We start from the raw sequence: 130,399 nt of genomic DNA on the forward strand, positions 1-130,399 counted from the left end.
GAGTACTCACAGCTTTCATTACACCTATGACACTTAATGGAACCCAGACGTCCCCGAAGACTTCTGGGTAAGTGAACTCCCCGCTGCCTGTGGTCACACCGGAAGTCATTAGACTTTATTTTAATTCCAAATTTGTGTCCTTCTGGACTCGAAAGCACATCCCTGACTTCAGGCTTCACCCTGTGCCCAAATTTGCCAGTGCCATTTTTTAATGTACGCCTTTGGAGTGCCCAGGAAGCACCTAGGTGCTGCATATGTCATACTCTGGAATCTGTACTAAGCCTTCTGTAGTGTGTCAGTGCAGACACTTCCTTTACAGCCGGATCTATATGCATACATTTATGGGAATCTATGCCGTCTACATCGCCACCAGAGGTACAAGGTGTCTGATGGGTGCCCTTGGGTGTTCTGCAAGCCACACGTGTTTGTTAAGAAAGCCAGAAAAATAACTAACTGCTTAAGTTCTGGTAAGGTAGTGTCTGGGGTTTACCATTGTCACTATGTATTTTTCCCTACAGTTGGAAATACTGTACACTATACAGTATATATTGAGTTTTTTTCATGAGTGGAAGTCCACTTTAAACATTGCATACGAACAACAAGGTATCTAGATCATTTTGGACTTATAGGAACTTCTAATTGTCAGCATTCGAATTAAAATATGTACTAAACCTCAAATCACTGTGGTCTGCAGTTCTCATATTGCCCAGAGGGTGGCAATCACACAGACAGGAAGTGGGTGGTGCCACAATCGGGAATTTCAGTGTTAGAGGTGAAGCAACAGGAAGCAGAGAGGAGACATTTCTTGTTCTGGCAGCAGAAGAGGTAATAATAAATATAAATGGTAATAATTCTGTCTTGCATGCACATTTAATACAAACTGCATGTCTGTATGCAGCCTAGAAGCTGACCATTCCAAATCAGCAGGGGTATGGTGGAGCTACATTCAGTTTGCATGCAAGCCCAAACTATCAGCATCCATTGATCATCTGTAATCATATTTAGTACTTTCTAATCATGATATCAGAATTTTAATTGCAGTTGGACAAACAGGCGAAATTTTTGTAAGACATGCTGGGATTTGTAGTTCCTATAGTGTTACAAGGTACCCAGTTAGCTCATTGTGACCTAAAAACCACTAGGAGAGTATAAGGGGCAAAAAATACCCTTACTTACTTTTATGAAACAACCAGCGGTTCTGGATGTGTGATGATTTCCATATTTGGAAGTGATGCATCATGGGAAACCACAGTTGCTCACTTAAAGCTGAATTATTGCAAATACCTTTTGTTTTAAGAAGACAACATTTAGCAAATACAAACCTTGCCTTCTTAAACTAGAAGGTATTTACAATCATTCAGCTTAATGTAAACAAGAAGGATCGCCCCCAGATGTATCACTGCTGAATATGCAAATCTCCATTTATGTACCGATGTCAGAAAAGGCAGTCAGGCACCAATCCTAACCCCGCCCCCCTGCACATAGATTTACCTGCACTAGTATGGTTGAGGTGACCCACTGGGAAACCTCATAGGGAAGATCTGGTAATGTGATTGGTTGATGTTTCAACATTTTTCCACTGACAATACACCCTAGAAATGTTAGCCTATTACAGCTCTTCAAGTTGTAGAGAGTGCTGTGATTGGAGAACTGTTCCCTATGAGGTTTCCCAGTGGATCACCTCAACCATACTAGGTGTGATTTATCAGTGCTCCGGACCACAATGTGCAAGCTGGGAGCAGAGTCACAGACAACTAGCGCACAAACATACAATCGCTTGCCACATGTGTTTGGCCAGTGACACGGCCTGAAAAGAAACCTCTATACAAAACCATCTTTGCTTTATGCCAGATCAATGACAGATCCTGCCTACTATGGCAACTGACAGAGAGGTGCAAACACACAATATTGCTCTATGGTAGCACCTAGAGGTGACTTCAGTGCTCTCTAGAGCCATATTAATCCATGCAGTGATGAGAATCAACCAGTCCAAAACCACTGTATACATGTTGGATGGTTATGGCACTGTAAAGTAATAGACAATAGGCAAACTTTACATTTCAGCACTTCTAGATGTGTGCCTGGCTTTTGGGGACAATAAGCAACAATTGGCATGTTCAGCAGTGATGGGAGATCTTTCTTGCTTCTTTAAAGTAAACCTGAGATGGCGAGGGAGAAAAAAAATCATACATACCTAGGGCTTTCTCCAGCCCCCTGCAGGCCGATCGCTCCCTCCTATTCTCCTCTTTATGTGGAGGAAAATATACAGGTGAATTCAAGATGATATCATCAAACTTTATAGCAAGCGTACAAAGAGACAGAGGTTTATTTAAAACTCCTGATACTTCACTAAAGGGTACCTGAACTGACACATGGCATGAGATAAACGTGTATGTTCTGTAAAAAGCCTATATAGGGGAATTACTAGGAAGAGAAAGCACACTGCAGTAGGGGGGGATTAGGTGCAGAGTTGAGCACAGTGAGGAAATAGAACTAGGAACAGAGGATAGCACACTGAGGTAGGACAGATCAGGAACAGAGAGGAGCACACTGGGGAAAGGAGCGCCAGGAGAAGACTGAGTTGGGTTAGGGGGGGGGGGGGGGGGGCACATTGTGTGAGAGCACCAGGAGCACACTGCAGGTGAGGGAACTAGAAGCAGAGAGGAGTACTCTGGGTAGGATGCACAAGGAGAGAAAGTAAAAACATGAAGAATGTGAAGCAGGGGGAAATCTGGAGCAAAAGTTGGCACAGTAGAGGGAGACCAGTTTTAGAGGAGAGCAGATTGAGGAAGGGGGGATAGGGAAAGGAAACTGTGGCAATGAACATATGGTGCAAAGGGGAGCACAGTGAGGAAGGTAGCACCAAGTTAAAAAGAAAAGACACTGACAGGAAGGGTACCAGTACAAGGGGGGGCACACTAAAGGAGGGGGCACTAGTAGAAAACGTGCTCACTAATGGTGGGGGCACCGGGTATGGTGGAGAGTACCCCGAGTCAGCAGTCTCCGTATGCCATAGTAAGGATGGAAATATTTCACCCAATTTACTAAGCTGTGGAAAGCGCTGCGAACATTTACACTTCAATACCGACCTGTTTGATCTGTCTCCACTGTGCTGTATATAAAGCACCTGAGATATCCCCATTCTCATAAAGTGTCCTATAGCCTAGATGATGACCAGTTTATTATTCTTCTGCAGAGATCACATGGCCACCTCAGGAAGGATGGAGGCGGAGCAGAGTCACGTGACTGAGAGGATACTAAACCTCACCCTGGAGATCATTTACCTGCTGACTGGAGAGGTGAGGAGGATTCTGGGAGGGTCTCATGACATCTCACCCTTATCTCAAATAAAACAGAGACCTAGCTGGAGAGATGAGGGGAATTCTGGGGATGTCAGGTGACTTCATTATATTGATACTGGCCATCCGTTTACAATTTTTTAAAACTATTTTATCAGATTATTGGGTGCCTCCTGGTTTTGCATCATTCTTATCGCCTTGGTTGGGAAGTTGATGGTTTCTAACCATGTAGTCTGTTACGGAAAACTGCAATGTTTCTTCACATTAAAATTTGGGTTTGTATGTGAATTTTTGCATATGGGGTTTTTGAGAACGGCTAATGAAAGTCAATGGGAATTTTTCATGCATGATAAAAAGATAATTTTAGAAGAAGTGCGATTCTCTATCGATTTTCATTGGATGTGCAGGGAACTTGAATCTGCAAGTTCCCTGTTATCTGGAACTTAGGTAACTGGAAGTCTCAACTAACCCTTCCCCCTGAGGGGATAATGGGGACTGTGCTTTGGGTTTTGTTTTGGGGTCTTGGGCGGGTTTGCAGGCCATAAAATACTCACTGAGACTCCAGCGACGTCTTCTAACCTTCCTGTAGCTCCTAGCAGCTTTCTGGCATCCGTGCATGGCTCCCGGAGTGTCACACGACCCGACGCAGGTCAGGTGACACGCCGGGAACCATAGAACACGTCGCTGGAGGCTCGATGAGTATTTTATCCTGTATGGGAAGGAGAGGTATGTGCTTTTTAGCACATGTATCCAGCATCACGCAATCCTTACCGGTGCTGGATACCAGGGACTTTGTTGTACTGCACATTATTTGGCTCTATGTGCTCCCTGTTTATTCATAAGGCTACTGGCAGTCATTTTGAGGCCTTTACACCATGAACACCTATAGGGCGAAGCTCCTTTTCTCAGCACCGGCCACATAGTGCCTGAGTTGGGTGCCGCTATAGCAGCAATGCTATAGCTCGTAAGATAATTTGGGGCTCCGACAAGCGCCAGAGCGTGAATTATTTCTCCCTCTGAGTTGCTACGACTTGAAGAGAGAATAGAATTTAAAGCTGTTGGGAATTTCAGCGGCAGAAGGGTAAGCCGTCATTCGGCTCACCTTCTGCCAAGCTGACCTGCAGCACACTGATATGGACACCCTCTTGGGAGTTCCTGGTATGCTATTCCCTATTTCCACCAGCAGATGGCAGAAGCATACTCCCATGGGTATTTGTGAAGAATCCAGAGCAAAAGACATTACATTAGGAGAGGGTCAGGGTGGAGAGACAGTGACAATAGGAGTGCTGCCAGACAGGAGTCTAAACCATTGCACAAACACTAGACTGTTTGCGGTCAGTTGTGGACGTTTTTGTATAGGTCGCTTAAAGGATGACTGAGTTGAAATAAAGGGTAAACTGAGCCCATACACAGGTGTTTGGTCACGTTTGCAGATACTTACCTATGTATCTGTCCAGACAGGCTCCGTGCGCCTGTAATTTACTCCAGTAAGTGGCCACAACTAGATTCAGTCGGCAACCTTTGAACGGAGGTAATTGTGCAGCGCATGCACAGTATTTCAGTTCCAACTCTCTGTCTGAACAGGAGAACAGAAAGTGAGGACAGAGACGTGGAACTGAAATACTTGCATGCACCTCACAAATTCTTCTGGTTCAAAGGTTGCTGACTAAATCTAGTTGAGACTGCCAAAGTAAACTTTGGGCGCACAGAACCTCCCAGGAGAGAACAGACACATAGGTAAGTGTCAGCAAACGTGCTCACACCTCTGTATTGGCTCAGTTTCCCCACTTTATTTTAACTCATTCACTCTTTAATGATTCAGTATGCCAGATCAACAGTCGCCAGCCAAGTCCATTGTTCCCCTCATTAAGCTGACCTGTCACTCCTGGCACTGTTTTCTCTTCTTTGTAGCTACAGAATGCTTTGCTCAGCTGTTGTTATTATTATTATTATTTTTTATTTATATAGCGCCAACATCTTCCGTAATGCTGTACATAGTACAAACAAATAATGGGGAACAAATATACATAAGAAATACAAAAGACTGTACAGTCATGAAATTGAATAGAATAAATACAAATACATACATAGTTGATGTGTAGTTAGTCCATGTACATATGTTAAAATTACAGCATTATGAGAAACACTAGGAGGAGGTCCCTGCCCTTGCGAGCTTACAATCTAGAGGGTAGTGGAGAGGAAACAACAGGGAAGGAAACACAGGGGTTAATGGGTGAGCCAGTGTGCCTTCAGTGCTGCCTATAGCAAATTATAAGCTTGCCTGAACAGGTGTGTTTTCAGAGTCCGTTTGAAGGTTTCCAGACTCGTGGCATGACAAACCGGCTGAGGCAGAGAGTTCCAAAGGAAAGGGATAGCCCATGAGAAGTGTTGGATGCGAGAGTGAGAGGAGGTGACTAGGCTAGAGGACAAAAGGGTCTCCTGTGAAGAACGGAGGGTCCGGGCGTGGAGGTATCTGGAGATTAAAGATAAAATGTATGGAGATGATAGCTTGTGTAGTGCTTTGTATGCCAGCGTGAGAAGTTTAAACTGGATCCTTTGGGCAACTGGTAACCAATGGAGGGATTGGCAGAGAGGGGCTGCCTCAGAGGATCTAGAAGAGAGGTGGATGAGACGGGCAGTGGAGTTTAGTAGGGATTGGAGAGGTGCCAGTCTGCTTTTTGGTAGACCACAGAGTAGGGTGTTACAGTAGTCAAGCCGGGAGATGATTAGGGCATGCACAAGCATTTTAGTTGCTTCTTGTGAGAGGAAGGGACGGATTCTGGAAATGTTTTTGAGATGGAAGTAGCAGGAGGTAGCTGTTGCCTAGCGACATGTCTGTACAGCATGGGTTTCCCACATGTCAACTGTAGGATCGAGTTCAATCCTAGCTGGCAACACAATAGGAAATTGTGCATCTGTATGCGCCTTTATTATGACACTGGAGCGGTGAGGAGCATTCCCGGGACAGTGACATGATATTTGTTGCTTCTATTAATAAAACATGTACTTGGCAGGAGGAGTGAGGAGAATGCTGGGAATGTATGTGGAGATAACTGGTGCTTTATGTTATTACACAGGATTATGAAGTAGTGAAGAAGACGTCCAATAAGCTATTGACACCCAGAAGTCGTCACCATGGCTCATTTCCCAACGTAGGGCCTCTACCTCACTCCCTGATACCTAAGAGAAACAATGAGAAGATTCTAGAAGTCATCCACAAGATGATTGAGCTGCTGACAGGAGAGGTGAGCAGTGATGGATATTATGGGATATTACACAGTAACATCAAGGGGCGTGTCTAATGGTGACTGTACCATTGTGTGTGTCAGGTACCCATAAGGTGTTGTGATGATTTGGTTTGTTTCTTCCTGCAGGAGTGCCACTATCTAGCAGGTTACAAGGATCCATACAAGGACACCATGACTTATAATCAGCTATCCAAGAAATCATCAGATAAAAGGAGTAGTAGTTGTCTAAATTACACCAGCTCCCACCAGGTAGGTGGTGGTGTGAATATTACAGGCCAAAGAAGACCTAATGCTGTATGAGATGATAATCCTATATGTAGGGTGAGCCCATTAATGGTCCCATCTTTAAAATGTTATACTCTATTGCTTTGCGGTTTTAGAATGAAGAACATGTTAATTTTGAAGTTCATATTAAAGAGGAGGAAGAGGAGATATGTGTGAGTGCTGATCAGCAGTTTATGGAGGAGAGTGGTATTATGACGATGTCTCAAGAGGAAGAAGAGGAAATATATGTGAGTGCTGATCAGCAGTTTATGGAGGAGAGTGATATTATGAGGATGATTAAAGAGGAAGAAGAGGAGACGTATGTTTGGGACGATCAACACTTTACAGACAAGGGTGAAAATATGAGGACGATTAAACAAGAGAAATGTGATCAAGATATCGGCAAAGGTGAGTAAAAACACCAACTGCAGAAATGGATCACGTTTCCCCTTAGTTCTACAAGAAGGTGTGGAGATTACCTTAAAGTGGATCCAAGATAAACTTTTACTCATTGCATAATTGTGTTTATTTTCATATAGTTTATAGGGCATTCCTCAAGCCAAATGCTTTTTTTTTTGTTTTAATGCTCTACTTCCCTATAAACTAAACAAGCCTCGCCCACAGCTTCTCCAGAGTGCCTTGGCACTCTCAGACTCATGTAGCAAGGGCTTATGGGAGCTCAGTCTGGGCAGGAGGAGGAGGTTACTAGCCAGAGATTTCAGAGGGGAGGGGGGAGTGAAGTTTTCACAGGCTGAGGGCTGGAGATGCAGATCAGCTTCCCTGTGTGTAATGTGACAAACAGAACATCTCTCATTGTATCACACGAATAAATAATCATAAACTGTTGAAGCTGTTTGCAGCTAGATTTGCTGTGTAAACTAAACTTAAACTTTAAACTGTAAACTAAATCTAAACTTTAGATAAGATATATAGATAAGTTACTTGTTATAGTTCGTTTTTCATCTCCGATCCGCTTTAAGCTGATGAAGAATCAGGAAAACTTCTCATCATTAACTCACACACAAATCTGTACAAAAACTGTACTTCTCTGCTAGAGACCTCATTTAATCAAGGACAGGCACTAACAGAACAGTTCAGCAGAGAAATCTGTGACATTTGTGAATTTACACTAACATTATGTTCCCAACAAATGAGGAGATACTGTACACCATATGAAAGGCCCATCTCCATTCCTCAGTATAACATCATAGTACCAACAAATGAGGAGGAGATACTGTACACCATATGAAAGGCCCATCTCCATTCCTCAGTATAACATCATAGTACCAACAATTGAGGAGGTAATACTGTACACCATATGAAAGACCCATCTCCATTCCTAAGTATAACATCATAGCACCAACAAATGAGGAGGAGATACTGTACATCATATGAAAGGCCCATCTCTATTCCTCAGTATAACATCATAGTACCATTAAATGAGGAGGAGATACTGTATACCATATGAAAGGCCCATCTCCATCCCTCAGTATAACATCATAGTACCAACAAATGAGGAGGAGATACTGTACACCATATGAAAGGCCCATCTCCATCCCTCAGTATAACATCATAGTACCAACAAATGAGGAGGAGATACTGTATACCATATGAAAGGCCCATCTCCATTCCTCAGTATAACATCATAGCACTAACAAATGAGGAGGAGATACTGTACACCATATGAAAGGCCCATCTCCATTCCTCAGTATAATATCATAGTACCAACAAATGAGGAGGGGATACTGTACACCATATGAAAAGTCCATCTCCATTCCTCAGTATAACATCATGTTCCCAGCAAATGAAGAGATACTGTTTGCCATATGAAAGGCTCCTCTTTATTCATCAGTATAACATCATGTTTGTAACTAATGAGGAATAGATACTGTACACTAGGGATGTAGTCGTGGGCCAACCTCAATGTCTAGCGGCCACCTTCCTCCCTTATAAAGTTCCCAGATGTCTAATGCCCCCCCCCCCTTTCAACCCCTATACAGTTCCATGGTGTCTAGAGGTGCCCACCCTCCCCTATACAGTTCTCTGGTGTCTAGATGCCCCCACCCTCCCCTATACAGTTCCCTAGTGTTTAGTGCTTCCCCCTATCTCCCCATATTGCTTCCCTGGTGTTCTACAGCTTCACCTCCAATATAGCTTCCCTGATTGCCTAGAGTGGGCCAAACATAATTCAAAGTGGGTAAAACACTTGAGGGCCAAATTTAATGGTTCTGAGGGCCAGATCTGTCCCATGGGCTGGAGTTTGACCTGTATGCTGTTCACCATATGAAAGGCCCATCTCCATTCCTCAGTATAACATCATAGTACCAACAACTGAGGAGGAGATACTATACACCATATGAAAGGCCCCTCTCCATTCCTCAGTGTAACATCATAGTGCCAACAAATGAGGGGGAGATACTGTACACCATATGAAAGGCCCATCTCCACTCCTCAGTATAACATCATAGTACCAACAAATGAGGAGGGGATACTGTACACCATATGAAAGGCCCATCTCCATTCCTCAGTATAACATCATAGCACCAACAAATGAGGAGGTGATACTGTACACCATATGAAAGGCCCATCTCCACTCCTCAGTATAACATCATAGTGCCAACAAATGAGGAGGTGATACTGTACACCATATGAAAGGTCCATCTCCATTCCTCAGTATAACATCATAGTACCAACAAATGTGGAGGAGATACTGTACACCATATGAAAGGCCCATCTCCACTCCTCAGTATAACATCATAGTACCAACAAACGAGGAGGTGATACTGTACACCATATGAAAGGTCCATCTCCATTCCTCAGTATAACATCATAGTACCAACAAATGAGGAGGATATACTGTATACCATATGAAAGGCCCATCTCCATTCCTCAATATAACATCATAGTACCAACAAATGAGGAGGAGATACTGTACACCATATGAAAGGTCCATCTCCATTCCTCAGTATAACATCACAGTACCAACAAATGAGGAGGAGATACTGTACGCCATATGAAAGGCCCATCTCCATTCCTCAGTATAACATCATAGTACCAACAAATGAGGAGGAGATACTGTACGCCATATGAAAGGCCCATCTACATTCCTCAGTATAACATCATAGTACCAACAAATGAGGAGGAGATACTGTACACCATATGAAAGGCCCATCTCCATTCCTCAGTATAATATCATAGTTCCTACAAATGAGGAGGAGATACTGTACACCATATGAAAGGCCCATCTCCACTCCTCAGTATAACATCATAGTACCAACAAACGAGGAGGTGATACTGTACACCATATGAAAGGTCCATCTCCATTCCTCAGTATAACATCATAGTACCAACAAATGAGGAGGATATACTGTATACCATATGAAAGGCCCATCTCCATTCCTCAATATAACATCATAGTACCAACAAATGAGGAGGAGATACTGTACACCATATGAAAGGTCCATCTCCATTCCTCAGTATAACATCACAGTACCAACAAATGAGGAGGAGATACTGTACGCCATATGAAAGGCCCATCTCCATTCCTCAGTATAACATCATAGTACCAACAAATGAGGAGGAGATACTGTACGCCATATGAAAGGCCCATCTACATTCCTCAGTATAACATCATAGTACCAACAAATGAGGAGGAGATACTGTACACCATATGAAAGGCCCATCTCCATTCCTCAGTATAATATCATAGTTCCTACAAATGAGGAGGAGATACTGTACACCATATGAAAGGCCCATCTCCATTCCTCAGTATAACATCATGTTCCCAACAAATGAGGGGGGGATACTGTACACCATATGAAAGGCCCATCTCCATTCCTCAGTATAACATCATGTTCCCAACAAATGAGGAGTGGATACTGTACACCATATGAAAGGCCCATCTCCATCCCTCAGTATAACATCATAGTACCAACAAATGAGGAGGAGATACTGTACACCATATGAAAGGCCCACCTCCATTCCTCAGTATAACATCATAGCACCAACAAATGAGGAGGAGATACTGTACACCATATGAAAGGCCCATCTCCATTCCTCAATATAACATCATAGTACCAACAAATGAGGAGGAGATACTGTACACCATATGAAAGGTCCATCTCCATTCCTCAGTATAACATCACAGTACCAACAAATGAGGAGGAGATACTGTACGCCATATGAAAGGCCCATCTCCATTCCTCAGTATAACATCATAGTACCAACAAATGAGGAGTAGATACTGTACGCCATATGAAAGGCCCATCTACATTCCTCAGTATAACATCATAGTACCAACAAATGAGGAGGAGATACTGTACACCATATGAAAGGCCCATCTCCATTCCTCAGTATAATATCATAGTTCCTACAAATGAGGAGGAGATACTGTACACCATATGAAAGGCCCATCTCCATTCCTCAGTATAACATCATGTTCCCAACAAATGAGGGGGGGATACTGTACACCATATGAAAGGCCCATCTCCATTCCTCAGTATAACATCATGTTCCCAACAAATGAGGAGTGGATACTGTACACCATATGAAAGGCCCATCTCCATCCCTCAGTATAACATCATAGTACCAACAAATGAGGAGGAGATACTGTACACCATATGAAAGGCCCACCTCCATTCCTCAGTATAACATCATAGCACCAACAAATGAGGAGGAGATACTGTACACCATATGAAAGGCCCATCTCCATTCCTCAGTATAACATCATAGTACCAACAAATGAGGAGGAGATACTGTACACCATATGAAAGGCCCGTCTCCATTCCTCAGTCTAACATCATAGTACCAACAAATGTGGAGGAGATACTGTACACAATATGAAAGGCCCATCTCTATTCCTCAATATAATATCATATTACCAACAAATGAGGAGGAGATACTGTACACCATATGAAAGGTCCATCTCCATTCCTCATTGTATTAACATCATGTTCCCACCCTTCCAGTGTTCTACTGTGTAAACCATAAATTACTTCTGACTAAAATACTAGAGAATAATTTTCTATAACTAATATTATTTCCCTGACAGATGGACAGGATGTGGGGAACACCTCGGAGGGATGTCTTATCTCACCTCTAGATGATACTGCAGAAGATTATGGCGTCACACAATATTCTCCAGGAGGAAACCCCATTACTGGAAATACACATCACAGGCTCCAGGAGGAGAGAACACCAGATCCCTTTATTCTTGAGGAACCTTCTGAGAGATCACATCCTCATAGTGCAGATAGGTCAAGTTATCAGTGTAATTTTGGGGAATCTTCTGGTAAATCAGGTATTTTCATACAAACAGGCAAAAACATGTTTCCTTCATCTGAATGGGACAATATTAAAAAGTCTATCATTTTTCACCAGAGAGTTCCCTCACGTTCAGAATATGGCAAACCGTTTATCCTGCAGACAAGCCTTGAAAGGCATCAGAGAGCTCACACAAGTGAGAATCTTTTCTCATGTTCAGAATGTGGCAAATGTTTTACTCAGAGGTCTGGGCTGCTAAACCACCAGAGAAGTCACACAGGTGAGCGGCTTTTTCCTTGTTTGGAGTGTGGGAAATGTTTTACTCAGAAATTAATGCTTGTCACCCACCAGAGAACTCACACTGCCGAACGGCCTTTTTCATGTTCAGAGTGTGGGAAATGTTTTAGTGATAAAAGACTTCTTTATATACATTACAAAATCCACACAGACGAACGTCCTTTTTCATGCTCTGAGTGTGGCAAATGGTTTGTTTTGAAGGCAGGTCTTCTTAGGCACCAGAGGATTCACACAGGTGAGCGGCCGTTCGCGTGTTCAGTGTGTGGGAAATTATTCAGTGCAAAATCATTACTACTCACGCACCAGATAATACACACTAGTGAACGGCCTTTTTGTTGTTCTGAGTGTGGGAAATGCTTTAATCGGAAATCCGTTCTCCAGAGACACAAGAGGATTCACACTGGTGAGCGGCCTTTTTGTTGTTCCGAGTGTGGCAAGTGCTTTAATCGGAAATCAGTTCTTCAAAGACACTGGAGAATTCACACTAATGAGCGGCCTTATTCGTGTTCAGCGTGTGGCAAATGCTTTAATCAGAAGTCAACTCTCCAGAGACACTGGAGAACCCATACAGATGAGCATCCCTTTTCATGTTCAGTGTGCGGGAAATGTTTCACGTTTAAGGGAGACCTCCTTAAACACCAGAGAACTCACACAGGTCATCGGTAGTGTTTATGGTCAAGCAGGAATTTTCACTGTGCAGTCACATCACATAAGCTTACTGTTCCGGCTTATGAACCCAGCAACACTGAGGAATGATTACTTTATAAACTACACTAAACAGAGACTACCGTTTTGCTGGTCTGATAATAAACTTCCTCTTATTGGTTGCCAACCAGTTCTTTCTAGACTCTGAATTCCCACTCTACTCTCCCCACAGTGGTTACTGATAAGCAAATGGAATCCTGGCCTGTGAAAACACCAGCCCATTCCCTGGAACCACCAGACTGGAGGAGGAGCATATCCATACTAAGGACAGGCTGGCATGTCCATCGTTACACTCTGTCTGCCTCATAATTTAGTTATCTTGGTTAGCTTTTTTAAAGGAAACCCAAACAAAACAAAAGGTTTTAACTTACCTGGGGCTTCTACCAGCCCCCTGCAGCTGCCATGTGCCCACACTGTCACTAAGTGTTCCTCCAGTCCCCTTAGGATCACTCTTCCAGCCGGCCGACTGGTGAGTAGACGGGCCACTACGCATGGGCGGCCATGGCCGCGTGCGTCCTCAATCACGCTTCCGTTGACGGGAGCGTTCTAAGCATGTGCAGTAGAAATTTTTGTCATACTGCCCAGAGCACTCCCGTGCATGGGAGCGCGATCTGGAGGCGTGTGGACCGGGGCCTCGCATCAAAACGAAACTAGGGAGCTGCAGGGAACAAGAGGATCATAAAGAGATTGCACAGGGCGGATGCAGGGGGCTGGTAGAGGCCCCAGGTAAGTGAAACTTATTTTTTTGTCAGTTTTGGTACTCTAAGTTTTTAAGCCTCAATGTACCATAATCCAGAAAAAGGAAGAACCATCTGGGTATAAGTGATCTCTCCTTGTTGGTTCTTGTATGTGTTAATAAAGTATCTGCTTTTATTGTGTTTAAATGTTTCTGTTCATTCTGTCCTCCCAGGTCACTCACACACACCCTGTATGGACATCCTTCCAATAGCTCATGTGGTGGCCATACACTGATGTCTGTACTGAGCATGCTGTGTCCTCCCCGGTCACTCACACACACACACTGTATGACCAGCCTTCCAATAGCTCATGTGGTGCCCATACACTGATGTCTGTACTGAGCATGCTCTGTCCTCCTCGGTCACTCACGCACACTCTGTATGGACAGCCTACCAATAGCTCATGTGGTGCCCATACACTGATGTCTGTACTGAGCATGCTCTGTCCTCCCAAGTCACTCACACACACACACTGTATGATCAGTCTTCCAATAGATCATATGGTGCCCATACACTGATGTCCGTACTGAGAATGCTCTGTCCTCCTCAGTCACTCACACACACGCTGTATGGGCAGCCTACCAATAGCTCATGTGGTGCCCATACACTGATGTCTGTACTGAGCATGCTCTGTCCTCCTCGGTCACTCACGCACACTCTGTATGGACAGCCTACCAATAGCTCATGTGGTGCCCATACACTGATGTCTGTACTGAGCATGCTCTGTCCTCCCAAGTCACTCACACACACACACTGTATGATCAGTCTTCCAATAGATCATATGGTGCCCATACACTGATGTCCGTACTGAGAATGCTCTGTCCTCCTCAGTCACTCACACACACCCTGTATGGACATCCTTCCAATAGCTCATGTGGTGCCCATACACTGATGTCTGCACTGAGAATGCTCTGTCCTCCTCAGTCACTCACACACACGCTGTATGGGCAGCCTACCAATAGATCATATGGTGCCCATACACTGATGTGTGTACTGAGCATGCTCTGTCCTCCCGACACTCACGCACAACCTGTATGGACATCCAATAGCTCATATGTGCCCATACACTGATGTCTGTACTGAGCGTGCTCTGTTCTCCCCAGTCACACACACACATGCTGTATGATCAACCTTCAATAGTTCATATGGTGCCCATACACTGATGTCTGTACTGAGCGTGCTCTGTTCTCCCCAGTCACACACACACATGCTGTATGATCAACCTTCAATAGTTCATATGGTGCCCATACACTGATGTCTGTACTGAGCATCGGTCCTCCTCAGTCACTCACACACATCCTGTATGGGCAGCTTTCCAATAGTTGATATGGTGCCCATACACTGATGTCTGTACTGGGCATGCTCGATCGTTGTCACCGCCCTTAACCACCACATATTTTACTGTAATTTTGGCAAATGTAGCTTGCCCTTTATTGTGCTTTCTAGTTTGGGAGTCACAAGGCCACTCCTAACTGACCCACCAACCAGCTGGGCGTCAGTTTATTGATGTATGTTCCACTGAGATTTAAGTCAAAACAAATCTGACACTCCTGTCCATTGCAGATGCGTGGCAATCATGAAATGAATGGCAGCTGATCTGCTGTCCTAATTTTTTTTTCTAAGGATCGTTGTATCACAGACAGTGTCCTCCTGACTCCTTAAACAACTGGCATGAAAGAGGTCATGCAAAAGTTCTGTTCCACAAAAGGATAGATACTTACCTCGGAAGTGAGAAGCCAGAGGCTTCCTGTATTTTACACCCCACCATTCCAGCGCTGGGTCCTTCTAAACTGAGTTGAATAGGTCTCTTTAGTATGCATGCACAGCTGAAGATAAGCATGTATGCACTGGGCATGCATGAGTTAGGTCCGCACATGCTCAGATGGGAATTTCTCATGCATGAAAAAAGTGCCTTCATTCTACTGGGCATGCATGAACCTTCCTTGCACATGCCCAGCACAGACACGGTTATCCACAGTGGAGCTCGTGCACTAAAGGAACCGAGGGACTCAGCGCTGGAACGTTATGGTGTAAGAAGATAGGGGAAGCTTTTGAAATATAATAGGCTTCCCACTACCTAGGCTACAGGGCTGGTTCTACCTATAATGGGACCCAGGGCAAAAGTAACATGGGGGGACCCCCTAGCAATCCCCCCGCCCGCAGCCCCGAGCTGACTCCCAGGACCCATCCCACCACAATCCTAGCCCCACCAAATCATTCATTAGGTGTCCATCATATGTCACCAAAAGCATTGTTGGGGAGCGCATTATTCCCCTCCTCCTTTCCCTTACAAATTCAGAGTGTACACTTACTTAATTGGGGCAGGGCACAGAAGAGAGCACTGTGCTCTACACTCCGGACTTCTTCCACGGTGCCTTTCTTCCTCATTCCCTACTGGTATGTATGGGGTCATCATAGCTGGAGGGGACACACACTTTAGGGGCCCCTACAGCCTCTGGAGCAATTGCCCCCATTAGTCTCTATAGAAGTGCCGGCACTGATAGGCTAGCACAGTGGTCCTCAAACTAAGGCCCGTGGGCCGAATGTAGCCCCCTAAAGCTTTTTTACTGGTCCCCCACACAGAAAATGTATTACTTATAGATGCAGTCCGCATATGGAATAGCAGTGTTGGCACCACCCATCCACATGGAAGCCAGAAAGCAGTAATTTCGCTGGTTTCCAGTCAAATTCCACATCAGGTGACACTGCTGTCCAATTGGACTGCAGGTTGTCGCCTGGGTATGCTTCACTGTCTGGCCTGCAAAGACTTCTACATCATCTTATGTATGTTCCGGCCCCCCAGCAGACGGAAGTATGTTGACCCAGCCCTTGACTCAAAACGTTTGGGGACCCCTGGGCTAGCATCTATCTTTTTCTCTTTAAAGAAATCTGCGAATCTGAAAATTAAAGTTTCACTCACCTGGGGCTTGAAGTCTGTTAGGTCCCGTGGCACAGTTCTGCTCTGAGCCAGGCTTCTGCTCTCCCCTCCATAAGATCGCGGCCCGTGGCTGAGTTGGGAGGGGCTCTGCGCTTGCACAGTACAGAGAGGATTGAACCGCGGAAGCACAGAGTGCTCCCAGCGACGGCAGCATGATTACCAGAGGTGCTCAGCACGTATGTGCAGAAGATCTCGACCCAGCTGCGGGTCGCTATCTTACGGAGGGGAGAGCAAGGGCTGGCTCAGAGCATTCTGCACCATTGGACCTAACAGAGTCCCAGGTGAGTGAAACTTTTATTTTTCAGATTCCCAGATGTATCCTTTACTAAGGCTGGATTCATACTGTGCACGTCATTACATAATGCACACACTATAATATGTATGAACTGCAATGGAAACTAAACATAGACTCATACAAAGCCTGCACGCAGCAAATTAGAATAGCGCAATCAGGTACAACGCAGAGATGTAAACAGCTCCAGAATTATTCAGCAACGCAGCTGATGCAGTGTGAAAGGAGGGAGCCTAAATGATTGGTTTATAGAAATGCAGGGGATACAGTGTTAACAGATCTGAATCTCCATGAGGGAAGAAGTTAACTGCAGTTTGTCAAATACATGTAACTCAGAAAGGAAGTTATTTCTGATTAAACTTAGTAGGGGCTAAATGCTAGTTACTATGATCTGCAGTTTTAATGTTCTCCTGAAGATGGCGATCTGATAGACAGGAAGAGGTGGGATGTACAAACAGGAAGTTTGGGGTTAGAGGTGACGCTGGAGGAAGTAGAGAGAAGACATTGCTGGAACTGGCAGCAGAGCAGGTAATAAGATGATCTTTTCTTATTAGTATTGCTGGCAAAGCTTGTAGGCGCACAAACCAAAGAGACATGCAGGGCTTTGTAGTTGCACTCATCCAAAAGGAAGAAAGGGAGGATACAGAGCAACACCAGTGGGGCTTAATGAAATGTGTTGCTATACATGATTCAGTGAATTTGGACATCCGCAGCAACTTGGGCGCTACATAGATCACAATAGTAATTGCAGCTATACCGGTGCCCAATGGACAATTTGGGCACTGGATATAGCCAAAGTGTCAGGGGCAGTGGAGATAGCAGCAATGGGATAAGTTATCGGATGTGAGTCTGTAGGTGCAGATGAGTGTTAGGAGTAGATAAGGGAAGGTTGGTATTAGGAGTAGGTAGGGACTGATTAGGGTAAGGGTCCAACTTTGGCCAATTTGACCACTTACATGAAGTATGAGTGATTAGCTACGCAATCTGTTCATAGTATTCAAAATCTGTTGGCAATCATACTACACAGAGGTGGTAAAATTGGTCAGTGATTGGCCAATCAAAACTGGATGTGTGTTTGCAACTTTAGGCTTAGCTAGAGATAGGTTAGCTTATTTAGGCTTAGATAGTGGTAGGTTAATGTTAGGATCAGGGAAGGGATGGTTAGTGTTAAGCTGAGATAGTGGTAGGTTAGTGTAGTTAGGCTTAGATAGTGGCAGGTCTGCATTAGGAGTAGGTAAAGGGGTTAAGTGTTAGGCTTAGATAGCAGGTCAATGTTAGGAGTAGGTAAGGGGGCAAGTGTTAGGCTTAGATAGCGGTAGGTTAGCATTAGGAGTTGGTAAAGGAGCAAGTTTTAGGCTTAGATAGGGGTAGGTTAGCATTAGGAGTTGGTAAAGGAGCAAGTTTTAGGCTTAGATAGGGGTAGGTCTGCATTAGAAGTACGGAAGGGGGCTAGTGTTAGGCTTAGATAGTGGTAGGTTAGTGTTAGGAGTAGGGAAGGAGGCTAGTGTTAGGCTTAGAGAGCGGTAGGTTAGTGCTAGGAGTAGGTAATGGACTAGTGTTAAAATTAGATTGCTGTTGGTTAGCATTAGGAGTAGGTAAGGGGGTTAGTGTTAGGCTTAGATAGTGGTAGGTTAGCGTTAGGTGTAGGTAACACAGCTAGTGTTAGGATAATGTTAGGCTTAGATGCATTCATACTGCACTGACACTTTCTGCAACACTTCCCAGAGTACACTGAAAAATGTATGTCGTTAACTGTCCCTAATGCTGGGCATACACGGTAAGTTTCTTGCTTATCAATCGAGCCGCTGATGGCTCGATTGATAATATCCGACAGTTCCGATTACCCGCCGGATAGATTCTCCGCTCGATCTCCGCGGGCGGACAATAGCGAGGAATCGAGCGAAAGATAAGGAGCGCCCGCGGGGACGAGCATGGATCGATACAGGCGCCGGCGGGGAGGCGCCGGGATCGATCCAGCGCATAATTGCATCCGTGTATGCCCAGCATTAGAGGAGCTTACAAGCTAATTAACATAGTTATGTCCTATATTCCTTACCACTATTTTGTGGGGGTATCCAAATAACCTACGTGTAGATTGTTGGGATGTGGGTAGAAATTAAACTTGGTACACACATTCAATTACTGTTGCCCGACAGGCATATAGAACCGATCACATGAGTGACAGTTTGGGGCCCAATGCCATAGAGATGCATCGCTAGCCTCTAGGCTAGCAAGACATTCTGTTAATTTGGAGGAGGATGAAGGGACAACCAGCAGTGTACATCAGAATAGGAGTGGCAAGAAGGGAAAATAGTTGTGTTGGGCGACATTTAGCTTAGATGATCTGCGTGTCAGAACTGTCACCGACACTTCGAGAAGGGTTGAGCGCTGCAGTACACACACTAGATTCTCGGCAGAGGCAGTCCATAGTGGCCACCTCGGCCGGGTCTAATCTAGTTTGTGTAAGAACCTTAAGAGTGCCTGGACGAAAGGACTCTGTAGAAAGAGCAATATGGAGGCTGCCATATTTATTTAATTCTAAAGGACACCCGACCTGAGGCTTCCTGAGGACCTGTTCTCACTCAAGCGGTTAACGGGCATTTATTGCTTATGGCCAAATCGCCGGCAATCGCTAGCCCTTTTTAAAGTGGTAGCACAATGTTAACTAAATGGCAGCAATTTTAGAACGATCACGATTACATTTCTAAAAGTTGATCGCGAAAGTGTATAGTGATATTTATGCGTTAATCACATTAAAAATCACCAGCGCAAAATGGTAGCGCTAATTGCTAGCGGTTTACGCTTGGAAGTGTAAATGGGCCCTGCAGGCTGTTTTCCACCGGATCAGCTAATTTCGGCGCGACCGTTTGGGTGCCGCCATCGGCCGTATTGAGAATTACGGCTATGATCACACCCAGAACAAGGTAATAACGCTTTATTGCTCGTACGGGTAGGCAAGATACAGCGATCCCTCAAGATTCCATCATGCCATCTTCTGCTGGCAACAGGCCAAGTTTACATACAGTTCAATTTCTGACTTAACTCAGCCCCCTAGACAATGATTCGTGGATTGCTCCTTTATTACCATTTCTAGTGAAGGCTGAGGGTAGTCTTACAAACTATTTCTATCATGCCCAAATCAGGAAACTATTTTTACCATGTCCATACCAGGCAATGACATTCCTTGTTCTTCAAGCTGCACAGGGTGTGTCAGTTTAGATACAGCAATGACACATAAATTATTATAATACTAGTTTGATTTTCTTTAACCTCCTGGCGGTTAATTTTTTTTTTCAACTCGGCAAAAAACCTTTTTTTTTTTAATAATTTTTTTTTTGTTTCATGTAAAGCTACCAGAGTGGTAGCTACATGAAACACCACTAGAGGGCGCATGTGGCCCTCTAGCGCGATCGTCGCCGGCATCAATAGCAAACAGGGGAGCGCGTATATAACGCTGTTTGGCTTCTCCTGTCGCCATGGTGACGATCGGCATGACGTCATGGACGTCAGCCGACGTCCTGACGTCAGGCGCACTCGATCCAGCCCATAGCGCTGCCCGGAACTCATTGGTCCGGGCAGCGCAGGGCTCTGGCGGGGGGGCCCTCTTCTGCCGCTGCGTGCGGGCGATCGCCGCAGAGCGGCGGCGATCAAGCTGTGCGCGCAGCTAGCAAAGTGCTAGCTGCGCGCACAGCACTTTACATGGTCAAAATCGCCCCACCAGGGGTTGAGATATTTCCCTGCGCGGCATAGCCCGAGCTCAGCTCGGCCTCCCGCCAGGGAGGTTAACACTCAGGCCTGGTGCACACCAGTGGAGTGGACATTGGGAAGCTCTTCCCAATGTAATGCTATGGTTTTTTTTTACAAAACCTCATTGCTCCAGTGTGCACAGACACATAGGATAACATTAGCAGCATATTTAAAAACTCAAAACGCTCAGAAAAACTCCTCTGGTGTGCACCAGGCCTCAGTGACTAATTTGGGCGACGGTGATTGACGGAGTTCAAATCAGAAAAAAATACAGGTAATTTGGCCGCTGGCAGTAGCCGGTGCACGAATTACATGTCTCCCCTGAGTTGTGAAATCTCGGAGGGAGAATAGTATTTACATAGCCCCTGGTTTCAGCGGAGGCAGGGTGAGCCGTCTTTCAGCTTCACAATTTTCCAAGTTTTTCAAATTTGCCCACGGCTATTTTAAATGTACGTGTTTTTCACTATATGCGATTCTGCTGCCTTTTCCAGTCGCATGAAAATTGCAAAACGCAAGGACATCAGCAAAATACCGAAAACCACTGGAACCCTTTTATACTAGTGCTATGCCATTTCAGTTATATTGCCAAGGAGAGGTAGATGTGAGTGGCACTCCCTACACTAACCTGGAGCAGTGTAGGTGTATATGGGCAAAAAACCCACTGTTCTCACCAGATCACCGACGCTTCTACTGCTGGGACGTGTGCACATCGGAATGGGTGAAGAAAGCCATTAGTATATCCAATACACAGAAAAAGAGCAGAGTCTCCGGACACCTTCCGTCCAATTGTTTTATTGCAGTGTATAGATCGTGCGTCTACATTGCAGCCATATGACTGATCCTCAGGTGATGGTGTGGTGGAGGTGGGGGGGCACCGAGCACCAGTTGGCAGGCCCTAACTGGTGTTCATTGCCCCCCCACCTCCACCACACCATCACTTGAGGATCAGTCATATGGCTGCAATGTAGACGCACGATCTATACACTGCAATAAAACAATTGGACGGAAGGTGTCCGGAGACTCTGCTCTTTTTCTGTGTATTGGCTATGCCATTTCAGTACAATTTTGCCTGACCGCAAAAGTCCTGCACGCTGCATGTCTCTGTTTTATTTTTCTCCTTGTGATTCTAGCATGCAGTGAAAATCATATTGTAAAATCGCAACAAAATCGCATAAAAATCAGAATTGCGTTTTGTAGTGGAAAACAGTCCTAAGGCATGTTTCATCATACTGGTATGATCCGTTTGCGATCCAATTTCGCCTGGTCGCAAATATCCTGCATGCAGCATTTTTTTGCGTTTCTCATTGAGTCCCTAGCTACCAGTAAAAATCGCAAAACGCAATTGCAGCAAAATTGCATTGGGATTGCACTTGCATGTTTTGCTGTATAAAACAAGCACAGAGATATGTTCATGCTGGATTCACATACCTATGTGCATTGTCTATGTGCATTACCTTAGATTGTAAGCCTCTGGCAGGGTCCTTCCTTCCCTAGTGTATTCTACAGGATCGTGTGCTCCTTTCCTATGACAGCCTGTACTGGTATTACTGGACCTACCTAACCAGCCCATAATGGCATGATCATGTATCTTGTACCGTTTGCCTTGTATAACTTTGTTCTATGTTGTATAACCTTCTTATGTCTGTCATCCTTGTGTCACTGTATATATTTATTGTCCAGCGCTGCGTAATATGTTGGCGCTTTATAAATACAATAAATAATAATAATTGTCCGGTCCTCTCCTCATTCCCCCAGCTATATGTAATCACTCTTTGAAACATTTTACTTTTGGATATAGTCAATTTTTAGACAGGTAGAGGCAGGCTCGCTGCAGTGTTCCCACCTATCACCCTCCTATTCCTTCCTCTTCTTACCCCATTCAATCTCCTTAAAGAGAGTCTGAAGCGAGAATAAATCTCGCTTCAGACCTCATAGTTAGCAGGGGCATGTGTGCCCCTGCTAAAACGCCGCTATCCCGCGGCTTAACGGGGATCCCTTCACCCCCAAATCCCCTCGGTGCAGCGGGGAAGCGCTTACTGGTTGGGGCAGGGCTAACCGCCGCAGCCCTGCCTCACGCGCGTCTGTCAGACGCGTACCTCCGCCTCTCCCACGCCCCTCTAAGTCTTCCTTCACTGAGAGGGGCGGGGGAGAGGCGGCGATGCGCCGCTGATAGACGCGACTGGAGGCAGGGCTGCAGCCATTAGCCCTGCCTCCAGGAGCGACCAAGTCTGCGACCAAGCGTTGCAGTGGGGGGTTTGGGGGTGAAGGGACCCCCGTTTAGCGGCGCGATAGCGGCGGTTTAGCAGGGGAACACATGCCTCTGCTAACTATGAGCTCTGAAGCGAGATTTATTCTCGCTTCAGAGTCTCTTTAAAGGACAACTGTAGTGAGAGGTATACGGAGGCTGCCATATTTTTCTTTTTGAGCAGTACCAGTTGCCTGGCAGCCCTGCTGGTCTATTTGTCTGCAGTAGTGTCTGAATACCACAGAAACAAGCATGCAGCTAATCTTCTCAGATTTGACAATAATGTTAGAAACCCCTGATCTGCTCCATGCTTGTTAAGGGTCTATGGCTAAAAGTATTAGAGGCAGATGATCAGCAGGATAGCCAGACAACTGGTATTGCTTACAAGGAAATAAATATGGCAGCCACCTTATAACTCTTTAATACTGCAGTATAGTATTCCTAGTTATAATATCTCCATTCCTGTAATGATAGATCTCCTGTGACAAAGTTGTTACTGGCAGAATCCACAGTTACAGATCTCAGCTCACCTTTGTGCTCCCATTCTGACTCTTGGCTGGGCAGCTTCATTTAGCTGCTGTCTCTGCTTCTCTCTGCTATGCCTCTCCTCTCTGCAGGGCGCCTTAAAACATCCAAATTTGACTGGACAATTTTACCTCTTCGATGTAGAATGGGGGCCAACAGAATTTGCGTACGCTTTCATACTACATAAAGGCAATACATTTGGTCAATCATGGGCCAGTCAAAATCAGATGTGTGTACACAATCTTTTGAGTCCTCTCTGTTCTTTCTGCTGGATGCTCAGTCCTCCTGTCTTTTTCGCCTTCTGCAGCTCCCTGTAGCATGTGGTCTTCAGCATTCATAATGCTTGTGTACTGGTGGTAAGCCAGTTGCTCTGTACCAAGTCTGGGTCCATACATACATCCAATTATAACTGACCAGTGATTGGTGATATGCGGGGCAATAGATTTTGAATACACAAATTTAATTTTTATTGATCTTACTTATGCAATCTGTTCATAGTATTCAAAATCGGTTGGCCTTCATACTACAAGGAGGAGTTAAAATTGGCTAACCAAAACTGGATATGTGTACCAAGGTTTAACCTGCATCAAATCAATGAGGAAGCTGTTTGTATCTTTATTTATTTGCTAGCTGGTGCAGAGGACTTTCACAGAAGAGAGGTGGCAGCCTTTGTTGGCATATCTTGCAGGGTTCACACAGAAGGGTGCACTACTACATATATTGTTAATTCCATGATTTTACACCTTTAATGAAACCGCCATTCATATGAAATGGAATAATTAATCATGTAAAAGTCAATATTTAGCCCCTGGCACATGTAATATATTCCCATCTTAATATAGTGCAGTGTCCTACAGGCCAGATAATGATCACTTTATTATCCCTCTACAGAGAAGATAACACATGGCCCCACCAGTGAGGATGGAGGAGGAGCAGAGTCACATGACTGAGCGGATACTAAACCTCACCCTGGAGATCATCAACCTGCTGACTGGAGAGGTGAGGAGGAATCTGGGAGGGTCATGTGACATTTCTGTAATATCTACTGTAGAGTAATAAATCCCAAAAGTGACTGGTGAGGTAAGGAGGATTCTGGGAGGGTCACAGGATGTAATTCTTACCTCTAATAAAACACAGGTGGCAGCAGAGAAAAAGCTTTGAGTAGACTGCACTGGTGCACTGCCATAACTATAAGGAAGCAGTGTGCGTGTGTGTGTGTGGGGGGGGGGGGGACCCGACAGATGTAAGCCCCCCATAGCCAGGGGACCATAGGAGGGGGGAACTGGTGGAGGAAGAAGTCTGGGCCCCTCTTCCCCAATGGACACTGAGGGTTGGCGTCTGAATGTAGGAAGGAGGTCAGGAGAGGCAGCATAGTTCCTCACCGGTCAGGAGAGGTGACAGAAAGTCGAGAATCAGAGACAAAGCATGGTCTGAAGCGAGAATACAATAAGCAATCACTGTGAACCGGAGTCACATGTACGCAGTAAGGATGTGCTTGTCTTCAGAGGGACTTGGAGAGGTGAGTACTTCCAACGGCTGCCCAAGAAGTCCTGAAGGGCTATTGGGCCTAGCAGGTCAAATAACTTCAACAGAGGACAACACAGGATTGACGGGATGGACAGAGGACCAGGAAGAGTCTATGGTATCCAGAGACTTCCCTCTACTGAGTTGAGTATCAAGTCTGAAGTGACAATTTTACTTTAAAATAAAAATAAGACTATAGATTCTAATTCTAATAATAATAATATACATTCTAATTCCAGGAATGTCCTGTCTAAGATTATTACTACATATACAATATCATTGGTAATCTCATTGGTTTATTTTCACTTCAGGTTTTCTTGAGTGCTATTGAGAATTCTGAGAGTGTCAAATCTTTTAAATTGTGTCAAACAAGAGAACATTTACCTGACTGGAGGGATAAGGAGGATTCTGGGAATGTACATGGTGACTGTTACTGTTTATTATTACACAGGACTGTGAAGTAGTGATAAAGACATCCGGCAAGTCGATGACTCCTAGTAGACATCTCCACGGCCAATCCCCTATCACTGGGCCTCCACCTCACTCCCTGACACCAGAGAGAAACAATGGGAAGATTCTAGAAATCATCCACAAGATGATTGAGCTGCTGACAAGAGAGGTGAGCGGTGCTAGAAGTTATGGGACATCATCCAGTAACAACACGTGAGGTGTCTGGATGGTGACTGTATCATTGGGTGTGTTGATTCTCCATAAGGTGTCTGGATATCTCTGCCTATTTCTCCATGCAGGAGTGGCAGTATATAGAAGGACACGCGGATCACTGCAAGGACATCATGATGGAGACCCAGGCGCCCCTTACATCACCAGATAAGAGACATAGTAGCAATCATCTTTATTGTCAGGATTGGGTACCGGAAGATCACATCATCCCTTATCAGGTAGACAGAACTGAGTGTATTAAATTAAATTAAAAAAAGAGACCTAAAGTTTTTCTGTGTAGTGTTAATCCACAAGTGCTCTAACCTTCAATATGTTGCTTTCTATCATCTTTGGGTTTAGAATGATGAACTTGCTGATTTGAAAATTAAGATTAAAGAAGAGACTTATGCAAGGAGTGATGAGCAGTCTATAGAGGAGGATGAAATTATGAGGACCATTAAAGAGGAAGAAGAAGAGACATATGTGAGGGGTAATATACAATCTATGGAGGAGGGTGTCATGATGAGGACAATTAAAGAGGAAGAAGAAAAAGAGGCGTATGTGAGGAGTGATCAGCAGTCTGTGCAGGAGAGTCATCTAGAATTCAGCACAGGTGAATAATAAACACTCAGTCCAGAACCAGTCACAGTTTTCTTTTTATTGTACAAGTAGATGTAAGTTTGGTTAAAGTTCTACAGATCAGGCGATCTTATTATCATCAGATTTAAATGTTGGGCAGATATTCCAGTTGCAAAAGTTAATTTATCCTGCCAAGTTGATTGTCATAGTATTTGTGGATTATATGACTTCCTTTTAGAGCTCCATCTCTATTCTTAATATACATTCTTATATAACAATTGAAATGGAAGTACTGTACACCATATGAAAGGCCCATCTCTATTCTTCAGTATAACATCATAGCACCAACAAATGAGGAGGAGATACTGTACACCATGTGAAAGGCCCATCTCTATTCCTCAGTATAACATCATAGTACCAACAAATGAGGAGGAGATACTGTACACCATGTGTAAGGCCCATCTCCATTCCTCAGTATAACATCATAGCACCAACAAATGAGGAGGAGATACTGTACACCATATGAAAGGTCCATCTGCATTCCTCAGTATAACATCATAGCACCAACAAATGAGAGGGATAGACTGTACACCATATGAAAGGTCCATCTCCATTCCTCAGTATAACATCATAGTACTAACAAATGAGGAGGAGATACTGTACACCATACGAAAGGTCCATCTCAATTCCTCAGTATACCATCATAGTACCAACAAATGTGGAGGAGATACTGTACACCATATGAAAGGCCCATCTCCATTCATCAGTATAACATCATAGTACCAACACATGAGGGCGAGATACTGTACACCATATGAAAGGTCCATCTCCATTCCTCAGTATAACATCATAATGCCAACAAATGAGGAGGAGATACTGTACACCATATGAAAGGCCCATCTCCATTCCTCAGTATAACATCATAGTACCAACAAATGAGGGGGAGATACTGTACACCATATGAAAGGCCCATCTCCATTCCTCAGTATAACATCATAGTACCAACAAATGAGGAGGAGATACTGTACACCATGTGTAAGGCCCATCTCCATTCCTCAGTATAACATCATAGCACCAACAAATGAGGAGGAGATACTGTACACCATATGAAAGGTCCATCTGCATTCCTCAGTATAACATCATAGCACCAACAAATGAGAGGGATAGACTGTACACCATATGAAAGGTCCATCTCCATTCCTTAGCATAACATCATAGTGCCAACAAATGAGGAGGAGATACTGTACACCATATGAAAGGCCCATCTCCATTCCTCAGTATAACATCATAGTACCAACAAATGAGGAGGAGATACTGTACACCATATGAAAGGCCCATCTCCATTCCTCAGTATAACATCATAGTACCAACAAATGAGGAGGCGATACTGTACACCATATGAAAGGCCCATCTCCATTCCTCAGTATAACATCATAGTACCAACAAATGAGGAGGAGATACTGTACACCATATAAAAGGCCCATCTCCATTCCTCAGTATAACATCATAGTACCAACAAATGAGGAGGAGACACTGTACACCATATGAAAGGCCCATCTCCATTCCTCAGTATAACATCATAGTACCAACAAATGAGGAGGAGATACTGTACACCATATAAAAGGCCCATCTCCATTCCTCAGTATAACATCATAGTACCAACAAATGAGGAGGAGACACTGTACACCATATGAAAGGCCCATCTCCATTCCTCAGTATAACATCATAGTACCAACAAATGAGATACTGTACACCATATGAAAGGCCCATCTCCATTCCTCAGTATAACATCATAGTACCTACAAATGAGCAGGAGATGCTGTACACCATATGGAAGGTCCATCTCCATTCCTCAGCATAACATCATAGTACCAACAAATGAGGAGGAGATACTGTACACCATATGAAAGGCCCATCTCCATTCCTCATTATAACATCATAGTACCAACAAATGAGGAGGAGATACTGTGCACCATATGAAAGGCCCAACTCCATTCCTCAGTATAACATCATAGTGCCAACAAATGAGGAGTAGATACTGTATACCATATGAAAGGTCCATCTCCATTCCTTAGTATAAAATCATAGTACCAACAAATGAGGAGTAGATACTGTACACCATATGAAAGGTCCATCTCCCTTCCTCAGTGTAACATCATAGTACAAACAAATGAGGAGGAGATACTGTACACCATATGAAAGGCCCATCTCCATCCTTCAGTATAACATCATAGTACCAACAAATGAGGAGTAGATACTGTACACCATATGGAAGGCCCATCTCCATTCCTCAGTATAACATCATAGTACCTACAAATGAGCAGGAGATGCTGTACACCATATGGAAGGTCCATCTCCATTCCTCAGCATAACATCATAGTACCAACAAATGAGGAGGAGATACTGTACACCATATGAAAGGCCCATCTCCATTCCTCATTATAACATCATAGTACCAACAAATGAGGAGGAGATACTGTGCACCATATGAAAGGCCCAACTCCATTCCTCAGTATAACATCATAGTACCTACAAATGAGCAGGAGATACTGTACACCATATGGAAGGTCCATCTCCATTCCTCAGTATAACATCATAATACCAACAAATGAGGAGGAGATACTGTACACCATATGGAAGGTCCATCTGCATTCCTCAGTATAACATCATAGCACCAACAAATGAGAGGGATAGACTGTACACCATATCAAAGGTCCATCTCCATTCCTCAGTATAACATCATAGTACTAACAAATGAGGAGGAGATACTGTACACCATACGAAAGGTCCATCTCAATTCCTCAGTATACCATCATAGTACCAACAAATGTGGAGGAGATACTGTACACCATATGAAAGGCCCATCTCCATTCATCAGTATAACATCATAGTACCAACACATGAGGGCGAGATACTGTACACCATATGAAAGGTCCATCTCCATTCCTCAGTATAACATCATAATGCCAACAAATGAGGAGGAGATACTGTACACCATATGAAAGGCCCATCTCCATTCCTCAGTATAACATCATAGTACCAACAAATGAGGGGGAGATACTGTACACCATATGAAAGGCCCATCTCCATTCCTCAGTATAACATCATAGTACCAACAAATGAGGAGGAGATACTGTACACCATGTGTAAGGCCCATCTCCATTCCTCAGTATAACATCATAGCACCAACAAATGAGGAGGAGATACTGTACACCATATGAAAGGTCCATCTGCATTCCTCAGTATAACATCATAGCACCAACAAATGAGAGGGATAGACTGTACACCATATGAAAGGTCCATCTCCATTCCTTAGCATAACATCATAGTGCCAACAAATGAGGAGGAGATACTGTACACCATATGAAAGGCCCATCTCCATTCCTCAGTATAACATCATAGTACCAACAAATGAGGAGGAGATACTGTACACCATATGAAAGGCCCATCTCCATTCCTCAGTATAACATCATAGTACCAACAAATGAGGAGGAGATACTGTACACCATATGAAAGGCCCATCTCCATTCCTCAGTATAACATCATAGTACCAACAAATGAGGAGGAGATACTGTACACCATATAAAAGGCCCATCTCCATTCCTCAGTATAACATCATAGTACCAACAAATGAGGAGGAGACACTGTACACCATATGAAAGGCCCATCTCCATTCCTCAGTATAACATCATAGTACCAACAAATGAGGAGGAGATACTGTACACCATATAAAAGGCCCATCTCCATTCCTCAGTATAACATCATAGTACCAACAAATGAGGAGGAGACACTGTACACCATATGAAAGGCCCATCTCCATTCCTCAGTATAACATCATAGTACCAACAAATGAGATACTGTACACCATATGAAAGGCCCATCTCCATTCCTCAGTATAACATCATAGTACCTACAAATGAGCAGGAGATGCTGTACACCATATGGAAGGTCCATCTCCATTCCTCAGCATAACATCATAGTACCAACAAATGAGGAGGAGATACTGTACACCATATGAAAGGCCCATCTCCATTCCTCATTATAACATCATAGTACCAACAAATGAGGAGGAGATACTGTGCACCATATGAAAGGCCCAACTCCATTCCTCAGTATAACATCATAGTACCTACAAATGAGCAGGAGATACTGTACACCATATGGAAGGTCCATCTCCATTCCTCAGTATAACATCATAATACCAACAAATGAGGAGGAGATACTGTACACCATATGGAAGGCCCATCTCCATTCCTCAGTATAACATCATAGTGCCAACAAATGAGGAGTAGATACTGTATACCATATGAAAGGTCCATCTCCATTCCTTAGTATAAAATCATAGTACCAACAAATGAGGAGTAGATACTGTACACCATATGAAAGGTCCATCTCCCTTCCTCAGTGTAACATCATAGTACAAACAAATGAGGAGGAGATACTGTACACCATATGAAAGGCCCATCTCCATCCTTCAGTATAACATCATAGTACCAACAAATGAGGAGTAGATACTGTACACCATATGGAAGGCCCATCTCCATTCCTCAGTATAACATCATAGTACCAACAAATGAGGAGAGGATACTGTACACCATATGAAAGGTCCATCTGCATTCCTCAGTATAACATCATAATACCAACAAATGAGGAGGAGATACTGTACACCATATGAAAGGCCCATCTCCATTCCTCAGTATAACATCATAGTACCAACAAATGAGGAGGAGATAATGTACACCATATGAAAGGCCCATCTCCATCCTTCAGTATAACATCATAGTACCAACAAATGAGGAGTAGATACTGTACACCATATGGAAGGCCCATCTCCATTCCTCAGTATAACATCATAGTACCAACAAATGAGGAGGAGATACTGTACACCATATGAAAGGCCCATCTCCATCCTTCAGTATAACATCATAGTACCAACAAATGAGGAGGAGATACTGTATACCATATGAAAGGCCCATCTCCATTCCTCAGTATAACATCATAGTACCAACAAATGAGGAGGAGATACTGTATACCATATGAAAGGTCCATCTGCATTCCTCAGTATAACATCATTGTACCAACAAATGAGGAGGAGATACTGTACACCATATGAAAGGCCCATCTCCATTCCTCAGTATAACATCATAGTACCAACAAATGAGGGGGAGATACTGTTCACCATATGAAAGGTCCATCTGCATTCCTCAGTATAACATCATTGTACCAACAAATGAGTAGGAGATACTGTACACCATATGAAAGGCCCATCTCCATTCCTCAGTGTAACATCATAGTACCAACAAATGAGGAGGAGATACTGTACACCATATGAAAGGCCCATCTCCATTCCTCAGTATAACATCATAGTGCCAACAAATGAGGAGGAGATACTGTACACCATATGAAAGGTCCATCTGCATTCCTCAGTATAACATCATAGTACCAACAAATGAGGAGGAGATACTGTACACCATATGAAAGGCCCATCTCCATTCCTCAGTATAACATCATAGTGCCAACAAATGAGGAGGAGATACTGTACACCATATGAAAGGCCCATCTCCATTCCTCAGTGTAACATCATAGTACCAACAAATGAGGAGGAGATACTGTACACCATATGAAAGGCCCATCTCCATTCCTCAGTATAACATCATAGTGCCAACAAATGAGGAGTAGATACTGTGCACCATATGAAAGGCCCATCTCCATTCCTCAGTATAACATCATTGTACCAACAAATGAGGAGTAGATACTGTACACCATATGAAAGGCCCCTCTCCATTCCTCAGTATAACACAGGCATGGGCAAACTTGGCCCTCCAGCTGTTAAGCAACTACAAGTCCCACAATGCATTGCAGGAGTCTGACAGCCACAGTCATGACTCATAAAGGCAAATGCATTGTGGGATTTGTAGTTCCTTAACAGCTGGAGGGCCAAGTTTGCCCATGCCTGGTATAACATCATAGTACCAACAAATGAGGAGGGTATACTGTACACCATATGAAAGACCCATCTCCATTCCTCAGTATAACATCATAGTACCAACAAATGAGGAGGAGATACTGTACACCATATGAAAGGCCCATCTCCATTCCTCAGTATAACATCATAGTACCAACAAATGAGGAGGAGATGCTGTACACCATATGAAAGGCCCATCTCTATTCCTCAGTATAACATCATAGTACCAACAAATGAGGAGGAGATACTGTACACCATATGAAAGGTCCATCTCCATTCCTCAGTATAACATCATAGTACCAACAAATGAGGAGGAGATACTGTACACCATATGAAAGGCCCATCTCCATTCCTCAGTATAACATCATGTTCCCAACAAAGGAGATACTGAGGGGAGTGATGGTGTGTGTATTTGAGGGGGGTTGGTAGGGGAGAGATGGTGTGTGTATCAGGGCTGTGGAGTTGTTACAACAATCATCCGACTCCTCAGTTTATGAAACCTCTGACTCCAGGTACCCAGAATTGCTCTGACTTCTCGACTCCAACTCTGACTCCACAGCCCTTGTGTGTATGGAGGGGGGTTGGAAGAGGAGGGATTGTGTGTGTGTGTGTGTGTGTGTGTGTGTGTGTGTGTGTGTGTGTGTGTGTGTGTGTGTGTGTGTGTGTGTGTGTGTGTGTGTGTGTTTGGGCATCTTGTTCAAAACGTGCCAGGCCCATCTGATTGACGTGTCAGATAAAGATCTCTTCCAGCTCCATGCTGTGCTGCGTAATGATGTATTACATTGGAGGGCATGCACTGCGGCCCAGAGCACCTAGCCCCTCTCCCCACTGTAATTAACAGGTCACCTCCTCGTACTGAGAGGGAAGATGATCAATTAAAAAGATTGGAAAACGTTAAAGAACCTTAATTGTAAATTCTGTGCCGTTGGTTTGTAAGCGTGACAGTGGATGGTGCAAGGAGTGTGTGAAAGTCAGACTTGCAGCTGTGATTGCTGGATTTCTGTTTGCTTGATTAGATGATCCTACTCCAATTACTGCTACTTTAAGGCTACTGGTGCTGAGATGACTCCCAGCATGCTAGAAAATCTTAGTGCTTGGCTAGAAGTGTACGATTGTATGAAACCCTTTTTCAGAAAAAGTGGGTGGGAATAAATACAGTATGTTGATCATTCACCTCTCCTAATTTTTTCCCCCTCCTTAAAAAAATAAAGTACTTGACACTTAACACCTTAGCAGCTTCAAAGGAAATCTATCATTTGAAATAAGTGCACTGCTTTTAGCCTCAGCCAGCAGAACTCGTTGTGCTGTAAATTCTTGAAATGCTTTGATGTCTCTTTGCTAGCAGAGGATATAGAAACTAAAAGCAGGTCTTCTGTTATTGTCTCACACTGCCCCCTAGTGCCAAGTGGCCATAAATACACATTACAGTAGTACTAATTCATAGCAAGGAAATGTACCAAATAAGAAATAAAAAAAAATCTGCTAAAATAAATTGGCTTTATGCACTTGCAGGCCTCTAAATACATTGGCTGCTAAAGGATCAAAACTAGGAGAGTTAATCTTCAACTATTATTCTCCCCCCAATAGATGGACGGGATGTGCGGAGCACCTCGGAGGGACGTCTTATCTCACCTCCAGATTATGATACAGAAGATAATGGCGTCACACAATATTCTCCAGGAGGAATCCCCATTACTGGAAATACACATCACAGACTTTACCATGAGGAGAGATCACTGGATCCCTCTAATCCTGAGGAAACTTCTGAGAGATCACTTCCTGTTACTGATCTGAGACATGTTACTGAAGGGTCAGTTCATTCTGAGGAATGTTATGGTAAATCTTATATTGTCACACACCCAGTTCAGAAGACATTTCCTTTAATGAAATATGACAATTTTGATAAGAAATCGCTTGCTTTACACCAGAGAATTCACACAGGTGAGAGTCCTTTTTCATGTCCAGAGTGTGGGAAATGTTTTACTCGGAAATTAGGACTTCTCACCCATCGGAGTGTTCACACAGGTGAGCGGCCTTTTCCATGTTTGGAGTGTGGTAAACGTTTCACTCGGAAACCGAGGCTAGTCACCCACCAGAGGACACACACAGGTGAGCGCCCTTTTGCATGTTCAGAGTGTGGGAAATGTTTCAGCGAGAAGAGACTTCTGCAGGGGCACCAGAAAAATCATTCAGATCAACGTCCTTTCTCATGTTCACAGTGTGGGGAATCTTTCACTCAGAAAGCACACCTTTTCAGTCACCAGAGAATACATTCAGGAGAGCGTGCGTTTTCATGTTCAGACTGTGGCAAACGGTTCACCTTAAAGGCAGATCTGCTTAGACATCAGAGAATACACACTGGTGAGCGTCCCTTTTCATGTGGAGAGTGTGGGAAATGCTTCACTGTGAAGTCGGATCTTATTAGGCACCAGATAATTCACACAGGTGCGCGTCCCTTTTCTTGTCTCCTGTGTGGGAAATGCTTTAATCGGAAATCCGCCCTTCAGAGACATCAGAGGATTCACACAAGTGAGCAGCTTTGTTCCTGTTCAGAGTGTGGGGAAAAGTTCAGTGACAAAAGAGTTTTGAATCAACATCAGAAAATGCACACTGGTGAGCGAAGTTTTACGTGTTCTGTATGTGAAAAGGGGTTTACTCTGAAATCCGATCTCCTTAGACATGGGAGAATTCACACAGGAGAGCGCCCTTTTACATGTGGAGATTGTGGGAAATGGTTCACTCTTAATGGAAACCTCCTTAAACACCAGAGAACCCACACAGTTCCGTGTTAGTGTTCATGATCAGAGGGTAAAAAATGGATTTGGAGGGCTAGAAATGGAAAAGCTCAAGTTGAGGTGCACATTCAGATTAAGAGGATTAACACAAAATGGGGCCGTAGGCAAGATACCAAATTTACCTCCCGCCCCTCCCCCCTTCCTGCTGGCCACCTGGCTTCTTTTATAATGTAAGATGAGGAACAAGGGGCAACAAAGGTGTCAGCCAGGCCCCTGGAAAGCCATCGAGCCCTAGGCAAATGCCTAAGTTGCCTTGTACATGATCCAGCGCTGAGAATATTATTAGTACAGAAAGTCCAGATCCTGGCCTGTGCATCCTGTGAAAGAAACAAGCTCTAGTATTATAATGGAAGCTTTGAAGGAAACGACTTATTTTCTGATTCTGACCTGCTATGTTGTCCCCAAGTTTTTCTCTCTCTCACACATACACAGCCTTAAAGTGAGAGGAATGCGGAGGCTGCCATTTGTATACTCTGATAAACCATGCCAGTTGCCGGACTTCTGTGCTGATGCTTTACCTGGAATACTATAAGTCACTGGCCCCAAATAAGCATGCAGGTCAGATGCTGTGACTCTGCTGTGGCTCCACTGGCTGCATGCTTGTTGCAGGTGTGTGACTTTAACTCAGCTAAATCCATAAGCTCAGCATGACAGCCAGGCAACTGGCATTGTTTATAAGGGAACGAGGTTGGAGCCTGTATTCATCTCACATTAAAGTACCCCTAAGTAACCAGTTTGCAATTTCAAGACAGACTCTGAATGTCCACTCTGGTCTGACTTTGTTGTGTCATGTGACAGTACATTGGCCATATCCGCAATATCGCACCATTGGGTTCCGGGTTTCTCTCTCTCAGAGGTTGCCCAAAACCACCAAGAATCAATACCCCACTACCGCTGTGACACTGAAGTGGGCTGTAAAACGCTCAGTACAACACTCCACCCAGGATTGGTGGGAGGAGCATGGAAACCTCCACTGCAGTGTCCACCTAAATCTCTAGGGTAATCTGGAATATTAATATCTACACAAGTGTTTGTAGCTATATTGAGGGTCACAGGCAATTAGGCACCTGTCAAGGAAAGGGAGCGCCTGTAATTAAAACAAGATTCAGCATATTGAATGTGGCACACCTGAATATTGCCATACACCACAGTTCAGCACCAGTCCAGTCCAGTACTGAACAAGCGGACATAGGCAGTTCACTTATGTGTGCTTTATGGCGCGCTCCACATGACTGCGGCGCTGCCGTTTTCTGGCTCACGTGGACTGCACCATGAAGTACATGTAAGTGCACTTTCCCTTACTCTGCTTGTTCGGTACTGAAATGGTGCTAAACAGTGCTATACGAGTTTGTGGGCAGTATGGTGGCCTAGTGTTTAGCACTCTCACAGCCTAGCAGTGCTGGGTACCCGGTTTGAATCCCAACCTAGTTTGTATGTTCTCTCCCTGTCTGTATGGGTTTCCCGCAGGCACTTCAGTTTCCTCCCACATCAAAAAACATACAAAAAAGTTAATTGGCTTCCCCTTAAATTGCCCCTAGACTACGATACATACATAGACATATGACTATGGTAGGGATTAGATTGTGAGCCCGTCTGAGGGACAGTAAGTGAAAATACAATATACTCTGTACAGCACTGCGGAAGATTTTGGCACTTTATTAATACTAAATGTTAATAATTCAACAGTATTTGGGTACTCCGAATTCCATATGCTGAATTCTGACACCAACGCTACTTGGCAGCACATAAGTCAAAGGTAGCATAAATCAAACGTGAGGAAAAAGAAAAAACGCTGACGACCAGGCTGGAGAATGTCTGTACAAAGAACACTAGAGAAATGGATTTGTTTCACAGAAAGCATGATGAACTGGGCTTTGCATGTCATGACGGACCAGCAGAGATGACCATTGTCAAGGGTAACTTCTTCTGTTTAAGGACTACACTAACTGAGCCAGCATAATCTCTGGACAAGGGGCATACAATGATGAGAAAAAGAGTCTCCAGCTTGTGCAGAAGGCAGGGCCGGCGCTACCATAGAGGCAGGGGAGGCAGCTGCCCCAGGGCCCTAGAGCTTGTAGGGGCCCCCAGTGGCTACAAGAGGAAAAAAAAAATTTTCAAATCGGCCTTATAGTTTTTGAGAAAATCGATTTTAAAGTTTCAAAGGAAGAAAAATACACATTTAAAAACCTGCCGACTTTAATGGTTGATAGCAAATCCACCTTAAATGCTAGAAACGGGATATGGATATGTTATGATGCAGGATATGTTAAGGAGATCATTAGGAATAAGAGGAAAAAAACAATTTTTCAAAAAACCTTATAGTTTTTGAGAAAATCGATTTTAAAGTTTTGAAGGAAAAAAGTATACTTTTAAATGCGGTAAATGTCACTTTTTGTAGCAAACCTAACGGTAGTGTAATTTTACATGCATCAAACGAAAGCGCAATAAATTTCCTGACAGGGTTTCCAGGGGGTCTATACGCAGCCGCAGCGCTTTGGCCAGGGATCGCTATACAGCCGCAATATGGCTGTATGAAGATCCCTGCCATTTTTTTCTATTTTCCCAATTTTGTTTTTATGTTTAGAGTGTGGGAATTTTTTTTTTTTTTTTTTTAAATTATGTGGGGTCCCCCCTCCTGAAACTTTTTAACCCCTTGTCCCCCATGCAGGCTGGGGTAGCCAGAATGTGGAGCTCCGACCGATTGGGGCTTCACACCCTGACTACACCAGCTGCAAAAAAGGTCCCCTAATGCCAATTTTTGTTGCGGGGTATATGTTGGGGGGGCCCCCCAGGTTTATTTTGCCCTGGGGCCCCATTGTTGCTTAAACTGGCCCTGGCAGAAGGTATTTTGAGAGTGAAATGCAGTAGTGATGGGTCGTTCGCGATCGAGCCGGCTCTAAGAGCCGGCTCTTTGCTGTGAACGACAAGAGCCGGTTCTCAGTTTTGAAAGAGCCGATGCCTCAGCCGCCCCACACAGCTCTGGTTTGCTATGTAATAAAGGGCGCTGAGGCATGCTGGGAGATGTAGTCCTCCTCGTGCAGCTTGTAGGAGCGGAACAGAGCAGTAGCAGGAGGGATTGCCTGAGCAAAAGAAGCAGTCTGGAGTTGTCATGGAGATGGGGGCGGGGCTTTTACTCCGATTCTGAGTGGTGTCCAGTGATATTTAATGAAGAGCCGATTGAGAGCCATAAGAGCCGGCTCTTTAATGGGAGCCGATTCAGAAGAGCCGATTCTCCAAGAAGAGCCGGAATTCCCATCACTAAAATGCAGTCTCCATTTAACAGCATGCAAGCTATTTTAAGAATGTTTTGTATTGTATTTATAATAAAAGAGATATGCCTGAACATGTTCTTTGAAAAATTATGTCAAAATAATACAGGAACCTTCAGGAAAAAGCTAGGCCAAAGAAGCAGACAAAGGGGCAGCATTTATGTTACTACAGCTGCTCTCCTTCACTATCTTTTAAAAGTAGCAGAGTCTCTCTCCTAGTTCCATGAAGACCATTGTCACATTGGAAAGCATCAACACATCTTTATGCTGTGTGTAACGAGCGGAGTATAGGTGTGCACCCTACAAGATTAGTAAAGACTATTCTGACTCCCTGTGCTGGGTTTAGAGTCTGGTATATGTGTTCCCAGCCCTAAATAGGTTGCAGCACAGTAGGCTTTCCAACAGTTACACATACTGTGGGATGCAAAAGTTTGGGCAACCTTGTTAATCATCATGATTTTCCTGTATGAATCATTGGTTGTTACGATAAAAAATGTCAGTTAAATATATCATATAGGAGACACACACAATGATATTTGAGAAGTGAAATGAAGTTTTTTGGATTTAAAGTAAGTGCGCAATAATTGTTTAACCTCCCTGCCGGTCCAATTCCCGCCGGCAAGGAAGGCAGTGCAGCACTTTTTTTTTTATTTTTTTCAAATCATGTAGCGAGCCCAGGGCTCGCTACATGATAGCCGCTGAGCGGCGGCATCCCCCCACCCACTCCGATCACCTCCAGCGATCAGAGTAAGCAGGAAATCCCGTTCAGAACGGGATTTCCTGCAGGGCTTTCCCGGTCGCCATGGCGACGGGGCGGGATTACGTCACCGACGTCATGGATGTCAGGGAATCCCGATCCACCCCTCAGCGCTGCCTGGCACTGATTGGCCAGGCTGCGCAGGGGTCTGGGGGGGGGGGGGGGGGCAGCGTACCACACACAGCTAGCAAAGTGCTAGCTGCGTGTAGGAAAAAAATTATGCAAATCGGCCCAGCGGGGCCTGAGAAATCCTCCTGCGCAGGTTTCCCCAAGCTGAGCTCGGGATAACCGGCAAGGAGGTTAAACAAAATTAGACAGGTGCATAAATTTGGGCACCACAAAAAAGAAATGAAATCAATATTTATTAGATCCTCCTTTTGCAGAAAACGCTTCCTGTAGGTTCCAATGAGAGTCTGGATTCTGGTTGAAGGTACAGTATTTTGGACTATTCCTCTTTACAAAATATCTCTAGTTCATTCAGGTTTGATGGCTTCCGAGCATGAACAGCTCTCTTTAACTCACACCACACACTTTCAATCATATTCAGGTCTGGGGACTAAGATGGCCATTCCAGAACATTGTACTTGTTCCTCTGCATGAATGTCTTAGTGGATTTTGAGCAGTATTTAGGGTCGTTGTCTTGTTGAAATGTTTTGTCACTGATTCCTGGACATTGGTCTCCAGAATCTGCTGATACTGAGTGGAATCCATGCATCCCTCAACTTTGACAAGATTCCCAGTCCCTGCACTGGCCACACAGCCCCACAGCATGATGGAACCACCACCATATTTTACTGTAGGTAGCAGGTGTTTTTCTTGGAATGCTGTGTTATTTTTCCTCCATGCATAACGCCCCTTGTCATGCCCAGATAACTCAATTTTAGTTTCATCAGTCCAGAGCACCTTATTCCAAAATGATAAAAACAAGGAACACCAAGAGCCCCAATAGTGTAATATATACTGGTAAATGGTTACTAGATAGAGTAAATATTAATACTTACAAACCAGGGTTACCATTAGACAACCACTGTAAAGGCAGGTGGGGAGATTTTCCTGACCCCACTCAGGATTAAGAAGTCGCTCGCTGTGGATGAGAAAAAGGGGTTCAACCCTGTTCTTTTTCCTCCATGCAGAACGTCTCTTGTTATGCCCAAATAACTCAATTTTCATTTCATCAGTCCAGAGCACCTTATTCCAAAATGAAGCTTGCTTGTCCCAATGTGCTTTAGCATACCTCAAGCAGTTCTGTTTGTGCTGTGGGCGGAGAAAAGGCTTCCTCTGCATCACTCTCGCATACAGCATTTCCTTGTGTAAAGTGTGTCGATGGTTGAACAATGCACAGTGACTCCATCTGCAGCTAGATGATGATGTAGGTCTTTGGTGCTGGTCTGTGGGTTGACTCTGATTGTTCTTACCAGGGCTGTGGAGTCGGGAGTCGGGGCAATTTTGGGCACTCGGAGTTGGAGTCGTGGTTTCAGAAACTGAGGAGTCGGGAGTCAGAGGCGCATGATTTTTGTACAAAATCCACAGCCCTGTTAAGTATTAGACTAAGGAGTCGAGGAGTCTGAGCAATTTTGGGTACCCGGAGTCGGAGTCGAGTTGTGGTTTCAGAAACTGAGGAGTCGGAGTTGGAGTCGGAAGATTTTTGTACCGACTCCACAGCCCTGGTTCTCACCATTCGTTGCTTCTGTCTATCTGAGATTTTTCTTGGTCTGCCTCTTCAAGCCTTAACTTGAACTTAGCCTGTGGTCTTCCATTTCCGCAATATGTTCCTAGCTGTGGAAACAGACAGCTGAAATCTTTGAGACAGCTTTCTGTATCCTTCCTTTAAACCATGATGGTGAACAATCTTTGTCTACAGGTCATTTGAAAGTTGTTTTGAGACTCCCATGTTGCTACTATTCAGAGAAAATTAAGAGGAGGGAAACTTACAATTAATCCCCTTAACCTCCTGCCGCCCGCGTCACGCCAGTAGGCGTGGCCGCGGCGGCAGCCCCAGGACCGCCTAACGCCAATTGGCGTAAAGTCCTGGGGCTCTGTTTAGCATGAGATCGCGCGCATGGTGCGCGCGCATCTCATGCTCGGAGGGCGGGGCTCCGCCCCGCCTTCAGTCTCCGAGCGGCTATTGCCGCTCGGGAGACTGTTAGACGGCGATCACGCCGTCTATTTACTTGGTGCAGCGCTGCGATGAGCAGCAGCGCTGCACCGGGGACAGCCGTGTGACACGGCTGTCCCCATGGGGGACAAGAGAGCGATCGGCTCTCATAGGCAGAAGCCTATGACAGCCGATCGCCATAATTGGCCGGCTGTGGGGAGGGAGGGAATAATTTAAAAGGAACAGGGTATTTTAGAAAAAAAAAACGTAACAATAATATTTATTTTAAAAAAAATAAACATGGGGGGAGCGATCAGACCCCACCAACAGAGAGCTCTGTTGGTGGGGAGAAAAGGGGGGGGGGGGGGGGAATCACTTGTGTGCTGAGTTGTGCGGCCCTGCAGCTTGGCCTTAAAGCTGCAGTGGCCAATTTAGCTAAAAATGGCCTGGTCACTAGAGGGGTTTAGCCCTGCAGTCCTCAAGTGGTTAAATACTCGTTCTTATAATTGGATTCACCTGTGTATGTAGGTCAGGGGTCACTGAGCTTACCAAGCCAATTTGAGTTCCAATAATTAGTTCTAAAGGTTTTGGAATCAATAAAATGACAACAGTGCCCAAATTTATGCACCTGCCTAATTTTATTCAAACAATTATTGGACACTTTCTGTAAATCCAATAAACTTCATCTCAATTCTCAAATATCACTGTGTGTGTCTCCTATATGATATATTTAACTGACATTTTTTATCGTAACAACCAATGATTTATACAGGAAAATCACTACAATTAACAAGGTTGCCCAAACTTTCGCATCCCACTGTATTATAGGGTTGATTTTTTTTTTTAAACTTTTTTTGTTACATTTTTGAGAAGAAAAGACGCAAAACAGAAGCATCAATCATAACAAAAAACAGGTGTCATCCAGATACAAGCATAAATGCATTACAGAGGATTAGCAAACACATCAGCAAATCATGTTATAACAATGTAAAATACTAAGACATTTAAACAATAATAAAAGACAATCTGAGGCCTTCACTAGTGTTGGGCGAACACCTGGATGTTCGGGTTCGGGCCGAACAGGCCGAACATGGGCCAGATGTTCGGCATGTTCGGCCCGAACGCCGAACTCAATGGAAGTCAATGGGACCCCCGAACATGCCCATTTTGGGGGCCCTATGGGGTCGCAGGCATAAGGGGGGAGCATGCCCCGATCGCGGGGGGGGGGGGCGGAAATTCCCCCCACCCCCTCCGCTAGCGCTCCCCCCTTTGCCCGCTTCCCCATAAAAAAAGTTTAAGGCAAGTTAAATAGTATCTGGTGGCTGGCACTGGCAGTGGAGTGAGGAGGAGGAGGAGTCCGAGTAGCATAGTGACGCGTTGAGGCCGGGCAGCAGGCGGTTCAGTGGTAGTACCCTTGTGGTACTTCCGCCCTTTCTCTGACCTCACGTCCTCTACGTGATGACGCGTACCCTCGTATGCAGAGGACGTGAGGTCAGAGAAAGGGCGGAAGTACCACAAGGGTACTACCGCTGAACTGCCCGCTGCCCGGCCTCAACGCGTCACTCTGCTACTCGGACTCCTCCTCCTCACTCCACTGCCAGTGCCAGCCACCAGGTACTATTTAACTTGCCTTAAACTTTTGTTATGGGGAAGCGGGCAGAGGGGGGAGCGCTAGCGGAGGGGGTGGGGGGAATTTCCGACCCCCCCCCCCCCCCCCCCGCGATCGGGGCATGTTCCCCCCTTATGCCTGCGACCCCATAGGGGGGCCGTATTGCGGCATGTTCGGGCGAACAGGGCCCTGTTCGGCCGAACAGGGGCTCTGTTCGGCCCTGTTCGGCGGGCATTGAATAGTTCGGGCGAACCCGAACTAAAAAGGCCGAACACCATCAGGTGTTCGGCCGAACTCGAACATCACCCGAACAGGGTGATGTTCTGCAGAACCCGAACAGTGGCGAACACTGTTCGCCCAACACTAGCCTTCACCAGAGATACTTGCACGTTATATGAATAAGAACAATGGAAAGAAAGCTTAGTCTACCTTTGTAGATACTGGACAGCAGCAATGATATCCAAGTTATCTATGATTGTCTTGGATGCCTTAACCTACACCCCATATCTTATTACATAACTTGACTGATACATTAAAGAGAAACCATAACTAAGAATTGAACTTCCTCCCAATCAGTAGCTGATACCCCCTTTCCCATGAGAAATCTATTACTTTTCACCAACGGATCATCATGGGGCTCTGTATGGCTGATATTGTGGTAAAACCCCTCCCACATTGGGATGTCAGGACCATGGTTCTGACATCACACTGTGGGAGCCTTGTTGCATTGTGGGAAATAACAGCTGTTTCCAACTGCCAAAAAAGCTAGCAGCATCTTATTCCACTGACATCACCTGCCAGCAGTAAAAATGTTGCCATGTGATAAATGTCAGAATGTAAATCAGGGAGAGCAAAGATTTTACAATGGGCAGACACTGACTAAATCATTTATACATAATTATTGTAAAAATGAAGCACTATTTTATTACATTATTTTCACTGGAGTTCCTCTTTAAGGGCCCTTACACACCAAATGCATCAAGTAGTGTTAAATCGCATTGAAACTGACACACTAATGCAACGTGACCTTTTCTCTGTTTGCAACCCACACCTACTGCGTTGGGATGTTACAAAATGGGGTGTTGCAATCCAATGCATAGTTGTTTTGCGTCATGATGCAATAGTGGTAACAAATGCCAACACAAGTTTGCTTGAAAATAATGCGACTTTTAATCGTGGTGCACATGTGCCTTTTGTGAGACTTGCGCCTTTTAAGTGGCATGTGAGCATATATAGGGGGGAAATTGCCATCCAAAATTTTTTTTTACTGCTGCAGTAACACGGGGCACTCGGTGTGTATAGGCCCTAAGTCATAGAGAGGTAAGGCAAGATTAACCAAATTCTTCCACTCATTCAAGGATGGAACTGTAGACCATTTCCACCTTAGCACCTGTGCTTTCCTAGCATAGTACAATAGGAGCCTGATAAGCATTTTCTTATACTTCCCACAAGAGATTATTTAGAATTCCCAACATACAGGTCTTAAATAAAAGAACTACAGGCAATTGCGGGGTCTACCATATGAAGTGAATTATTGATTTGCAATATTTATTAACTAAAGGGCAAATACCATACACAGTGCAAAAAAATCAGCCTGTGAGGCCCCACACTTAACCACTTAAAGAGGAACTCCAGTGAAAATAATGTAATAAAAAAAGTGCTTCATTTTTACAATAATTATGTATAAATGATTTAGTAAGTGTTTGCCCATTGTAAAATATTTTAAATTCCTGATTTATATTCTGACATTTATTACATGGTGACATTTTTACTGCTGGCAAGTGATGTAGCTGCTGCTTGTTGTTTTGGCAGTTGGAAACAGCTGTAAACAGCTATTTCCCACAAGGCAACAGGGTTCACAGACAGGAAACTGCCAGGAGTACCTCGGTGCTCAGAGCTTCTTGTGGGAGGGTTTTCACCACAATATCAGTCATACAGCGCCCCCTGATGGTCTGTTTGTGAAAAGGAATAGATTTCTCATGTAAAAGGGGGTATCAGCTACTGATTGGGATAAAGTTCAATTCTTGGTCGGACTTTCTCTTTAAGGACAATGCTAATTGAAATCTACGCCCTGTTTTGATGCTGTTTTGGCTGCCAGGGTGTAGATTTCAATTCACTGATGCTGCACATTTTCGTCTCTCCTGACAATCTCGCCGTTGTCTCCCCGCCACAGCTCATTCACTCTGCCGTCTCTATAACAGCAGAGCCCTGTGAGTCAGTCAGGAACCAATTTCATTGGCTCCTGACCCTGTCTATCAACACAAGCAACTCCCGTTGGCTCACCTTGATAGACAGGGTCAGAAGCCAATGAAAGCGGCTCCTGACCGGCTCACAGGGCTCTGCCGTTATAGAGACAGCAGAGTGGGTGGCTGAGGTTCCCGGCGTGTGGTTGTTACGGGTATGTGCAGCAATTTATCGGTGTTCCGCCGTTTCTGGTACCAGCGGTCTCTGGTCCTTAAGGGGCCAGAGACAGATGGTACTTAAGTGGTTAAAGCAGAAATCAGTATGTATAGTACTCATTTTAGCCACATATTGTAGGGGTAGGGGACACACATAACAGAGGAGCCTCTAAGAGGCATGTGTGGCTACAAAGAATCATGCATTTTTTTAGGGACAAATGCTGAACTTTAAATGGACTGTGCAATCATGGCTGACGTGCAGCGAGTCCCTGTGTGTATATGTATGAGTGTGTAAAGCCTATTACACACCTTCAGTTTTGATTGGCCAATTTTACCTCCTCCATATAGTATGAGGCTCAACAGATTTGATTCCAAATAATGGTTTGGGAGGATAACTGCAGGGCTCTATTTCTGGAAAGGCCACAAAGGCCATAGCCTTGGGCGCTGAAAAAGCAGCAGGACTTGGGGAGAGAGTAGAGGCTAGATGTCAAAGTAAATCATCTCTCCTGCCCTGAAGCCGCCCTGTTTTGCCGCCCACACAGTCTGAGTTCCAGAGCTCCGGGCATCTTCCTTGTGATTTTGATTTCATTCTCGATTTTCTTCAAATCAAGCTTTAGCACTAAATTCATAATGTGCAGTAACATTTACAAACATGCACTGACAGAAAATGACATCATACTATCATATTGATTTATACATGATGTCATTTTCTGTCATGTTTCTAAATGTTACTGCATTGTGAATTTACCAAAACAAATAGCCATTAATCTAATGCAAAGATGAAAACTAAAGGCAAGAATTGCTTTCAAATGTATTTATTAATAAGAAACATGCATGTGTGTTGCATGAACATTCTTTAAGTTTCTAACAGCAGGCCAGTTCTTGTAGAGATGCACCTCATCAAATGAATGGCGATGTGCCTGGCATTACTAATGGATCCCCAATCCACACGCAATAGGAAGAAGCAGCTGGCACCTGGGTACCATCCGTGTATTTATAGCTAAGGGCTGGTGCACATTACAAGAGCTTTTCTAGCGCTTTGTGATTTTAAAAGCTCTTGCTAATGTAATCCTATGCGTGTGTTCTCGCTGGAGTGATGTGATTTTGTTAAAATCCCCCATAGCATTGCATTAGCAAGAGCTTTTCAAATCACTAGCGCTTAAAAAGCTCTTGCAGTGTGAATCAGCCCTCAGTTTGCTTTATTCAGATCTGTCACATAATTAGATACACAACGTTTCGGAGTGACTGTCACTGGATCTTTATGAAGTCAGTGACAGATTGGTACCAGCAGTCGCTCCGAAACGTTGTGTATTTATGTGAGAGATCTGAATAAAGCAAACTTAGAGCTATAAACATGGATGCCGGTGCCAGCTGCTTCTTCCTATTAAAGTTTCTAACAGTTACACAAATGAAGAACTAAAAGAACCATCCTAATTTTAACGCAGTAGTGCAAAAAATCCTTCCTTAGTTTTTTTTCAGTTCAACAACATACAAAAAAAAATTAAAACTATGTTAAAGTGTACCCGAGCCGAAGCTTGGGTACAAAATCAGATACTAGTTAGGACTTACCGTGGAGAGAGGGAAGCCTATATTGAGGCTTCCCTCGCTTCCCTCGCTACTCCTTTGTCCCCCGTCGCTGAGCGCGCCTCCCCCTGGAAGATTGGTGACAAAGCACATCAAGTGCACACAATAAATGTATGATATGCCCAGTCTCCAATCCCGACTGGTTTTGGCATTCCGTGACCCCACAGAATGGTGGAATACATTGCCCCAGAGTATATTACATGCCCTCCAGGTTATTCCAAATAAGAAAACAGAAGAGACTTGCTGTATAAGTCTGACATCTGAAGGACATTTCATACATGGAATGGGGTTTTGTTTGAAAACAGAAAGAATTTGGAGGAAGTAAAGAGTTAAAGGATACCTGAAGTGAGAGGGATATGGAGGCTGCAATATTTATTTCCTTGTCTGGCTGTCCTGATGATCCTCTGCCTCTAATATTTTACCCCTAGGCCCTGAACAAGCATGCAGATCAGGTGTTGTGACTGAAGTCTGACTTGATTATCCACATGCTTGTTTTAGGTGTGTGACCCAGACACTACTGAGGCACGAAAGGTCAACAGGACTGCCAGGCAACTGGTATTGTTTAAAAGCCTCCATACCCCTCTCACTTTAGGGGCTCGATTCACTAAAGTGTACTAAGTGTTAGCACGGCAGTGAAAAGCCACTTTGCACGTGCAAACTACTTAGCACCCAAGTTTGCACATGCAAAGCCTTAACACTCGAGTTAGCACATACAAAGCCTTTACACTGAAGCGCATTGATTTTAAGGCTCTGCACATGCAAACTAGGATAGCTAAGTAGTTTGCACGTGCTAACTAGGGTGCTAAGTAGTTTGCACGTGCTAACTAGGGTGCTAAGTAGTTTGCACGGGCAAAGCTTTTAAGCTTTTGTGAATCAAGCCCTAGGTGTCTTAAAGGATACCAAAGTCGTACTTAAAGTGTGTTCTTTTACTTACCTGAGGCCTCTTCCATCCCCCATAGGCTCTTCGCTGTCTTCCCGGTTCCCCTCCTCTATTAGCTGTGCGGGCTGTTAACCTCCTTAGCGGTAACCCCGTGTGTGACACGGGGTAAGCCGCCGGAGGGTGCCGCTCAGGCCCTGCTGGGCCGATTGACTTAATTTTTTTTTTGCTGGACGCAGCTAGCACTTTGCTAGCTGCGCCAGCACCCCGATCGCCGCCGCCGCGCGCCCGATCGCCGCTATCCGGTGCGGCGCGCGGCCCCCCCCCAGACCCCGAGCGCTGCCTGGCCAATCAGTGCCAGGCAGCGCCGAGGGGTGGATCGGGTCTCCCAATGACGTCCCGACGTCGCTGACGTCGGTGACGTCATCCCGCCCCGTCGCCATGGCAACGGGGGAAGCCCTCCAGGAAATCCCGTTCTTTGAACGGGATTTCCTGATCGCCTATCGCCGGAGGCGATCGGCGGGGCTGGGGGGATGCCGCTGAGCAGCGGCTATCATGTAGCGAGCCCTCGGCTCGCTACATGATAAAAAAAAAAAAAATTTAAAAAAAACTGTTGCGCTTCCCCCGGCGGTATTTTTCATACCGCCAAGGGGGTTAAAGAGACTCTGAAGCGAGAATAAATCTCACTTCAGAGCTTATATATAGCAGGGGCATGCGTGCCCCTGCTAAAACTCCGCTATCCCGTGGCTGAACGGGGGTCCCTTACCCCCCAAATCCCCCCTTGCAAAATCTACGACCAACTTGGTTGTAGATTTTTCTACAGCAGTGTGTGACTTGGTACGCTGCGGACTTTACAGGGCCACAGAACGGATTCAGGAAGGGGACTGGAAGGACAGCAAGGGATATACATGATCACAGGGGTTGGAAGAAGCCCCAGGTAAGTAAAAACACACTTTTTAAGTACAACTCAGGTATTCTTTAGACATGCAGAGATTGAGACAAGACCAGTGAGCGTTAGGACTCTGCTATGGTCACATGGCTGGAGAGGGCAGATCGGGAGCTGAAGAGGAGAGGAATACCCGGAGGCAGCAGGAGGCAACTTGGGGAAAAGCCTACCCTGTGTATGAGTGCACTGCCAGTATTGGTGGGGGCAGCATTTGTTACATAGGATGGAGGAATGTATGCATTTGTTATATGGGAGGGCATATAATGCTGTTATCTATCCAGATTACTCAATGATAGCTCAATCTAGAGTCACATAGCCCAGAACAGCTCACCGGAAATGATGTATCATACTCTATTTAAGGTAGAGAAGGATTAACATGAGATGGGCCCTAGGTAAGATAATAATGTTGGCACCTGCCAAAATATGCCCTGTGGTTGGGCCAGCTCTAATTTGAGGGTATGACTAATCCCAAGTAAGTAGTTGTTTCTGTTAAAGATAATCTGTACTTTAAAATTCTTACAATAAAAAGCATACATTCTATTCCTTATGTTCTCCTGGGCCCCTCTTTGCTGTTTTTGACACTCCCTGCTGCAATCCTGGCTTGTAATTGCCATTTTTATGCAGTGTTTACAAACAAAAAACATGGCTTCTAACCAGAGTGAGATAGGCTGAGAACAGCTTACTGTGTGACTCATGCAGAGCTTGGAGAGGGTGTGTATAACTTCTGCCAATGACAAGCAGTGCTGTACATTCCACACACTCCAGCCTAAGCCCGACAGGGATGACAGAGGAAAGAAGATAAGATTTATTACAGAGACAGTGCAACTAGGAAAGGCTGCAGTAAGACAGACCACATTAGAACAGGCATAGGAACGTATATGATAGAATAAATAAGGCTCAAAATTTTGTTACAGAGTCTCTTTAAAGTAGTGGCAATGGCTTCTTTGCCGTATGTAGTAATAGCCTTGTGTAGAACTCATGGAGAAGCATGTGATCAGTTTAGTCAGGTGATAGATATGTAAGGCTCTGATTTGCTAGCCATGATCTTGTGCTAAAGCAGGAAGTTATCACACAAATAATTTACATGCTTCTCCATGAGTTCTCCTAGACATGACCATCGCTACCCGTATGTTTTTGTAGTGAGGTTTGTCTTATGTTTGAAGGATTCCCCTCATTCATGACACGGACATATACTCAGAGCACATATATATTTTACCTTTGTGCTGATGCTCAGGTCTGAAATGTATTGGAAACATTTCCCTCACTCAGCAGTGCAGAGTGGCTTCCCCAGTATGTGAGTTCGCTTATGTCTCAGAAGACTGGATTTTTTTGAAAAACATTTTCCACACTCCTGGCATAATTGAGGCTTTAATTTAGGCTTCTCCCCTCTGTGACATTTCTGGTGTGCCAGAAGATATCTCATACAGGAAAAGCATTTCCCACACTCAGGACAAGGGAATGGCTTCTCCCCCGTATGAGATCGCTGATGTACCTTAAGATTATTTTTAGATGAAAAGCATTTCTCACACTCAGGACATGAGTATGGCTTCAGACCAGTGTGAGATAGCTGATGTGCCTTTAGATTACCTACAAAGGCAAAACATTTCCCACACTCTGGACATACAAACGGCTTCACACCTGTGTGAGATCTTTTATGTACCTGTAGATTACCTATAAAGGCAAAACATTTCCCACACTCAGGACATACATATGGCTTTACACCGGTGTGAGTTCGCTGATGTCTTATAAGACCAGATTTATGAGGAAAGCTTTTCCCACACTCAGAGCATAAATATGGCTTCACTCCTGTGTGAGTTACTTGATGACTCAGGAGATCAGATTTAAAATTAAACCATTTCCCACACTCAGAACATGAATATAGCTTCTCCCCCGTGTGAATTTTTGTATGCTTTTCAAGGTTTGCTTCAAGGCCAAAACATTTCCCACACTCCAAACAGGAAAGGCTTGTCTTCTGTTGGGGTTTGGCAGGGGGAGGGGAGCAGCCACCTGTAAGGTGAACTCCTGGATGGGCAATGTCAATTTGAGAAATGTCATCATTGTTTGTGAGATCGTCACTATTAATTGGACAGTTCGAAGAGAATGAGGAACAAGTTTCTGAAGGGTTCCTGTTTCCAATATTCTGTGCTGCAAAGACAGAAACATCATCACTTCTTGTTAGAGCAGTCAGAGGAAAATATCAGTTATCAGCCTGACATTCATTTTTTTTTACATAAAGACAGGAGACCTTGGTGATACTCATCCTCCTAAAAACCTTCAGGTCCACAGGAACATGTCCAGAGAGAGATGACCCTACTGGAACATGTCCAGGGAGGTCATCCTACAGGAATATGTCCAGAGAGAGATGATCCTACAGGAACATGTCCAGAGAGAGATAACACTACAGGAACATGTCCAGAGAGATGACCCTACAGGAATATGTCCAGGGAGGTCATCCTACAGTAACATGTCCAGAGAGAGATGACCCTACTGGAACATGTCCAGAGAGAGATGACCCTACTGGAACATGTCCAGGGAGGTCATCCTACAGGAACATGTCCAGAGAAAGATGACCCTACAGTAACATGTCCAGAGAGAGATGATCCTACAGGAACATGTCCAGAGAAGGAATCTACAGGAATTTGTCTAGGTAAGTGACCCTACAAGAATATGTGCAGGAAGGATACTCCGTAGGAACAAGACTAAGGAGTGCAACTTACAGGAACCAGGGAGGGGACACGACAGGAATATGTCCAGGGAAGGCATACTACATGAACATATCCACAGATGAGACCCTACAGGAATATATCCAGGGAGTTTACCCTACAGGAACATGTCTAAGGAGGGGACACTATAGGAATATATCCAGAGAGAGGACACAGTAAGAACATGTCCAAGAAGGGGATACCACAGGAACATGTCCAGGGAAGTGACACTACAGGAAAATATCCAAGGAGAGGACACCATAGGAACATGTCCAGGGAGGGGGCTCACACTGCCCAGCTCTGCTCTCATTGATTGTGGAGCTGTGTCTGTCCACCCAACACAAGCCCCCTCCTGCCCTGCTCTTATTGGCCATGGTGCTAAACCTGTCTACCCCGCACATGCACCCTTCTTCTCTGCTGTGATTGGCTGCGGCGCTGATTGGATGGTGTGCATAGAGATGATGTGCCCATTCCTGCACTGCGCTATATAGCATGCCACCAGCTTGTATGTTAATAATCACTGTTCTATAATGCACCATAAGGTATTGAGAGAATTATCAGCTTACTACAGGCTGGTAGAGCTTGTTTACCTCCTGTGAACTAATTTGAACACTGAAGTTTTTAAAAAGACAGTAAAACTGCAAATACTGACCTGTGCTGATCTCTGTAATAAATTCCTTCTTCTTCATCCGGATCTTAACACCCTTCTCTGGAGACTGCAGATCAGCCCTCACATATGTCTCTTCTTCTTCCTCTCTAGTAGTTTCCATTATGCAACTCTTCTCTGTAAACTGCTGATCACGCCTCATACAAGTGTCTGATTCCTCTGTTATTTTCCTCCTCATGTCATCCTCCTCCGTAGACTGCTCATCATCCCTCACATACGTCTCTTCTTCCTCTTTAATTATCCTCACCATGTCATCCTCCTCCGCAGATTGCTCATCGTTCCTCACATAAGTCTCTTCTTCCTTTTTTTTTATCCTCATCATGTCGCCCTCCTCCATAGTCTGCTGATCACTCCTCACACATAGCTCTTGCTTTTTGAGCTCCAATTTTAGTTCCTCATCCTAAAGCCAATAATTGACAGCAAATAATACCATTAAAATATAGCCACAAGAAAGCATTCCAAAAGATTGGGTTGCTAGAAAATTAATATATGAATAAGGAAGGCCACATGCTATTATCGGCGTAACAGCGGAGCCATGTAATTGTAAACTAAATACATCAGTGAAGATGAATGAGATCTCCCACCTCCCTGGGCTCTCTCTCCCCTCCTTCATTCTTCACTGTCACTTCACTGGTCCCAAAAAGTTGTAATAAATGTTATAAAAATATAAATACTTTGCTTTTGATACCCGAATAGGAGGATGCATTTACTTTCTGAATATAAAGGGTAAATAGGTTGATTCACTAATAGAAATAGCGCGAGTAACCTCCGAGTAATTGGAGGTTACTCGCGCTATTTTATCACCATGCCTTAATTTCAGGAGTCTGCACGCTACACATGCTAATAGCTGCGTAGCACGCATAATTAACCTGAGTGATGGGAGCGCATGCTATGCTGCTGTAGTGCAGCATAGCAAGCGCTAGTAACTTTATGCCCACTATGTGCCAATAACTAGCACCCCACTTGTCCCGCCCTTTGCCCCTTCGGGTCCAATTACCCTAAAGGATGTGATCCCCGGATTTTGATTGGCCCAATAGGCTGCTGTGTCAGTGAAATCTGACTTAAATCATTCCTTACCACACTAATGACTTTTTCTGACTCAACCTCATTTGATTTCTGACTCAAACTCATGAGTCTCTCAGTTCCATCTACCTTATTATGGTGGCAGATAGTGGAAGCTTCCTGTGCCCAATCCTGGGAATAAAGAGGACCTGTACATCTCCCTGGTGGGTTTCTGATACTGGATTCATCTGTGGGAAATACACAATAAATACATAGTTTCTATGTTATTATTAGATGATAAGGGGATGTAGGTGTACCCTCTGTACAGCTCTCTCCTTTACAGATAATCAAAGTGTTTTCTTACCTGGTGATGTGAGGGGCGGCTGATTCTCCATCATGGTGTCCTTGTAGAGATCCTTGTGTCCCTCTAAATACTGCCACTCCTGCATGGAGAAATACAAACAAACACAGAACATTTATATCACGCTTTTCTCCTGGTGGACTGAAAATGCCAGAGCTGCAGCCACTAGGACGCGCTCTATAGGCGCGTCCTATAGAGCGCCTATAAAGACTTGCCCAAAGTCTCCTACTGAATAGGTGCTGGCTTACTGAACAGGCAGAGCCTAGATTCGAACCCAGGTCGCCTGTGTCAGAGGCAGAGCCCTTAACCATTACACTATCCAGTCAGCAAGAGAAATTGACAGTGACAACACTGTCCATCCATTTCTCTTGCTCTAACTGACTAATTTCCCTTAATTTCCAGTACTACTTACCTCTCCTGTCAGCAGCTCAATCATCTTCCGGGTGACTTCCAGGATCTTCTGCTTGTTGTGTCTCGCAGATGTCAGGGAGTGAGGTGGGGGCACCGTGATAGTCACATGATCACCAGACTTCTCCACAGGAATGCTCTGTATGCAAAAACCAACAATAATGTCACATGACTCATGACTTTCTCATAACCCGTCATACCTCTCTAGATAAGTGCATGCTTAACTAGAAGTGAGGGGAATATGGAGGCTGCCATCTTCATTCCCTTATAAACAATGCCAATTGCCTGACTCCTCTGCTGATGCTGTTTCTAATACGTAATAAGTCACTGGCGCAGAATGAGCATGCAGGTCAGATGCTGTGACTTTGCTCTGACTCCACTGGCTGCCTGCTTGTTGCAGGTGTGTGACTCAAACACAGCTAAAGCCAAAAGCTCAGCATGACTGCCACGCAACTGGCATTGTTTATAAGGGAATGAAGATACAGTAGCAGGCTCTGTATTCCTCTCACTGCAGTTTTCCTTTAATAGGAATAAGAATGATGTTATGTGACCTTACAAAATCCTCCTCACCTCTCCAGTCATGTGTGTTTACCAACAAAGATAACAGTGAGATTATGTGACCTCCAGAATTTTCCTAACCTTTCCAGTAAGCAGGTAGATGATCTCCAGGGTGAGGTTGAATATCGTCTTGGTCATGTGACACCAATCTTTCTCCATCCTTAGGGATGTAGTCATACAATCTGCACAGGATGCTACTCTCTGTAGAGATAATAAATTGAGAATATTATGGATGAACAGTCTTGCTGCCCTGTAAGCTTTGGTGGGTAAAGCTGTGTACACAAGCTACTTGAAACTCGGCCAAATATGATGGCCTCTGCCAAGATACAGCAGCCCCCCCGATGCCCTCTGATGCATTTGCCAACAATCAGACCGTCACTTGGGTCTCCCCACCCACCCTGGGCATTACATGACATCACTTGGGTGCCGCTCCTTTAGACGTCCTCCCTCTGCATACCGACAGAATAGGGGCCAGTGCACACCAAAAAGCGCTAGCGTAATCGCAAATGCTCAGTGCTTTTTTAAAGTGGACCCAAACCAAACATTTTTTTAATTAAAAATATTTTTTTGCACCACTCTGACACATACAAAGATAAATAAACACTCCTTCAAACCTATGAGCATTTCAGTGCATGCTTTTCACCCTTCTCTTTTCATAACTAGGGTTATACTGGGGGCAGCCATTAGCAATTCCTCCATTGCCGGACACCATCTACTCCACCAGTTTGCTGGAAAAATCCCGGCAATTTGAAGGAAGGGAGGGGTTCCTCTAATAAAATGTAAAATATTTTATATTTGTCATCATGCAGCTGAAAAAAGGCTGCTATTTATTATTATAATTTAGAAAATAGATTTTATTTCTGAAATCTTGTATTTTTAATTTGGGTCCACTTTAAGTGATTTTTCTAGGCGATTCTAGGCATGTGCCTAGTGATTTTCTAATCATGCCTAGATAGAGTTTTGGTGTAGCGTTTCTTATTTTTTGTTACAGTAGAGCTGTAACAAAAACGCTTGGAAAATCGCTCTGATTTAGCGCTTTTCAAAACGATTTTCCACTTTCCTATACTTAACATTGAGGCTGAATCGCCTTTGAAATCAGCAGAAATGCCGCAGGACCCGCGTTTGTGTTTGGGAGAAAATCACATTGCTCTGGTGTGCTCCATCCCATTCAAACACATTAGCCAAGCTCTTTTCAAAGCAATAGCGTTTTTAGAAAGCGCTCTTGGTGTGCACTGGTCCTAAGTCAATAATCTACAGGCTAGAGTAGGTACATCCTCAGGCCTTCAATGTCATCTGAGGGATCAAGTCCCGTCCCTGCCAGGCAACATGGCTCATACATTTATACCTCCAGCGTAAAAGACAGAACCTGTCATTTTAGGCTCAGGGGAGTTCTCACAATAAATTACCTGATCGGCAGTAAGGTGATGCTCTGCCCCCTCTTGGCAATGCAGTCACAGCCATGTTTCTGTGGTCGGCCTCGGCACTTCGAAAACCTCCACCTGCCACAGCTAGCGCCTTGGCAGAAGTTTGGGGCGGGAAAAAAACACCACAGAAGCTTTTCCAAGGGGGATGAGGGGAGGAGGCAGAGTGCTTCCCTGATTTAATGAATTATGGCTGATCAGGTAAGTAGTTAACCCAGAGATCCCCCCCCCCCTCTCCACCCCAATTCTGCATCATTAAAGGGAACCCGAGGTGAGAGGGTTATGGAGACTGACATGTTTATTTATTTTGTACAATGCCTGGCTGTTCTGCTAATTAATTTAAGCCATAGATGCCAACAAGATTAGCTGCATGCTTGTTTCAGGTGTCTGGTTTAGACCTTACTGACCAAAAAGATCAGCAGGACTGCCAGGCAATTGGCATTGTTTAAAACCAATGTCTGTATTCTAAAGGCACATATACACGCCGGATTCCAGTAAACAACAGGTCGTTAGACCCGCCCACGGGGCGGCCTGTTCTAGCGACAGTTTCCCTGTGTGTACAGTCTGTCGGCAGGCTGATAAAGCGGATCTGTCAAAACTAGCCTTATCAGCCTGCCGACAGACTGTACACATAGGAAAACTGTTGCTAGAACGGCCGTCCCGCGAGTGGGTCTGACGACCCGTCATTTGAATAAATCAGGCGTGTGTAAGTCAATTATATGTAAAGTGCTTCAAAAGGGATGTTTACAGATAGTGACAAATGCACTTTTCCTCCTCAGTAACAAAGTATTCCCTGCTGTGCTCAAATAATAATAATAACATACATACCAACTTTTTGAGATGAGAATGAGGGACACTTAAGCCACACACCTGATCACGCCCCCGTCACACCCCTAGTCACACATACCATAAAGTTTTCATAAGAAAAATATGTTGTTTTATAATTCAAACCACATCGGCCCTTTCTATGCTGGTTCACTTTCTTTCATATTAACATTTTAAAATTAGTAATATATCAATGGGAATAAAGTTTAGAGTCAATCAAACACATTTTTTTAGTAGAGAAATATATATATTTACATAGAAAGAGGGACAAAGTCCTGAAAGAGGGACAAATGAGGAAGAACGAGGGACAGGGCTCCCAAAGAAGGACTGTCCCTCCAAAAGAGGTACAGTTGGGAACTATGAAATAATAATAATAATAATAATTAGCATTAGTAGTAGTAGAAAACGAATCATACAATTACCCCTTTCGTCTTCTGCTACCACCTCCAGCAACGTTTCCCGTCTGCAGCTTCACTTCCCGACTTTATTTGTGTTCATTTGTGTGTGAGAGCTCTATCTAGTGGTAAATATACTAACTGCAATATTCTTTCATAGTGTAAAAAAAATTCTATAGTATTCTATAGTATTCAATTCTCATGTTTTCCAAAAGATGGCACTCTCACAGACAGGAAGTGGTGGAGGATGCAGGCAGGAAGTTCCTGATTGAGAGTAGACTATCAGTCTGGCAACAGAGGAACAGGTACTTAGATGTTTGCTGCTTATCGCGTTTTCTGGGCTCCGTATCTGTAGAAACAAGAGGAATGCGAGACATACTGAGATTCGTTGTCCCACGCATCTGAGAGAGAGAACATAGTGACATATGCACCAATAGAGGATATGGTGAGACTGGTAATTTTCGAGAGATACACCAGTACAACAGGCTAATAGTTTTACAGATTTTAAAAAAGATTCCAAAAGTGCATTCTGGACCTTGTAGTTCTAAAGAGTTCATAGATAACAGTGGAGCATACTGTTACATGGGTTTCTTAATATACAAAGGACCAGTAAAGCAGAAAGAACAATGGGAGGGGTGGTTCTGTAGATCAAACAGAGAAGAGAGACCTCACTAGGGCATGCAGAGACTTGAAGTGAGATCGACCAGCAGAACATGATGAAACTTGTAGTTCTACAGACACAGCAGACAGATGGGAAATGCAGAAACATCTCGATCTACAAATTTGTCAGAAAAAGTCCTGGATGGCATGCTAATTCTTATGGTTCTACTGATGCATAAGACACACCATTGCTACATACTGGACTCCACAATTGTAGACCATTTCCTCAACCAGTTGGGCTTATATCCCCACTAGCTGATGGCTCGGCATTGCCCGGGTATGTATTTGTCTGGTGTTGGCTGCGGCCACTTTTTCTAACCCTAATTGACCAAATTTGTGAGGTTTGCGGTCTTTGGCATCAATAATTTGCATTGAAATTCAACAAATCTGATTGGCTGTTTGTGGCTCCACCCCCTTTTCTGAATTTGAACCCCAGTCACCCAATGACCAACTGTACCATGGTTGAAGCTTGTGCCATTAACAGTGCATGAATGGCAGCAATTAAATATCCCACTTGAAAAGCAATAGGTGAATTTTGATTGGCTTTTGTAGGCTTCACCCACTTTTCTGAATATTAATCCCAGTCACCCAGTGACCAACTGTGCAAAGTCTGAGAACCCTGCCATTAACAGTGTAAGAATGGCTGCAGTTTACATTTTCCCAGGGAAATTTGTATTTGTCTCCGCCCACTTTTTGGTTATTGGGATAAAAAGTATCCTATATGTTATTCCAGGTAATGTACTATGTGTGTGCCAAATTTCATCCGTTCAACCATTGTTGCGTAATTGAGTAACAAACACCCAAACTTTTACATTTATAATATTAGTATGATTATAACATAGTCCCTATATTCATTTTCTATTTATAATTTTTTTTTCCACATTGAAGAGCGTGCTGTATAGATGAAACGACCACCTCACTAAGGATGGAGGAGGACTGGGGTCACATGACAGACAGGATACTAAAACTCACCCTGGAGATCATCTACCTGCTGACTGGAGAGGTGAGGAGGATTCTGGGAGTGTCACATGTCATCACAGTTCTCATTGATGATAAAACACACACCTGAATAAATAGATGAGGAGAATTCTGGGAAAGACACGTGACTCTCATCTGTATGAGGGGAATATATAGCAGGTTGTGACCACTGGATTTGCCCAGCTGCCAACATTTGACATCTGGCAGAGAAACAAAATAAAATGTTGAATTTTAGAGCAGAATTGTATTTGGAGAGAAGCAGCAGAGAGCCACAGGGCTTGTAATATCGATGTCACACTGAAAGGCTTAGAGAGCTCGGGGTGCCACTATACTGCCTTACTAAAGAAGCCCTAGCGCAAAGTGCCGCGATTCGCGTGATCGCGGACTTTTGCACGTGCAATTGGCAAATTTAGCGCAAAAGTCCGCGATCGCGCGAATCGTGGCACTTTGCGCGCGCAAAAGTCGGCACTTCACGTGCTAACTGTTTAGCACACCCGTGGTAAACAGTTTGCATGGCTTTGTGAATCAAGCCCATAGTCTAATACCAGCCTGAAGGTTAGTAGTATTCAAAAATAACAGAGGGCTTCTTTAGTAAGGCAGTATAGTGGCACCCCGAGCTCTCTAAGCCTGTCAGTGTGACATCGATTTTACAAACAAGTAGCCCATTATACACTGCAATGAGTTCTGGTTCACCATGAGCTTGCTGGGTAGTCTGTAAGCACAAGCAGATATCTCTCTCCTCTTCTTACTTCCACCAGCAGATGGCACTGGTGCAGGCCTTCGGAATCCATGCATTCCGGTGCCTCCAAAGAACAGATCTAATGTTAGAAGACACCAAAGTGAGTGAAAGAGGAGGGCTGTTAGGAGTTTTACCTCAGTTAGTTATAGTGTAGCCAGGCATCTACAGGAGCCTAACTGACACTTGCCTGAACAGTTATGGGCATGTCACATGGTGTCAACAGTCTCTACAGGCAAACACACACTTGACTAGGGAGGTAGAGAGGATTCTGGGCATTTATGTGATAACTGTTGTTACTGTATCTTATTACAGGATTATGAAGTAGTGAGGAAGACAAATGATGATCTGCTTGCACCGTGGAGCCGTCTCTGTAGCCCATCCTCCACCACTGTTCCTCCACTTCACTTTCTGACCAAAAAGAGAAATAACAAGAAAAAGATTTTAGAAATCATCCAAAAGATGATTGGATTACTAACAGGAGAGGTGAGCGGTGCTGGGAATTATGGGAAATTATCCAGTAACAGCAAAATATGTTACTAGATAGTGAATGTATCCTAGGGAGTAACTAGAGGGGAGGAGCCCTCTTGTAACTAGGGGAGGGGCAGAGCTGTGGGGGGACCCTACTACTAACCTTCCCTTTCTCAAATACAGGTGACCATCCTCCCGATCAGGTATTTGTGTGGCTAGACTTGTTATGGGTGTGAAGTTCATGATGGCCACATTTATTTTGTAACCCTTGCAAGATGGGCCCCCAGGCCGCAAGGTCACCTAGGGGAGGAAAAATAAGGGGTGTGAACATTGGTGTACCCTATCAGAGTTTTGCTGGGGGGCCCCATGAATTGTAGTTATGCCACTGGTGGCGGCTGGATGGTGTAATGGTTAAAGCGGATCCGAGATGAAAAACTAACTATAACAAGTAACTTGTCTATATATCTTATCTAAAGTTTAGATAAAGTTTACACAGCAAATCTAGCTGCAAACAGCTTCCTGTGATACAATGAGGGCAGCCATGTTCTGTTTGTCACATTGTCACAGGCTGAGGGCTGGAGAGGCCATCAGCTTGCCTGTGTGTAAATTCAGTCTCCTCCCTCCTCCCATCTGCCTCTGAAATCAATGGCTAGTAACCTCCTCCTCCTGCCCAGACTGAGCTCCCATAAGCCCTTGCTACAGTGCCAAGGCACAAAAGGAGCTGTGGGCGAGGCTTGTTTCGATTATAGGGAATTAGAGTATTAAAACAAAACAAAAAAAGTATTTAGCTTGAGGAATGCCCTATAAACTATATGAAAGGAACACAATTATGCAGTGAGTAAAAGTTTCTCGGATACTCTGCCTCTGACACAGGCGACCCGGGTTTGAATCTTGGCTCTGCCTGTTCAGTAAGCTGCTCCTATTCAGTAGGAGACCTTAGGCAAGTCTCTCTAACACTGCTACTGCCTATAGAGCGTGTCCTAGTGGCTGCAGCTGTGGTGCTTTGAGTCTGTCACTGACTGAATCATTGTGTGTGTCATTTTCCTATAAGGTGTCAGCATGTTCCTATTTCTCCTTGCAGGAGTTGCACTATTTAGACGGACACCGGGAACTCTACAAGGACATCATGATGGAGAATCAACCACCTCTCATATTATCAGATGACAGAAAAAGATGGGATTCCACGCAGGAAGATCACACCACCCCCCTCCATTATCAGGTAAATGGAACAAAAGGGGCCCATATGCAAGAGTTTTCTCCTAGGAGATAATCTTTCATCTTCTATTTAGACTAATTTTTAAGCACTTTGCAATTGAAAAAGTACCAAACAGTAGATTAAAGTGTAACTGTCGGGCATAAAATCTATTCTTTATTTTTATCTGGTAAACAAGTAATAAGGATGCTAACCAGGCAATCCAAAAGTTAAAGATCACTATTACTTTTCTTGTTGATAAATGATCATTCCCCAGTTTACCTGACTCCTATTTGGTACATCGCTGCACAAAGGAAGTTGCAGGGCATGCTGGGTTGTCTTTTTTTGCTTCTTTACTTCCTCTCAGACTCAACTAATGCCGCCTTATTGGCTGAAGCCTCTTTCCCTCCTGTTTTCCCCTCCCACACCTCTATTCCTTTCTGGACAATATTTATCATGCTGAGACACTGCACTTTCTATTGCAGAGCTGGGTGGGAGTGTCTGAAGACTGGGAGGAGGGCGGTCAATGCATAAACAATCAGATCGAGGAGACAAGGGAGGAAATGACATCAGGATTGGCTTCAAGATAGACACAGTTAAAATGGAGAATCCTAAGGGCCCTTTTCCACTAGCAGTCTCTAGCGTTCACGCTGAACGCTAGCGACTGCTGAATCGCAAAAGGTAAAAAATTACCGGCAATTTCCCGACGTTTGCGGCCGCGATTTTGCTATGCTATGCACTGCATAGCAAAATCGTGGAAAATATCGCTCCGCGCCGCGATCGCGTTTCAGGCAAAAACGAATCGTGGTAGTGGAAATACCCTACCGCGATTCCTATGTTATTTAGCAAACCCTAGCGATTGTAAAATCGCTAGGGGTTTGCGATTTTGCGATTCCGCTAGCGCAAACGCGCTAGTGGAAAAGGGCCCTCAGAAGGATTCTCTTTTTTTTACTATAGAAAAATCACTAAATTCAAAACATGGACAGAGTAATACATATGTTATGTAAGTAGAGCAAGTATTTATCTACTTATATATGTGTTTTTTTTTTCTGAGATAGTATGGCTGACAGCTCCTCTTTAAAAAGTACTATTGAAATTATTTTAAGTATTTTCTTGCTTTTTGGTCATTTAAAGGAGTATTTTATTGCCAAGTTTGAAAATATCACCTAGTAGAAAACTCAGGAGAAAAAGTTAATAGGATATGGGCCAGGGTGTCATAGTCCAAAAGAGATTTCATGATGTGTGGGATAACTTTATTTAGTGTATCCAAGTCTGTTAGTGCTCCTGGTCTTACAACGTCATTTTTAAATTATTTTTTTGGATTTAGAATGAAGGTGATGGTGATGTTAAAGAGGAAAAAGAAAAGCATCTGGAGGTGGGTGAGATAATAAGATCAGTTAAAGAGGAAGAAGAAGAGATGTATGTTAGGAGTGACCAGCAATCTATGGAGGAGAGTGACTTGTTGAGCATAATTAAAGAGGAAGAAGACGAGACGTATGTGAGGGGTTATCAGCAGTCTATGGAGAAGAGCGACATGATGAGGACAATTAAAGAGGAAGATGAAGAGTCGTATGTGAGGGATGATCAGCAGTATATGAATGAGGGTAGAATGAAGAGGACAATTAAACAGGAGGAATGTCACCTATATATTAGTGCAGGTGAGTAATTAACACTCCATACATTTTATTTTTTATTTTATTTATTTTTTGTTCCACAAGTGGGTGTGCAAGTCAGCTAAAAGTATTGGACAATTAGCAATCCTTCTAACCAGCAAGCCAATACTATACAAACGGTACAAGAGCAAAGTGTTAGTTTCTAGATTGAAAAGTTAATCTACCCTGTCACATTAATCTTTTTGGACCATTCAAAGACTCCTGTCTTCTTAGTAATGTTCACAACAAATGAGATTATGTACACCATATGAAAGGCCCATCTCCATTCCTCAGTATAACATCATAGTGCCAACAAATGAGGAGGAGGTACTGTACACCATATGAAAGGTCCATCTCCATTCCTCAGTATAACATCATAGTGCCAACAAATGAGGAGGAGGTACTGTACACCATATGAAAGGTCCATCTCTATTCCTCAGTATAACATCATAGTACCAACAAATGAGGAGGACATACTGTACACCATATGAAAGGCCCATCTCCATTCCTCAGTATAACATCATAGTGCCAACAAATGAGGAGGAGGTACTGTACACCATATGAAAGGTCCATCTCCATTCCTCAGTATAACATCACAGTACCAACAAATGAGGAGGAGATACTGTACACCATATGAAAGGCCCATCTCCATTCCTCAGTATAACATCATAGTACCAACAAATGAGGAGGATATACTGTACACCATATGAAAGGTCCATCTCCATTCCTCAGTATAACATCATGGTACCAACACATGAGGAGGAGATACTGTACACCATATGAGAGGCCCATTCCTCAGCGTAACATCATAGTACCAACAAATGAGGAGGAGGTACTGTACACCATATGAAAGGTCCATCTCCATTCCTCAGTATAACATCACAGTACCAACAAATGAGGAGGAGATACTGTACACCATATGAAAGGGTCCATCTCCATTCCTCAGCGTAACATCATAGTACCAACAAATGAGGAGGAGATACTGTACACCATATGAAAGGTCCATCTCCATTCCTCAGTATAACATCATAGTTCTGATGTTATACTGACAACAGTTGCACGTGAGTAGAAGCTGTCGACAGACTGATAAGGCTGGTTTTGACTGATCCGACAGCTTGTACTCACATGCAACTGTCGTCAGAACGACCGCGGGTGGGTCTGCTGACCCATAGTTTGAAAAAGTCTGGCGTGTCTACGTGCCTTTAAGGGGAACCTAAACTGAGAAGAATATGGATTTTTCCTTTTAAAATAATACCAGTTGCCTGACTCACTTGCTGATCCTGTGTCTCTAATACTTTTAGCTACAGCCCCTCAACAAGCGTGCAAATCAGGTACTCTGACTGAAATCCGACTGAATTAGTAGCCACTACTGCAGCCAAAGGGATCAGATTGGACTTTTTTTTTCATTTTATTGATTTTTCAATTTTCAGTAGAACAGCATGTTGTTGAATGATACCGACAATACAATAGAATATAACCAGGTAACATGCATAGCTTACCCTCTAAAACGTATTGTTTCCCCAATAGATGGAGAGGATGCAGGGAGCACCTCAGAGGGACGTCTTATCTCACCTCCAAATGATAATGCAGAAGATAATGGCATCACACAATATTCTCCAGGAGGAAACCCCATTGCTGGAAATACACATCACATACTTTACCATGAGGAGAGATCACCGGATCCCTCTAATCCTGAGGAAGCTTCTGAGAGATCACACCTGGTTACCAATTTGAGACATGATACTGAAAGGTTAATTAATTCTGAGGAATGTTTTGGTAAATCTTATATTTTTACACACCCAATTCAGAAGACATTTCCTTTAATGAAATATGACAATTTTGATAAGAAATCACTTGCTTTACACCAGAGAATTCACACAGGTGGGAGTCCTTTTTCATGTACAGAGTGTGGGAAATGTTTTACTCGGAAATCAGGACTTCTCACCCATCGGAGTGTTCACACAGGTGAGCGGCCTTTTCCATGTTTGGAGTGTGGTAAATGTTTCACTCGGAAACCGAGGCTAATCACCCACCAGAGGACTCACACAGGTGAGCGCCCTTTTGCATGTTCAGAGTGTGGGAAATGTTTCAGCGGGAAGAGACTTCTGCAAAGACACCAGAAAATCCATTCACCTCCAGATTATACTGCAGAAGATAATGGTGTCACACAATATTCTCCAGGTGGAAACCTCATTACTGGAAATACACATCACAGACTTTACCATGAGGAGAGTTCACCGGATCCCTCAAATCCTGAGGAATCTTCTGACAGATCACATCCTGGTGCCTCAAATATCCAGCCAAGATCTCTGAATACTGATAGATCAAAATATTTGCCCATTTTTGGGGAACCATCGGTCAAATCACACATTTCTAGACAGATGATTGAGAAGACTCTTGCACCATCTGAATGGGACAACTTTAAAAATAAATCATTGGTTTTACACCAGACAAGTCACACAGGCGAATGTCCTTTTGCCTGTTCAGAGTGTGGGAAGTGGTTTACTCGGAAATCAGTTCTCCTTAGACACCAGAGAATTCACACAGGCGAGCGTCCATTTTCATGTTCAGAGTGTGGAAAATGCTTCAGAGACAAAACAGTCCTTTGCAGACACTTGAGAATTCACACTGGTGTGCGTCCCTTTTCATGTTCAGAGTGTGGGAAGTGGTTTACTCAGAAAGGTCACCTTTTTAATCATCAGAGAATTCATACTGGTGAGCGTCCCTTTTCATGTGCAGTGTGTGGGAAATGTTTCAGTCAAACTGGAAATCTTCTTCAGCACCAGAGAATTCACACTGGTGAGTGCTAGTTTTCCTGTTCAGAGATTAGGGAATGCAGAGTAATGCTGGGAATACACGGTTTGTTTTTGAGTCATTTAGATGGCTCCATAGATAATTTCCGATATGTCCGATCTCCCGTTTGATCGATTCGCTGCTCAATTGCTGATAGAAGTGAATGGAAAAAGATAAGAAAAACGAGCAGAAGATAAGAGAATCAACTGCAGAGTCGAGCGGCAAAAATGAACCGTGTATTCCCAGCATAAACGCTCTCACACTGAGGAGTTTGTCCTTATTATAATGGAGCTACAAATCAGAACAGCACACTGACAGACAGTTCCTTGAGTCTGGGCGCACACTAGGCAGAATGGCATGCGTTTTCCAGGACTGCACTGAGGAAAAACGCATGCAATTCTGCTAAGTGCTTCCAGCCTCAGATCAACCCTGCTTTTTGCATGGATTACCATAAAACCTTACTTCAGCTGACTTACATGTAAGAGTGTAAAACATAGTTTATTCAATGTGAATGATTCATAGAGTCTCCCTGTCCATGGTAGTTGATACTTAGCTTCAGGATTGAAGTGGTTTAATCCGCCTGGTTTGATTTATACTTAGCCACTTGTGAAGTGCTTTTCAGATGTTTTAGAGATTGCTGTCCACTGATATTTTAAAGTGAACGGGAACCGGGGGTGAAAAGAAAAAGGCAGATACTTACCTAAGTAGAGGGAATATGTAGAAGCTTTCCAGAGGCGCCAATAGAATAAAAGTCACTTAAACGAGCTTAAAACCGATGGGGCAGTGGTGGGCCTATCCCATCCATGCGGACAAAGCAAACAAAGGAAGGACTGTGGCATCAACAGTCAAACGACAATTTATTTATACTCCACAGTAAAAATGGGCAACGCGTTTCACGGGCTCAATCCCACTTCATCAGGCCAATCAAAAAGGAGCATACAGCTTATCAGCATCAAAACCACACTGAGTGCCTCTGTGAGTAAGTAGAGGGAAGGCTGTGGGTCCTAATGAGCCTTTCCTCTCCTCTCCTCTCGATGCCCTCAGTGCAGCGCTGTCCCCGGGAGCAGTATTTAACCAAATTAATCAAATACTGCTACTTCCGCCAGACGAAGGTGACTTCGGGAGCTGAGTTCTTCCAAAGACTGGCCGCTCCATACTGCGCACTCACCTCTCTTGTGCACTCACGCATGCGCAGTATGGAGATGCCTGTCTTCGGGAGGACTCGGCTCCCGAAGACTTCCAAAGTCCCCCATGCGGAAGGTTTAAACGGGGGAGCCAGCGCTGCACCGAGGGCACAGGGAGAGGAGAGGCTTATTAGGACCAAGAGCCTTCCCTCTCCTTAGGTTAGTATCTGGCTTTTTATTTCAGTAGCGGTTCCCATTAGCTTTAAGGACACCTGAACTGAAAGGGGTATGGAGGCAACCATATTTATTTACTTTTAAATGATATAAGTTGCCTGGCTGTCCTGCTGATCTTCTGCCTCTAATCTTTTTAGCCACAGACCCTGAGCAAGCATGCAGCATATCAGGTGTTCCTGACTGAGGTGTGACTGGATTAGCTGCCTGTTTGTTTTATGTGTGATTCAGACACTACTGCAGCCAAAGAGTTCAGCAGGAGTGCCAGGCAACTTGTACTGCGGTCAGCATGGTGGTGTAGTGGATAGCGCTCTTGCCTTGCAGCACTGGGTCCCTGGTTTAAATCCCAGCCAGGGCACTATCTGCATGGAGTTTCTATGTCCTCCCTGTGTTTGTGTGGGTTTCCCCCAGGCATTCCAGTTTCCTCCTACATCCCACAAACATACAGATTCAGTAGGTTAGTTGGCTTCCCCTAAATTGGCCCTAGACTACAAGTGACATATGTACATTTCAAGGAGAGGAGAGGACAAGGCTGGCACTGGGTTTCAGGAGCTTATTAGCATATAAAAATGGAGCACGACAGTCAGCGAGTTAAGGGATTCACTGCGAGGTGAAGAATGGAGGCGGGGGACACTACTGTAGCTAAAGAGTTCATCAGGACTGCCAGGCAACTTGTACTGTTAGCAGCATAGGGGATAGCACTCGGAGGATCCGCCTCCATTCTTCACCTCGCAGTGAACAAGCGCCAGCGGCACGAAGCGGTCGTCTGCGGAGGAACCGAGACCTGGCACCCACTTAGCCGCTATTTGCATCGCCTGAACTCGCTGACTGCAAGTTTTATTATTTATATGCTAACAAACTCCTGAATCTCAGTGCCAGCCTTGTCCTTGAAATGTACATGTTTGCTTACGGCTTGAGTGCGCTTTCCTAAGGTATCAGCATCCTTACGATCAAGACTCCAACACAGACCTATCCAGCTTTAGTGATCCTTGAGTGCTGGAGCTTTACCTCTCCATTTTGCTACAACTGACATATGACTATGGTAGGGATTACATTGTGAGCTCCCCTGAGGGACAGTTAGTGACATCACTGTATATACTCTGTAAAGCGCTGCGGAACATGTTGGCACTATATAAATACTAAATAATAATTGTTTAAAAGGAAATGAATATGGCAGCCTCCATATCCTTCTCACTTCAGGTGTCCTTTAAAGACCTGATGAAGAGCCTGTAGGCTTGAAATAAACTAGTGTCAGTGCCTATGATTTTAAGTTGGGTTTATCCCCATGTACAGAAATGTGTGAAATTGTTGCAGAGAAATATAATTCCATGAAGATGATTAATAATAAAGACATTTGCTGCAGTCCTGTTTCCTGAGTGTTCATATCCTTATATATACAGAGAAGTCTAAGAAAGGTGTGGTGGAACATCAAAAGGATATTACCGTTCATTATGGTGGTCTTCCATAGATTATAGGAGGATTCACACAGCCGGCAGAAATCCCCTCCATGGAAGCACAGAGCATCTGCAGCATTGGGGTCTGTGGGTCAGGACTCATGCGTGTACATGAAGGCCTGCCAGAGGCTACATGCAGTGTCCATCACCTGATTGCTGAAGGCGTTGCATGTCGCACACTAACACTAAGTTTGGTTGGGCTTGGTTCACACTTAAAGCGATCCCAAGCCAAAGTTCTGGTTCAAAATAGGGTAGTATGTTTAAGAGAGAGAAGCCTCAGATGGTCCGATGTCCCCTGTCACTGGGCACAGCCCCCCTCCACATCGGGGCCACGCAGCTCCTCCTTCTGCAGCATGGCCACGCAATAGCCACGTGAGCCTGCCTTTGCATGCTCAGTAGCACGGAGCCCACAGCTGGGCCATACTGCACATGCATGGGTAGGCTCGTGTAGCTATTGCTCGGCTATGTTGCAGGAAGAGGAGCTGTGCGGCCCCGATATGATTAGTGGCAATGCCTTGTTGCTAATATTCCCAGGGAGGGGGGGGGGCCACGCTCAGCGACGGGGACATTGGTGCACCACAAGAAGCATCAATAGGATCCTGATGTTTCCCTTTCTTTAGGTAAGTATCTCATTTAGTACACTAGCTTCAGTTCAGGTACACTTTAAGCCTTATCTTCAATGGCCAGCCATACTGCTCCAATGGTCTGTTAGGAGCCCAATGTAGATGCCGACTCCAGGCTTCAATGGGAAATGCATTCGCTTGTCCAGAGTAAATATCTAAGTGAGTACTTTGTCTTCCACTAACCACAACGGGTCATTTGCAAACGGACCCTGTGAATTTTAGGGTCTAAAAGCGGTGCAATTTTTCAGCATGCTTTTAGGCCCTAAAACTTGGAAAAAACATCACACTGCAGAGAGATCTGAAGCCATCCCTGCACTCACTCACCTCCCTGGGTTCCAGCGCTGCAGTTCTCTCTCCGTCCTCCGGGTGGCGCTGTAGCCCTATGGTGAAATTGCCGGCTGTTGTCATGACGACAGACAGTGATCTCACGAGGGGGAAGCAGAGCCTCGGAGGAGAGGAAGAAGAATGGCGGCCAACGTCCAGATCCCCCGGGAGGTGAGTCAAAATCCCTGCTGCGCGCATTGCTCTGCATAGACCTCCCGGCGGCTACCATGAGTGCAGCTCAGGATAAACGCTCCTAGCTTGTTTCTTCTACCCCGAGCTGGACTCATGATAACCGCGAAGGAGGTTAATAATATCAAATGTCTGTTTGCTGATTATACAGCAAGTCAGTGGTGGTATAGTCCCAGCAGATTGGCAGCTAAACACGCACTAACAGCTTGGTAACCACCCAGATTAAGGTCCCATTTTCACTGCATGCGTTTTGATTCGATTTTCTGAAAACATTCGGTTTTCCGTTCGCAATGACGCTGTAATGCAAATCATGGTGTGGCGTGTCCACAAGTGCAATACGATTTTTTATGCAAATGTGCTGCCTGCTGCAGTTTTAGGGTGTATATATAATCTTCAAAGGCAGCGCAAAAACACCTCATACAAAAAAACCTGCCGCTAGGCAATTTTCTTATGATTTCCGTTTCAATGTAACTCCGCTAACCAATTCAATTAAAAAACTCAAAACGCATTAGCAAATGTGAAAATCACACAGAATGCAAATATTTGAAATTTACAGTGTAAATGGGCCTTAACTGACTGTGTGATCCTGACCTACAAAAGACTGGTGGGTACCCCACCCACCAGTCTGGGAAGAGAGTCCAAAGTTTGCTACAAGTCAATGGATTTACGAGGTTTCAAAAATGAGTAACAAATGCTCGCTGTCTGCTGGAAATCACTCCTGCAGCAAGATGGGGTTTCTGGACATGTTTTTAAATTACAAATAGAGATGGAAAGATCCTTGTTAATCGCAAATTACGAAAAGTCTTGTGGAGCAACAATTTGTCTGTACAGTTTTCTGTTCCAATATAAGTTTATTAAAAGTGCAAAAGAGAAACAACGTATAAATTACAATACATTTTGTTTAACGTTATAAGGATTTGTTGCTGCTTACATCAACTTGTAGCAATAGGGTATTGTACCATGTTAGCCATCAGTAAAAGCAAGAATATGATACCATTTATTGGCTTAACTTAAAGGATACCCGAGGTGATATGTGACAAGATGAGATAAACGTGTGTGTACAGTGCCTAGCACACAAATAACTAAGCTGTGTTCCTTTTTTTTTTCTTTTTCTGCCTGAAAGAGTTAAACATCAGGTATGTAAGTGGCAGTTCCTGTGAGTCAGACTACAGTGTGACCCTCGCTGATAAGAAAATCCAACTATAAAACACTTTACTAGCAGAAAATGGCTTATGAGAGCAGGAAAGAGATAAAAAAGGTCAATAGTTCATAGATTTTAGCTCTGGCATAATGAATGCGTCATTGAGCAAAAACAATAAAACAGTAAAAACTGGGGATTCTCAGGGATTTATTTATTTTCAAAAGCACTTAGTAAATGGCAGTTGCTCCGTCCAACTGCCAAAAAACTGTGTAGCAAGCAGGGAGGCTGGCCAGCATCATTGTTTAAATCCTTTTTAGGGAATATCTTTATAAAGAATAAAAGCCCTGTTGAGAATCCCCTATGAAGAGATGGACTAGTCCAAAACCTGTCACTTCTGTCAAATTTCTACTACCTACTGTAAGTGAGAGCAACATAGGAGAAAAGTAATGTATGGCTCATTTTACTCTGAAAAAAAAAGTACTTATTTGTCTATGCTTGCACATATTTTAAATTTTACATTTTTTGCCATAGTGCCCCTTTAAAGAGACTTTGAAGTCTCTTTTTTTTACCTTCTTTTGTTTAACAATCCTCTTCAGCTTTACTGCCAGAGTTAAATTGCCACGTCCCCACAACAGAGGAGTGATTTATTTCTAGAGATAGCCGTGCAAAGCCCCCAGGCTCACAGGGCTTCACTTCCTCGAAGACAGAACTTTACACTGTAGCACTGCCTCCTCAGTAATCAATCTCTGCGGATCAATGGTAAAAATAAAGTCCACTGCGCTCTCACTACATTAACCACTTTACCCCCGCGCGTACGTATTTCTCCGTCCCTTTTTCCATCCTTTAACCCCCAGGGACGGAGAAATACGTACTTTCCGCGCTCATGCCGCTGTCCGCGCTGCCGCTAGTAAACACGCCGCCCGCCGCTAGTAAACACGCCGCCGCCCGCTCGCCCGGAGATCAATGAACGGGAAAATCCATTCCCGTTCGTTGATCTAAGCCCCGCAATGATCCGCTGCCGCTCGGCTGAGCAGCACGACCATTGTGGGGAAAAAAAAAAGTTCTCAGCCTCTTTCTACTTCCTGCAAGCGTCCTTCCGGACGCTTGCAGGTCGCATAAACAAAATGTTACTGTGGCCATCTTGTGGCCAAATAGTAAAACTACATCCAGAGCATTTTTCACATAGAAATAAATTAGTTTAACACACAAAATTAACCCTTTACCTCCCTACTGCCCAATTTTTTTTTCTTGTAATTTAAAAAAAAAAAAAATTACAATTAAAAAAAAAATACATAAATAGTTATCTTAGGGACTGAACTTTTTAAATATTTATGTCAAGAGGGTATAACACTGTTACTTTATAAACTATGGGCTTGTAATTAGGCATGGACGCAAAACTGAAAAAAATGCACCTTTATTTCCAATTAAAATATTGGCGCCAAACATTGTGATAGGGACATAATTTAAATGGTTTTTATAACCGGGACAAAAGGGCAAATACATTTCATGGGTTTTAATTACAGTAGTATGCATTATTTACAAACTATAAAGGCCAAAAACTGAAAAACAATTTTTTTCCCACGTTTTTTCCTATTTTCCCATTAAAACACATTTAGAATAAAATAATTCTTGGCATAATGTCCCACCTAAAGAAAGCCTAATTGGTGGCGAAAAAAACAAGATATAGTTCATTTCATTGCGATAAGTAATGATAAAGTTATAGACGAATGAATGGAAGGAGCGCTGAAAGGTGAAAATTGCTCTGGTGGTCAGGGGGTAAAACCCCTCAGTTGGGAAGTGGTTAAATATGACCTAAAATAAAGAAAACAAACTGCACATCGCGTGATTCTGACTATATATGCACTTTTGTAACACGACCCCTGCAAGTGTGAAAGCGTGCCTCTACTCGTGACACCACCACCAACATCAAAGGGGCTCACCAGATTAAAACCACCTCATTTTTCAGGTGGGTCTCAAGTAGAGATGTCGCGAACGGTTCGCATGCGAACGGTTCCAGGCGAACTTTGGGGGGTCGCGTTCGCCTGCTTCAGGCGAACTTTTGCGGAAGTTCGATTCGCCCCATAATGCTCTATTGAGCAAAACTTTGACCCTCCATATCATTGTCAGCAGACACATTATTGCCAAACACACTGGTCTCACTGCTGTAAGCTTGCCCACCCTCCCTCCTCCAAGCAAGGTCCTTATACCATTTGACTCAGTTGTCTGCCTACACTAATTAGTTATGGGACAGCTGCTACACACTCTGCTAAGGAGATTTTAATTAGCCTCTTGTGGGTCCCCACCTCCCACCTCCCTCCTCCAAGCAAGGTCCTTATACCATTTGACTCAGTTGTCTGCCTACACTAATTAGTTATGGGACAGCTGCTACACACACTGCTAGGGAGATTTTAATTAGTCTCTTGTGGGTCCCCACCTCCCTCCTCCCACCTCCAAGCAAGGTCCTTATACCATTTGACTCAGTTGTCTGCCTACACTAATTAGTTATGGGACAGCTGCTACACACTCTGCTAGGGAGATTTTAATTAGCCTCTTGTGGGTCCCCTCCTCCCACCTCCCACCCTTCTACCGGAGGGAGGAGGGTCTCATCTGCCAGGGAATTATCCTATTTCAAAAATCAGTATACATCATACCATGGCTGGGAATCGAACCCAGATCTCACTGTGTGGTGGGCAAGCACACTAACCACGGTACCACTACAGTAGTAACTGAAGCTGGCCTAAAATTTACCATTTATGCTCAATGCAATAGAAACATTAGGTTGCTTAAAGGGAACCTTAACTGAGAGTGATATGGATGTTTCCTGTAAACAATACCAGTTGCCTGGCAGTCCAGCTGATCTTTGTGACTGCAATAGTGGCTGAATCACACCCTGAAACAAGCATGCAGCTAATCCAGTCTGACTTCAGTCAGAGCACCTGATCTGCATGCTTGTTCAGGGGCTGTGGCTAAAAGTATTAGAGACACAGGATCAGAAGGCAATTCAGGCAACTGGTATTATTTTAAAAGGAAAAATCCATATCCTTCTCCGTTTAGGTTCCCTTTAAGGATTTGTAGCATAAAAGCCAACTCACATTGGCTGGGATTTGAACCTGGGTCTCACTGTGTGGTGGGCAAGCACACTAACCATGGTACAACTACAGTAGTAACTGAAGCTGGCCTAAAATTTACCATTTATGCTCAATACAAGAGAAAAAGTAGACAAGACAAATAACATTTATATCACACTTTTCTCCTGACGGACTCAGAGCACCAGAGCTGCAGCCACTAGGGCATGCTCTATAGGGAGGAGGGAGGAGAGAGGTGGGAGGAGGGAGGTGGGAGGGAGGAGGAAGGTGGGAGGAGGGAGGTGGGAGGAGGGAGGTGTGAGGAGGGAGGTGTAAGGAGGGAGGTGTAAGGAGGGAGGTGGGAGGAGGGAGGTGGGAGGAGGAGGTGGGAGGAGGGAGGTGGGAGGAGGGAGGAGACCCACAAGAGGCTAATTAAAATCTCCCTAGCAGAGTGTGTAGCAGCTAGGACCTTGCTTGGAGGAGGGAGGGTGGGTCCTCCAGCAGTGATGTGTATTTCACTCAATCAGGTGTGCCTCCAGGTATTAGAGCTCTTGAAACATGTTTTCTATCATTTTTCCAGCCGGTAGAATTTTTTAAAATTTTCAAAGTTTGCCTCCCCATTGAAGTCTATTGCGGTTCGCGAACTTTTTCGCAAACCGAACCTTTCGCGGAGGTTCGCGAACAGGGTTCGCGAACCTAAAATCGGAGGTTCGCGACATCTCTAGTCTCAAGCTCAATTCTGTGTTGCACTAGGTCTCTCAGTGAACACACCATCCAGCAGATTAAGGATCACTTTTAATCTTCATAAAACTTCAAATAAAAGCACAATAAAAACTCTCATTGGGTAGTATGTTCCAACCATGTAGCATTACATCCGTGCTTCTAGCACCAATCTCCTACTTACAGACTCCAAGATAGATATAGGCGTATCTAAGTCGTGATCCTTAGGGCTGTGGATGACTTCCGAGTGGCGTCCCGCACTATGAAAGACCCCACTACTTTCGGGCTTCCCCTCATGCGTTTCGTCATCGACCAGACTCATCAGCCCCTGATGAGTCTGGTCGATTATGAAACGCGTACCGCGGAGCCAGTGCGCGTGACGTCAACAAGCTCGGGAGCCAGCGGCGGTGAGCAAGGGGAAGCCTGAGGGGAAGCCCGAAAGTATTGGGGTCTTTCATAGTGCGGGATGCCACTCGGAAGTCGTCCACAGCCCTAAGGCCCCGTTCACATTACAGACGCGGACGCACACCATCCGCGTTTGTATGCGTTGCGTGGCTGATCCCATCACTGAAAAGTGAATGGGACAGGCGCGCGTTTTTGCAAAAAATGCGTGCAGCATGCATTCCCGGACCGCACAGGTCCGGAACGCATGCAGTGTGAACATCAGACAGTGCACTCTATGCACTGTCTGATGTTGTGCGTGTTGGCCTCCCGCACGCGTTTCCAAAACGCGGCTGGAAACGCGTGCGGTGTGAACGAGGCCTAAGGATCACCACTTAGATACGCCTATATCTATCTTGGAGTCTGTAAGTAGGAGATTGGCACGAGAAGCACGGATGTAATGCTACATTGTTGGAACATACTACGCAATGAGTTTTTATTGTGCTTTTATTTGAAGTTTTATGAAGATTAAAAGTGATCCTTAATCTGCTGGATGGTGTGTTCACTGAGGGACCTAGTGCAACACAGAATTGAGCTTGAGACCCACCTGAAAAACGAGGTGGTTTTATTCTGGTTAGCCCCTTTGATGTTGGTGGTGGTGTCACGAGTGGAGGCACGCTTTCACACTTGCATGGGTCGTGTTACAAAAGTGCATATATAGACAGAATCACGCGATGTGCAGTTTTTCTTTATTTTAGGTCGTATTTAATGTAGTGAGAGCACAGTGGACTTTTTTTTGCCATTGGTCTTCAATATAAGGATATCCCCACAGCGAACTCACAGGACTATATACACATCTCTCTGCAAGGACTTTTTTGGTGACTATATATGAAAGATCAATTTGTGCAATATAGTGGCGCAGCCAGTGATATTATAAATCTCTGCGGATCGCCGCCTCTCCCCGCTCCTCTCAGTCTTCTTTCCCTGAGAGGGCCGGGGAGGAGGCGGAGATCCGTGGAGATTGATTGTGGAGAGGCAGAGCTACAGCTCAAAGCTCAGCCTCTCCAGGAAGAAAAGCCCTGCGAGTCAGGGCAGCATGATCTGCGACTTTTAAAGTCGTAGAACTTTGCAGGTCGTTTTCTATGTTCTAAATCACTCCTCTGCCGCGGGGACGCGGCGATTTAACTCTGGCATTAAAGCTGAAAAGGATTGTTAAACAAAATAAGATAAAAAAAAAGATTTAAAAAGTAGATTATTTAAATATAAAATAAAACTGTGGAATATCTTAAACAATTGTATCGATCTTCCTTCTCCTAAAAATGATTTTTATTTCATTAGTTTATTTTCACCTCAGGCGTCCTTAAAAATAATTAGAGTAAACAAGCTTAACCATCCTGGCGGTATGGACGAGCTCAGCTCGTCCATCACCGCCGGAGGCTGCCGCTCAGGCCCTGCTGGGCCGATTTGCACCAAATAAAGAGCAGCACACGCAGCCGGCACTTTGCCAGCCGCGTGTGCTGCCCGATCGCCGCCGCTCTGCGGCGATCCGCCGCGAGCAGCGGCGAAAGAGGGTCCCCCCAGCCGCCTGAGCCCAGCGTAGCCGGAACAAAAAGTTCCGGCCAGCGCTAAGGGCTGGATCGGAGGCGGCTGACGTCAGGACGTCGGCTGACGTCCATGACGTCACTCCGCTCGTCGCTATGGCGACGGTGTAAGCAAAACAAGGAAGGCCGCTCATTGCGGCCTTCCTTGTTTATTCTGGGCGCCGGAGGCGATCGGAAGAACGCCTCCGGAGCGCCCTCTAGTGGGCTTTCATGCAGCCAACTTTTAGTTGGCTGCATGAAATAGTTTTTTTTTAATTTAAAAAAAACCCTCCCGCAGCCTCCCTGGCGATCTTATCAGAACGCCAGGGTGGTTTTAAGGCTGTATAGCCTTTGTCGGGCTTCAATCCTGTTTGCTCACAAGATGTTGTAACAGACAACTACTGTATATACATGCAACATCAAAAGGGGATAGGTACATAGATTTTTTTCAAGCATAAATACACATCATTAAGATGCCTTAAAATGGTGTGAGAGAGGTTGTTAGCTGAGATTAGACTCATTAATTACACAATAGTCACAGAATTGGGACTCAGACTGTCACAGAGGCATCATAAATTCCAAGTTCACAAGTTTCGCTACAAACAGAGAAGATGCAATGTAGACTGAGAAAGATTTTTGGCATTAAATATCATCAACCTCGTACCGATATAAAAAGTTTTTGTCCTTATTCAAGCCTTTGTCCTCAGATTTGAACCAATTTATAAATTTTGTTTCTGATATTAATCTATCTTTTGACAATTTGAAGCCACCCTCCAGGGCAGTGACACGAAGATCATTCAAGCTCATGAGCTTTACTCACCTGGGGCTTTCTCCAGCCCCTTGCAGCCGACTGTCCCACGCTGACCGCTTTGCTCCCCGCTGTCCCTGGCTCACAGCTCGGTATTCAAGCCGGCCGCGGGGTCGGGCTTACTGCGGCTGCGTGAACTGCCACTGTCAATCATGGCCATGTGGGCCGTGGCGAACTGCGCTGGCGCAGTAGTTCGCGCCTGCGCAGTTCGCTGCGGTCCACGTGGCCATGACCGCAGTCGGCCTGAATACTGAGACCGGGACAGCGGCGGGAGCGTAGCGGTCGGCGTGGGACAGTCGGCTGCATGCAAGGGGCTTGGACTATTTTTCGCTCATAACTCCTTTAATGTGCTTGGGATGGAAACTGTCATACCTTAGGTATGTGGGACGGTTTGGTTTGTACATCAACGTGAACGTATTAAAGTTCACAAATAGGAAGGTACATTATATTCTATTATACAGGAGTAGTATAGTATTAAACTTTTTCAATTATCTTATGCTATAGCGCTAAGCAATAAAAAAAAAAAAAAAAAAAAATGATGTCGACCACGGGAACTCCTAAGAGAAAACAGCGTTGTTGTTTTTAAAGAGTTGATGCTACCTTTTATTGAGTTATTATACAAAACTACTTTTTACATTTTTTTGAATAAAGATACCTTTTGTACATTTATCTAGAATATATTTTTGATTGCATTGAGGCAGAAGTTCTCTGCAGCAACAGACCCCATGTGAGGGGTTAATGACATGAGAGATTTCTGTCTGTGAGCAGGGGCGTAGCTTGGTGGGGGCGGGGTAGGACATGTGCCCCCGGGCGCTGACCCCCAAAGAGCGCCCAGACACGTTTACTTTTTTTTGTTAGAGCAGCCCCCCTGCGCCCCCATCCTCCACCCTCCCTGTGCTCTGGAAGATCAGAGCAGGGAGACAGGCTATATGGCCATTCAGCCTTCTATAAAACTTCTCCCTACGCCCCTCCACTCCTGGGAGAACTGATAAGGACCTGCTGGTGCTTGCAGGGATGAGACTGCAAGGTCCTAATGCTGTCTTGTTAAAGTGAAGTTGCCCATACATCTGGCGATGGTGGGCAGATTTGACCCAGAGACAGATCTCTCTCAAATCAAACCTGATTAGAGAGAGATCTGTCGTCTACCCATACTCCACAGGGCTCTTTCCATCCCAAATCAATTTCCCTGAAGTCACTGTACACCACAGTTAAAGTTAATACACATTCTCTAGAGCTGGCATGGAGGAAGAGGCGGAGCTACTGACAGGAAGTTCCAGGTTAGAGGAGAAGTAACAGGAAGTAAAGAGAAGACATTGCTGGGTCTGGCATCAGAGCAGGTAATTATTTTTGTAGGTCCTACTTGCTGAGACTAGTAGTGCACAAAGAAAGAGATGTCAGTTTGACATACTTGGATTTGTAGTTCCACATATGTATGGGGGAGGGATTAGAGGACATGCAGGGAGTCTGTGGTTATACTTCAAAACATTTAATAAAGTTTCTAGCAGAGCTTGTAATGCCAACACAGAGAGCAATGGGCATGCTGGGGTTTTACGTCAACACATCCTTCACAGCCACCAATGGGGAGTGATGGGACTTTAGTTCTACATACCACAGAGTGTGTGCTGAGATGTAATTCTCAGAGAAAGGCCAGTATGACATGCTGGGACACACAGTTCAACAGTTCCAAAACGGATTCCACATTTGGCCAACTACTGAGGACCTACTATGATGTGAACTTTTGTAGCCACAGCTGTAAAATTCTGTAATATGTGCTCAGTAGGAGCCCAGCTGAAAGAGTTTACCGCGGACTCTGTGGGAAGAGCTGCATTTTGCTGTACAGAGTCATACCTCCCAACTTTTTGAGATGAGAAAGAGGGACACTTAAGTCACACCCCTGATCATGCCACCATCACACCCCTAGTCATGCATGCCATAAAGATTTCATAAGCAAAATCTGTTTTATAATTCAAACCACACTGGTCCTTTCCATCCTAGTTAATTTTCCTTCATATTAACATTTTAAAATTAGCAATGTATCAATTTAAAGGATGGGAATAAAGTCAATCAAACACATTTTTAGTAGAGAAATATATATATATTTACTGTACAAGAGGGACAATGTCCTGAAAGAGGGACAAAGGAGGAAAGAGGGACTGTCCCTCCAAAAGAGGGACAGTTGAGAGCTATGCAGAGTGCAAGTGAATAGAGCATAGCCTAGAGCTCTTACTGCTGGAGTTCAACTTAAAAGAAATCCTCCGGCATTTAGTCTGACAAGGTTTTCAGTTAAAGTGTACTTGGGGCTTCCTCCAGTCCCCTCCAGCCTGATCGCTCCCTTGGTGCTGTCCTCCGCTTCTTGATTTTCCATAAAGGCTCCTGGTATCTTCAGCCAGTCGGGGCCAGGGATGGGCTAACAAGTAGTGAACTCCTCGGATTAGAAATTGTAATGAAGATTAACCTCTTAAGGACCATGGTAATAAAAACCCTCCTAAAGACCAGGCCACGTTTCACAAAATAGGCCACTGCAGCTTTAAGGCTTCGCTGCAGGCCGTACAACCCAGCACACAAGTGATAACCCCCCTTTGATCCCTGCTGGGATGTTTATTTATTTTCATGTAAATATTTTTTTGTTTTAGTTTTCAATAAAAATGCCTATTTCTTTATTTTTTATACTCCCCGCCCTCCAATCACCGTGATCGGCTGTCATAGACATCAGCCTATGACAGCCGATCATTTCTTGGCTCTAGAGGGGACAGCCAGGTGACACGGCTGTCCCCAGTACAGCACTGCCGTAGATCACAGCTCTGTACTGTGTTAATAGACGCTGGGAGACTGATGGCGGAGCGGAGCTCGGTCATCCAAGCGGAGATGCGCGTGCATCGGCGTGACGCGGTCGCCTAGTGGTTAGTTACATACAAGTTTGACTGCGGGATACGGGGGGTTAACTCACCCAGAAGATCCTATGTGTCTCATTGCTCTCATACGTGACCTATGGGACGCATTCCACCACTCACCACCGCACATCCTCCTTCCAGCGGTGGTGGATCACGTCCCATAGGTCGCGTATGAGAGCAATGAGACGCATAGGGTCCAGGGACTTCTGGGTGGGTTAACCCCCCGTACAATTTGTAATCCGAGTAATTCACTACTCAGAAGCCCATCCCTGGTCGGGGCCAGTTGGCACATGTGCAATGTGGCTGTTTGCGCTTCCGTGGGCCAGGAGAGTTCTGCGCCTGCGCAGTCGTACTGTGCTGGTGCAGAGAGCTCCCGGCGGCGGAGCAGACGCTGCATAGTTAGCCCGACTGCCAAAGATAAATACTGGGAGCATTTACGGAAGATCCAGGAGGCTGAGAACAGCACCCAGAGAGCGATCAGGCTAGAGGGGGCTACATTTTTCTTTTAATCTCAGGTTTCCTGTAAGATTGGAGATGGCTGATGGAAATGGCTGATTACCGGCATACGTGGCTATACAGCAGTGGCCGGTGTCACAGCACAATGTGAAGCTAAAGGTAAATCTGAAAATAGCAACCTAACACCCCACAGTGGCATATATGCTCCAGCAGTCATATTGGTAGAAAATAGCTGTGAATACAACATGGGCATAGCTATAGTGCAGAGTGTTGTGAAGCCCAATATACAGTACAGACCAAAAGTTTGGACACACCTTCTCATTCAAAGAGTTTTCTTTATTTTCATGACTATGAACATTGTAGATTCACACTGGAGGCATCCAAACTATGAATTAACACATATGGAAATATAGTACATAACCAAAAGTGTGAAACAACTGAAAATATGTCATATTCTGGCTTCTTCAAAGTAGCCACCTTTTGCTTTGATTACTGCTTTGCACACTCTTGGCATTCTCTTGAGCTTCAAGAGGTAGTCACCTGAAATGGTCTTGCAACAGTCTTGAAGGAGTTCCCAGAGATGCTTAGCACTTGTTGGCCCTTTTGCCTTCACTCTGCGGTCCAGCTCAACCCAAACCATCTCGATTGGGTTCAGGTCTGGTGACTGTGGAGGCCAGGTCATCTGGCGCAGCACTCCATCACTCTCCTTCCTGGTCAAATAGCCCTTACACAGCCTGGAGGTGTGTTTGGGGTCATTGTCCTGTTGAAAAATAAATGATGGTCCAACTAAACGCAAACTGGATGGAATAGCATGCCGCTGCAAGATGCTGTGGTAGCCATGCTGGTTCAGTATGCCTTCAATTTTGAATAAATCCCCAACAGTGTCACCAGCAAAGCACCCCCACACCATCACACATCCTCCTACATGCTTCATGGTGGGAAACAGGCATGTAGAGACCATCTGTTCACCTTTCCTGCGTTGCACAAAGACACGGTGTCAAAAATCTCAAATTTGGACTCATCAGACCAAAGCACAGATTTCCACTGGTCTAATGTCTATTCTTTGTGTTCTTTAGCCCAAACAAGTCTTTTCTGCTTGTTGCCTGTCCTTAGCAGTGGTTTCCTAGCAGATATTCTACCATGAAGGCCTTATTCACACAGTCTCCTCTTAACAGTTGTTCTAGAGATGTGTCTGCTGCTAGAACTCTGTGTGGCATTGACCTGGTCTCTAATCTGAGCTGCTGTTAACCTGCGATTTCTGAGGCTGGTGACTCGGATGAACTTATCCTCCGCAGCAGAGGTGACTCTTGGTCTTCCTTTCCTGGGGCGGTCCGCATGTGAGACAGTTTCTTTGTGGCGTTTTATGGTTTTTGAGACTGCACTTGGGGACTTTTCGGACTGACTGACCTTATTTTCTTAAAGTAATGATGGCCACTCCTTTTTCTTTACTTAGCTGCTTTTTTCTTGCCATAAAACAAATTCTAGCAGTCTATTCAGTAGGACTATCAGCTGTGTATCCACCTGACTTCTCCACAATGCAACTGATGGTTCCAACCCCATTCATAAGGCAAGAAACCCAACTTATTAAACCTGACAGGGCACACCTGTGAAGTGAAAACCATTCAGGTGACTAACTCTTGAAGCTCATCAAGAGTGTGTAAAGCAGTAATCACAGCAAACGGTGGATACCTTTGAAGAACCTAGAATATGACATATTTTCAGTTGTTTCACACTTTTTGGTTATGTACTATACTTCCACATGTGTTAATTCATAGTTTGAATGCCTTCAGTGTGAATCTACAATGTTCATAGTCATGAAAATAAAGAGAACTCTTTGAATGAGAAGGTGTGTCCAAACTTTTGGTCTGTATTGTACATAGCAGTCCTCTCTAAACGCTGAGTCCTCCATTACACCCAGTGCAACAATAATATTCCATGTTAGAACAAGCACAGCAATAATGCCCCCCAAAATAAGTGCTACCAAGTGTGTCTACTGTAGTGTCTACTGTAGCCCTACTCTACTGTAGGGCTACCAAGTGTGTCTACTGTAGAAGTGTCCATTCAGTGAGAGTCCTCAGTGACAGAGGTCAGAGTGACACCAGGAAGGCAGATCAGGATACTTTACTTGTGTGGATGTGTTCCTTGTGCTGCCCCCCACCACCACCACCTTAAGGCAGCTGCTGCCTTTCTCTCTCCTGTGCCTCCTAGTCACTGACCAACATCCAGTCATTGAGGACAGTCTGTGTGTCCTCAGTGGTTTCCTGCTGGTGGGTGAGGAGCTCCTACCTATCCAGAGTGATTTATTGCCTCTACACAGCCTGGATCCCTGTAGTGCGCAGGCTGCTGATGCTTATTCTAGTGTGCCGGTGACTGGAAAGCTCAGCATTGTAACTTGTTCTCAGTCAGTTCAGCACATTGCAGGGGAGCTCTCAGGGTGGTGTCAGGATGGATGAGAGGTGTGTAGAGGATACAGGTGGGTGTTAGGGTAGAGGATGGGTGGGAAGGTGATGCTGGATAGGACAAGAGAGCAGGGCAGTGATATGTATACAACCACAGTGAAGGGTAGCCACATTGGGTGTAGTACAGAGGAGGGGTAGGGTGAGTGATAACAACGGGGTGATATAGTATAGAAAGGGTCAGCAGTTGCTGTATGGATAAGTGAGACGTAAGTAGGTGGAGGTCAGGAGAGATGAGTGAGCGTTAAGGTCAAAACACACGCTAGATTAAAATCGATGCACATAAATGAGTCACACAGCAGAAAAGACATTACCAAGCAAAAAAAAAAAACCCAGATAACAAGTAATAGTTTAAACAACTTTGTTCTTTCACACCAATATTCCAAACCATTATGTTATTCGAATATTGCACGTGCAAGCGGACGTAACATTTTACACGGCGTGCGCACATGCTCTGGGGCGACATTGTACATATGGCCGACTGCATGACATGTGCCCAATAGTTGTCTGAATAGAATTCCCAGCTGGATTGGGCAGAATACCAGATGCCAGTCGTTGTTTAACTGCTTGAGGACCACAGGCTTACACCCACCTAGTGACCAGGCTATTCTTTACAAATTAAGGCCACTGCAGCTTTAACAGCTGCAGCTCACTGCAAAGCCATACAACTTAGCACACACATGAATCTCCCCTCCTTTTCTTGCCACCAACAGAGATTTCTGTTGGTGGCATCTGATTGCTTCTGCGACTGTCATTTTTAAAAAAAATACTTTAATCATATTATATTTTTAAATAAAATCCTGTATTTTTTTATGATTTATCCCTCCCTCCACTTGACAGCCAATCCCTGCGTTTCACCTCTTATAAAAAGTAGAGATCAGCAGCACCAGGGAGATGTATTTTAAGCTCTTTATTGATGAAGCCCAGGTACAGCATCTTGGGTGCTATCTTATTCAGGATACCCATTTTTACATAAATTATTCTGGTTTCAGCATCAGAATCACACTTCCTAGATCTATATTTTGCTGTATATTGGTATGTAACCCAGCCTCCCAGTGATGCCTAGCTTATGCTATGATGTCAAGCAGCCTTCTGTCCTAGAGCACTGTGGGAGACCAGGCGTTGTTCCAGTTTACTTTTAAACACACATACTCTACATCCCGTAGTGATACACCTTGCCAGCAGTAAATTTGCTGCCACCTGTCCTTTCCCCAACAGCATGAAGTTGCTAGTACTCAGAGCTTACAGACAATATTTTTGTATATTTTCATTTTGTGGTTTTAGTGTGAAGATCATACTGATTTGAAAGCTGAGATTAAAGAGAAAGAGACGCATGTGAGAAATGATCAGCAGTCTATAGAGGAGGGTGACATAATAAGGACAAGTAAAGAGGAAGAAGAAGAGACCTATATGAGGGGAGATCAGCAGTCTATGGAGGAGAATGACATAATGAGGACAATTAAAGAGGAAGAAGAAGAGATGTATGTGAGGGGTGATCAGCAATCTATGGAGAAGAGTAACATGATGAGGACAGTTAAAGAGGAGGAAGAAGAGAAGTATGTGAGGGTTGATCAGCAGTCTATGGAGGAGAGTGACATGATGAGGACAATTAAAGAGGAAGAGGAGACATATGTGAGAAATGATCATCAGTCTATGGAGGAGAGTGACATGATGAGGACAATTAAAGAGGAAGAAGAGACATATGTGAGGAATGATCAGCAGTCTATGGAGAATAGTGACATGATGAGAACAATTAAAGAGGAAGAAGAAGAGAAGTATGTGAGAGGTGATCAGCAGTCTAAGGAGGAGAGTGAGAGGATTGGGGCAATAAAACCAGAGGAATGTAAGCAAGACATCCACACAGGTGAGTAATGAGCACTGCATGGATCATTGGTTTACACTGTATTGTCTATTTCCATAAGCAGATGTGATGATTAAAGGTGTCAGACAATAAGGAGATTCTCCCATCATTAAGATGGTTACTACAGCAGCAAAATAAAGATTAGTTTTTAAGTTTCAAATGTATTTTTACCATGCCAAGTTGGTTATCATAGTGTTTGTAGACTGTTTTTTTTTCAAAGGCCCATCTCCATTCCTCAGCATAACATCATGCTCCCACCAAATGAAGAGGAGATGCTGTACACCATATGAAAGGCCCATCTCTATTCCTCAGTATAACATCATAGTACCAACAAATGAGGAGGAGATACTGTACACCATATGAAAGGCCCATCTCCATTCCTCAGTATAACATCATAGTACCAACAAATGAGGAGGAGATACTGTACACCATATGAAAGGTCCATCTCCATTCCTAAGTATAACATCATAGTACCAACAAATGAGGAGGAGATACTGTACACCATATGAAAGGCCCACCTCCATTCCTCAGTATAACATCATAGTGCCAACAAATGAGGAGGAGATACTGTACACCATATGAAAGGCCCACCTCCATTCCTCAGTATACCATCACGTTCCCAACAAATGAGGAGGAGATACTGTACACCATATGAAAGGCCCATCTCTATTCCTCAGTATAACATCATAGTACCAACAAATGAGGAGGAGATACTGTACACCATATGAAAGGCCCATCTCCATTCCTCAGTATAACATCATAGTACCAACAAATGAGGAGGAGATACTGTACACCATATGAAAGGTCCATCTCCATTCCTAAGTATAACATCATAGTACCAACAAATGAGGAGGAGATACTGTACACCATATGAAAGGCCCACCTCCATTCCTCAGTATAACATCATAGTGCCAACAAATGAGGAGGAGATACTGTACACCATATGAAAGGCCCATCTCCATTCCTCAGTATAACATCATAGTACCAACAAATGAGGAGGAGATACTGTACACCATATGAAAGGCCCATCTCCATTCCTCAGTATAACATCATAGTACCAACAAATGAGGAGGAGATACTGTACACCATATGAAAGGCCCATCTCCATTCCTCAGTATAACATCATAGTACCAACAAATGAGGAGGAGATACTGTACACCATATGAAAGGACCATCTCCATTCCTCTGTATAACATCATAGTACCAACAAATGAGGAGGAGATACTGTACACCATATGAAAGGCCCATCTCCATTCCTCAGTATAACATCATAGTACCAACAAATGAGGAGGAGATACTGTACACCATATGAAAGGCCCATCTCCATTCCTCAGTATAACATCATAGCACCAACAAATGAGGATGGGATACTGTACACCATATAAAAGTAAGCTACATTCCTCAGTATAAAATCATAGTACCAACAAGGAGGAGATACGTCTGGGAGTTTGTGTGGGGGAAAGGGGACCCCCAGATGCCCACCCCTCCCCAGATTAAATGAAATGAAATAAAAATTTAACAATGAAAAAAAAAGTCCTTTATTAATTTTAATTAACAAAACATACTTACCTTTGGTTACTCCCACGCCCCGCTGCACACGATGATCCCTGCCTTGGACTTGACTTGCTGTACTAAGTATCGCAAACCCCAGAGCATCTTTTTGAAATTTCCTCCAGTGCCCCCATTGGTCCTTTTACAGACCAATGGGAATCCTCCCATCTTCACCCTCAGAACCCTGAAATGCTGTATATACCAGGGCTGTGGAGTCGGAGCAATTTTGGGTGCCTGGAGTCGGAATGGGGAAAAAAATGCACCGACTCCTAATGAATTTAAACTGTAATTAAAATAGAAAATATGATAAAATGTTTCTCAGATGATAGTCATCATAAATTATTTATATATACAGCAATAGCTGTGCTTAGTCCACACAAATGAAATAAACCAATCAAAATTAGTTACTTGAGCTGCTTGAATAAAGCAGTCCCCATATTTTTAAAGTCAGATATATATATCTGATTGTGACTATATATATGATGTGTACACAGGAATCTCTTATATAGCCTAAATAACATCTATGCTGTAAGAATAAAGTCTTATGTGTAGCTGTATCACTAATAGAGATGGTCAATGAGATGGAAATCATTCTGCGTTGATGCTGATTTATGCAAATGTATGCACTCTTTTTTTCTCATGAAATCAAATAATTTTTAAAAGGTAAGTTTTTATTTATTTTTCTTGTTAGCACAACAGTACAACATAACATTTGAATACAACTGTCAAAAACATAACTTATAACAGTTACTTATACGTAGGTCAAGGCCCTTAAGGGGCGCGAAAAGGAGAGGAAAGTGAAAAAGGTGAGAGAGGAGAGAAGGGGATCCTGAGTCGGATTTATTTGCAGTGTGTTATTTGAGAAAGGAAAGAAGAGATTAGAAACATTCGATCAGTATTATATCACATGTGGTTTTTTAATAATATTACTATTCATAATATTCTTGGAGATCATTCTGACCTGTATGGAGAAAATATCATGATAGTTGGGTTTATACATCTACAGAAGAGTTATGATTTGTAGTCTATTTATTCTAAATGGAAGTATTTAAACATCTACCTGGAGATTTCGGCAATGCTTATCACACCATCTGGACCAGATATTATCAAATTTTTTGGAGCAGTTTCTGCTTTTATATGTTAGTTTACACAGGGGTAGCATGTGGTTAACAGTGGAAATCCATTCGGCCCTGGAAGGTACCACTGATTGGTTCCAATGTGTCAGGACTATCTTCCTAGCTACATGGCATAATGTAAAGATCGTGGCTTGCTTATATTTATTGTAGCTGCTTTTCGGAAAAATTCCCAACATTGCTATTTTCACATTTAGATTAAATGGGAGGTCTAACACTCCCCCAATAGTTTTCCCCACCTGTTTCCAAAACCCTTCCAGTTTTGAACATGTCCAGAACATATGTAGGTAGGTTCCCACCTGTGCCCCGCATCTAGTACAGATATTAGAGTGAGCATTATTGATTTTGTGTAATCTACTTGGAGTAAAATACACTCTATGAAGAAATCAAATAGTTTGATATGTTGTTACATACCTGAGGCTTCCTCCAGCCCCTTTCAGGCCAATCAGTCTTTCGCTGTCCTCCTCCGCCACCTGGATCTTCTGCTATGAGTCCCATGAATTCAGCGAGTCAGCACAGTACAGCCGCATTCCGCTCCCACAGCCAGGAACATTCTGCAGCTGCGGCGGCGTGTTTGCATGCGCACTACGCCAGACTGGCTCGAGTACCTGGACTCATAGCAGAAGATCCAGGTGGCGGAGGAGGACAGCGAGGGTCTGATTAGCCTGAAGGGGGCTTGAGGAAGCCCCAGGTATGTATAAAGCTTTAATTTCATCTGTCTCAGGTTTACTTTGTTACACAGTAGTACTATACTCTACATATGCACTCTCCACAGAGCTGCAGGGAATCCACTGAGAATGTTGTGCACATTGAACACAGAGGTGTTGTCTATCACCCATAAACCTGGTTCAGATTGTGCATGAAGAATGTGTAATAGAGGAAGAATCTCCTTATTCCCCTGCAAAGTACCTGCACATCATTCTTACATGTACCCACAGTTACATTGCCAAGGGCCTGATAGATGTTCTTTGTTCCGGTCTGTACCTTTTACAAGTACTCTTACCAAGGAATAGTTTTAGTCTAAAGGGAATAAATATGGCAGTCTATGGATCCTTCTCACTTCAGTTGTCTTTAAAATTCCTTAGTGTGAGCAGTTAAGAGACGAATTTCAGGTTACATACTTGTAATCAACAAGATTGTAATATGCAAATTAGAGGAGTCAGAGTCGAGGAGTCGGTGGAATCCTAAACTGAGGAATCGGAGTTGGTGGATTTTGGTACCGACTTCACAGCCCTGGTATATACAGCTTGCAGAATAGTGTCATTTGAAGGATTGAAGTAAAGTGTTTTCGGTTCTTTTATCTCATTGTGTGCCTGACTGTGTTTCTACTATTGTGGGGCCTATTGATTTATTTTGTGTAGTCTGGCGTGGGTCAAGTATGTTTGGTGAAGTAAATATAATTGTGTAAGGTAAGCCTTTCTTGCAGGTTAGGGGACACTCTCTTAGCACTTGATAGTGCTTCATCCCAGTCTTCCTCATCTAGGTTGCTTCAAAATATCCCCAATTAAAGAGACTCTGACGCGACAAATAAAAAAAACCCCAAGAAAAAAAAGATACTTACCTAAGGAGAGGAACGGCTCTGGGTCGTATAGAGCCTTCCTGTTTCTCTCACAGTCCCCGCGTTCCAGCGCTGGCTCCTCCGTACAAATCTCCCGCTGCAGGAGGCTTCGAAAATCTTCAGGAGCCTGAGTGCTCCTGAAGACGAATGGCTCCGTACTGCACATGCGTGAAAAAGCATGCTTAGGCATGCGCAGTAGGGACGGCCTGTCTTTGGGGGCACTCGGGCTTCCGATACCTGCGGCAGAGAGCAGCCTCTGACCCATCGGTTGGAGACTGCTAATGGGGGAACCAGTGGTGGAGTGCAGCAACCATGATAGGAACGTGAAGGTTCCAAAGGACCCAAAGCCTTCTCTCTCCTTAGGTAAGTATCTGTTTTTGTTTTTTGCTTCAGACTATCTTTCAATGCTTAGCTGGGTCATTTTTTTTATGAAGTCTAGCATTGGAGAGAAATGTGTAATAATAGGAGGTGTACTGAATTGAGCTTGTATAGCGTGTGACAGCTGCATATACCTGAACCACTGAAAAACTGGTAGTGAGTACTGCGTTTTAAGTTCATTGAAAGATTTGTATTTCCCATTTTGCACTATTTGGCCTAGACATATGAGCCCTTTGCTTACCCAGAAATGGACACCGGGAAGGGACTGCATTTTGGCTAAGGAGGGGTTGAGCCAGAGCAGAGTGTAGTTTAACCATTTCCAGATTAGTATTGCTTGGTGTTCTATTGTGTGTTGCTGTTGGTGCCCCTGTGCATGACCTCACAGAACATCCAGTGCTAGTCTATGCAGATTTTTAGAGGATTCCCATATGTTGCAGGGTAGGGGCCTCTCATCTCTACCAGGAGTCCCTCAGTCAGTGCAGCTTTACTCAGACCTAGCCCCGGCTACCATTCAGGAGGGACATATGCTGTATTCTTTCACTATGACTCTAATGCGGGACAAACAGGTGGAGATTTCCCTGTCCACTGTCCTTTCAGCCGGGGGAACGATCACACACCATTCACTCAATGGAGGAGGGTAGGATGATTATGGAGGAAGCCAACATCCAAGTCAAACAACCTCCTACTCTGACCTCTGCCCCAAAGCTTCAATGCCCCAAGCATACCTGGAGGCCGGGTATCCGGAATTGCAATCCGTGAATTTCTTCTCTGAGCACATTGGATAGATAAATACACCTTTTAATGCTGTGTCTGCTGCCAGCTGGAGGCTATGCTGGGGGCAGGCCCGTAGTAGATGGGCACTATATGCCCCAGGGTTTCCATGATGCTATGTTCACCTAATGCTGGGACCTCATCCTCCCGGAACTCATGCCTGTTTGGTTTGTTCTGCAAGAAAAGACTGGCGGTACTGTTATGCTGCATCTTTGCCTCCATCTCCGGGCACAGGACGGCAGCCACCTCGTTGTATATTTAGTACATGTGAGAAATTACTGTGCACCTGTAGCATAAACAGTTCCCAGAAGGTTTTATTCCATTCCTTAGACAAACATGATCAATCTTGACATGCATCACAGAAAGTTGCCAAACCTGTGTATGTCGGAGTTGTAGCGGTGTGGAAGGGAGAGGTGACCAGGGGAAAATCCGGACGGCACTACAGCCGTTTCTCGCCGCTTGGGCGCTTGCTCACATGCGTGTCCGTATGGGTATGGCGCCGGAGAGCTTCCTGTATAGGACCTACTGTCCCCGCCTCCGGCGCCACCCCATTGGTGTGGAGTTGTGACGGGGAGAGGTCGGAGGTGAAGGGGCGGGGTTCCGCCGCCGTACGGAAAAAGACTGTGTTAGTGTTGCACATCTCATTGGTGCTGTGCAGTGCATTTGGGAGGGGCGGGAACGCCCAAATCGTGACATCGAACGTGTGTGAAACCGCTATTGGGTAAATTAAACATCGTGCACATCTCAAAATAAACATTATTAAACTATGAAGCAATCCATTGTGTGGATGGGAAAGAAAAAGGGGCATGTCACCGTGCTCTTGTGCAAATATGCATCTACATACACCATTTCTATGCATGAGTTATCAATTTCGCCTGTCTTATCTTTATCTTATAAAAAATTATTATTTTATTTCATCCAATAAAAACCCCATTTAAGGGGACCCCCGACCCTAAAAGAAAAACCCCGGTAAGAACCTGGGAGTGCTGGGCGAGACTTTGGAGACCATTTACTTTCTAGGTTATATTTAACCCTATCTCCGTCATACCCCATGAACAAAAAGGAGGAGGGAAGGGGCTATCATGTAATCATGCTACAGAGATGTTTCTTATTTTCGTTACTGTTACTTGGGAGAGGAGTTAGATTCACACACCTCATAACTGCCGGGACGACCTTTGTCCCCGCACCCGAGTATTCAGTCATGGGTCAAACTGGACCTTGGCAAAGTAGAAAAAGAAAGGGGAGGTGGGGGGAAAAAAAGAGAAGAAAGAAGAGGGTGGAAAACTATTGTCTCCCATGTATACCCTGGGGGAGAGCCATGGTGCGGACCTGTTCCACCCGTCGTGCGCAGGGAAAGGGGTACTCAAAAGTGGGTGGGTTCACCCCTGTAATCGGATGTCCGCATGGTGCCGCCTACGGCACCCCCAGACCCAGGTAGAAAGATTCATTACCCTGATACTATTCTGTTGGGCCCTATTGGGTCCATACATGTCCACCTATAGGGGACCTTTTAATGTTATTATGCCTATTGTTGCCCATGCGCTGCCCATGCGGACATACAACCAGATCTTACTTAGATGATAAACCCCTGCCTGTACTCAGCAGGAGGTCGCCAGGCCATCACCTCCAGGAAAGCACTTACCAAAGGAGGAAAAGTTAAAGAACAGAATTTCCCAGAAAGTTCCTTCACAGAAAGGGGAATCCAAAATATTCCACCAAGAAAAGGAGGGGCACCAAGTGTTCTAAGGTTCAAGAAAGCACGCCAACTCCAATCTATCATTCAGGCCCAAAGGTCCCATAGCTTCAGAGCGCAGGATGACCCTTGACTCACGTCTAGTTAATTCACGATCACGGTCACCCCCCCCCCGCCCCGACGGGGCCACATGCAGGAGGCCTGCAAATCTTAGACATCTTGCTCTCCCACCATGGACCTCCCTTACGTGTTCAATCAGTCTAGGACTGCCCTTGCCTGACTTGACTGAGTTGAAATGTTCCCCCACCCTCTCCTTGAGGGGGCGGGTGGTCTTCCCGACATAATAAAAGAGGCAAGGACAGAACACCACATAAGAAACAAACTTTGTCTGACATGTGATAAAGGCTCTCACCTCCCACTGCAGACCTCCCAAGCGATAATTAGTACCCTCCCACATATTGGCACAAAAATCACAGTGGCCACATTTGTGGTTGCCTTTGGGGCGATTGCTTGATAACCAATTCCGAATGGGAGGTGACCGATATTCACTTCGAACTAGTGTGTCCCCTAGGGTGGGGGCCCTTCTGAATACAACCCTGGGGGGGTCCGGGAACACCTTCTGTAGGGCTGGGTCTCTCACTATCGCCCCCCAATTTTTCTTTATAATCTCAGTCAATTTGGCTGACATTGGGGTAAAGTCAAAGGTAAGAGTCAGATTGTTATTCCCCTTATCTCTTCGACTCTCTGAGCCTCTCGAAAGGAGGGAGTTCCTGTCCATTTTCCTTGCCCTATCTTGGGCTTGTTCCAGACAATGCCTGTCATACTTTCTGGCTTCAAGTCTTGCAGTTAACTCTCGTGCCTGCACCTCAAAGGTCTCTATGTTGGAATTGTTTCGTCTTAGACGGAGGTACTGGCCGTAAGGCAGGGAGGTTTTGACATGCTTGGGATGGAAGCTATGTCTGTGTAAGAGGGAGTTCACAGCAGTATCCTTTCTGTACCCCTCACAGGTTAGCTTGGCTCCATGGGGCCTAATCCTCAGATCTAAGAAACTGATGGATTGCTCGCTTACCTCAGACGTAAAGCGCATATTCACCTGATTATCATTGAGGTAACTCATAAAGGCGCTGAAATCTTCCCGACCTCCCTGCCACACGACCAGCACATCGTCCACATATCTGGCCCAACTTATAATGTTTAGTCTATACGGATTCCTGGGGTTGTGGACATAGTCTTCCTCCCAAACTCCCAGGAAAAGGCCCGCATAGGTACACGCCACAGAGGTTCCCATTGCTGTCCCCGACCTCTGGTGGTACCATCTTCCATCGAACATGAAGGCATTGTGTGTCAATATGAAATTAAGACAATCACAAAGAAAATCTTTATATCCCTCATCCTTATTTGTTCTGTCCAGGTACCTTCGGACCGCCCTTAGGCCCTCCCCATGGGGTATCCTACTATAAAGGCTCTCCACATCTATGGTAGCCATTTTATAGTCACTTCTCCACGGGATTTTTTCAACCAAATTAATTGTGTCCAGCGTGTCCGCCAAGTAGGACGGGACTCCCGACAGGAGAGGGCGCAATAGGTGGTCGAGGAACCTGGACAGACGTTCTGTCAGGGAGCCACACCCCGAGACTATCGGTCTCCCTGGGGGGCTCTCTGATGACTTGTGCAGCTTGGGAAGATGGTACCACACAGGATTTCGGGGGGACGCGGGGAGCAAATCAACTGCCAATCTCTGTGGCATGTATCCTTTTTCCACCCCCCGTCTTAACAAGGAGCGGAGGCTGGCCTGATACCTCGGGGTGGGGTTTCCTCCCAATCTCTGATAGAACTCTGTGTTACTTAATTGTCTATGGGCCTCATTGACATAGAATTCACTGGACATGATCACCACATTCCCCCCCTTGTCTGCCTGCTTGATCACCAGGTCACGGCGTTGTCTTAACCATCTAATGGCGGCCTTGTCGGTCTTATTTAAGTTGTCAGGGGCCTGCTGGTAACACATGGCCTTCATTTCTGCCGCGACCTGGTGGAAAAACAGGTCAATTGGAGAACCGGGGGGAATGGGTACAGGCCGTGTGGACTTGCATGCTCGAAAATTAATGGGGTTGCCCAAGGATAGGTTCGACGGGAGTGGCCGCCCCTCCTCTACGTCGCAGAAACCTCCCTCCTCCCACAGCTCCTCAAGCATCCGGAGTGCCTCTATCTCGGTGGCGTCCCAATCCACCTCAGGGCTAAACCCGAGGACAGATGATGGACTCTCCACCGATGTTGGGCCTCCATCATTGCATCCTTGGAGCGCCCCCTCCCTGTTCTTTTGTAATTGAACAATCATCATCTTTCTAGTAGCCTTGTACAAATCAACAAAAAAGTCAACATAATCGAAGTTCTGTACGGGTGAGAATCCCAGACCCTTCTTTAAAAGGGCAACACAGCTTTCAGGGATGGTCTGGTTGGTCAAATTGACCACCTGGAGTTCTCCCTCTGGATACTGCTGGATTCTCAGATCTGGGGGAGTCCCTACTCCTTGGTCCTCTTCCGTTTGACATTGTTGTGACTGTGGTGGCTCCTGGTGGCTACAGGTGAATCCCAGGTTACGTTTCTCCCAGTGTCTGTGTCTTCCTCCTCTGCGGACTCCCCGCCTAAAGGGGTGGAGGCACATGGTTTTGACTGACTGGGTTTGGCCCTTGGATCTCGACTGTGATCCCCTTTCTTTTTCTTAGGTTGCCTGGGTTTCGATTTCTTTTCTAAGTTTTTGTTGTTACCGGCGTCTTCCTCAGAATCCGAGCCGGAATCGGTGGTCCAATAACCTTTGCCTTTTCTTGGCTTTGTCCCTCGTTGTGGTGCACCTCCCTGTCCCCAGTAAAAGATTCTCCCCTTCCTGAAGTCGTCCCGGTCACGATGAAATTTCTTAAGTTTCCTAGCTTTAAGCTCGTTCTGGATCGGCAAGATCCTTTTCTCGATTTTCGCAATAATAGCTGTAAATTTTTCCTCCGAGGCCACCTCCTGTAGTTGTTCTCTGGTTTCTCGGAGTTCCCCAGAGACCTTGTTGTGTTCCTCTACCGTGCGTTCCCTGACAATCTCCTGCAAAGTCCTGCAATAATTTAAGTGCGCAGTCTCCCACTTTTCTACAAAGTTCTTATCATCTCTGTACTCTGATGGTTCTCTATAGGACCTGAAGCCCCTTGCGATATAGCCCTCCTCCTTATATTTGTTCAAAGTGGTAGCTGTCCAGAACAGTTTGGTCTCCTTTTCGCACAGCCCTCCCAGTCTCAACTCCAACACCCTGGTCACCACATCCCTGTTAGCTGGGGCCGGGCTTGCACCACAGCTGAAAAAGGAGCTGGCACCCTCTCGACCTTCTGTGACACCCTGGCTGATTAATGGAAAATCCAGAGAGGAATCCGTGTCGCTCTCTAATTCCGCAGGGTTGTCCTCCGATATCCCCCGCTCCACATTCATGGATGCACCTGGTGCTCTGGATCCGGATACAATAAGAACTGGTACACTGTAGAAAGAAACTTTAGATCCGGCACTCATGTGCTTCAACTGGGGGCTTTAAGGGTTGTATTACAGGGGGTGCTTTGCCTCCTATGTTACTTCTTATCACCACACCTTACAGTACTATTCCAAAGACCTCCGGAACGGATTGGTGGACAATGTTATGCACTGTGCAGCAAGTGGTTTTGTGCAGAGCACCTGAACATATGCAGTACATGTGAGAAATTACTGTGCACCTGTAGCATAAACAGTTCCCAGAAGGTTTTATTCCATTCCTTAGACAAACATGATCAATCTTGACATGCATCACAGAAAGTTGCCAAACCTGTGTATGTCGGAGTTGTAGCGGTGTGGAAGGGAGAGGTGACCAGGGGAAAATCCGGACGGCACTACAGCCGTTTCTCGCCGCTTGGGCGCTTGCTCACATGCGTGTCCGTATGGGTATGGCGCCGGAGAGCTTCCTGTATAGGACCTACTGTCCCCGCCTCCGGCGCCACCCCATTGGTGTGGAGTTGTGACGGGGAGAGGTCGGAGGTGAAGGGGCGGGGTTCCGCCGCCGTACGGAAAAAGACTGTGTTAGTGTTGCACATCTCATTGGTGCTGTGCAGTGCATTTGGGAGGGGCGGGAACGCCCAAATCGTGACATCGAACGTGTGTGAAACCGCTATTGGGTAAATTAAACATCGTGCACATCTCAAAATAAACATTATTAAACTATGAAGCAATCCATTGTGTGGATGGGAAAGAAAAAGGGGCATGTCACCGTGCTCTTGTGCAAATATGCATCTACATACACCATTTCTATGCATGAGTTATCAATTTCGCCTGTCTTATCTTTATCTTATAAAAAATTATTATTTTATTTCATCCAATAAAAACCCCATTTAAGGGGACCCCCGACCCTAAAAGAAAAACCCCGGTAAGAACCTGGGAGTGCTGGGCGAGACTTTGGAGACCATTTACTTTCTAGGTTATATTTAACCCTATCTCCGTCATACCCCATGAACAAAAAGGAGGAGGGAAGGGGCTATCATGTAATCATGCTACAGAGATGTTTCTTATTTTCGTTACTGTTACTTGGGAGAGGAGTTAGATTCACACACCTCATAACTGCCGGGACGACCTTTGTCCCCGCACCCGAGTATTCAGTCATGGGTCAAACTGGACCTTGGCAAAGTAGAAAAAGAAAGGGGAGGTGGGGGGAAAAAAAGAGAAGAAAGAAGAGGGTGGAAAACTATTGTCTCCCATGTATACCCTGGGGGAGAGCCATGGTGCGGACCTGTTCCACCCGTCGTGCGCAGGGAAAGGGGTACTCAAAAGTACCGTCCCGTGGGGTGGCGCCGGAGGCGGGGACAGTAGGTCCTATACAGGAAGCTCTCCGGCGCCATACCCATACGGACACGCATGTGAGCAAGCGCCCAAGCGGCGAGAAACGGCTGTAGTGCCGTCCGGATTTTCCCCTGGTCACCTCTCCCTTCCACACCGCTACAACTCCGACATACACAGGTTTGGCAACTTTCTGTGATGCATGTCAAGATTGATCATGTTTGTCTAAGGAATGGAATAAAACCTTCTGGGAACTGTTTATGCTACAGGTGCACAGTAATTTCTCACATGTACTGCATATGTTCAGGTGCTCTGCACAAAACCACTTGCTGCACAGTGCATAACATTGTCCACCAATCCGTTCCGGAGGTCTTTGGAATAGTACTGTAAGGTGTGGTGATAAGAAGTAACATAGGAGGCAAAGCACCCCCTGTAATACAACCCTTAAAGCCCCCAGTTGAAGCACATGAGTGCCGGATCTAAAGTTTCTTTCTACAGTGTACTCGTTGTATATTTGTTTCCTGACCATAGATGGTCTCACCACCCTATACGCATTATCTGTATTTGCACCTTACAGGGCCTACAAGCTGCCCTCAACCTACAGTGGGTTGCAAAAGTATTCGACCCCCTTGAAGTTTTCCACATTTTGTCCTATTATTGCCACAAACATGAATCAATTTTATTGGAATTCCACATGGAAGACCAATACAAAGTGGTGTACACATGAGAAGTGGAACGAAAATCATACATGATTCCAAACATTTTTTACAAATAAATAACTGCAAAGTGGTGTGTGCATAATTATTCGGCCCCCTTTGATCTGAGTGCAGTCAGTTGCCTATAGACATTGCCTGATGAGTGCTAATGACTAAATAGAGTGCACCTGTGTGTAATCTAATGTCAGTACAAATACAGCTGCTCTGTGAGGGCCTCAGAGGTTGTCTAAGAGAATATTGGGAGCAACAACACCGTGAAGTCCAAAGAACACACAAGACAGGTCAGGGATCAAGTTATTGAGAAATTTAAAGCAGGCTTAGGCTACAAAAAGATTTCCAAAGCCTTGAACATCCAACGGAGCACTGTTCAAGCGATGATTCAGAAATGGAAGGAGTATGGCACAACTGTAAACCTACCAAGACAAGGCCATCCACCTAAACTCACAGGCCGAACAAGGAGAGTGCTGATCAGAAATGCAGTCAAGAGGCCCATGGTGACTCTGGACGAGCTGCAGAGATCTACAGCTCAGGTGGGAGACTCTGTCCATAGGACAACTATTAGTCATGCACTGTACAAAGTTGGCCTTTATGGAAGAGTGGCAAGAAGAAAGGCATTGTTAACAGAAAGCATAAGAAGTCCCGTTTGCAGTTTGCCACAAGCCATGTGGGGGACACAGCAACCATTTGGAAGAAGGTGCTTTGGTCAGATGACACCAAAATGGAACTTTTTGGCCAAAATGCAAAACGCTATGTGTGGCGGAAAACTAACACTGCACATCACTCTGAAGACAGCATCCCCACTGTCAAATATAGTGGTGGCAGCATCATGCCTGGAGGGTGCATCTCTTCAGCAGGGACAGGGAAGCTGGTCAGAGTTGATGGGAAGATGGATGGAGCCAAATACAGGGCAAACTTGGAAGAAAACCTCTTGGAGACTGCAAAAGACTTGAGACTGGGGCGGAGGTTCACCTTCCAGCAGGACAATGACCCTAAACATAAAGCCAGGGCAACAATGGAATGGTTTAAAACAAAACATATCTATGTGTTAGAATGGCCCAGTCAAAGTCCAGATGTAAATCCAATCGAGAATCTGTGGCAAGATCTGAAAACTGCTGTTTACAAACGCTGTCTATCTAATCTGACTGAGCTGGAACTATTTTGCAAAGAAGAATGGGCAAGGATTTCAGTCTCTAGATGTGCAAAGCTGGTAGAGACATACCCTAAAAGACTGGCAGCTGTAATTGCAGCAAAAGGTGGTTCTACAAAGTATTGACTCAGGGGGCCGAATAATTACGCACACCCCACTTTGCAGTTATTTATTTGTAAAAAATGTTTGGAATTGTAAAAAATGTTTGGAATGATGAATGATTTTCGATCCACTTCTCACATGTACACCACTTTGTATTGGTCTTTCATGTGGAATTCCAATAAAATTGATGCATGTTTGTGGCAGTAATGTTACAAAATGTGGAAAACTTCAAGGGGGCCGAATACTTTTGCAACCCACTGTATACTCTTTTTATTACTGATGGGAGACGGATATGGAGGCTGCCAAGTTTATTTCATTTCAAGCTATACCAGTTGCCTTGCTGTCCTGCTGATACTCTTCCTCTAATACTTTTACCCATAGAGCAGAGAGGGTGAAGCTAAAAAGGGGAGGTGGACACACTTTCCTGGAGGATGTTGGACTGGGGTGTCTTTTCAGTGTGGAGTTTGGGTGGAGGACTGTCCTGGAGGATGTTGGTTGGACTGTGCATCACATTGCAGCCGGGATCCATAGGAAGCAAATGAGCAGCCAGTTGGCGCTCTGCAGGTCACATGATTCCAGTAATAGTCTAATCACTGCAATCATTTAAAAAAAAAAAAATAGCATTGTAATGCTGGGGGGGGGGGGGGTTGGTCCTACTTTCTGACCACCTAGTGCAACAAGGCTAAGAGCTGGATAATGGAAGAGGCTCCACAGATGGACACCGGAATAATGAACAAGGGAGCAAGACTGCCCAGAGCAAATGCTGCTCTGGGTCGCCGATCAGGCTAGATGCTATGTGATACAATACACAACAGACGTAGTCGGGAACAGATTTGGGTCATACACGTTAATTGTTGTATTGGAAGGATTAGGGAGATTCATGGTCGAGAGGCAGGCAAAGGTCGGTACACAATGCAATATTACAACAGATGTTACTTCAATAATATTACTAGAATATTACGAATAAATTACAAGATATATAACTACAAAGTACAAGACTGACTGACTAGAGTACATATATGTCGTGCTGATGTGCAATATATGAAATGTAGCTCCCTAATAACTCACTAGCTAAAGGACAAGTAATGATAATTAACAAGACAGACAACAGACAGACGGAGTGCTCAGCCAATCTAGTCGCTGTCTCAGCGACGGCGACATTCACACTGAGATAGACAAGACTAACAGGTAGGAGCGAACAAATGGCAACCGCTGCTATAGTTTGTCCTCAAGAACAAGGCTAGAAGGAATACTACCAGTCACCAACATGGTGCTTGCAGAATCTAACTATCAGGATCAGAAGGACTTTACTGACCTCTGCAGGTCAGCAAACATCCAGCAGACATGACAACAGAGCAAGACATTATACATTGACAATAACAACTTTCACAGCATAGACCCAACGACAACTCAGAGAGCCGAACACTATGACGGGCGGTGTAGGAAATGAGAGGCAGACTTTTATGGTGGCATCAGCCAATGGATGCAGGTATGCAAATTCCCACACAGCTGAATGGTAATCATTCAATCCTGAGCTGGCTTGATTACCACTTGCTAGCTGGCTGTGAATGCAAGGGACTCCCATAAGAAATACATGCAGTATTATGTAACAACATGCATGCAGGAACTCCAGGGCTATCTGGCCGCAGCTCAGCTGCAACAAGCAATTGGTGGAATGACAGCATCCTGAGCTGCCCAGAATTGCAGAGTGATTGCAAATGACAATGAGACTTATTGCGAATGCACAACAGAATGCAGGCAGATAAGCCAGAACTGTCTGTTTGCAGCTCCACTGCAATGGACAGAACACGCTACAGGAGGGATCCTTACAAGCATAGTGTTGTTTAAAGAGCAACTAAAGGGAGAAGACTTTGGGCTTGATTCACAAAGCCGTGCAAACTGTTTAGCACAGGTGTGCTAAACAGTTAGCACGTGAAGTGCCGTTCGCGGACTTTTGCGCGCACAAAGTGCCGCAATTCGCGCAATCGCGGACTTTTGCGTGCACAATTTGCCGAATCGCGGCACTTTGCGCGCGCAAAAGTCCGCGAACGGCACTTCACGTGCTGTTTAGCACACCCGTGCTAAACAGTTTGCACGGCTTGTGAATCAAGCCCTATGGAGGCTGCCATGTTTGTTTCCTTTTAAACAATACCAGTTGCCTGGCAGCCCTGCTGGTCTGTTTGGCTGCAGCAATGTCTAAATAACCCCAGAAACAAGCATGCAGCTAATCTGTCAGATCTGACAATAATGTCAGAAACACCTGATCTGCTGCATGCTTGTTCGGGGTATGTGGCTGAAAGTATTAGAGGCAGAGGGCCAGCAGGGCTGCCAGGCAACTGGTATTGCTTAAAAGCAAATAAACATGGCAGCCTCTACAGAACTATCTCTTCAGTTGTCAGAATGTCTATATCTAATTATAATACTTAGAGATACTTGAGATGACTTAACCACAATGACATATGATATCTTGATAATAAAGATATAATATTTCTGACAATTTCCCCTCCAGGTAATAATACAGAAGATAATGGCGGCACACAACATTCTCCAGGAGGAAACCCCATTACTGGAAATACACATCACAGACTTTACCATGAGGACAGATTGCTGGATCCCTCTAATCCTGAGGAATCTTCTGACACATCACATCCTGTTGCCCCAAATATCCAGCTGAGATTTCACACTGCTGATAGATCAAAAGATCTGTCCAATGTAGTGGAATCGTCTGGTAAATCTTGTATTCCTGAACAGATGGGTGAGAAGGCATTTCCTTCATCTGACTGTGAAAACTGGAAAAATAAATCACTTGTTTTACACCAGAAAAGTTACAGAGGCAAGCGTCCCTTTTCATGTCCAGAGTGTGGGAAATGTTTCACTCAGAAAGCACACCTTAATCGTCATCAGAGAAGTCATACAGGAAAGCGTGATTTTTCATGTTCAGAATGTGGGAAACCGTTTTTTCTGAAGTCAGATCTTATTAAACATCAGAGAATTCACACAGGTGAGCGTCCATTTTCATGCTCAGAGTGTGGGAAATGTTTCACTCACAAATCAAACCTTAGTACTCATCAGAGAAGTCACAAAGGAAAGCGTGAGTTTTCATGCTCAGAATGTGGGAAACCATTTTCTCGGAAGTCAAATCTTACTAAACATCAGAAAATTCACACAGGTGAGCGTCCCTTTTCATGCTCAGAGTGTGGGAAATGTTTCATTCACAAATCGGCGCTTAATTTTCATCAGAAAATTCACACAGGAAATCGTGATTTTTCATGTTCAGAATGTGAGAAACAGTTTTCTGTGAAGTCAGATCTTATCAATCATCAGAGAATTCACACAGGTGAGCGTCCCTTTTTATGCTCAGAGTGTGGGAAATGTTTTGTTCAGAAAGCACACCTGAAATCTCACCAGAGAAGTCACACAGGAAAGCGTGATTTTTCATGTTCAGAATGTGGCAAACAGTTTTCTCTGAAGTCAGATCTTATTATTCATCAGAGAATTCACACAGGAGAGCGCCCCTTTTCATGCTCAGAGTGTGGGAAATGTTTCATTGACAAATCAAACCTGTATCGTCATCAGAGACGTCACACAGGAAAGCATAATTTGTCATGTTCAGAATGTGGCAAACAGTTTTCTTTGAAGTCAAATCTCATTATACATCAGAGAATTCACACAGGTGAGCGTCCATTTTCATGCTCAGAGTGTGGGAAATGTTTCACTCAAAAAAGACACCTTAATTCTCACCAGAAAAGTCACACAGAAACGGGTAATTTTTCATGTTCCGAATGTGGCAAACAGTTTATTTTGAAGACAAACCTCATTAATCATCAGAGAATTCACACAGGTGAGCGCCCCTTTTCATGTTCAGAGTGTGGGAAATGTTTCACTCAAAAATCAAGCCTTAATTGTCACATAAAAATTCATAGAGAAAAGTGTGGGTTTTTTTGTTCAGAATGTGGCAAACAGTGTGCTATGAAGGCAAGTCTCATTAATCATCAGAAAGTTCACACAGCTGCTCACACATGCTCAGAGTGTGGGAAATGTTTCATTAAGAAATCAAACCTGTATTGTCATCAGAGAATTCACACAGGTGAGCGTCCCTTTTCATGCTCAGAGTGTGGGAAATGTTTCACTCAGAAAGCAAGCATTAATTGTCATCAGAAAATTCATAGAAAAAAAGAGTGATTTTTTTTATTCAGACTTTGGCAGTTTACTCTGAAGGTAAGTCTTATTAATGATCAGAGAATTCACACAGTTGGGGGTCCTTTCTTATACTCAGACTGTGGGAAATGTTTCACTCCAAAACACCTTTATTTCTAATCAGAAAATTCACACAGATGCGCGCTCCTTTTCATGCTCAGAGTGTGGGAAATGTTTCCCTTACAAATCACACCTGTATCATCACACACATGAAGTCACACAGGAAAGCGTGATTTTTCATGTTCAGAATGAGACAGACAGTTTACTCATGAGTCATATCTTATTATGCATCAGAGAACTCACACAGGTGAGCGTCCCTTTTGGTGCTCAGAGTACAGAAAATGTTATGCTAACAAAGCAAGCCTTAATTATCATTAAACAACTCACACATAGAAGCGTGATTTCTCATGTTCAGTATGTAACAATTTTCTCTAAAGACACACAGGTGAGCAGCCCTTTTCATATATAGAATGCGGGAAATGTTGTATTGGGAAGTTTGATCTTCTTAAAGAGACACTGAAGTGAAAAAAAAAATATATGATATAAAGAATTGGTTGTGTAGTACGGATAATTTACTAGAAGATTAGTAGCAAAGAAAATATTCTCATATTTTTATTTTCAGTTATATAGTGTGTTTTATAACATTGCATCATTCTTTAATGTTTGCAGTTTACATACTACTCAGCATTCTAAATGATTTTTTTCAGAGCAGTCTTGTGAACTATTGACGACCTCTCTGGCAGAGAAAAAGAAAATTCTTCATGACAATTGAGATAATAAACTTCAGAAAACAGCCCTTTCCACGACTTTGAAAGTCGTAAGCTTAATGGCTTTTTTTGCATAGAGATAACAACTGGAGTTTCTTAACTCTTCCTGTACTGGAAACAATTAGACTTTTGTCTCTGATCCTAATGTTTAATTTCTTAGCTGTACTACACATACACATCATTGTATCATAATTTTTTTTCGCTTTAGTGTCTCTTTAAAGAGAACCTAAACTGAGAAGGATATGGATTTTTCCTTTTAAAATAATACCAGTTGCCTGACTCTCCTGCTGATCCTGTGTCTCTAATACTTTAAGCCACAGCCCCTCAATAAGCATGCAGATCAGGTGTTCTGACTGAAGTCAGACTGGATTAGCTGCATGCTTGTTTCAAGTGTGTGATTCAGTCACTACTGCAGACAAAGAGATCAGTAGGACTGCCAGGCAGCTGGTATTGTTTAACAGGAAACACCCATATCCCTCTCAGTTTAGGTTCCCTTTGAACACCAAAAATTTCACACTGGGGAGTGTCCTTTTCCATGTTTATATTGTGGAAAATGTTTGAATCTGAAAACCCAGCTTATTTTTTTTTGGGGGGGGGGGGGGCACCAGAAAACTCACATAGATGAGCATTCATGTCCATGCTCAGAGTGTGGGAAATGCTCCAGTGAGCAGGCATTCCTTCACAGACACCGGATAATTCACAATGGAGAGCTGCCATTCTCATGTTCTGAGTGGGGAATGTGCTTCACTCACAAATGGGAGCTTGTCAGACATGAGAAAATTTACTCTGTGGTGCATCCCTTTTCTCTTTCAGACAGTGGTAAAGGTTTCATCTGAACTGAGAACCGTCTCAAACAACAGACAACACAGATCAGTGTTAGATTTCATGTTCAGAGAGTGGGAAAAGTTTCCATGAGAATAGAATGTTTCATAGAGCGGAGGTCACTAGTCACCCAGAGGAAAAGCTCACAAAGAGAAGACTCGTGGTGTCTGTCATACGGGGGCTACAAGTCAGGACAGCTGTCCCCACACATAAGCTTAAAGGGGAACTCCGCCATAGCTGAGAAAGTGGCAATGCCTTCCCTCCAGCTTTATACATTGCAGGGATTAATGGCAAACATTATTCAGTTTTCTCACATGTAAACATGCTAAACAGGTTCCCTTAGGCCTGGGACCCACTAGAGAGCTTTCAGTAGTGATTTGGGCTTTCTAGGAATTGCCGGCCATTTCACAAGTGCTTCGCTACTGAAAGTGAATAGCTGTGATCCCACAGGAGTGATTGCAGTTTGCTGAATTCACAATCGCTCTGTTTGCGATTTCAGCGATTTCATAAGAGAAAGCAAGGCCCAAAATAACTTTCCCGGAAATCTTTTTCCTTTAAGGTGTCAGAATTACTCTCTAAAGCACTAGCATTATTGAGAGCATTTTGCTATTGCAGGTGGGTCCCGGGCCAGAGTGTGTGTTCTGGGAGTGTCAGAGAATGTCTGCTACACTGTAACAGTAACATAATAGTGATTACTCCAGTCATTCCAATATCTGGACATAAATCAGAGCCCAAACATAAATGGCACAACACGTTATCTGAACTAATGGGAAACCGCAGCAGTAACCTCCAGGGATGGGCGGATATCTTGCTACTTAAAAGACAACTATCGCAAAAAAAATAGTAACATTTGAAATACATAAAAATGAAATGTAGATTTCTCCCAAAGTACTGTGCATTTTATTTCTCCTATGTCACTTATAGAAAGAAGGTAGTGAAAATTGGAGAGATTTTGGACTAGTCTATTGCCTCATGGGGGATTCTCAGCTTTTTGTTTGTTTACAAAAGCACTTACTGAATGGCAGTTGCTCAGTCCAACTGCCAAAACAACATAGAAACGAGTAGTGAGGCTGGGTGGCATCTTTGTATAAACCTTTGCAGGGGAGTGCTTTTGTAATAAATAAAGGAAATCCTGAGAATCTTCTATGAGGAGATGGACTAGATCAAAAGTTGTTAGATCTGTCAACTTTTTTCTGCTTACTGTAAGTGACAGCAACAGCATTTTATGCTGGAAGAAATGTACATTTAATTATGTATGTATTTTAAATTATACATTTTTTCACAATAGCTGTCCATTAATGGGGCTTATAGAACCAAAAAGATGCCCCCATGATTGTATCTATCTTTCTTCTCCTAAAAATGACTTTTTAAGATATTCCAGTTTTATTTTATGTTTAAATCGACTTTTTAAGTTTTAACTATTTTATTGTTTTTGCTCAATGACACATTCATTGAGGTATGCCAGAGCTAAAATCTATGAACTATTGACCATTTTTATCTCTTTCCTGCTTTTAGAAACCATTTTCTGCTAGGAAATTGAAATTTCTTACCAGTGAGGGTCACACTGTAGTCACTTCCTGTCTGAGTCAGGACTGTCAGCCACTTACATACATGATATTTAACTCTATCAGACAGAGAAAGAAAAAAAAAAGGAACACAGCATAGTTATTAGTGTGCTAGGCACTGTACATACCCATGTCTATCTCATCATGTCACATGTCACCCCAGGTATCCTTTAATAGGGGCCCCCTGCAAAAATGATAGCATGAGGCCCCCTTGGTCCCCAAACCCCATGCGGGTCACGTGATTGGGAGACGGAGAATGGCAGCAGGAGTGTTCTGCTATGAAGCAGTGTCTAGAAGAAGGAAAAAATGACAGACACTCAGAAAATCTCATATTAATACAGAGAAATTATGATCTGCATCTTGCTTTAGGTTGATTATCTATGTTTTAAAATGTTCTGCAAATTATTTTAGTTAATTTCAAGATTTTATGATTATAAGCAGAGTTATTTTTTAGAGTTATTCTTTAATTAGAGTTAGATTGATAGTTGGAGTGTCAATTCACTAAGCTTATCTCCTGTCTTTAATAACGTTTCTAGAGTTATCACCATAGTGATAAGGCATGTAGTGTTCAGGAAACAGTTTACCTCAGGCAAACCTAAAGTTAACTCTTCTGTCTTTAAGTTAACTCTTCAATCCTTAAAATAACTCCAGAATTCTAAAGTTAAAGACAGGCTGTTAATTAACTACGTGTGAAAATAACTACAGATGAGGTTATCTCTTGCCTTATTATCTCCAGCATGATCTTAGTGAATTGAGGCCATTGGTCTCAATTCACTAAGATCATGCTGGAGTTAATAAGGCAAGAGAAAATGTACCACCACACAGTAAGAGAGTTATCTTATCTCTTCATTCCTTAATTTACCTCCTCTGTAGTTAAGTTACCTCTTCTGTAGTTATTTTCACATGCAGTTAATTAACAGTCTGTCTTTAACTTTAGAATTCTGGAGCTATTTTAAGGATTGAAGAGTTAACTTAAAGACAGAAAGTAGAGCCTGAGGTAAAATGTTTCCTGAATACTACATGCCTCATCACCATGGTGATAGCTATAGAAACGTTATTAAAGACAGGAGACAAGCTTAGTGAATTGAGGCCATTCTCTGCAGTAAGTTGTCTGTTCCCTGTGCAAGCTTATGTTTATATTAAGATTGCGCTGGAGAAATGTTCTGACTTCACTCAGTTCAGGCTGTATTGCCTGCTTAGCAAGGCTTGCCCATCAGAGATATATACCCCAGAAGCTAAGCCTGCTATACGCTGATATGGTAATCATGTACAGTAATCATATATAGTGGTCATAGAGTTATTAATTAACGGGTTCATCAATAATAGACCTATAGATTAAGGTAAATAAGTTTGCTTTTCATATAATTTAGCATGTATTAAAACAGCTGGCTGTTTGTTATGAATTCAAAACCAAAACAATAAGCCATGTGATTAAACAATAAGCATGTGATCAAGACATTACAACCTGTGATTAATGATGTACCAGAGAACATACCATATTTTAGAATAAGATAAAAACATATGCCACAAATCTCCAACTGGGCGATAGCCCTTAACCAAATTATGCATATGGAGCAGCTGATCTCTTCTGATAACAATACACTTGAAGATTTTACAAATACTTGGGCGATTTGGTTAGAGTCAGACATATATCTGGAGTTTACAAATTAGCATTGATAAATCAGAAAATCGCATTTTGACCTGCTTTTGATAGCTGTTTTTAAGACAAAGTCAAAATATATAGATCTTTTACTCAGCAGAAGCAAAATACCCCATTTTATATATATATATATATATATATATATATATATATATATATATATATATATATATATATATATATATATATACGACCAAAGTAGTACTACACGATGCTTAACTTTCTAGTACCCAAAATGTAAATGTAAAAGTTAATGTAAAGGTTAACCTTTTTCTTCCCATTATCAATACCGGAAATTATAGGGAAAACAGGCCTTTGTTTGTTAATTTGGTTACCTATGTTGTTTTTTCTGTGTAAGTTCATTTGCTGACTTCTGAAGGTTAGTATGCAAGGGACGTCATGGCTCACCGAAAATGTCTTAACGAATCTTTATATGTACACACTACATCCTTTCCTCGACTCTATCGAGGAAATCAGACGGAGAGCATTGCACTCTTATTTCTCCTTCTAAGCTAATCAAAGCTCCTATCTACTTGTAATCCATCATAACCTACCCTAAACACCTGGCTTGTAGCTCTTTGTCATAGTTGGACATTTAAGGGTGCTAAGCTCAATGACTACCTGACCATACATCTGATGTATACTGTTCTGTTTCTCCTCTTACTACTGTAAGCCAACGCCAAAAGTTACCTACATATTTTTTTGTTTGTTACTTTTCTAGTCCATCATTTTTGATTGTTACCAGTATATGCAACGTGTTACTTTTCTAATTTCTGGTCAATAAACTTGATAAAAAAATAAAATAAAAACATACGTGTTATATTTTGTTTTACCTCACTCCAGTTAGGAGTATCAGATCTAGAATGATGTCATAAGAACAACACTTGGGTGATAAGATCTAATTAAAATGTTATTGATGTAATTTTAATTAGAAAAGACGTAGATTGCTTGCATTAATAAGCCAAGTAGCGTCATATATGTACGCACCCAATAGTTTAAAATGTCACAAAATGTCAGAATGTACCAGTTAAAAATAAGTTTGAATTTTGTGTGTCACCATAAAATCCCCTAACAGACGCCATCTTAGAAACTTTACTATAAGAAGGCCTACCAGGCTGCATAACTTTTTCATTGAGCCTGAAACTCTACTGAAATCGCCTGAGGCCTAGAGACACCTTCCACTGTGATTCTAGAACACAAGAGAGGTAATATGCATTGTTCTTGGTGAATTTATTGACAATAGCTTATGTAAACGTTAAAGACTTCTCATTTCAAACTTCAGCAGTTTTAAGTTTTTTTAGATGATTTTTTTAATGTTATTTTTTATATACCAATCAGTAAGAATTACTATTTAAATGCAATTGCAATCTTAGATACAACTACCTAGCTTTGTTTAATAAAAATGTAACTACTCTGTAACAAAAAATGTATCTTTTTTTCTACTATCCTACAAGTTCCTAAGCCTATTCTAATGTGCTCTGGCTTACTGCAGCACTTTCTACTATCACCGTCTCTGTAATAAATCAACTTCTCTTTCCCCTGTCATTTGTCGCCCTGTGTCTGGAAGGCTGCCAACTCTTCAGTGTTGTTGATCTGTTATGCACGCCCTCCCTCCAGGCCCCCTCTATGCACACTCCCGTGTTTGTTATTTACTTTAGGCAGCCTCTCTGCTCTCTTGTCAGTGAGAGAGCCTTTTACAAGTTGTATAAATAGTCCTCTGTTAGGCTGTGAAAGGAGCTGGGCTATGACACCGACAGAGCTGTCTGCAGGAAGAAACAATCAGCCTGTCACTCTTCAGTGAATGATAGCTGCAGGGGGAAGGTAAACACACAAATGATCTCTTGAGAGTCAAAAGGAAGGTTTTATACAGCCTGCTTGTGTATGGATGTATTTTCTATGTGTGGACATACTGTACATTAACCTACTTCCAGTTTTGGTGGCCATTTGGTTTGTTTATAAACAAACTTTTTAAAACTGTTTTTGACTACTTTTAATGCGGCGGGGAGCGGCAAAATTGTGACAGAGGGGAATAGGAGATGTCCCCTAAAGCACTGGTATGTTTACTTTTGTGCAATTTTAACAATACAGATTCTCTTTAAAGTTTTTTATACAAGAATAGAACTCTATATACTACTAATAAGGATAAAGCTATATTTGTTTGCACCATACATTGTACAATCTAGAGACAACAATTATCGATGGAGGATACAATTTACAGAAGAAGAGTTGCTATATTGATATGGACTTGTTTTACTAAAGGAACTTTGACCGTGTATATTGGATTATGGACAACAAATGGAAAGATGTATATTTCTGTGTATCTAAATATATATATGCTTTATCTATTTTTTGTATCAATATAATTTTATAAAATTCAACTGATGAGTGTTGCAAGTTTTTTCCAGAGGTAAACCTGTTAACCTATAAATATTCTGTTTATAGTGAGCTATGCACCCACTACTGGCTAATATTGATTATGACGACTTTAGGCTGGCCCTTTAAGTAGTTAATAAGCATCGATAGGATATTTGACAACCCCGCTGCTCACTATTCTGCATGGCAGGAGGAGGCGGCAGGGACGGTTTTTGTGAGTGAAAGGGGAGGTTGTTTTGCTAATTGGTTGCACTTGTGGTTGGGGAGAGGGTGGAGGAGGGGCCCCAAAGCCTCTGGGCCCTGTGATGGCAGGGGTCGCAGGGGTTATTGCTACGCCCATGGCAACAAGCAGGCAACCAGTGGAGTCAGAGCAGAGTCACAGCATCTGACCTGCATGCTCATTCTGGGCCAGTGACTTCTAGTATTACAGGCAGAACATCAGCACAGAAGTCAGGCAACTGGCATTGTTTATAAGGGAATGAAGATGGCAACCTCCGGATTCCCCTCACTTCAGGTTCCCTTTAATTCCTCACAGTATACACTGGTCAATTTCATCCATTGATCAATGGACGATTTCACTGATCTGATCGAATCGGCTAGAAATCGATGCAGCAGGAAGCATGATCGATCGGCCGATCGATTTCTGACCAATTTTAATGTATTTGCTCGATAGATCCGGATGGAAAATCTAAGTCAAAGAAGACAAAGATAAACCCTTATATCGCACTTTTCTCCTGGCGGACTCAAAGCGCCAGAGCTGCAGCCACTAGGACGCGCTCTATAGGCAGAAGCAGTGTTAGGCCTGGAACCCACTGCAAAACGCTATCGCTAATCGCAAGCGCTAGCATTTTGTATGAGCAGTTTGTCAGCGGTTTCATGAGCGTTTTAGGAAGTGATTTTACAAAGTGTATCAATTTGCCAGCGATTGTGTAGCGATTAGCATTTTAAAGTCTGATTGGTCCTTTCAATTAATTTTAATTTTGTTACAGTGTGTGGTAACGTTTAAACGCTAGCAAAATCGCACCATGCAGGTTTTAATGAGCGATTAAGCTAGCGTTTATATACTTTACATTGAAGCGCTAACGCTCCCAAAATGCTGCATGTCCTGCTTTTGCGATTTGAGGAATCGCAAACGCTCCAGTGGAAGTTGCCCCATCCATTAACATTACCTGAGCGTTTTGGCAAAATGCTAGCGTTTTGAATCGCTCCAGAAATGCTCACAAAACCGCTCTTGTGGGTTCCAGCCCTTAGGGAGACTTGCCCAAGGTCTCCTGCTGAATAGGTGCTGGCTTACTGAACAGGCAAAGCCGAGATTTGAACCCTGGTCTCCTGTGTCAGAGGCAGAGCCAAGTCGATCGGATGCTGGCTGCAGATCGATGGCCCAGAGTTGCATTGAATCAAATGGTGCAATCATGCATTTCGATCGATTTTCAATAAATTTAATTCTGAAATCTATTGGATATCTGTTCCTTGTGTGTGGCACACATCATATACAGTGGTTTGCAAAAGTATTCGGATCACTTGAACAGGGCTTCGTGGGATGTTCAAGTCTTTGGAAATCTTTTTGTAGCCTAGGCCTGCTTTAAATTTCTCAATAACTTTATCCCTGACCTGTCTGGTGTATTATTTGGACTTCATGGTGTTGTTGCTCCCAGTATTCTCTTAGGCCCCATTCACAGTAGAGCGTTTTGCCACGATTTCGGAAAAACGCTCTAACGCTAGTGCTTTTTAAAAGCGCTAGCATAATGAAACCCTATGGGCCCGTTCTTACTTGGGCGATTTGTGCAAATCGCCCAAAAACGGGCAAAAACACCAAACACAAACGCATAGCCTGCACCATTTTCAGGCGATTTCCCAGCGATCACGTTTCAGTGCTATAGAAGCGCTAAACGTGATTGGCACAAAATCGTCGCAATGTTCAGTGATTTTTCCGCGTGAAAAATCACTCCTGCAAAACGCCATCAAAAATTGCTGGCGTTTTCAAAACACAGGTGTGAACAGGGCTTAAGACAACTGTAAGGAATAGCGGAGATGCCGCCGCTGAGTCAAGCGGCATGGCGGCTATCTCCTTGTGTCAGCCGGCGGCCTCTGCCGTGCGGGTACATGCTCAGGGTCCTTCCATTGCTCACAGGTTAAGGGCTACGCGTGCGCGAGCAGAGCAACAGGACCTTTATGCAGCTAAGAGGGGAGTCAGCTGATCATGCGGCCAGCTGACTCCAGCTAGCATCCGGATTGGCTGAGTGACTGGGGCGGCGCTATGGAGCATGTTGAGTATATATAGAGCAGGTCTGTCAGTAGCTCCGCGTCTGCTGTTGCAAATGCTATAGTGTGTTAGCGCTCAGACCCTAGTCAGATCCCAAAGTGTGCTAGAACCAGCCGGAGCTGGGGATCCACACTTAGTCAGATTCTGTTGATCGCTTTAAAGTACTATTGCATTGTTTATTTGTTAATGACCTTTTGCTTGCTCTGACTATTCTTCCGTTTGTCGATTCTGTACCTCAGCCTATCTGATTCATGTTGCCGACCCTGCCTGTTCTTGACGTTGAATCAGTCTTCAGTTTCTGTACTGTATCGTTGCCAACTCTGCCTGTCTGACCTCGCTACTCGCATCAGTGGGCTCTGCCACTGGTGAGGGAAACTAGTTTCTTACACCAATCTCTCAGGTGTAGGATACTGCTGCTTAGTTGTGATACCTGCCCTTCAGGTATTCATAGGCTGCAGTACTGTCTGCATCACTTGCTCCTAGGCTGCAGTACTGTCTGTATCACTCGCTCCTAGGCTGCAGTACTGTCTGTGTCACTTAGGCTGCAGCACCAACTGTATCAACTACTCCTAGGCTGCAATACAGTCTGTTCCACCTGTTCCTCAGGGGATCCTTAGTCCAGCATCACTAGGATTGTTCCTCCTTGTACTGTGCACCAAACACTACCCGGTTGCAGTACAGTCTGAATCACTTGCTCCACAGGTGATCAGTTGTACAGCACTATTGTATTCCTTCTCTTTGTTGTGGTACACATATGCCCTTGGCCGCAGTACGGTCTGTCTCATCCACTCATAAGGTGAGCACCGGCTGCAGTACAGACTGGGTCACCCGCTCCTCGGGTGAACTCTCTCATTAGTATTACGGTTAGACTAAACACTATTTCTCATTGGTTGTCCCGTGTCAGGCTATACTAATATTATTGGTGATTCTGCAGATCACCACATAATCGGGTATAGCATCTGTATTATTAGTGATACTGCAGATCACCAATAATCCGAGATCTCTGTGTGCTGACACCAATCGTTACAACAACCTATGAGGCCGTCACAGAGCAGCTGTATTTGTACTTACATTAGATTACACACAGATGCACTCTATTTAGTCATTAGCACTCATCAGGCAATGTCTATGGGCAACTGACTGCACTCAGACCAAAGGGGGCTGAATAATTACGCACACCCCACTTTTCAGTTATTTTTTTCTTTAAAGTGAACCTAAAGTCAAAAGAAAAAAACGAGATTTACTTACCTGGGGCTTCCCTCAGCCCCCTGCAGCCGATCGGTGCCCTCGCAGCTCCGCTCCGATGGTGCAGGACCCGCCGGCGAACACTTCCGGTTTGGCCGTCACCGGCCGACAGGCATGGGAACGCGAGTGATTCTTCGCGTTCCCAGCCTGTATATCGCCCCCTATGCTGCTATTGCGGCCTCCTGGCCTGTATGTGCCAGAAATCTTGGAAGATCTGATGCTGGCCACACATGCTGCAATTCTGATCATTCTGTGACACCTCGATCTGATAAAATAATCTCATCAGTGTGGAACTAAAGGGGCCCATACACTGGTCGATTTCAGCCATCAATCGATTGATCAGAAATCGATTCTATCAAATTCCCCATTCAATCGATTTGTGGCTGATTAGATCTATCTGACAGGATGGAAAATCTAGGTCGATCGGATGCTGGCAGCAGATTGATGGCACATATAATTGCATTGGATCTAATTGTCCAATAATGCATTTAGATCGATTTCCAATAGATTTAATTCTGAAATCTATTGGAAATCTGTTCCTAGTGTGTGGCACACATCAGATAGATTCCTGTCAGAGTGGACTTGACAGGTATCTGCCAAAAAAATTTCTGATGGTCGAATCTGCTGCAAATCTATAAGTGCATGGCCACCTTAAGATGGCAAGCTTAGAACAATATATTGACTGTATTCTGATTAAGAGTGATTGTTCTATCAAATGGGAGAGCTGAGCTAGAGAACTTCTGTTTAGTTGAAACAGATTAGTTCACAGTCAATGTTCATTTTAGATTCTTCTGTAATTTTCTTAAAATAGACAGTTTAAAGTGAACCAGTAAGCTTTTAAAAAAAGAAGTCCAGAGACTTCCTGTCTCCTCCTTGGACCCCTTTCCTGTTGGCAGTGGTGCTCCCTTCTGTGTATGGGCATGGCTGTGCTGCACATGTATGGCTGCACCTGAGGAGTAGCACAAAGCCACTCATGAATGAGCAGCATCAGCTTCCTGTGCAGTACAGCCAGGCTTGTACATGGAGGGGAGCGTAGCCACGGGAACATATCCCACACGCTCTTGTCTGATTTGTATGGAGGGACCCAGCACAGCAGCGGTGGGCTCATGGATGGACACTCCAGAGGCTTCCCTCCACTTGGGCAAGTGTCTCACTTTGTTTTTTAGTTATCTTAACTAACGTCTGATTTTATGCCCAATTGTCGTTCAAACAGGACATTTAAACGACTTGTCATTCAAACAAAAAGTCGTTCAGACTCCTTGTACACACAGACAACAAAACGTTTGAAATGCTAATTACAGCTAATTTACATGTCGTTTGACTGATCAGTGGACATGATAGAACAATGGACTAGATCATATGACAGATCAAACGACTTGTTTGAAAGTGTATTAGTGTCGGACTAATAGACTTTCAAAGTCATTTGTACACATGTACGTACCTAATTGTCGTTTGAACGACAATTAGTCCACGGATCCGCCAAGCGGATCAGTCAGAACTGCTGCTATCAGTCTAACGATCGCTCATACACACGCCATACTGTCCTCCAAACAACCGGTTTGAACGTCAAGTCGTTCAGAAATATCAGACGTGTGTACGTACCTTTACAGGTTTGCTTTAAAGGACAATTGAAGTGAGAAGAATATGGAGGCTGCCATATTTATTTCCTTTTAAACAATGCCAGTCACCCGGTAGCCCTGCTAATCTATTTGGCTGCAGTAGTGTCTGAATAACACCAGAAACAAGCATGCAGCTAATCCTGTCAGATATGACAATAATGTCAGAAACACCTGATCTGCATATTGCATAAAAGGAAATAAATATGGCAGCCTTCAAGAGTGCTAATGCACATCGAGGGGGAACAGACGGGACACAAAGGTATGTTCCCTGCTGTAGGACACGCCTCTGCGTCCTCCCCTCGCTGCTCTCTGCCCCCCACCGCCACGCTATAGCCCCCTAAAATTAGCGGCAAGCCCACTAGGAGCGTTCTTGCATGCCTTCCAAAGCTATAGCAGCATTGAGGGTGATATAGCGGCTGGGAACGCGGAGAATCACTCGCGTTCCCAGCCTGTCGGCGGCTGTCGCCGAACCCGGAAGTAGCCGCCGGCGGGGACAGGATGATCGGAGCGGAGCTGCGAGGGCACCATACAGCTTCAGGGGGCTGAGGGATGCCCCGGGTGAGTAAAAATCATTTTTTTTTCCACTTAAGTATTCCTTTAATGGTACCGTTACCAGAAGGGGTGAATGAGTGGGGTTGTATGCATGTGGGGTGTGTGTAAGTCCGCTCTTTATGGACAGTTTTAATTGTTTTTATAGCTGACTTGCCAATCATATGCCAATCCTTAATAAAGTTCATTTTCTACTTTTTGATACCCAAGAGGGACCGAGTATTTACTCAATACAATAGCAAGCTTCTTACGTCTCTCAGCCTGGAATTTTGGACCACACTTCCTTTGTAAACTGCTCCAGGTCTCCAGGGTGCCTTTTCCCAACAGCAATTTTACGATCTCTCCATGTGTGTACAATGGGATTTAGATCTGGACTCATTGCTGGCCTCTTCAGAACTCTCCAGAGCTTTTTTTTTGCCATCCATTTTTTGGGGTTTTTTTGATGTATGTTTGGGGTCATTGGCCTCAATTCACTAAGCTGATCTCCTGTCTTTAATAACTCTTCTAGAGTTGTTACCATGGTGATAAGGCATGTAGTATTCAGGAAACATTTTACCTCAGGCAAGCCTAAAGTTAACTCTTCTGTCTTTAAATTAACTCTCCAATCCTTAAAATAACTCCAGAGTTAAAGACAGGCTGTTAATTAGCTGCATGTGAAAATAACTACAGAGGAGGTAAATTAACTACAGAGGAGGTAAATTAACTACAGGAGAGGTAACTTAAAGAAAATCTGTATTGTTAAAATCGCACAAAAGTAAACATACCAGTGCGTTAGGGGACATCTCCTATTACCCTCTGTCACAATTTCGCCGCTCCCCGCCGCATTAAAAGTGGTTAAAAACAGTTTTAAAAAGTTTGTTTATAAACAAACAAAATGGCCACCAAAACAGGAAGTAGGTTGATGTACAGTATGTCCACACATAGAAAATACATCCATACACAAGCAGGCTGTATACAGCATTCCTTTTGAATCTCAAGAGATCATTTGTGTGTTTCTTTCCCCCCTGAGGGGGGAGTGCATAGCAGAACCACAACACTGAAGAACTTGGCAGCCTTCCAGACACAGGCTGACAAGTCTGACAAGGGAAAGATACATTGATTTATTACAGAGACTGTGATAGTACAAAGTGCTGCAGTAAGCCAGAACACATTAGAATAGCTTTTGGAACTTGTAGGATGATAAAAAACAGGATGCAATTTTTGTTACGGAGTCTCTTTAAGGAATGAAGAGGTAAGATAACTCTCTCACGTGTGGAGGTAAGTTTTCTCTTGCCTTATTATCTCTAGCATGACCTTAGTGAATTGAGGCCATTGTCCTGTTTGAAGACCCAAGATCTTCCAGAAACCCAACTTTCTGACACTGGGCTTTACAGTGTGACTAAAAATCCTTTGGTAAACTTCAGATTTTATGAAGCCTTGCACACACATTCAAGGCACCCAGTGCCAGAAGCAGCAAAACAACCCCTAAACATTGAACCACCACCATATTTCACTGTTGGCCCTGTGTTCTTTTCTTTGTAGGCCTCCTTCCATTTTTGGTAAACAGTAGAATGATGTACTTTACCAAAAAGCTCTATCTCGGTCTCATCTGTCTACAAGACGTTTTCCCAGAAGGATTTTGGCATACTCAAGTACATTTTTGGCAAACTGTAGTCTTGATTTTTTATGTCTTTGTGTCAGCAGTGGAGTCCTCTTGGGTCTCCTGCCATAGCATTTCATTAAAATGTCGACGGATAGTTTGCGCTGACACTGATGCTCCCTGAGCCTGCAGGACAGCTTGAATTTATTGGAACTTGTTTGGGGCTGCTTAGCCACCATCCAGACTATCAGGCGTTGCAACCTTTCATTAATTTTTCTCTTTTGTCCATGCACAGGGAGATTAGCTACAGTGTCATGGGTTGCAAACGTTTTGAAAATATTGCGCACTCTAGACAAAGGCAAATCTATATCTCTGGAGATGTCCTCACACAGTTCTCTTCTCTTTCTGTTGCCCGTGCTTAGTGTGGCGCAAACACTAAGTGAACGTCTCTCATTTTTATCTTCTTCCAGGTGTGATTTTTAAATTGCCCATACCTGTTTTTTTGCCTCAGGTGAGTTTAAAGGAGCATCACCTGCTTGAAACAATCTTATTTATCTGCAATTTTAAAAGAGTGCCAGTCATTTTGTCCAGCCCATTTTTGAAGTTTTTGTATGATATTATGTCCAATTTGCTTTTTTCCTCCTTTTTTTTTTGTTCCAATACACACAAAACGAATAAACACATGAATAGCAAAACATGCTACTGCAATACTTTTCCGTGAAAAATACTTGATTTTCTGGAAAAATTTCGAGGGTGCCAGCAATTTCAGCCGTGACTGTATATGTGGGTATGTATATATACAGTATACTTCCAATGTTAATGAGATGAGATGAGTATGCTGTATGTGTATTTTGTTATGTTTATTATTTGTACTTCTAGAAAACAACAGCTCATAATAATGTTAATGCTTAACTGTATAATTTTCAGTTATACAAATGTCTGTTGTTACAAATACAATCATTTTTTTTTTCTTAAAGTGATGCCCTCATGAACCTTCAAAGCTAGAGGAGTCATTGCTGGATCTAGTCCAGCATGGTGTCAGCCTATGTAGATCAAATTATCAGACTACATTTTGAAGCTTTGATGCCCTCTGGCACCATACTGCACAGCAGAACTACATGCAATTGGGGTGGATCAGTGCATGAGCTGGCCCTACCTGTCCCACTGATTCCAGGTGGCTTACTTGCTCTAGTGCGATGAGGTAGAGACCCGGCTGGATACCACCCACTGCACTTTCTTGATCAACCACATCTCTCCAACACACCATAAAAAAAGTGCTGGGGGGACCTGGGTGATTGAGAAAATGGATTGGAAGTGGTTAAAAAGCAATGTCCCTCTCATTCTATGTTAAGTTAGGGGGTCTTGTCAGCTGCCTAAGGTGATCATTAATAGTAGCTGCTTATACTGCTGTCTTGTGTGAAAATAGCTCTCTGGGAATATGTGTGAGCTATGTATAACAGTGTAAATAAGTATGTATAAATAGGGCCTCCATTCATAAAGCATTACCAAGCATTACCGCATGCGGTAATGCTGAAAACAGCTGACTTTACCGAGCACTTAGCAAAGTTTCAATTCATAATAGCTGTTACCCCATGAAAAGCTCAAATTACCGAGCAGTGAGATAAATTACCGACTTCAGCGGTAAACTCCTCCAGCACATGTCAGGAGATGTCAATTCATAAAAGATTAGAGCAGGCGATATTGACACGGAGAATACCGCCTGCTATGAGGAGGTGATAACACTGATAACAGTGTGATAAGAGAGTAGGACTGTGTAAAAAGCCAGCATCAGAATGATCTGAACAAACAAGGCTTCCCCTGAATACCCCAGGCTGTGTTTTTAGGCTCTTGGGTACCTGTTTCAGATCTGAAAGTCTGCATGTGTAAAGTTTCTTGAAGTTCTTCTAAAGGGGCCCATACACCTAACGATTTTCCCGCCGATATACAGCAGATTCGATCACTGTGATCGAATCTGCTGTGAAATCGTTGCACAAACACAAACGATTGATTTCCGTCCAAGCCGTCCGTGTGAAAGATTTTTCTCGATCGCCGACAGGTCGGGAGTGCGTCGATAGCGGCGTTTGAATGCCCGACGACCGACGCAATACAGCGGAAATACATTACCTGATCCAGCCGGCGTGTATCCCCACTGTCACCGCTGCTCCGTCTCCACGCTCCACGAGTCCAGCAGGTTTCACTTTTTCCTGTCCCAGCAGGAAGTTTAAACAGTAGAGCACACCAGTGGTGCTCAAATACCCCTTTTTAAAATTCGAGTTTGGTCGAATTCGAATAGTAAATTATTCGAGGTCAGTCGAATATTCGAGTCGAATAATTTTTACTATTCGATTCGACCTCGGACTTCGAGCTCACTATTCGAGTCGGTATTCGAGCTCATTATTCGAGCTGACTATTCGAATTGGCCTTAAATAGCTTCCAACACTTGTTTTGAGGGTGAATGATGCAAGAAACATCTTTTTTTCCAAGTAACAACAGCAAGTGATTATGTGGGGATGTTCCTTTAAAAAAAAAAAGGTGAAAAGAGAAGTTGTGTCCAGAATTTTGTTCAGTACTGTATATACTTCTTCTTCTTCTTCTTCTTCTTCTTTATCTTCTATCTTCTTCTTCTTCTATATCTTCTTCTTCTATATCTTCTTCTTCTATATCTTCTTCTATATCTTCTTCTTCTTCTATATTGTCTTCTTCTTCTTCTTCTTCTTCATCTTCTTCATCTTCTTCATCATCATCTTCTTCATCTTCTTCATCATTATCTTCTTCTTCTTCATCTTCTTCTTCTTCTTCATCTTCTTCATCTTCTTCATCTTCTTCATCTTCTTCTTCTTCATCTTCTTCTTCTTCATCTTCTTCTGCATCTTCTTCATCTTCTTCATCTTCTTCTTCTTCATCTTCTTCATCTTCTTCATCTTCTTCTTCATCTTCTTCATCTTCTTCATCTTCTTCTTCTTCTTCTCCTTCTTCTTCTTCATCTTCTTCTTCTTCATCTTCTTCTTCATCTTCTTCTTCTTCATCTTCTTCTTCTTCTCCTTCTTCTTCTTCTTCTTCATCTTCTTCTTCTTCATCTTCTTCATCTTCTTCTATATCGTCTTCTTCTTCACTTATTTCTCTTTTCAATTTTTTTTTTACAGAAATGCAGCTATTTTTGAGCGTAACAAATAGCTGGTGGCGCACGCATGTTGGAAGCGCCATTGTATGTGCTCCCTGGCAGTGGAAACACACAGACAGCAGGAGGTAAATTCAGCAGCAGGAGGAGGAGGATGAGTGTGTGGCAGCAGGCAGTCAATGAGGCAGGCAGCGTGACATAATAGCCCTGGTACCTAGCGGTGATACCAGGGCTGTAAATAAACACAACAGGAGGTCCCAGACAGCGGTCGTGCAGCCCACATCGTGTCCAATACACAACTGGGACAACACAGTTTTCAACCCGGGCACCTCAGAAAAATTAAACCTTTTTTTTTTTTTTTAATGGTTTTTTGGTTTTGTTTGTACAACCAATTACACAGATATATAGCTATTGTTTGACGTAATAGCTGGTGGCAGTGTGGCAGCAGAAGGTAATTCTGTGTACCCTGGCAGTGGGAAACACAGACAGACAGCAGCAGCAGGAGGAATGGAGGAGTAGTGTGAGTGTGGCAGCAGGCAGGCAGCGTGACATAATAGCCCTGGTACCTAGCGGTGATACCAGGGCTGTAAATAAACACAACAGGAGGTCCCAGACAGCGGTCGTGCAGCCCACATCGTGTCCAATACACAACTGGGACAACACAGTTTTCAACCCGGGCACCTCAGAAAAATTAAACCTTTTTTTTTTTTTTTTAATGGTTTTTTGGTTTTGTTTGTACAACCAATTACACAGATATATAGCTATTGTTTGACGTAATAGCTGGTGGCAGAGTGGCAGCAGAATGTAATTCTGTGTACCCTGGCAGTGGGAAACACAGACAGACAGCAGGAGGGCAGTACACAGCAGCCCACTGTAGGTGTAAAATGTGTGGCTGCAGGCGACGTAATAGTCAAACTGAACCAGGCTGGCTTAGTGAGCAGGAGCCAGGAGGTGGTAAAGGGTGGTAAGGCACATTAACGATGGTTCTTAGCCAGTTCATGTCCCCCTCTCGCCGACAACAGGGGCCAGGAACTCGCCTTCCACCCACGCCTGGTTCATCTTGAGAAACGTCAGTCTGTCCACAGACTTGTGAGACAGACGTGAGCGTTTCTCGGTGACCACGCCACCAGCTGCACTGAAGCAGCGCTCGGACAGCACGCTGGAAGGGGGGCAGGACAGCACTTCCAGGGCGTACTGCGCCAGCTCGCTCCAGATCTCCAGGCGCTTGACCCAATACTCCATGGGATCAACAAGGGCATCGCTGTCAATCCCGCTGTAGGACCCCATGTAGTCAGCCACCATGTGGGTCAGGCGCTGGCTGTGACCGGAGGAGGATGCTGCTGCATCATGCACCTCCTCTCTAGTCACTGCTGCCGGAGCCTCTACAGTCCTGTAGAGCTCGTGGCTGAGAGACAGCAGGTCTGTGGGGTGCTTGCTGCTGGATGCAGGCACCTGCTGCTGCCTCTGTGCTGGCTGCTGGACAGTGGGGGTGGAAGGCTGTGGGAAGGCTTCCTCCAAGCGCTCAACAAGGGCCTGCTGCAAGCTCCTTATTTGTTGCGCTGGGTCTCCTCCTGCAGGCGGCAGGAACTGGCTCAACTTCCCCTTGAGGCATGGGTCCAACATCATGCTGATCCAGATGTCCTCCCTCTGCTTCATCTGGATCACCCTGGGGTCCTTGCGCAGGCACGCCAACATGTGCGCTGCCATTGGGAAGAGGCGGGCCACGTGTGCTGGCACATCGACGGCAGTGCTGTCCTCCTCATCCTCCTCCTCCTCTGCCGCCTCATCCTCTCTCCACCCCCGCACCAACTCAGCTGCGCTGTGCTGATCCCCCTCATCAGCAGCAAGGTCAGGGACCTCCACCAAGTCCTCCTCCCCCTCAGAGGTGGACTGTGCAGCTGCTTGCCGCTCCTGCTGGTCCAAGGCTGCCGCTCCCTGTTCCAGCAAAGCATCGAGGGCCCTGTTCAGCAGACAAACCAGGGGCACCCACTCGCACACCATAGCATGGTCCCTGCTCACCATGTTAGTGGCCTGCAGAAAGGGAGCCAGCACTAAGCACACCTGCTGCATGTGCCTCCAGTCATCATCGGGGACGATGGACGGGATGTTGCTGGTCTTGTCCCTTCTCCGAGCGGCGGAAACAGTGGCCAGGGCAAGGTACTGGTTGACAGCGTGCTTCTGTTCAACCAGACGCTCCAACATCGCCAGGGTGGAGTTCCAGCGAGTCGGAACGTCAAGGATCAGCCGATGGCGTGGCAGCTCCAGCTCCTTTTGCACGTCTTCCAGGCTCGCACAGGCTGCAGCCGAGCGCCGGAAGTGACGCACAACGTTCCTTGCCGTTTCCAGCAGTTCGCCCATCCCCTGGTAGGTGCGCAAGAACTTTTGCACCACCAGGTTCAGCACGTGGGCAAGACAGGGGATGTGGGTCAGGTTTCCCCGTCTATTGCGGCAACCAGATTGGCCCCATTGTCGGCCACCACCTCTCCGACTCTGAGGCCTCTGGGGGTCAGCCAAATCCTCTCCTGCTCCTGGAGTTTGGCCAACACATGGGTTGCCGTCAGCTTGGTCTTCCCAAGGCTGACCAAGTGCAGCAGCGCTTGGCAGTGGCGGGCCTTCACGCTGCTGCTGAGGCGGGGGGTTTGGCCAGGTGTGCCGGAGGATGGCAGAGGATCGGAGGAACCTGCTGCAGTTCCCCTGACCCTGCGGCGGGGGCACCACCCATTGTGTTGCTGCTGCTGTGCCCGCTGCTGCTCTCCCATCCTCACCCCCTTCCACCAAGCTGACCCAGTGGACAGTGAAAGACAGGTAGCGGCCTGTCCCGAAGCGGCTGCTCCAGGAGTCCATGGTGATGAGGACCCTTTCACCAACCGCGTGCTCCAGCCCTCGCTCCACATTGGCCATCACAAAGCGGTGCAGTGCAGGAATGGCCTTGCGGGCGAAGAAGTGTCTGCTGGGGAGCTGCCAGTCTGGGGCTGCACAAGCAAGCAGCGCACGCATGTCGCTCCCCTCCTGCACAAGCGTGTACGGCAGGAGTTGGGAGCACATGGCCCGTGCCAGCAAGCCGTTCAGCTGCCGCACGCGACGGCTGCTCGGAGGCAGAGCCCTAACCACCCCCTGGAAGGACTCGCTCAAAAGGCTCTGGCGTGGCCTTTTGCTGGCACGGGAATCAGCAGACACAGCAGAGGAGGCCACTGAGGACTGGCTGCCAGAACAGGCCTCAGTGTCGGCGGCAGGAGTTGCAGAGGGGGGAGGAGCAGTGCGTTTCCGCACTCCTGCTGGTGCTGCTGGAGGAGCAGGAGGGCGGGTGGCTGCTGTTGCTGCTGCTGCTGCTGCTGAAGGCTGTGCAGTGATGGGTGTGGTGCCACTGCCAGCACCAGATGCCTTCAGCCTCTGGAACTCCTCATGCTGGTGGAAATGTTTCGCAGCAAGGTGGTTGATGAGTGAGCTGGTGCTGAACTTTAACCTCCTTGGCGGTAATCCCGAGCTGAGCTCGGGGTATGCCGCCGGAGGTCGCCGCTCAGGCCCTGCTGGGCCGATTTTGATTCTGTAAAAAGCAGCACACGCAGCCGGCACTTTGCCAGCCGCGTGTGCTGCCCGATCGGCGAAAGAGGGTCCCCCCAGCCGCCCGAGCCCAGCGCAGCCGGAACAAACAGTTCCGGCCGGCGCTAGGGGCTGGATCGGGCGGCTCTGACGTCAGGACGTCGACTGACGTCCATGACGTCACTCCGCTCGTCGCCATGGCGACGAGGAAAGCGAAACAAGATAGGCCGCTCATTGCGGCCTATCTTGTTACTTTCGATTGCCGGAGGCGATCGAAAGTACGCTTCCGGAGCGCCCTCTAGTGGGCTTTCATGCAGCCAACTTTCAGTTGGCTGCATGAAATACTTTTTTTTTAATTTAAAAAAAACCCTCCCGCAGCCTCCCTGGCGATTTTAATAGAACGCCAGGGAGGTTAAGGGGTCTGCACCTCTGCTCAACTTCCGCTGACAGTGGTTGCAAGTGGCGTACTTGCTGTACACTGTGGGCATGGTGAAAAAACGCCAGATTGGTGACAAAAACGACCCCCTACGGCATGGAACCGCTGCTGCCTGTCTCCCTGTGGTGGTTGGGGGGGGGGGGGGGGGCTTGGGTGCGGCTGGTGGTGGTACTGGCAGATGCTGCTGCTGCTGCTGCTGCTGAGCCTGAGATACCAGCAGGCTGTGGGACCTGCCTACTGCTGCCAATGCTTGCAATGATGCGCCTCCTTGCAAGGCCCACAAGCGCATCCTCCTCCTCCTCCTCAGAGCTGCTGAGGACGACATCCCCTGGAGGTGGTGGCACCCAGTCTCTGTCTGTCACCGTGTCATCATCAGCCTCCCCCTCCTGAAACATGTCCTGCTGGGATGATGACCCCCCAAACTCCTCTCCTGATGCATAGATGGGCTGCTTGACTGTCACCACAGTCTTGCTGTCCAATCCCTCATCCCCCAAAGTGCCCATCAGCATCTCCTCCTCCAAATCGCCAACAACAGCAGACAATTGACGCATCATGCCTGGGCTCAAAAGAGTGCTGAGTGACAGGTCGGCGACTGACGGTGAACTGGCCTCCTCCCCAGGCCCTGCTGGGCGGCTGCTGCGAACAGGGGTGGTGGTGGTGGTGGTGGTGAGGGTGGAGGCCTCGGATGCAGAGCTGATGGCGGGCTGCTCATCCTCCGTCATCAGTTGCACCACAGTGTCTGCATCCTTTTCCTCAATGGGACGTTTCCGACCCGGCTGGAGGAAAATCGGAGCAGGTGCTACACGCTGCTGCTGCTGCTGTGTCTCTGCAGCGTGAGTTGCAGATGCTCCTGCTGGGCGGCGCCCAAGGCGTCCACGGCCAGTGGCTATGGGAGGAATGTTAGCCACTGACGCTGCTGCTGCTGCTGCTGCGGAACTGTGCATGGTGGCTTGCCACAATGCTGCTCCCTCTCCTCCTGATTCCCTTGCTGCCCTTCCCCTTGCCCAAACCGCGCTGGCTGCCACTTCCAGACATCTTCGATGTTTTGGGCGTAAACACAAAAGTTTTTGAAAAGGGCGGGTGAAAAGTGGGGTACTTTAATGGAGTGGGTTGGTGGGTGAGGTGACTGAGTGAGTGTCCCGACTCCCTAGTACAGTAAGTAAGTAGTAACAGTCAGGAAGTACAACTAGCAGTTACAATAATCAGTAGTAATCACAAGGAAATAGAGTGTGTGTACACTACAGACAGTGAGTGCACGCACGCGCAAACACGCGCAGGAGCTGGCCTATGAACAGAGAGTGAGTGAGTGTCCCTAGTACAGTAAGTAAGTAGTAACAGTCAGGAAGTACAACTAGAAGTTACAATAATCAGTAGTAATCACAAGGAAATAGAGTGTGTGTACACTACAGACAGTGAGTGCACGCACGCGCACACACGTTCAGGAGCTAGCCTATGAACAGTGACTGAGTGAGTGTCCCTACTACAGTAAGTAAGTAGTAACTGTCAGGAAGTAGAATTTACAATAATCAATCAGTAATCAGAAGGAAATAGAGTGTGTGTACAGTACACAGACAGTGAGTGCACACACACACGCAGGAGCTAGTAGCCTATGAACAGTGACAGTGAGTGTCCTAGTACAGTTACAGTATATAACTATTCAGAAGGAAATAGAGTGTGTGTACACAGACAGTGAGTGCAAGCACACGCAGGAGCTAGCCTATGAACAGTGACAGTCAGTGAGTGTCCTAGTACAGTTACAGTATATAACTATTCAGAAGGAAATAGAGTGTGTGTACACAGACAGTGAGTGCAAGCACACGCAGGAGCTAGCCTATGAACAGTGACAGTCAGTGAGTGTCCTAGTACAGTTACAGTATATAACTATTCAGAAGGAAATAGAGTGTGTGTACAGTACACAGACAGTGAGTGCACACACACACGCAGGAGCTAGTAGCCTATGAACAGTGACAGTGAGTGTCCTAGTACAGTTACAGTATATAACTATTCAGAAGGAAATAGAGTGTGTGTACACAGACAGTGAGTGCAAGCACACGCAGGAGCTAGCCTATGAACAGTGACAGTCAGTGAGTGTCCTAGTACAGTTACAGTATATAACTATTCAGAAGGAAATAGAGTGTGTGTACAGTACACAGACAGTGAGTGCACACACACACGCAGGAGCTCGTAGCCTATGAACAGTGACAGTGAGTGTTCTAGTACAGTTACAGTATATAACTATTCAGAAGGAAATAGAGTGTGTGTACACAGACAGTGAGTGCAAGCACACGCAGGAGCTAGCCTATGAACAGTGACAGTCAGTGAGTGTCCTAGTACAGTTACAGTATATAACTATTCAGAAGGAAATAGAGTGTGTGTACACAGACAGTGAGTGCAAGCACACGCAGGAGCTAGCCTATGAACAGTGACAGTCAGTGAGTGTCCTAGTACAGTTACAGTATATAACTATTCAGAAGGAAATAGAGTGTGTGTACACAGACAGTGAGTGCAAGCACACGCAGGAGCTAGCCTATGAACAGTGACAGTCAGTGAGTGTCCTAGTACAGTTACAGTATATAACTATTCAGAAGGAAATAGAGTGTGTGTACAGTACACAGACAGTGAGTGCACACACACACGCAGGAGCTAGTAGCCTATGAACAGTGACAGTGAGTGTCCTAGTACAGTTACAGTATATAACTATTCAGAAGGAAATAGAGTGTGTGTACACAGACAGTGAGTGCAAGCACACGCAGGAGCTAGCCTATGAACAGTGACAGTCAGTGAGTGTCCTAGTATAGTTACAGTATATAACTATTCAGAAGGAAATAGAGTGTGTGTACAGTACACAGACAGTGAGTGCACACACACACGCAGGAGCTAGTAGCCTATGAACAGTGACAGTGAGTGTCCTAGTACAGTTACAGTATATAACTATTCAGAAGGAAATAGAGTGTGTGTACACAGACAGTGAGTGCAAGCACACGCAGGAGCTAGCCTATGAACAGTGACAGTCAGTGAGTGTCCTAGTACAGTTACAGTATATAACTATTCAGAAGGAAATAGAGTGTGTGTACACAGACAGTGAGTGCAAGCACACGCAGGAGCTAGCCTATGAACAGTGACAGTCAGTGAGTGTCCTAGTACAGTTACAGTATATAACTATTCAGAAGGAAATAGAGTGTGTGTACACAGACAGTGAGTGCAAGCACACGCAGGAGCTAGCCTATGAACAGTGACAGTCAGTGAGTGTCCTAGTACAGTTACAGTATATAACTATTCAGAAGGAAATAGAGTGTGTGTACACAGACAGTGAGTGCAAGCACACGCAGGAGCTAGCCTATAAACAGTGACAGTCAGTGAGTGTCCTAGTACAGTTACAGTATATAACTATTCAGAAGGAAATAGAGTGTGTGTACACAGACAGTGAGTGCAAGCACACGCAGGAGCTAGCCTATGAACAGTGACAGTCAGTGAGTGTCCTAGTACAGTTACAGTATATAACTATTCAGAAGGAAATAGAGTGTGTGTACACAGACAGTGAGTGCAAGCACACGCAGGAGCTAGCCTATGAACAGTGACAGTCAGTGAGTGTCCTAGTACAGTTACAGTATATAACTATTCAGAAGGAAATAGAGTGTGTGTACACAGACAGTGAGTGCAAGCATACGCAGGAGCTAGCCTATGAAAGTGACAGTCAGTGAGTGTCCTAGTACAGTTACAGTATATAACTACAATACAAAATACAATCACTAAGTAGTAAAGGACAGCAGAAATACTGTCTAATACTATCTAATACTGTCTAAATACTAATGAGAAATAAACTAACAGAGGACAGGAGGACAGCTGCCCACACAGGCAAGGCCCTGAGGCCTAAAGCTGTAAGCCTGCAGCAGCTGTCTGAGTCTCTCTCTATGTAACACAAAAGCTACTAACTAAAATACAATGTCTATCTAACTAACAACAATATAGGTGTGTATAGGAGGTGTATGTGAGCAAAAACGCTAGGTAAATGACCACAATAGAGCTCTTGCTAAGCCAAAGCACAAAGGAGCAACTCTCTCTCTATGCAAGTCTCAGGCAAGGACGGAGAAACGGAACATGGCGGCCGCTATTTATAGGGTAGGGGCTGGCCAGGGTCCCCCTCTGTGATTGGCTGCCGTCAGAGGGCCTGGGAGCCCTCTGATTGGCTCTAAGGACATCAATCTGGGCTATGACCCTATTCGAGCTCTGTATTCGAGCTCGAATAGCGCCGTTTGCTCGAATAGCTCGAATAGTGAATGGGCTATTCGCGTTTACTTGAATAGCCCATTCGAATAGCTGCAGCTATTCGGAGCTCGAATACCGAGCTCGAATAGCTGGAAAAGAGCTCGAATATTCGAGCTACTCGAATATTCAAGCTCTGCTGAGCACCACTAGAGCACACTCTACTGTTTAAACTTCCCCGGACAGAGAGAAGTGAAGCCAGCCGGAACCCAGAGCCCAGCGGAGAAGAAGACAGCGGTGACAGCGGGGACACGTGCCGGCGGAGCAGGTAATGTATGCGGGGGGGGGGGGGGGGGGCAGCGGCAGCACCACCACTGCACCACCACAGATTGTGATCGGTTTCATGCTGATATCGATTCACAATCTGTTTGCAGTAAAGGCAGCCATACGATCCCTCTCTGATCAGATTCGATCAGAGAGGGATCTATCTGTTGGTCGAATCTGATGGCAAATCGACCAGTGTATGGCCACCTTAAGCTGTGACAATTAAATATATTGTTTAGAAAGACTACTAGACAGATACAAAGCAGATTCAGGGCAAGGAGAGGCAGTTTAACCATATAACCATACATGCACATCTAAATGGAAGTTAGGGATGCACCTATTATTGTAATGCTGTCTCTGCATGGAGAACAGCCAAATGTAACAAATCAGCCAGCTCATTAACATAACAACTCCAACAACTCAGTTCGGAAAATCCCTGCATTTCTACCGCACCTGTGAAATTGTTTATGAATTAGCGCACAAAAATCTAAAATACTGAATGCAGTATTTTCCCTCCCAGACATTTTTTTACCGCAAAGCCTTTTATGAATCGAGGCCTAGGTGTAAATAATCTTTGTTATGTGATAGTTATCAGCTAGGGTTGCCAGGTGTCCGGTTTTAGACCGGACAGTCCGGTTTTTGGCCGCTGTGTCCTGTCCAAAAAGGCATGTTAAACCGGACAATTAAGATGTCCGGTTTTATGCCTTTTGCCCATGCCCGTTTCTAGCCACAGCAGCCAGGGAGGGAGCGCTGTATACAACATACCTCCCTGGCTCCAAGCGCTGCTCTCTCGCCGCCGGTCTTCTCCTCTTTGCATACACGCTTATATACACGCTGCTTCCTGTTTAGCCGGAAGCAGCGTATGTATACGCGTGTAGGCAGATGGGAGAAGACCGGCGATGAGAGAGCAGCGCTTGGAGCCAGGGAGGTATGTTGTATACAGCGCTCCCTCCCTGGCTGCTGCTGCTCACTATACATCTGAGGGGGGAGCACGGAGGGCGGCCCGGGAGAGGGAGGGAGAGGTCGGGTTGCCCTCCCCGCGGCTCCGGCTCCCCCCTCCATTATGGGGGACAGCTACCTATCTAACCTATCCTGGGGGCACCTACCTAATCTAACCTACGCTGGGGGGCAGCTACCTATCTAACCTATCCTGGGGGGCACCTACCTAATCTAACCTACGCTGGGGGGCAGCTACCTATCTAACCTATCCTGGGGGCACCTACCTAATCTAACTTACGCTGGGGGGCAGCTACCTATCTAACCTATCCTGGGGGGCACCTACCTAATCTAACCTACGCTGGGGGCAGCTACCTATCTAACCTATCCTGGGGGGCATCTACGTAATCTAACCTACGCTGGGGGGCACCTACCTAATCTAACCTACACTGGGGGGCAGCTGCCTATCTAACTTACACTGGGGGGCAGCTACCTATCTAACCTATACTGGGGGGCACCTACCTAATCTAACCTATGCGGGGGGGGCAGCTACCTATCTAACCTATACTGGGGGGCACCTG

General features: G+C 44.6%; 4 protein-coding genes across 4 annotated transcripts; 3 read left to right on the forward strand and 1 right to left on the reverse strand.

The window, feature by feature from the left end:
- The first annotated feature begins 776 nt into the window (after positions 1-776).
- On the forward strand, positions 777-38,416 carry LOC137536865 (zinc finger protein 585A-like). Its single transcript, XM_068259049.1, has 11 exons — positions 777-825; positions 3,197-3,299; positions 6,377-6,544; positions 6,674-6,796; positions 6,928-7,219; positions 11,862-13,032; positions 24,459-24,558; positions 25,535-25,702; positions 25,833-25,982; positions 26,104-26,356; positions 33,875-38,416. The coding sequence occupies exons 2-11, from the start codon at positions 3,204-3,206 to the stop codon at positions 35,077-35,079; spliced, it is 3,726 nt and encodes a 1,241-aa protein (XP_068115150.1). The 5' UTR covers positions 777-825; positions 3,197-3,203; the 3' UTR covers positions 35,080-38,416.
- A 9,872-nt stretch (positions 38,417-48,288) lies between these two features.
- Positions 48,289-57,065, reverse strand: LOC137534702 (zinc finger protein ZFP2-like). Its single transcript, XM_068256316.1, has 7 exons — positions 56,985-57,065; positions 54,398-54,517; positions 53,763-53,897; positions 53,354-53,432; positions 53,140-53,237; positions 51,973-52,387; positions 48,289-50,763 (listed from the first exon to the last, which is right to left on the reverse strand). Exons 2-7 carry the CDS (start codon positions 54,491-54,493, stop codon positions 49,880-49,882), a joined length of 1,707 nt encoding a protein of 568 aa, XP_068112417.1. The 5' UTR covers positions 54,494-54,517; positions 56,985-57,065; the 3' UTR covers positions 48,289-49,879.
- A 160-nt stretch (positions 57,066-57,225) lies between these two features.
- Positions 57,226-68,156, forward strand: LOC137534701 (oocyte zinc finger protein XlCOF7.1-like). Its single transcript, XM_068256315.1, has 6 exons — positions 57,226-57,262; positions 58,506-58,620; positions 59,647-59,817; positions 60,884-61,021; positions 62,322-62,652; positions 64,174-68,156. The coding sequence occupies exons 2-6, from the start codon at positions 58,543-58,545 to the stop codon at positions 65,454-65,456; spliced, it is 2,001 nt and encodes a 666-aa protein (XP_068112416.1). The 5' UTR covers positions 57,226-57,262; positions 58,506-58,542; the 3' UTR covers positions 65,457-68,156.
- Positions 68,157-69,336: 1,180 nt separating this feature from the next.
- LOC137536866 (zinc finger protein 665-like) lies at positions 69,337-103,461 on the forward strand. The gene is made up of 4 exons (XM_068259050.1): positions 69,337-69,366; positions 78,312-78,416; positions 84,167-84,746; positions 101,132-103,461. The coding sequence occupies exons 1-4, from the start codon at positions 69,337-69,339 to the stop codon at positions 102,802-102,804; spliced, it is 2,388 nt and encodes a 795-aa protein (XP_068115151.1). The 3' UTR covers positions 102,805-103,461.
- Positions 103,462-130,399: the final 26,938 nt, after the last annotated feature.

The sequence above is a fragment of the Hyperolius riggenbachi genome, chromosome 10 (assembly GCF_040937935.1).
Source record: "Hyperolius riggenbachi isolate aHypRig1 chromosome 10, aHypRig1.pri, whole genome shotgun sequence".
In the NCBI taxonomy this organism is placed as follows: domain Eukaryota; kingdom Metazoa; phylum Chordata; class Amphibia; order Anura; family Hyperoliidae; genus Hyperolius; species Hyperolius riggenbachi.

What these genes read in the sequence shown, in the direction of transcription:
- LOC137536866 (XM_068259050.1), top strand. Translation starts at nt 69,337, where the DNA reads ATGGCGGCCAACGTCCAGATCCCCCGGGAG. An exon ending in ACGTCCAGATCCCCCGGGAG is followed by an intron (nt 69,367 to 78,311) that starts GTGAGTCAAAAT and finishes CACATTCTCTAG; the next exon opens with AGCTGGCATGGAGGAAGAGG. An exon ending in TAAGCAAGACATCCACACAG is followed by an intron (nt 84,747 to 101,131) that starts GTGAGTAATGAG and finishes TTTCCCCTCCAG; the next exon opens with GTAATAATACAGAAGATAAT.
- LOC137536865 (XM_068259049.1), top strand. Translation starts at nt 3,204, where the DNA reads ATGGCCACCTCAGGAAGGATGGAGGCGGAGCAGAGTCACGTGACTGAG. An exon ending in ATCACATCATCCCTTATCAG is followed by an intron (nt 25,983 to 26,103) that starts GTAGACAGAACT and finishes CTTTGGGTTTAG; the next exon opens with AATGATGAACTTGCTGATTT. An exon ending in TCATCTAGAATTCAGCACAG is followed by an intron (nt 26,357 to 33,874) that starts GTGAATAATAAA and finishes TCCCCCCAATAG; the next exon opens with ATGGACGGGATGTGCGGAGC.
- LOC137534701 (XM_068256315.1), top strand. Translation starts at nt 58,543, where the DNA reads ATGGAGGAGGACTGGGGTCACATGACAGACAGGATACTAAAACTCACC. An exon ending in TTGGATTACTAACAGGAGAG is followed by an intron (nt 59,818 to 60,883) that starts GTGAGCGGTGCT and finishes TTCTCCTTGCAG; the next exon opens with GAGTTGCACTATTTAGACGG. An exon ending in CCACCCCCCTCCATTATCAG is followed by an intron (nt 61,022 to 62,321) that starts GTAAATGGAACA and finishes TTTTGGATTTAG; the next exon opens with AATGAAGGTGATGGTGATGT.
- LOC137534702 (XM_068256316.1), bottom strand. Translation starts at nt 54,493, where the DNA reads ATGACTACATCCCTAAGGATGGAGAAAGATTGGTGTCACATGACCAAG. An exon ending in TCTACCTGCTTACTGGAAAG is followed by an intron (nt 53,898 to 54,397) that starts GTTAGGAAAATT and finishes TTTTGCATACAG; the next exon opens with AGCATTCCTGTGGAGAAGTC. An exon ending in TATTACAGAGATCAGCACAG is followed by an intron (nt 50,764 to 51,972) that starts GTCAGTATTTGC and finishes CTGTCTTTGCAG; the next exon opens with CACAGAATATTGGAAACAGG.